Source organism: Arachis stenosperma, chromosome 6 (assembly GCF_014773155.1).
Source record: "Arachis stenosperma cultivar V10309 chromosome 6, arast.V10309.gnm1.PFL2, whole genome shotgun sequence".
Classification (NCBI taxonomy): domain Eukaryota; kingdom Viridiplantae; phylum Streptophyta; class Magnoliopsida; order Fabales; family Fabaceae; genus Arachis; species Arachis stenosperma.
Genome location: NC_080382.1, coordinates 146,295,128 through 146,439,306, shown reverse-complemented (window position 1 = coordinate 146,439,306; position 144,179 = coordinate 146,295,128). Strand labels below are relative to the sequence as shown.

General features: G+C 31.3%; 14 protein-coding genes and 3 pseudogenes across 16 annotated transcripts in view; 10 read left to right on the top strand and 7 right to left on the bottom strand.

Moving 5' to 3' along the window:
- The window catches only part of LOC130935857 (dihydroflavonol 4-reductase), a 5,051-nt gene extending 3,392 nt beyond the window's left edge, over positions 1-1,659 (top strand). Inside the window, exon 6 of the mRNA XM_057865763.1 lies at positions 1,238-1,659. Within this exon, the coding sequence (XP_057721746.1) occupies positions 1,238-1,439 (202 nt within the window). The 3' untranslated portion in view covers positions 1,440-1,659. The remainder of the gene's footprint in view (positions 1-1,237) is intronic.
- Positions 1,660-20,218: 18,559 nt separating this feature from the next.
- On the top strand, positions 20,219-22,698 carry LOC130934957 (bifunctional dihydroflavonol 4-reductase/flavanone 4-reductase-like; annotated as a pseudogene).
- Positions 22,699-23,837: 1,139 nt separating this feature from the next.
- Positions 23,838-28,758, top strand: LOC130936409 (ornithine carbamoyltransferase, chloroplastic). Its single transcript, XM_057866475.1, has 6 exons — positions 23,838-24,110; positions 25,904-26,241; positions 27,059-27,190; positions 27,288-27,563; positions 28,107-28,281; positions 28,374-28,758. Exons 1-6 carry the CDS (start codon positions 23,909-23,911, stop codon positions 28,439-28,441), a joined length of 1,191 nt encoding a protein of 396 aa, XP_057722458.1. The 5' UTR covers positions 23,838-23,908; the 3' UTR covers positions 28,442-28,758.
- A 1,330-nt stretch (positions 28,759-30,088) lies between these two features.
- LOC130936635 (auxilin-like protein 1) lies at positions 30,089-38,121 on the bottom strand. Its single transcript, XM_057866729.1, has 7 exons — positions 37,361-38,121; positions 33,028-36,251; positions 32,781-32,878; positions 32,605-32,670; positions 32,390-32,479; positions 31,868-32,044; positions 30,089-30,366 (listed from the first exon to the last, which is right to left on the bottom strand). The coding sequence occupies exons 1-7, from the start codon at positions 37,747-37,749 to the stop codon at positions 30,331-30,333; spliced, it is 4,080 nt and encodes a 1,359-aa protein (XP_057722712.1). The 5' UTR covers positions 37,750-38,121; the 3' UTR covers positions 30,089-30,330.
- Positions 38,122-52,841: 14,720 nt separating this feature from the next.
- On the top strand, positions 52,842-55,249 carry LOC130935478 (proteasome subunit alpha type-1-B-like). The gene is made up of 2 exons (XM_057865239.1): positions 52,842-53,343; positions 54,542-55,249. The coding sequence occupies exons 1-2, from the start codon at positions 52,993-52,995 to the stop codon at positions 55,028-55,030; spliced, it is 840 nt and encodes a 279-aa protein (XP_057721222.1). The 5' UTR covers positions 52,842-52,992; the 3' UTR covers positions 55,031-55,249.
- Positions 55,250-56,023: 774 nt separating this feature from the next.
- On the bottom strand, positions 56,024-59,886 carry LOC130932757 (uncharacterized). Of its 2 annotated transcripts, none has more exons than XM_057862166.1 (8): positions 59,603-59,886; positions 58,644-58,910; positions 58,059-58,130; positions 57,916-57,954; positions 57,633-57,740; positions 57,130-57,227; positions 56,917-57,028; positions 56,024-56,577 (listed from the first exon to the last, which is right to left on the bottom strand). In XM_057862166.1, exons 1-8 carry the CDS (start codon positions 59,762-59,764, stop codon positions 56,329-56,331), a joined length of 1,107 nt encoding a protein of 368 aa, XP_057718149.1. In that variant the 5' UTR covers positions 59,765-59,886; the 3' UTR covers positions 56,024-56,328. The 2 variants fall into 2 exon arrangements, with proteins under 2 accessions (XP_057718149.1, XP_057718150.1); XM_057862167.1 differs by lacking the exon at positions 59,603-59,886 and adding an exon at positions 59,044-59,394.
- A 5,753-nt stretch (positions 59,887-65,639) lies between these two features.
- Positions 65,640-69,247, bottom strand: LOC130936429 (gamma carbonic anhydrase 1, mitochondrial). Its single transcript, XM_057866496.1, has 5 exons — positions 68,960-69,247; positions 67,965-68,108; positions 67,525-67,650; positions 67,294-67,445; positions 65,640-66,297 (listed from the first exon to the last, which is right to left on the bottom strand). Exons 1-5 carry the CDS (start codon positions 69,072-69,074, stop codon positions 66,013-66,015), a joined length of 822 nt encoding a protein of 273 aa, XP_057722479.1. The 5' UTR covers positions 69,075-69,247; the 3' UTR covers positions 65,640-66,012.
- Positions 69,248-70,312: 1,065 nt separating this feature from the next.
- Positions 70,313-72,824, top strand: LOC130933086 (pentatricopeptide repeat-containing protein At3g21470-like; annotated as a pseudogene).
- On the top strand, positions 72,584-78,240 carry LOC130934956 (putative transcription elongation factor SPT5 homolog 1; annotated as a pseudogene).
- Positions 78,241-82,798: 4,558 nt separating this feature from the next.
- LOC130934954 (uncharacterized) lies at positions 82,799-83,668 on the top strand. The gene has a single exon (XM_057864468.1). It carries the CDS (start codon positions 82,799-82,801, stop codon positions 83,666-83,668), a length of 870 nt encoding a protein of 289 aa, XP_057720451.1.
- A 1,943-nt stretch (positions 83,669-85,611) lies between these two features.
- On the top strand, positions 85,612-90,076 carry LOC130935695 (uncharacterized protein At5g08430). Its single transcript, XM_057865561.1, has 8 exons — positions 85,612-85,799; positions 86,120-86,927; positions 87,590-87,687; positions 87,997-88,056; positions 88,175-88,225; positions 88,373-88,436; positions 88,895-89,269; positions 89,490-90,076. The coding sequence occupies exons 2-8, from the start codon at positions 86,249-86,251 to the stop codon at positions 89,993-89,995; spliced, it is 1,833 nt and encodes a 610-aa protein (XP_057721544.1). The 5' UTR covers positions 85,612-85,799; positions 86,120-86,248; the 3' UTR covers positions 89,996-90,076.
- Positions 90,077-91,424: 1,348 nt separating this feature from the next.
- Positions 91,425-93,058, bottom strand: LOC130932862 (uncharacterized). The gene is made up of 4 exons (XM_057862304.1): positions 92,845-93,058; positions 92,640-92,758; positions 92,225-92,355; positions 91,425-91,681 (listed from the first exon to the last, which is right to left on the bottom strand). The coding sequence occupies exons 1-4, from the start codon at positions 92,879-92,881 to the stop codon at positions 91,555-91,557; spliced, it is 414 nt and encodes a 137-aa protein (XP_057718287.1). The 5' UTR covers positions 92,882-93,058; the 3' UTR covers positions 91,425-91,554.
- Positions 93,059-114,449: 21,391 nt separating this feature from the next.
- LOC130932434 (tubby-like F-box protein 5) lies at positions 114,450-117,599 on the top strand. 2 transcript variants are annotated; one of them, XM_057861759.1, is made up of 5 exons: positions 114,450-114,520; positions 115,264-115,744; positions 116,207-116,294; positions 116,441-116,573; positions 116,652-117,599. In XM_057861759.1, the coding sequence occupies exons 2-5, from the start codon at positions 115,295-115,297 to the stop codon at positions 117,337-117,339; spliced, it is 1,359 nt and encodes a 452-aa protein (XP_057717742.1). In that variant the 5' UTR covers positions 114,450-114,520; positions 115,264-115,294; the 3' UTR covers positions 117,340-117,599. The 2 variants fall into 2 exon arrangements, with proteins under 2 accessions (XP_057717742.1, XP_057717741.1); XM_057861758.1 differs by having other exon boundaries at positions 114,497-114,736; positions 116,652-117,598.
- On the bottom strand, positions 117,488-119,596 carry LOC130932433 (uncharacterized). Its single transcript, XM_057861757.1, has one exon. It carries the CDS (start codon positions 119,540-119,542, stop codon positions 117,710-117,712), a length of 1,833 nt encoding a protein of 610 aa, XP_057717740.1. The 5' UTR covers positions 119,543-119,596; the 3' UTR covers positions 117,488-117,709.
- A 2,006-nt stretch (positions 119,597-121,602) lies between these two features.
- On the bottom strand, positions 121,603-124,677 carry LOC130936177 (pentatricopeptide repeat-containing protein At1g05670, mitochondrial). Its single transcript, XM_057866204.1, has 3 exons — positions 124,054-124,677; positions 123,075-123,594; positions 121,603-122,921 (listed from the first exon to the last, which is right to left on the bottom strand). Exons 1-3 carry the CDS (start codon positions 124,626-124,628, stop codon positions 121,878-121,880), a joined length of 2,139 nt encoding a protein of 712 aa, XP_057722187.1. The 5' UTR covers positions 124,629-124,677; the 3' UTR covers positions 121,603-121,877.
- Positions 124,678-125,627: 950 nt separating this feature from the next.
- On the bottom strand, positions 125,628-128,135 carry LOC130933210 (U-box domain-containing protein 6-like). The gene is made up of 4 exons (XM_057862758.1): positions 127,798-128,135; positions 126,759-126,944; positions 126,560-126,667; positions 125,628-126,144 (listed from the first exon to the last, which is right to left on the bottom strand). The coding sequence occupies exons 1-4, from the start codon at positions 127,873-127,875 to the stop codon at positions 125,713-125,715; spliced, it is 804 nt and encodes a 267-aa protein (XP_057718741.1). The 5' UTR covers positions 127,876-128,135; the 3' UTR covers positions 125,628-125,712.
- A 13,388-nt stretch (positions 128,136-141,523) lies between these two features.
- Positions 141,524-143,017, top strand: LOC130934953 (uncharacterized). The gene is made up of 2 exons (XM_057864467.1): positions 141,524-141,915; positions 142,798-143,017. Exons 1-2 carry the CDS (start codon positions 141,524-141,526, stop codon positions 143,015-143,017), a joined length of 612 nt encoding a protein of 203 aa, XP_057720450.1.
- Positions 143,018-144,179: the final 1,162 nt, after the last annotated feature.

Genomic DNA, 144,179 nt, shown 5'->3' with positions numbered 1-144,179 from the left:
AAATAAAAACTCACATGTAATTATTTTTATATAAAATTGATAGTTAAAAATTATTGAATAATAATTTAATTAAATTATTTTATAATTTTTAAATATCAACTTCATGTATAAAACAACTGCATATAAATTTTCACCTATATTCACATTATAAGTTAATATTCAATTTGTATATAAATTCGATTAATATAATTAATAATATATTACTACATCATTAAAAGACACAATATTATCAGTATATTAAAAAACTAAACACTTTAATTTATATCTTTATGAAATTATACTAATTAAAATTATAAAAATATTATGTGTATATAAAAAATTAATTATTAAATTAGTCGCTATATATTGTGTATATTTATACATACTAATTTTTACATATTTTTTAATTAAATAATTAATCATGAGAATTATACGAAATAACTTTATAACTATTTTTATTGACAATTAATAATTTTAGATGATGTTTAATAAAGAGGTAAAATGTTCAGGTTGTCACGTGAGTAATTATTTTACTTATCCACTTAATTAAGTGTCCAAAAACTAAATCTCGTCTTTCTAAACTACTTATAAAAATATTTTAATATAATAAATAAATAAAATTATTTTTATATAATTATACTGAACGTAATAGATAAATTAAAAATATTTTTACATAATAAATATCACAAAAATATTTATCAAACCTATCAGAATTGCAATAAACAAATAATTAAAGGTTTTTTTGTGATAATCAAATTTATTTATAGTAATACAATAAAATCTTTTATGAGATGTCAAATACATATTTGTATATATCGTGGTTGATTATGATTGATTTTTGATATACAAATAATAGGTGTTAAATTTAATTGATATATATATATATATATATATATATCTGGGTAGTGCTAGGGAGCCAATGGTTTAAGTGTACAATGTTAGGCTATTGAATTATAAAATAAACATCACCTATACTATTTAGAATAACCAGAGTTCACTAAGGATCGAACCCTTGACCTTTCGAATCTAGAACTCTAATACCATGTCATGAACCCACTCATCCCAAAAGAGTAACCTGACAGGACAATGTAACAGTAATGCTCATATATGTAATACTTCCTAAACCTCCGTTGTACACATTGTACGCTTAGGTCATTGGCTCCTTATACTTTCTCTCTCTATATATATATATATCACAACGTGCATTGGGGGAAAAAATAGTGAATGTTGGTATAATTTGAGCACAATGGAATTATAGGTTCAAGAATATTCCAGATGAATTGGAGCTTATCAGATTTTCTTCCAACAAGATCAAAGATTTGGGTTTCCAATTCAAATACACATTAGAGAACATGTACACTGGAGCAGTTGACACATGCAGAGAAAAAGGCCTCCTTCCTAATAATAATAAACTTGCAACTCCAGAAAATGATGATGAAGCATGCAAAGATATCAAGTGATCCTTCCTAATATTATTAAAACTACTGCAAAGAGGCAAAGACAACAAGAATAAATGGCATATCACACACAAATGAATAAATATAAGTCCATATCTTTGTGCTCTTGATCATGGTTTTTAAGAAGTCAGGGTTGTCTTTCAACAAGTCACCAAATGGCAAATGCTCTGTTTGATTTTGAGTATCACTTATATGTTATATTGAACTATTTCTATATTGTGGTTGAGCAATTTTATATCTCCCATCAACTCTCCCTTCTTTTTCTTTTTCCTGTATATGTTACCTCTCATCAAATTTTTTTTCTTAAAAATTTAAATTATAAAATAAAAAAATATGAATAATTATATGATATCTAATTGTGAATATGAATAATTATTAAGAAAAAACAACAAAATTAATTAGCTATCCGACCAAAGATAAAAATTGAATCGCACCAAAAATCAGACTAAGGTGTGTAATAAAGTTTTTAAATGATTTTAGTTCGTAAAATGTGAGGGGTTTAGGGGATGTTGGAAAATGAAGAATGATAAAAAATTTAAGCATAACAATAATATGAATATGTTAAGATTGATAGAGACAAAAAAAGAGGTGATTACTAAATTTGATGTAGTGCAATTTTGGGGTAATGATACGATGGATCAGAAATTTGTGGGAACGGAAAGTACTTCCAGAAGTTTCTTAATCATGTGGGATGCTATGATAGTTAGGTTGAATAATTATTACAAATAAGAGAAATTGTTGTGTATAGAAGAAAAATTGACAAACAATAATTTTTATTGTGCGATTTGTTTGGTGTATGGTGTGCATACAAGGGAGGAGAAATTTGCTGTGTGGGAAGAGTTGAATTTTTTTTATTGAAAATATGTCAAGTTTCTCTTTACTATATGGGTGACTTCAATAAGATTGTGCTGTTGAAAGAAAGGAAAGACGCTAGTGTGTTAACACAGCAATAACGAAAGACTTTAAAATATGGATATAGAATATGGAACTGGTGATTATAAAACTGAATCACCGTAAATTTACGTGGTTCAAAAGTCAATCATACAGTCGAATTGATAGAATGTTGGTGAGTTTGGTTTTATTGTTATCATTTGGAGCACTTAGTTAGAAAGAAATGACAGAATCTTCAAAAATAAAAAAACAGGTATTGCAGAAATAGTCAACAAGTCAATTAAAAATTATAAAAAATAGAGTGATATTTAATTTTTCAGATTGTTGATGACATTACAAAAATGATTAAAAACATTAATTTATTTTATCTATCTAATATTTTTTCATTGATGCTCCATTTTATTATTTTCAACTTTTTGTTTCAAAGAAAAAAAAATCACCAATATTCACCACTATCTCAATTCTCAACTATTAATATTTATGTCAATTTCGAAACAATTCAAGTATATTGTTTGTACATTAGTCCAAATAATTTAATATTATGGACTCATTAAAGATTTGGCCATTTAAGATAGCATAATAAATTCACATATCCAATTCGACAGAGTCATGTCACTCTATTACCTCATGCTATTTATCGATCAACAACTATTATAATGTTGTAATGGGAGTTTTTTGTTAATTTTTAGCAAATTGATGGTGATTTGATATCTAATGATTTAGGAGTGAAATCTATTTATTTTTGCAGGTATCAATTTTCTAAAAGTGCATCAAAATATCTTCGATTAAATGAAAATTGAGAATAAAGGTAAACTAAAATTTGTAAATTGAAGAAAGGAATAAAAAATAAAATTTTCGAAAAAGAAACGAATTGAAAATGAAAAAATTTGCGTTAAAATTAAAAGAAAACAGTAAAATGTCTTCGATTATGTCAAAGGACTTTGGCATGAAAAACTTAAGTCCGGAAATGTAAATCAGAGAATGAAGATAAAGAACACTTTGAAAGATAAATTTACTTGAAAGATAAAGTTTACATAAAAGATAAATTAAAGAGATAAAAACATGGAAGGAACCCTACAGAAAATGAACTCGATTGCAGACTCAGAAATTCTCTGGGATGTGAGTGTGCTTGAGTGTTTTTCTGAAGTAAAATTCTAACCCTTATTTCCTCAGACTTTCTAATATTTATAATTTGCATTAACTAACTGACAATTAATTACAAAAATCACGGCCTTAATTGCCTTTTCCTTGGTAATCGTTCTCGCCTCTTGGCTGCACACGTTTTCCATAAATTCTTCGCGTAATGAATGCCTTTAACTTCCTCACTACCATAACCGTTCGATCACTCATTCGAGTGTCTTGTTCGATTAAACTTATCCGATTAATAAGTCAATCGAAGTCTAATCCGCGTCGATCACTTCTAATTCTATGCTTACGCACACATTTTTTCGAAAAACTGTTTCTGTCTTTTTTCGAATCGATTTACCTTTATCAAAAATATTTTTCGATCAACAACGAGATAACTTCTTATATATTAAAAAAATAATCACCCATTTTTATAAGTGAAGAGATACAAAAATAATAACTAAATTATTATTTTATACCATAAATATCCCACCAAATATAAATATTTTTCAATCCTAATTCTCATAAATTTATCTAAAATTCTGGCTAAATAAGGTCGGAATTTTTTGTAAGTACCTTTATCATTTTTCGGAGATGCAAAATCACGTTGAAGTTACCTTGCACCTTCTGTAATCTCTTTTTCAAACCCAATTCACACAATTCATTTCAGATATGCTTCGAAACATATACCACGTGTACTAATAATAATCATTAAATTAATTATTCATATAGAGTATCTATTTAAATACAAAATATATGGTAATTAGTTTTTATTATCAAATCATATTATCTGACTATCATTATAATTTGCAAAACCCTTTCCAAGCTAACGTCTATTCATATTTTGGCATCTATTTTGTAAATTAAGTCCTACTAATCTGCAATTCAAATGTTACCCCCAATTTACGATTTTAAGCACGCACATTGAATATTTAGTCCCACGTTGACCAGTAAGTCAATCAGCCACTACTCCCCAGCCAAATTCCATGCCGGTAAGTGATCACGTGTTGAGTGAAAGATCTGACTCAATGAATTAGAATGTGATCACGTGCTAGAGATATACAACATTCTGTGTGCATTAAAATCAAGATACTCTAATTCAAACTTCAAATAAAGATAAGGTTTGGACAAGACTTATAGTTATCAAACTCTTGTCTATAATCCCATGTTAATTTTTATTTCAATTTTATTTTAAATTTCATAAAATACAATATTAGTATTCGTAAAGTGATCTACTATAAATAGTAATTTAAAAATAAATATGAGATTTGACACTTTAATTAATATATATTTAGTGCTAATTTAATTTAAATTTTATACTACTTTTAATTATTCTATTAAAATAATTATACAAGTAACAAAATTCTATTAATTCTTTATCAAGATAATTGTCTCTCCTGTAACACCCTACCACACTAAGCTTTACGCTTAAGTCGTAAAACGAAGGTGGTGAGGTATTACGACCTCTAAAATAAAAATGAGTACATATAATAGCAGAAGAATTATAGTATGCTAGGAGCCTTGAAGAAAAGGGGGAAATAAAAATCGCACAATAAAGGCGCTACGCTCAAGGAACGAGTTAGCTTACGTGCTAAGAAAACCATAACTATTTAACACAAGATAACAGAAGTGGGAATAGAGTGCCAAAGATACATAATATCAAGCTCCCAACTCAGCCTGCGAAGTCAAGACTGGCCGGAGAATATTTACACATATATACATATATATCCAAAACCCAAAAGTACATATATACAATCCTGCCTCTCCATAAACCTCTCTAAGAGGATCAAAAAGAATAAGTCATGCGGAGAGAAAGCTAAGTACATATATATACATCATATCATAACAAAATATCCCAGTAACCACTCCGCCTCAAGAGTCCAGACGCCTAACGAGATGCCTCTCGACCTGCATCTGAAAAACAACAACATAGTATGGAATGAGAACCGGAGGTTCTCAGTATGGTAAAGGTGCCCGCATAGTTAATATAAAAGGTCTCGGGAAAGCCAGAGACATTCCTAAAACTTCGACCCTCAGAATCATTCTTAAGGAAAATAAACTAAACCAAAAGTTAGGTAAGCTATCTAAGGTATTCTAATTCTGAATCTAACTTTAACCTAATAATTCACGTTCTGTCTCCTCTAATCCTCCAAATCATTGGTGGAACAATCCTCTCTCCTCACACCTTCGTCAGGAGGAATTTCCCAAAAACATACACATACAATTCAAGCAAAGAAAACACAGATAGAGAAGCATTTATAGCAAGTAGAACAAGTAGCAGATAAGTAGAATTTAACAGTTAAACAAACTAAAGCAATGCACACTCAGACAAAGCAAACAAATGCATATGATGTATGCCTGTCCTATGGCTGATGAGTCTCATCTGTCGGTTATACAGCCAACCCGACAAGTCCTGGTAGTTAACCATTGGACAGTCCCTCTGTGCGCGCATCCCCAAGCTCAATAATATTCCATGGAGTCAAACTCCCAGCTCAAATATAATATTCCATGGAGTCACACTCCAAGCTCAATAGTATAGTATTCCATGGAGTTACACTCCAAGCTCAATAATATAGTATTCCATGGAGTTAAACTCCAAGCTCAATAATATTCAATATTCATATTTATATGCATGCACATGGGGGAATCCGGGGAGTTAAAGTGCCCGGTCACATCTTGCGACAGAGGGTCAACAAATAGTCTCAAATACACAAGCCACATAATAATCTCTTTCTTTTTAAAATACCACCTCAAATCAAACTCCAATTCTTAAAGAAATTTTGGCATTATCTCCTCTAAGACTCAAATTTCTGCCACCCTTCAAGGGTCCCAACTATCAAACCAAAGACCTCTCAGTCACTCAAATCATGTCCAGTAACAAATTATTTCATAATCAAACAAATACTAATATTAAATCTTTTTCCAAACCGACCAACTTCAACAACAAATTATTGACAATAGCTAAACCTCACATTTTATACCATATACACAATCCATCAATTATTCCTTCATTTCACTCCTATCTTAAGGTCTTCTAGCCTATGTTTTCACGTGACATTAAACATTAACTACAAGAAACCAAAACCATACCTTCGTACGGAATCAAAATATTCAAAGCTTCGGAGAAGCTTTCTGACTGAGCTATCGAAGAAGAAAATGTCCAGAATCGTCTATACCTCCTAAAATTTCCGTTGGCCAAACCCAAAGAAAAGATGAGCTATGTCACTGTCAATTTCCACTAATCAAAAATGGTGCCAACGTGTAGAAGAAGAGGTTACGAATACTCTTACCGGATTAGATTTTTGATTGGAGTTACGGATTGTAAGAAATCGAAACCGAACGTTTAACGGGACTTACGTTCTTTCGCTCCTCTCCTCTTGGTTACTCTTCTCTCTCGCCTCTCATTCTTATATATGCATACATATATATATGGCGGCTCAGTATAATAATAATAATGAAGTAAATATTATTTAATTTCTTCAGTTGATACTATTATATATAGCTAATGATATAATAAAACTATAATAATACTCATACCTAGATATTATATATATGTGTATCCATATGAAATGGCTTTCCATTGAGTAAATGGTTGCCGCCTTACATATATATATGCGTCCATGCATAATAGTAATAATAATTAGAATAATATACATATATATACAATCGTAATGCATAATCAACACCGCCTTTTATTTTTTGTGCTTTATGATTAATAATAATAATAATAACAATAATAATAATAATAATACAGGAACGAACTTTAGTGAATAATAATAAGGTATATTATATATATATATAAACGAACGCATAGGTAATCAAATATTAATAATAATAATAATAATAATAATAATAATAATAATAATATGAATTTGATTAAATTAAAATTATTAGTTCGATTTCTGATAATTGGATAATTTTTTTTTAAAATAAGGAGATTTTAATTTTATAAAATAAATTATAACTTATTTATATTTATATTTTTAAAACTGAGGGTTGCTACATCCTATCCACCTTATAAAAATTTTCGTCCTCGAAAATTGATATAACATGGAAAAGATTCACGCTAACGTAACCTCCCTTCTTAAACATATCAAAGAAAAACAGAAAGATTTGACATGCTTTGTTTGTAAATCCAGGATATTCTTATGGCTTAAAAGTCTACGCAAAACGGAAGATGCAAGATAGACTCGATACAGAAAGGTTATAAGGCAGGTTGGTATTAGATCGACGGGTTTATCACTTCTAATACTCACTTCGTCTAGCTCTTAAGTTCTGCCGATTCTAATGGTTCCACCTTTCGTAATACAATCGAAACTGGTTCAGTCTCTAACACTAAATCTATCACAACTTACTTTTTCTCTCGCCACCTAACCGGTTATCAAACAGATATTTCTATCGGCCTAAATTCCTAGTCCATATCCAAGTTCAAAACTATGTCCAGCCTTTCCAGTCCTAAACTTCTCAGTTCGATTATGTAACCTAAACGAAAGCGGGGTCCTAGCTCTACACAGAACAAATCCATCCTACGCATTCGATATCATACTTACCTCGATCCTCTCGTGGCCAACCCGCATCTGCGGCTCTCCCACGTGAACAATCCCTAGACATATGTCCCGGTGCTCCACATCGAAAACACATTCCCAGTCCGTACCTGCGCGGCTCTTCTGGAGTGGTCTCACCAAAGCCTTCCTGTAGCTGTGTCCACTTCATGGAGCAATCCTCAATGAGCTGGCTCTTCTTAACCAACTCAGTGAAATTTGTTAGCTTTTGTGGATACACGTAATTAAAGATATCTCTCCTTAGTCCTTTCTCATACTGAGCACACTTCCATTCCTCATAATCAGCTGGATTTCCTTGACAAGTTTTTGAGAAACGGCACAGGTTGTCGAATTCACGGGTATAGTTGGCAACGGACATATCCTTTTGCTTCAGCTGCATTAACTCCAATTCCTTTGCAATGCGAAACGCATGCAAGAAATATCTCCCATAAAACTCTGTCTTGAATCCATGCCAAGAGACATCCGTTAACTCCACCTGCAAGGTTTGACACAATTCTTGCCACCAATTCTGAGCATCTCCTTCCAACATATGAGTCACTATCTCTACTGACTGTACCTCAGGAACATGCTGAGTGTACAAAAACCTCTCCACTTCTCGAAACCACTGATCAGCCTCCAGGGCATTGGCGTTTCCGTTAAACCGAGGTGGACCACTCTTGAGGAAGTCAGTAAGGGTCATAGACCTATAGTATCGACTTACGTTACTTGTACTAGCACTAGGGTTTCCACCTGGACGTCCTTGCATTGGTTCAACCACGGGATTTCCTCTCTGAACACCTCGTTCGGATCCACGAGACGACATTTGGTCCCTGTTCACACCAAACAAGTGATATTAAGTTGATCAGTCTCAATATCGCAAGTTTAATGTTTCAAGTTCCAGATGCATGCTCATGAACATTTATGCCACATATATCAATCAGATATCCTAATAGCACATACACACACCCAGAGTATGCCCAGAAGCATCATCCTTTTACGCTTAAGTCGTAAAACGAAGGTGGTGAGGTATTACGACCTCTAAAATAAAAATGAGTACATATAATAGCAGAAGAATTATAGTATGCTAGGAGCCTTGAAGAAAAGGGGGAAATAAAAATCGCACAATAAAGGCGCTACGCTCAAGGAACGAGTTAGCTTACGTGCTAAGAAAACCATAACTATTTAACACAAGATAACAGAAGTGGGAATAGAGTGCCAAAGATACATAATATCAAGCTCCCAACTCAGCCTGCGAAGTCAAGACTGGCCGGAGAATATTTACACATATATACATATATATCCAAAACCCAAAAGTACATATATACAATCCTGCCTCTCCATAAACCTCTCTAAGAGGATCAAAAAGAATAAGTCATGCGGAGAGAAAGCTAAGTACATATATATACATCATATCATAACAAAATATCCCAGTAACCACTCCGCCTCAAGAGTCCAGACGCCTAACGAGATGCCTCTCGACCTGCATCTGAAAAACAACAACATAGTATGGAATGAGAACCGGAGGTTCTCAGTATGGTAAAGGTGCCCGCATAGTTAATATAAAAGGTCTCGGGAAAGCCAGAGACATTCCTAAAACTTCGACCCTCAGAATCATTCTTAAGGAAAATAAACTAAACCAAAAGTTAGGTAAGCTATCTAAGGTATTCTAATTCTGAATCTAACTTTAACCTAATAATTAACGTTCTGTCTCCTCTAATCCTCCAAATCATTGGTGGAACAATCCTCTCTCCTCACACCTTCGTCAGGAGGAATTTCCCAAAAACATACACATACAATTCAAGCAAAGAAAACACAGATAGAGAAGCATTTATAGCAAGTAGAACAAGTAGCAGATAAGTAGAATTTAACAGTTAAACAAACTAAAGCAATGCACACTCAGACAAAGCAAACAAATGCATATGATGTATGCCTGTCCTATGGCTGATGAGTCTCATCTGTCGGTTATACAGCCAACCCGACAAGTCCTGGTAGTTAACCATTGGACAGTCCCTCTGTGCGCGCATCCCCAAGCTCAATAATATTCCATGGAGTCAAACTCCCAGCTCAAATATAATATTCCATGGAGTCACACTCCAAGCTCAATAGTATAGTATTCCATGGAGTTACACTCCAAGCTCAATAATATAGTATTCCATGGAGTTAAACTCCAAGCTCAATAATATTCAATATTCATATTTATATGCATGCACATGGGGGAATCCGGGGAGTTAAAGTGCCCGGTCACATCTTGCGACAGAGGGTCAACAAATAGTCTCAAATACACAAGCCACATAATAATCTCTTTCTTTTTAAAATACCACCTCAAATCAAACTCCAATTCTTAAAGAAATTTTGGCATTATCTCCTCTAAGACTCAAATTTCTGCCACCCTTCAAGGGTCCCAACTATCAAACCAAAGACCTCTCAGTCACTCAAATCATGTCCAGTAACAAATTATTTCATAATCAAACAAATACTAATATTAAATCTTTTTCCAAACCGACCAACTTCAACAACAAATTATTGACAACAGCTAAACCTCACATTTTATACCATATACACAATCCATCAATTATTCCTTCATTTCACTCCTATCTTAAGGTCTTCTAGCCTATGTTTTCACGTGACATTAAACATTAACTACAAGAAACCAAAACCATACCTTCGTACGGAATCAAAATATTCAAAGCTTCGGAGAAGCTTTCTGACTGAGCTATCGAAGAAGAAAATGTCCAGAATCGTCTATACCTCCTAAAATTTCCGTTGGCCAAACCCAAAGAAAAGATGAGCTATGTCACTGTCAATTTCCACTAATCAAAAATGGTGCCAACGTGTAGAAGAAGAGGTTACGAATACTCTTACCGGATTAGATTTTTGATTGGAGTTACGGATTGTAAGAAATCGAAACCGAACGTTTAACGGGACTTACGTTCTTTCGCTCCTCTCCTCTTGGTTACTCTTCTCTCTCGCCTCTCATTCTTATATATGCATACATATATATATGGCGGCTCAGTATAATAATAATAATGAAGTAAATATTATTTAATTTCTTCAGTTGATACTATTATATATAGCTAATGATATAATAAAACTATAATAATACTCATACCTAGATATTATATATATGTGTATCCATATGAAATGGCTTTCCATTGAGTAAATGGTTGCCGCCTTACATATATATATGCGTCCATGCATAATAGTAATAATAATTAGAATAATATACATATATATATATACAATCGTAATGCATAATCAACACCGCCTTTTATTTTTTGTGCTTTATGATTAATAATAATAATAATAACAATAATAATAATAATAATAATACAGGAACGAACTTTAGTGAATAATAATAAGGTATATTATATATATATATATATAAACGAACGCATAGGTAATCAAATATTAATAATAATAATAATAATAATAATAACAATAATAATAATAATATGAATTTGATTAAATTAAAATTATTAGTTCGATTTCTGATAATTGGATAATTTTTTTTTTAAAATAAGGAGATTTTAATTTTATAAAATAAATTATAACTTATTTATATTTATATTTTTAAAACTGAGGGTTGCTACATCTCCAAAATGAGATATGTTTCATATATAATTTTAATATAAATTTCAATTATAATTTAGTTTATTTTTTGTAAATATAAAAAATAGTAGTCCAGAAATATTCCATTAAAATTACGCTTGGAATTGAGTAAATTCTTCATTTAGAAAACTAATTCAACAAATTAAATTTAGACGGATTGTGTGGAAGCATTTAATTTTGTTATTCAAGATGGTTTTGAGTTTATTGATTCATTGGTACTCAAAATAAGAGATATCATGCATTGAAATTGGCGTGTTGACTTTCGTTTGATTATAAGATATGCAAACACGGTTGTAGATACTATGTTAAAAATGGCGATGAAGTTACAATTTTTATATTTGGAGCTTCTTTCACTTTGAAAAGAGTTTAAAAATAATCTTAAACAAAACTATCTCTCTATTTAAGTAATTCCTTATTTTATTTTTCTTTATTTAGTTTATTTCGGTCACCAAAAAATTTAAAAGGATTACTGAAAACTTATGGAAGTGATATATAAAGATTTGTCCCTAAGTAGTGTGAGATTGTAAGAATATGCTTGGATTGTTATTATCGATGCTTGAAAAAGAAGAGAATTAATTAAACTAAAAGATAAAGAAGAAGAATGTTGATTCATTTTGAATTGAATGGGATTATTCTTCCAAGTGGTCCTTCTATATATAATTATTCACATAAGTTTAGAAATGCTGGTAAACAAGATGATAATTTGGTTAAACAATTGCTTATTTGTTTACCTAGAATTCATTTACCATTTGTTCCAGAAAAAAGTACCACTCACTTACCATTGTCTTCCGTTACTACTATTATTTAAAAGGCACCACTTAAATAAAGATCCCAAAAATAACTTTATAATAAAAATACTTACGTGGCAAAGCCTAAACCATACATTTTAAAGCCACATTTTTTATTTAAAATCGTAACTCTTCACAAAGAAAAGCGTCACCTAATAAAAAAAAGTAAATTAGAAGATTTAAGAGAAGAAATAATTAAATTATCAAAATTAATAGATCAAAAATTAATGATTTTAACTAATGTTAATTGTAATGACACCGAATTCTTAAAATCAATACAAAATGATTTTTCTCAAAATCTTTATTTTACTATAAGTTTTATTGAAGGACTTCAAAAACCTGAAAAAACTTATTTTTCACACGGAATTTCAAAAAAATGTTACCATGAAAATGATTCCCCACATCTTTATCATACTTTTAACCCACAATTAAATTCTATAGTAGATATACTTGAAGAAATATTAGTATCCATAAAATTTCAAAGAAATAAGGAAAAAGAGAATCCCAAAGAAGAAAAATTTCAAAATATAATCAACATAACAGATTTAAAAGTAAAACCACCACTGAAATTATGACTATTGAAGAAAAATTAGAAGAAGTTACAATGCTCTTTAAACAATTAAAAATGGCTCAAGAAAATAATATTATGGAACAAGGATTTCAAATAGAAGAAGAATTGGTAAATTCTGAAAATATAGAAAATGAAGAACACATCCTAGATTATTCAAGTGACGAAGAACCAACAATTCCAATACAAGTAAAAAATGAAGCTGGAACATCTAAGGATAATCAATCTCAATTTAAATGGGAAACAGGTTTTGATAATTATGCTTTTAAAAAATGGTTTATAAATAAAGATTCAAAATATACAAAAATACCATCAAAATACGTTCCTAAAATCCAGGAAATGGAAGGAGAAAGAATGCTCGATTTAGACTGTAAAAAGAATGAAAAATTTTTTTTCGAAAATTGGTTGAATTCCTTCTTATTAGAAGTCTTTACTAATCCAAAACTTAGTAAATTGTCTGGAAGAGATATTTGAAATTACATAGGGTTTCATACTAAAGGAACTATAAGAGATTATATGACATCAATAGAAAACCAAATAATAGAAGAATTAGCAACAAAAATAACAGCTTATGATAAGATATTACATATAATGATGATTCTATATAAGGAATTTTTTGGAAAAAATATTATAGATCATAAACAAGAAGTCTATGATAAAGAATATCAAGAAGCAAAAAACCATTTAGCTAATATTCAGATATATGATTTATGTAATGTAGAGTCTTATATATGTGAATATAGAATACATTATTACAAATTAAAAAAAGAAGATAAAAATCATTATCTTAGTATGTATATAACAAAACTTCCATATCCTGCTAATGAATTTATAATGGAGAGATTTATAAGAGAAATAAATAGAGGGACAATTGAAAATAATTTTGGTGGAGCAACCTCTGCAATAAGAGAGGAAATAAAAGAACGTTGTATGCAAGAAGCGACTCAAAAAAGATTTGCAAATATAATTAGAATTTGCTGTCAGGATAATGAAGAGATACCCCAAAAATATGGTTTTAATAAAAATTTTCAAAGAAAAAGAAAATATCAATTTAGAAAAAGAAAATACTATCCAAATTGGAGAAAAATGGGGTATTTTAGAAAAAGAAATAACAATAAAAACAAAAGACAAAAAAATGACTATTGCCCAGATAAAAAAGAAAATTGTAAGTGTTGGTATTGCCAAGAAGAAGGACACTATACAAATGAATGTCCAAAAAAGAAGGATAAAAAGGATCTTACCAAACAAATAGAAATTGCTAAGTCTTGTTTCATGGAACTATTAGAAGAATCTGATGATAACTTAGACTATATTTTTGAATATGTCTCAGAAACAGATTCAGAAACTGAGTAATAATGCCACGTTTATTACTATAAAAATAACATAAAAGTTTATAAATGCTTTCATAGATACTGGAGCAACACAATGCTTTGCTAGTATAAATATAAAACTTGATTGGAAAAAATTAAAAAAACCATTAAGAGTTAGAATAGCTGACAAATCAATACATAAAATTGACCAAAAAGCAGAGATGGCTGAAATTTTTATTCAAAATTATAGGTTCATCATTCCATCTATATATATGTTAGATTCTGGAATGGATTTTATCATAGGAAATAACTTTTTAAAGCTATATCATCCATTCATTCAAGAATTAACATATATAGTTTTAAAAGCTCCACACGATTCTTCAGTAAATCAAAAATCAAAACGTATAAAAATACCAACTACTACTATAGATAAGATCTTAAAATTCAAAATATTTTCTATATTAGAGACATGTTATTTAAATTTATACTTTCAGATAAATATTTCAAAAAATAATCTTGAAATAAAGATAGAAGAACTTTTGGATGAAATTTGTGCTGAAAATCCTTTAGATATTAAAAATACAAATAACTAATTAGTAAGCATTAAATTAAAAGATCCTACAAAAGAGATAAATATTCCAAATAAAATTCCTTATTCCGCAAGAGATAGAGAAGAGTTCTCATTAGAATGTAGAGATCTTTTGGAAAAAGGAATTATAAGATTAAGTAGAAGTCCTCATGCGGCTCCAGCCTTTTATGTCGAAAACAATAATGAAATTAAAAGGGGAAAACGAAGAATGGTTATTAACTATAAGAAGATGAATGAAGCAACTATTGGTGATGCTCATAAACTTCCAAGAAAAGATTCTATTTTAGAAAAAATCAAAGGAGCAACTTGGTTTTCATCTCTTGATGCAAAATCAGGATATTTGCAACTTCGTTTAAACGAAGAAACAAAGAAATTAACTGCTTTTACTTGCCCAACAAAAGAATCAACAAGTGTGTTGCTCTATGAATGGAATGTATTACCATTCGAACTAAAACAAGCCCTAGGTATTTATCAAAGATTTATGGAAGAAAATCTAAAAGAGTTAAATGAATTTGTTTTAGTATACATTGATGATATACTAATTTTTACAAAACAGGATAAAGAATATCATCTTCAAAAATTATTAATAGTTTTAGAAAGATGTAAAGAAAAAGGATTAGTTCTTAGCAAAAAGAAAGCAAGAATAGCAAAACAAGAAATAGAGTTTCTTGGATTAATTCTATCCACTCAAGGAAAGCTAAAACTTCAACCAAATGTTTTAGAAAAGGTAAATTTATTTCCTAATAAAATAGAAGATAGAAAACAATTACAAAGATTTTTAGGGTGTATAAATTATATTTCTGATCAAGGATTTTTAAAGAATATAACAGAATACACTAAAAGCTTATTTTCAAAAATAAGTACTAAAAAAGAATGGAAATGGGATGAAAAAGATAGTATGCAAATTCAAAGAGTTAAAAAATTATGTGAAAAACTTCCAGAACTTTATATTCTAGAAGAAAATGACTACTTAATAGTAGAAACAGATGCTTCAGACATAACCTGGTCAGGATGTCTAAAAGCTAAGAAAGCTATAAAAAGTTTAGAATAAGAAAAAGAATCACTAGATTCTAAATATTCCCCAAAGGAACTACTTTGCAGGTATATTTCAAGGACTTTTACTCTAACAGAACAGAGATATACCACTCATGAAAAGGAAACTCTAGCAGCAATTAAATCTCTTAAGAAATGGAAAATTGATTTACTACCTAGAGAATTTACATTAAGGACAGATTCAAGTTACCTAACAGGTTTCATACGATATAATTTAAAAGTTGATTATAATCATGGACGACTAGTAAGATGGCAATCATTTTTGTTACAATATCCAATAAAAATTGAATATATTAAGGGTGACAAAAATATTATTGCAGATACATTAACAAGAGAATGGAGTTCGTCTACAACGCATTAGATCAAGAAATTCAAAAATATGAGCAAGAACTCGAAAAATGCAAGCATTGTCAGCAAATAAGGACACAGATCCAATCCCTCAAGAAGGCCATCGAAGCAATGAAATTGACACAACAACTAAAACCATCAGAGTTCAGCCAGCTAAGCATGGTGGACAAATCAGGTGAAGAAAAAATTTCAAAAAATAAAACAATTACTGAAATTATTAAAAAATCCACCCAAGATAAAAAATATTATGTAATTTATAATGGCCCCATGAAAGGAGTATATGATGCCTGGAAAAAAGCAGCACCATTCACACATCAATCAAGGATAGTTCATAAAGGAGGGTTTTTAACACTGGAAGAGGCAAAGGAATCCTTCAGGGAATATGAAGCTCTTCATCCAGAGCAAACCCTAAAAAGAGCAGATAAAACTCCAATTCAAACCCAGAGAACAAGGATAATAAGAAACATTCCTACAAGGGCTGAAATCAAGGAAAAGAAAAGGGTCTGCAGATCAAATCTCAGAGAAACCCTTAACATAGTCCTGAATTGGACTGAAGAAAAAAGTGCAATTTTGGGATATTATCCTATTGCCAAAGAACAGCTAACAAAGCTGGTTATATTTCCAGATGCTTTCTCATCTGACACCTATCAGTTTTTCCAGTATGGATTAATTGATACAATTTTAATTTTTAATGATCTAAAAATTATTAGTGAGTTTCCTGCAGGATTCGTTAATGTAGTAAAGAGATTTAAAAGTATGATTGACAATGTAAATCCAAGGGATATATCCCTAAAATTTACAAACAGTCAACCTATTTTTAATGAAGAAGAAGAATGCTTGGTTCCAGCACACCAAGTAATATTCATGTCCGTCTTCCCAGAAAATTTTCAACCAATTGATCAGATTCAAGATTTAACAGTTTACAGTCATGAAGGAAGGCTAGCCAGCACATTAGCAAGGGTCTTTGAAAGAACTCAAAAGATAACAAGGAAATCTCACACAAGAATTAATTATAAAAGCAGAAATAATTTGCTTGTGTCCAGTAAAAGAAATGAAATTGAAGAAAGAGAGATGAGACTCTTGGTGGAATTTGAATCTGCATTCTACAATCTATCCGGACTTTTAGAAAAGCTCCCTGAAGGGATAAAAAGGAATCTCTGCTATTTGATAAAAGACAGAGAAGATCACAAGTGCCAGCTGTGTGTCTCAGAAATATCTGAAGAAAGCAATAATGAAATGGGATCCACCCACATGATAAAAGAAGAAGACAGCGCATCCACCCAAATGATAAAAGAAGAAGACAGCGCATCTGAGGAATCCCTCAACATTATTGCATAATGACGTAAGCGCTTAGATCATAGAGCACCAATAATGTAGCTGGTGCAAGATAATGAACAATGACGTAAGCAATGATATCATAAGAAGGGTAAGGATGGGAATTGTCCATCAGATCCAACCATTATAAATAGATTGCTTAGGCAATTGTAGGAGCATCAGAAAACAGAAAGCAGAAGGCTAAGAGTACTCATATGCTAGGAGAGCAAGGAGGAAGCTGCCGAGGCGATTCTGTAGTCTGACAAAAGAATTCCCTTAGGAAAAAATAGTTTTAAACTCCCCTCTGGAGTTAATATCTATAATCTCCCCTCTGGAGATAAAAACATCTTATGTAAAATATACTAAATAAAGGAAGTTTTTCTCCAGAAAGGTACGCCTTTATCCTAATCTCTTAGTTATGAATTATTTAGAAAACTTAGAATTAACGGAAGAATCTGATTATTATAGATTATCTGCCTTATTAGATAATGAAAAACAGGCTGTTCTAAAAACAGAATTAAATCTCAAATCAAATGAAAATTTTAATAAACAAAATCTTTTAAAAGAAGTTTTTAATAGAAAAAATATAATATACTATGAAAAAATTCAACTTGAAGCCCTTATAAAGATAAAATTCGCCAATGGAGAACTTGAAATAGCTTTGATAAATGATGAAGAATTGAGTAAACAGATTGAGAAAATTAAGGATCAACAAAAAAGATCTAAAATTGGATGGATTCATATTAGTACTATACAAGTCTTAATCAAATCTACATATATGAAAGGAATTAATTCACCAATAAGCTTAGCAATCTGTGACAAAAGAATTACTGATGACCCAATAGATCAAATAATTGGAATTGTTCATGGAAACTTGGCAAACGTAAATGTTAAATTCAATGCCCATCTTGGATACGCTATACCTTTATCAACTGAAAATCTTGAAAAATCTATAAGTTTGGCTTATAAATTTCACAGAAAGAATCTAATGGAACAAGATGATGAACCATTTTCAATTACATATGCAATAAATTATGCTTTAACAAATAGCCATCATAGTATAATATTTAAAAACAGAGAAAGAATTTATGTTGATGAATTATTTCAGAAAATTGTAAAAACAGAAATACCAAAATATAAAGCTATTGAAAACCCAGTTCTATTATTAAAAGAACCATCAGAAAAATTAGTTTCATCGAATTTTCAAATAAGAAAATCCAAAATTAATAGCCCTTTAAGTTTATCTAAGTTAAAAATTAAAGAAGAAAATTCTGAAATAAAAGAACTAACAAAAAAGGTCGAAAAATTAAATGAAACCCTAAACACTAAATTATGATAATAAATAAAGAAGAAATATATGTAACTTATCAAGACAAGAAACAAGAGCTCTTTGAAAGAGAAAATCGTTTGAATTATTTACAGTTTTCTGAAATAAATCAAAGAGCATTTGAAGCCCTAAAAATAATCTATGACAAGTTGAAAAGAGAAGTTGAAGAGCTAGAAAAATTAATAGAATCTCTAGAAAATAGTGATGAATCGATGATAGAGTTTGCAGAAATTTTAAAATAAATAATGAAGCATAAAAAGATTGAAAAATCAGAAAATAAAATAAAAAGAAAAAAGGACGAGAAAATTAAAAAGTAAAATAAAGGAGTATAAAAGGGAATTAAATAATCTTCAGATTGAAATTGATGATCTTATAATAAAAATGATAGAAATAAGAATAAATATAAACAAGTTGGAATTAAACTTAAAAAATTTATAAATGTCTGGAAAACCATATTATGACTTAAAAGAATTAAAGCTGTTGAAAGAAAAAATGGAGAATGAAATTGAAAAATTAAACAGATATTTATAAACAAGAGAAAGTGTAGAAATAAAAGAAGTTATTGAGGATTTGAGAAATTATATTAAAGAAAAAGATAAACAGATAAAAGATTTTATATACAATAATCCATGCAAAAAAGAATATTGAAAAGTTATAAATCAAAATTATAAATATACATCAAGGACTAGTAATAAATGCAAGAGAAATAGTAGAAATGGTCAATACTTTAGATTATGAATTTGCAAATTATTTTTATCAAAATCCTTTAAATAAAGCACCACCAATTGAATCTATACAAATTATAAACTTATTCAAAGTAAAATATGAAGAGTTAATAGAAATTTCGAAAAAGTCGACGTTAAAAAATTGGTATCAGAGCTAAGTTAACGATTAAGGGTAACACTTTCTCTTTAAGCAACACTTTTAGTGATACGCTTTTAAATCAATAACAACCACAAAATAAAAACGTCTTTACAAAAAGATGAAAATGGCATCTTTACCGTAGCATCCCCTTATTTAAATTGTTACCAGAAACTAAAGAAGCCAAAGAAATAATAATAATAATAATAATAATAATAATAAATAGAAATAAAAATAACAAGAACTATAGAGAGGGAGTAGCATGGGTTCAACTTCAGGTTTCATGGATCATGTTTAGATTTTTTTTTTTAAATTTAAGAATGAGACTCGAACTTAAAATCTTTAAATGAAAATAGAGATTATGTTATTTGAATTATAACTCGTTAGAGATAATATATAATTAGATATCGGTATAAATTGACATTTTACATATAACTAATATTATGTATATAGCTAATATGGAGAAGGTGAAGTATTTAGTGGAATTGGAAGGTGCAAAGGCCAAGCTATCTCTTTGTTAGTTTTTCCATGTTGCCAACCCCATGGATTTTGAGTCCAAGGATCCTGAGGTATATTAATGTTATTATGTTAGTTTTTATAATTTTATAAATTTTTAATTTAATTTTTATAGTTTAAATTTTAACTTTTATATTAAATAAAATTTTTTAGTCATTATTGTTAATTATTTTTGTATTTGATGTAAGAGATAATTTGTGAAATATTTTTAAAATAACTGTTACTGAATTATTATGTTTATATTATAAAAGGGACTCATTAAAAATAACATAAGAATTTAATTACAAAATTTTAAATCATAAGGATCTAACTAAAAAATTTGATAAAATTATAACGATGAGCGAAATAATTAATCTAAATAATAATCAATTAAAAACTTCTGTTTTTATAACATTCCATCGAATTCACGAGTGATTTTTTTTTTTTTGTCTTCCTTAAATATAAGTTGTAACAGAAAGAGAATTTGATTTTAATTGAAATGCACGATAATGAAGCATTAAGCTCTTAATTGAATGACGTAAATTACTTTTTTGATATAAATTGTATACCGTACGAATACGATGACTTAATTACAAATAATGTAGTTAAAACAGATTTGATTACGAAACATTTTTTAGTTTTATTTAAAGATTTGTCATTGATCAATAAGTTGCTGCATATATAAAGCGAAATTCAAACTTTCGACACTTACTTAATAGACTAATGAGCTAACGAGACCAACCTAACTTGTTTCCTATAGTGTTATTTATATTAACTAAAAACCTTATGAAAATTAGTTGTAAAACTCTTGAAATTTGCAATATTGATGAACACTGAATATGGATTAATTGGAAAATTTGGATTGGAGAATTGCAGAATGAAGTAATAAAGCCCACAACAAACGGATTAATAGGCACAATGAAAGCATGCTTGAAGGCCAAAACTGTGAGAAGGTTGATATTCACATCCTCAGCAGGAACTGTGGATGTTACAGAACAACAAAAGCCTTTGATCGATGAGACATCTTGGAGTGACGTTGACTTCCGTAGAAGAGTCAAAATGACTGGCTGGGTTAGTATAAGTCTTCATCATAATCATATGCCCTCTTTTTTTTTAAAAAAAAAAAAAACTCTTTAATCATCTAATATAATGTTACAAACTCTTAATTTAAGTAAAACTTTTTGTACATAATTTGGTCCTCCTATCTTGTGCTATTACACATTGATAAAATTGCATATGATTTGGGACAAATTAAGCTAACATTTCTTGACATTTAATTGGTAAATTCAATTTAATTCAATTGTTATTTTTAGTTTATATTTTTTTTATAGAAAAATCAGTGTCATCTGAACAAATTTCATGGATAAAATTCAAAATCTTTTAGTTATAAGAGTTTTTATACATGTTATAAATAATTTTTTTTTAAATTTACACTATTAGAAAGATACATAAATGATTATAATCTAGAATCGATTTCTTGCAGATGTTTTTTGTTTCTAAGACACAGGCAGAGCAAGAAGCATGGGAATTTGCCAAAGAAAACAACATAGACTTCATCTCAATTATTCCACCTGTTGTAGTTGGTCCATTTCTCGTGCCAACAATGCCACCAAGCCTTATCGCTGCTCTTTCACTCATCACAGGTGCATTAGTATCAATGTATCATTCATGCATATATGAACAACAATCAATTTTTTTTTTTTTACTATTGTTATTGACTCTTGGGTGACCAATTGACTAAACCTTTGTGCTACTTCTTGATTTTATTTTTCAATTTTTTCTATCTTCCTAAGAAAACTTCAGAAGCTTATATATATATCATAATATTTTTTACAATAAGAACAATATTATAAGGGAAACAAGTTGGTGAAATTTAATGATGGAGTAGTACTTATGAATTGTCATCACTCATCAGGGAATGAGGCACATTTTTCAATAATAAAGCAAGATCAATTCGTGCACTTAGATGACCTTTGTCTTGATCATATGTTCCTCTATGAGCATCCAAAAGCTGAAGGGAGATACATTTTCTCTGCACATGAAGCCACCATTCATGACAGAGCAAAATTGCTTAACCAAAAATACCATGAATACAATGTCCCTACAAAGTAAGGTCACTTTATTAATCTTAGCTTATATATCTAACACTGTATGATATATAAAAGAGCTACTTGTACCAATCTATTTTTCAGTTAGATCAGATGATATCACAATGTTCCCATTCTAAATTGCTAACTGTACGTATTGGAATTTTAGGTTCAGGGATATTCCAGATCAATTGGACATTGTTATATTTTCATCCAAGAAGATCAAGGAATTGGGGTTTCAATTTAAGTACAGCTTAGATGACATCTTCACTGAGCTGTGGAAACATGCAGACATAGAGGGCTTCTTCCTAAAAACAGCAGAATCTCCAATTAATAATGGCACCCCTAAAAATTAATTGTGCTTTTTTTTTTTTTATTGTTTTTCACTATTAGTTAGACATCAATATTAAGTATGAAATAAAATATGTTTGTTGAATTATTAGACTAAAGAAACTAAACTAAAAGAATTGAGTTGATAGCTAAATAATAACAAAAATTAATAAATTTTGATGGATCTAAAATAATTCTAGTTATTTTTATATAAAAATATCTTTATATTTAAAAAAATATCTTCATATGAGTAGTCACCTAATTAACTAATTATAAATCTTGCAATTTAGGAGACCAACTTCTTGTTTCACAAATTAATGAGTTTCCTCTATTTGATCTTGGAGTGTATGAGTGAAGTTCTAGCTGTGTGCCTTTTGATAATTTAATTTTGAAAATAAGTTAAAATGTACTTCTAATTTAGGTATTAAGATATTCATGAATTAATAATTAGATTTTCTATGATGTATTAGCTTCTAATTATATAATTATAAAGTTCCCTTCCACTTATCTAAAGGATCCATTGCTTTATTAATGGCATCAATATCAATGTTTCAACATGTTGTATATTACAGGAGATGATGCCTCTGCTAATGCTAGAGGATAATAATATTCCTGAAATAAAAATATAGAGATATCAGAGAGATGGAGATTTGTTTGGTTTGAATATAAGGTTATAGTTATATAATTTTTTGTTTTAAATATTTTTTACTATATTTTTGTGTTTTGTGAAGGTAGAAATGGAAAATATTTGTTCATATGTTTCATTTTTTAGAGAGAAATTTTTGGATTAAATTTCATGTCTATATAATTAAATAAATATTTATATATTTCAACCTAAACTAATATCCAAACACATTACTCTTTGAAAAGTGATACGAGACAATGGTATGGACAGGTATGGTATTGCCTGTTTATAGAATATCTAACAATTTTTTTAACATTAAAATTTAAAATTAATTTACTTAATTAAATTTCATAAAACGAATTCGTTCTTAGTATATACGAAATTCTTTTGTAAAAAATTATTTGCAAATTTACATTTACGAATAATAAATTGTATAAAAGGAGCCAAAACGAATCAAATGAAAATGAGCCCTACGCGTGTCAGCGTGTGCATTTATATATAAAAACGAAGAACCACAATCACCAAGAGTAGTAAAAGAAAACAAACGCAGCAGTGTGTGTGAAGTGTGAACTCTCTGAAGTGTTACTTAGCTCAGCTCTACAGCGAAAAAAATGGCGTTAGTTTCTTTCAACTTCTCCGTTCCATCGGATACGATTTCTATCTCCTCCGCGTTCTCCCCCTCTTCCTCCGTCCTTCGCCGCCGTCAATGTGTTCGTTATCCTCGCACTTCCTTCCCTTCTCCGCTTCAGTTCCCGCTCAAAATCTCATGCGCTGCTGCTTCCGCCGTTTCTACTGATTCTTCTCCTCTCGCCGGTAACAGAATTATTCGTTCTTACTCTTCGGCTTCTTATCAATCCTATGTTAAATCAGTTAAACAAAATCTCGCTACGAAGCTTAGAAGTTAGTTGTAGAGTTTCGATTTAGCGCCTGAGGTTACGATTTTCAGCTTCGTCGAGTTAGGGTTTATGAAATCGGAAATGCTCTTGTTTCGTTGTAGGTGAACGGTTTCCGTTTGTGGATGAATGTGATTCATGATCTCAACTTAATTCAGTTTGAAAATCTGTTAATCTCACTCGCTCTAAATCTGAACACTGAACACTGAAGTTACTTACAGATTTCGATTTCGATTCAGTTTATAATTTCAGCCGATCGAGTTAGGGTTCTGGAAATGCTCTTGTTCTATTTTAGGAGTTCTGTTTTTATTTTGTTTGCATGTGTGGATTAGATCAGCTTTTGCTCTAAATTTTAAAATAGCTTATAATCAAAATCCTGCTGAGAAATCCTTTGTGCGAGAAAAATCTTCTGCAATTTTAATCGAAACTATACTTGATAATAAGTGAATTTTACTTTAATCCTAAAATAGTCTGCGTAGGTCACAGCAGTTCTTGACTTTAGAAGACTTACTTTTAAGTCCTTGATATTTTTCTCTAGCTTTGTACTCTGAGACAGCTTAATCCTTGAAACTGTATTTGTTAGGTTTGAATTCGTCTTTAATCTGTAACAGAGACATAGAATTAAAATTTCCTAAATTACAACATCAAGAATTAAAATGAGAGTTTACTGTACTACGACTATGTGCTCAAATAGTTGAGTTTGGATTATTCATTATTGTCCTTTGCCCATGCAACAATAAGGACCTACGACTATGAAGCATCTGTTTAGTATAATTTAGTTTTCTGTAAAACTTGTTTGTATGAATGGTTTCTCAGGTTTTTATGAACAAAATCGAATGAAAAGTAATTGAAGAAGCTGCTCGAAAAAGGAAAGAAATAGAAGTGATTGAGGTGTTACTTTGGCACTTGTTTATGCTCAAACTTTTACTCCTTAAAATTAGTGGAAATGATGTTTCAAAATGATTTTATGTTCTTCCATCCACAATAATGAAGAAAATGGAAAAAAACAGTAGAAATCACAATTACTTTCTGATATATTTCATTATGGTCCCAAACATTTACAAAACCATTCTATATGTTCATCTAAGGTAATAGACGTAGATAATATCATTAACGTCTTTTTCCATTATGTCACATCCTCATTTTATTGTCTGTTTGCATTAGTTTTTCTTGCTTCTCTTTTACATTCCACTCATGCAAATATCCTAATAATGTTGACCTCCATGCTTTCGACTAAGGCAGAACATGGTAGATTTTACATAATTTGGTTGTAGTTTACTGAAATACACTTCAAGTAACAAACATATCCATCCATTGCGGTATATACTTTTTACTATGTTCTTCATGTTATATGTGTATTTTTCTGATGTGTGGTATGAAATGGTATGTGTTTTTTTTTCTTTCAGACGAGACTATCTTCCCTGCTCCCCCCCCCCCCCCCCTCTTTCTCTTTTATATATATATTTAGAAAATTTTCTGTTTAAGTAAATCTTAATTGCATGTAGCAATCCGTTAACCTCCAACGAGACATGCCGCATATCTAGTGTACCACTTATCATGGAGTATTTCTAATTTTAAAATTTAGATGCATGACATGAACACTGTAATTATAATTCTGTACCTTTCAAGAGATTAATTAGTCCATTTCTATCGTGAATCCAGCAAATTCATGCCTTCTATTATCAAATCTTACGTTTTTCCTGAACTATGCAGCAAAAACCGAGGTGAAGAAAGATTTTCTTCACATAAATGACTTTGATAAGGACACTATTTTAAATATGTTGGATCGAGCCATTGAGGTCAAGGCATTAATTAAATCAGGGGACAGGACATTTCAACCATTTAAAGGGAAGACAATGGCAATGATCTTTGCAAAGCCATCAATGAGAACGCGTGTTTCATTTGAGACTGGCTTTTCATTGTTAGGTGGCCATGCTATATATTTAGGACCTGATGATATCCAAATGGGCAAGCGAGAGGAGACTCGAGATGTTGCTCGTGTTTTGTCTCGCTATAATGATATAATCATGGCTCGTGTTTTTGCTCATCAGGTATGATGGTGAGTTATGTATATTTGATAAGAAATACGGTTGTTTATTGATTACTTCTTCATTTTCTGGATTTAGATATTAAGCATGAGTTTGGTAAGCAGGTAAACATTGGTGACAAAGTTTCTTTGGTAGAATTTTATGTGTAATTTTACAGAGTGTCGGTTTTTTTTTTTTTTTTTTTTTTTGCAATATTCTATTATCTTGACTCCTCTCTTTCTCTCTCCCCAACTTCATCTCCTCTCTTTATCTGTTCTCTTCCTCTGTTGATTAACTTTTCTTGTTCCATTTTTCTTGATGCATTATTATGAGTTGTAGGACTCATCTAACTGTTCATTACATTCAGTCGGTATCATGTATGGTAGCTATTAGATGCACTGTTTTTGTGTCGTCGTCCGTTCCTTGATTTTTCATAAACAGCAATCTGGTAGTTTCAAGACTTTTTTATTCTTCGTTACTGTTCTTTTGGACTTCTATGCATGCATAACATGCATTAGAATCATGACTAAGCTAGGTACCTGCTGGGGGTATTGTGCTTGCTCAAAGAAAAGTATTTCTCAGTAGACATTGACACATTGCAATGCTTCTTTGATTGGACTGAACATGCCAGTGTGATACCTATAAATGGTTCTCCTGGAATAATGATTATTGGTACTGTATATGTGGCTTTAGTAACTTGGGTAATATATTGAAAGAAACCTGCTTTGTGATTATTGGCCCCAGTTATGATTGTTGTGAGATGAAAGTATTTCCGCTCTGTACGTGATTGATCTTTCTGTCAATAAAATAGTATGGTTGCCTTCTTCCTGTTTAATTACAGGACATACTTGATCTTGCCAAGTATTCAACTGTGCCAGTTGTCAATGGATTGACAGACTACAACCATCCCTGTCAAATAATGGCTGATGCCCTCACTATTATTGAGCATATTGGTCGGTTGGAAGGCACCAAGGTTAGGCTACATTGCTATGTTAATGAACTTTCTTGTTCACAATTCTTGGCATTGCTTAGAAGAATAATCATATGAACATATTTACAATATGCGACAGGTTGTCTACGTTGGAGATGGAAATAATATTGTCCATTCATGGTTGTTGCTGGCAGCTGTAGTTCCATTTCACTTTGTTTGTGCCTGCCCAAAGGGTTTTGAACCTGATGAGAAAACTGTGGAGAAGGCACGGCAGGCTGGAATCAGCAAAATTGAGATAACTAATGATCCCAAAGAAGCTGTCAGAGGAGCTGATGTTGTTTATTCAGATGTCTGGGCCAGCATGGGACAAAAGGAAGAGGCTGCATACCGCCGTCAAGTGTTTAAAGGATTTCAGGTACTTGATATGATATTTCAGCCAGAAAATATATGATAACAGGTTTAACGTGTCACAAATATAGCACATTCTGATAGAACTTTTTATTGTTACTGTATGTTGTGATTTTGCTCAAATGGTGGATGAAGTTGTGGGTACCAGTCATAACTCATAAGTCAATTAAAAAGAAATGTGTTACTTCTGAGATAAGGAAGTATAGTGTTTGAATTATGCATAGATCTCGTGATGAACAATTAAGACAACAATTGATAATCAAAGTATCTAATTACAATATCAAATACATCGGAATCAACATGCTTCCAGAAACTTGCTGAATATTTAGAAACCAGCCCAGTTGGCTTTTCATACTTATAGTTAGGAAATAAATTGCTGAATGAATAATAGCAACAATATAAATTGGAACTGGTTGGGTGTTTTGAGAAAAATAAAATAAAATTGGGATTCATCAGCTATTATTCTGTTATTGACTATCTGTTTTACAAATGCTGTGGCGTGATTGAATGGATGTAGCGTTTGGCAGGAAATAACAATGCCATTTTGCAGGTGGATCGAACTCTTATGGAAATAGCTGGCTCAAATGCGTATTTCATGCATTGCTTACCAGCAGAAAGAGGGGTGGAGGTGACGGATGAAGTTATTGAAGCTCCAAACTCAATTGTGTTCCCGCAAGCTGAGAACCGATTACACGCACAGAATGCCATAATGCTCTATGTGCTTGGCAAGTAAACTCACTCATCTGATCTTGGTATAGTATAATACTCGAGTGTTTAGGGAAATTAGCAATTTGAGCTGGGTGATTTTATGTTGTAGCCGCTTGTGCTTCCGTTTGTTGTTATCAGCCACCGGATTGCCATTTGATGTCACTTGATCAGTTTTGAGTTTTGAAAATTGGAATGGACCAGGTGGCGTACTGTTTTTAAGTCATTTTGTATCGTTGAGGGCAAAGATATACCCCGAAATTCAGCCGTCGACTAAATATTTGAGGTAATATTAATGTTTATCTGTTGTAGTTGGATCAAGATTTTCTAAAGTGAAAAAGTGATGGTCTAATTATCATTGAATCAAGACACTGGAGTTTAATTACAAAATCAATGATGATTAAATATTTACTTTTTCACTTCATTAACTTTTTCTAGTGCATACTTTGCTTCTATTATCTTAGTTGAGTTTTTATGGTACAAATAAAATTTAAGTAAGCTTTTAGTTATTTAAAACTAGCATTTTATTTATCATTCGGAAAACATTCTTAAGATTTTATCCAAAAAATTGTATCATGTAGGAGAAATATTTATATTTATGGTGTGATGTACAAGTGTGGAGTTGATTCTAGGTCAGTTAAGTATCGATAAAGGTTAATCTTACATCGGATCAATATCTCAAAATAAATATTAGTAAGATATTAAAATACTGAAAACTAGTTTAGTAGTTTCTTGAAAATAGTTGAAAGTCTTAAATAACCATTTTGGCCTGTAAAAATTATAGTAAACTTTAATTTCAACTTTAATTTTAGTTTTTACAAAAAGGAATTGTTTAAAGTTAAAAAATAGTTCTAAAAGAATTTAGCTTCTTATTATCATTCTATTTAGATGTTGTTGACCTTTACATTAAAATAAATTCAGTTTGAGTTATTTTCTCTATTTAAGTATATAAATTTAGAATCCTAAAATAAAATTGTTAGTTTTTTCATAGGAAAGAATCGAATCTTTTTTGCAATGTTAATACTAAAGTTTACAATATTTCCAAAGACTACAAAAATTATGAGCTAAATAAGTTAAAACGGTTTTCTTTTTTATTTTGAGGTAATGCTCATTTTGATTCTTAGAAATTGGTTGAATCATGAATGAATCAATCAGGTCTTCGAAGTTAATATATTGGTCCTTGTACTCGCCAAAATTTTGTCTCATTTGTTAGTCAATGGTTGATGTGTTTAAATGTCATTTTGGTATTGTAACATTGTTATTTTTTAGTTGCATTCTAGAGTTCAAAATTTCTTGATACGACTTAAATCAAAATAGGTAAATATCGACCATATCACTTAAATCATTTATTTTATTTTAATTACAATTAAAAGATGTTTACATCATGGTAGCATTTAACAGTAAGTCAGTAACTAAACTAGGGAGTGTGCCATGGAAGTTTGCATAGGATCACATCAACTAGTTGTCGGGCGTTAGACAGATCTAGGAGTTTGAGAACTAGCCTAGGGCCCAAACACAGTTGCATTTTATAATGCAATTGTGACATTATGAATTAATTAAAAACTGATGATAAAAAGTTCTAATGTATTTTTAAATCATTTTTTAGAAACATCAAATGATAAAAGAAACGCTCGATATTTTATTTACTTAGAAATTAGAGAATAAACTGAGATTAATAATTTTTCTTAATTAAAATTCATCAAGTTATCTAGTAAATTTTATTTTCATTGTTTACATGATTGTATAGTTTTTTTTTATTATTAATGGAATAGAAAAATATAGTTAAAAATAAGTTTTTATGGTGATGTAATTCAAAAACTGGTTAAATCAAATGGCCAGATTCAGCCAAATCGCCCAATCCTGAATGACTGAGCTATCTTTACTCTTTTATTACTTGATTAAAAGCCTATCTTGGGTGGGGTAACAAGAAATGGAGAACGCTACATGAATTAAATTATATATTGAAAGTTTAACTTATAGGCCTTCCTACAATAAGCTTACTTTTCATTTCATTGAACATAGCATACACTTCCGCAAGAATTATCCCCACCATGTGCAGTGAGCAACATCTATCGTTCTTCCATGTTGAATCTGTTCCAAGATTCCTGGAGACAATAAAAATCAATGGCCTTGGAACTTCATTCCTTCAATGATTAAGATAAGAAACATTCTTCATAGATAATAATGTAATATACAATTGCGATCTCAGTAAAACGTAAAATGTAGTAAAATGCTCACCATCAATCTTCCCTTACATTAGCCATCTCAAAGTAAAATGCAGTTTTGGTGCGATAAAACTAACCAAACCAAACCCAGACCTCAAACACGAACATATCACACCAAAGATATACTTAACAGGTTTCATCCAAGTCTAATGCATTTTTTTTTTAATGAGTTTAACGAACTTCCCTTTAAGATACAAATTTTTAAAGGCGTATCAGTCAGAAGACTTATTTTTTATTTTATTTTTGGGATAAAATAATGATTTGCTACTAAAACACACCGAACTTGAGAATGTAAAAAGATGAAGCGGAAAATGGCGCTAAGATATTTAAGAAAAACTAAAAATTTAACTTTCTTCAAAAATCATTTAAATTCATATAATTGTTTTTCAATATAATTAATTGTTCTTTGGATGATTTAGTTGAAAACTGATTTTTAAATAATTTTTTATTATATATATATATTAAAAAAAGGATAAAGTATAGTTTTTTTTTTCCCAAAATTTGCTAAAAATTTTAAAAATATATTTAAACTTTATTTTGTTTCGATTTTGTCCCATAAGTTTTCAACTTGCATCAAATATATTCCTGATGGCTAATTTTTCAAAACAATTAAGATCAATTCAACAACAATTTCACAAGAATAACTTTCAGCACAATCAAATCTGACATAGTTATCATGCATTATTGCTGGATTTGTCATAAATATTTTGAAAATTTAAATATTTGATGCAAATTGAACATTTTTGGGACAAAATAAAACTTAGGATATTTTTGACAAAATTCAAGGACAAAAATTATAGTTTACTAAAAGAAACTACTTTTATATGGTAAAATTACGCTAAAAGAGAAGAGTATAGAATATACGTTTATATCTAAGAGAAATGCTAAGGGACCATCAGACTTTATTATTTTTTGCCATCACTTAGCCATCAACTCAATTCTTTTAGTCTAATTCTGTTAGTCTTGTAATCACACAACATACATTATCCCATATTTTTAACCTTGATGGCTAATTGATGGCCAAAAACAATAAATTCTGATGGTTCTCTAATATTCCTCTATATTTAATACTTGAAGTCAATATAAATCATAACAATTTTCAAATCACCATGACAACAAAAAGAAATTTTCAAATCACCTCCTATTTATGATCATAAATTTCAAAAAGTTGCATGCATATAAAATATTTTTTCAACTTAAAATTATCACATCCTTCATTATAATATATTTTAATAATTTACCCAAACAAGATTAACCTCTGGGAAGCAGCGTTTTTTTCCACAACAAAAATCAAGTTACCAAACATTTATTTTGATTGTAGGTTGAACATGCATCCGTGTTATATATATATTATATATATAGATGGACAAAGAGGACGAACCTTTAGAAGATCAAAAACCTTCTCACAAATGTACTTCTGTTGAATACTTGCTCCCCGCTGCTGCAGCTTGTCAGGATGCACGAAAAGAGTTGCTTTGCGATAAGCTTTCTTTACAGCGCTGGTGGCTACTATATCTGTTAAAGGAATTGGTTGCCAGCCACTCTCGGGCCCAAGGATCTGCAAAATAACAAAGATTTGGCAGGGGGGGGGGGGGGGGGGGGGGGGCAAAATAGTAAATTTCCTCAGCATAATGGATCCATAGAGGGAAGCCAATGGTTTGGAATTAAGATAACTAAATATATTTATGAGGTTAAAGCAAGGCAATATTTGGTCGTATTTAATGAGTGACATTTTCTAATAGAAAACATCGAATCATTGATGCTTATTATCAAATACAAAATGAAAGCTTGTCCCAAAATAATAGGGATGAGATTCATGAACAGTAGGAAAAAGATATCTATGGCAAGTTCATATGCTATCCATCATCAAGGAATTATAACTATTTGGAATGTTAACACATACATATTGTAATGTTGAAAGCAATGCCCTCAAGTTTCCTGTCTTCCCACTGGACCACCTTTTAACATCAGCATCTAGAGCTTCTGCTATCCTCTGCACGACACAGGATAAGATTGTGCAAGACAATGTGAAACATGGGAAGCACACAGCTTGTAAGATGTTACTTGTTTATCTATAATTATTATTTTTTGGAAGAAAATGATTTGATAGCAAATTACATTTCTCTCCTCTTGCTCCTTCTGAACAAGACGATCACGCATATTTTTTTCCGCAAGAGCCTTTGCCTGCAGTATCCCAAAAGCAATAGAAGTGATAAATCCAGACATCCAGTCATTTGATATATGAACAAATAAGTATCCCAAAATGAAAAATCTGAGCAAACCAAAAACCATACCACACGATCCCCTATTCTCTGGTGCCTCTCAGACCTAGCTTTACATCTTTGAGCAGAATCGCCACTAGCTCCATCATATAAATCAATAGAATCTCGAACTTCTCCAAGCAAATACAATTTGTAGAGAATCAATAAAAATTGAAGCAGAAAATACTATTAAAAAAAGGAAAAAGGAAAAAGAATAAAGAATAAAGAATAAATGTAGCTAAGAAGAGTCAGCTGTAGCAAAATATTTAACATCACATACCACCATAGCTGAAAGATTTTGATTGGAAGTTTTGTTTCGCTCCATTATCTCTGGAAGCACCAGAATACTGGTCTGACTTGTCATGTTTATTTCTTGCTTCAGAGGCAGCCTTCTCAGATAGTGCCCTCTCTAGGGCACGTGCACGTGCCTCTGCAGTTGCTCTCTCCACAGCAGCACGTTCAGCTTTAAGTTTCACTTCCATAGCGGCCTTCTCGGCTAGTGTCTTCTCATTTGCTTGACCAGTAGTTTTTCCCGGCCTTTCTCGCACATCGATGTTTTTCCGCGCTTCAACAGCAGCTCTCTCCAGAGCAGCCCTCTCTCTGGCATCAGCAAATGCCCTTTCACGAGCTTCACGAATTGCTCTTTCTACAGCTAATTTCTCCTTTTCTCTTTCTCTTCGTCTTACCCTTTCTCTCTCCTTTCCTTCATCAATTTTCTTGAGGTCTTCCTTTTCCAGCTCTAGCTTCTGTGGATTAGCTTTGGTTTCTTCTGCTTCCATTGTCACAGGTGCTTGATGGATCTCCTGTGGACTACTCTGAATTGTTTCGACCTCCTCTTCTCCGCTTGATTTCAATTCAGACATAGTAGGTATTTCACACACTTCAGTATAGTCAAACAAATTTTCCTCATCAGAGAACTTAGATCGATTCTCATGTACCTCTTCATCTGATGTAACCTTAGCCTCCTTTGTGTCAATGCAGAATTCTACAGGCTCAGCAGTTGTTTCTTCATCATGTGATGCCAGATTGCAGTCATTTTCTGTTGATTCCAAACATTTATCATCATTTTGCCTACACTTCACGTCAGTTTCACCAATATTTGTATCAGCTCCTTCGCAGATGACTGTTGCACTTGCACCTTGCATTTTAGTTACTCCTTCATTGAGTTCAAGGACATCTTGATTGGAGACAGAAGTCTCGGCTGCATGTTCTTCCAAGGAACTGCTTCTTGCCTTAACTGATTCTGGTTCTTCATCTTTATCTTGTTGGAATGAAGCATCGTGCGCAACCATTATATCATCTTGCACATCATATGGATAAACCACAGGAGTTACTTTGAAAGCTTCATCGTTTTCAATAATTGTATCAGCTACCTGAATATCGTTTAACTTCTCAGTTTCATTGAGCTCATTGCTAGAACTAGTTTCTGTTGACTTGCCAGCTCGAGCTTCCTTTGCTTTTGTCTCCATGTAGTTAGGATCAATCTGAGCCACTCCAGTTATGTCCACCGACTCCTTGTTATCTTCCATTTCCCTCTCCGTTTCTTCCACCAGAATAAACCCTCCTTCAAGTTCATCCTCCCTTGTTATGGTGTCTTGAACCCTTTCTTCTTCATCTAAATCATTATTCTTTGAAACTCTTTCAAAAATTTCTTCCTCATCAAGAACATTATCCACAATCTCCTCCTGTATTTCCTGCACAATAATGTTGCTGCAATTATTCTCGGTGCCTTGTCTTTGACAAAAATCTTCCGTGTCTATACTTTTTTCCAAAAATCCAGCTTCGTCCATATTCTTTCTGTCCTCTAAACATGCTGAGTTCTGTATGTCTCCTACCATACTTTCCAAGTATGAAACATGAGGACTGAATGCTATTGTATTGTCTTTCTGCCAAAACAACTCCTCCTGCTCATCGGACAATTCAGTATTCTCCTCGATGGCTTTCTCAACCTCACCCAGCTGCTCAACAGCTCTCACATTTTGTTTACATTCTTCCACCTCAGGGAATGCTTCTTCCATTTTTCCATCATCATCAGGCTTGAAAGCAACTTGTTTTTCATTTCTCGTTATTAACCCCTGCTCATCCAAGTTGCATTCGAGGTCCTCTGGATCATGGACTGGTGTAACCATGTTATCAGCTTCACCATCTTCATTTACCTTTAATTTCTTGTCTCTCGCTCCACTATCAAATGCCACTTGAACCAGCTTTGTTTCATCTATAACTTCTTGACACCTATGTTTAGTTTCATTGACATGTTCTTTGTGTAGGCTTGCTCGATTAGCTGCAGCTATTTTTAGTTGATTACTATGCCTGGTTTCACAGGCAAGTTCCTCACCTGCACATGCTTCATCACCTACCCGGACCTTTTCTTGTTCCCTATATCCCTTAACCACTTCAATTGTATGGCCAGACTCTTCTGGCTTCTCATAGTCATGATCTGTGTTCTTGTTATGCGGCAATTTCTTACTAATTTCTGCCTCTTTAGGCTCAACAACCTTTGCATTATGATCAGCTTCTTTGTGCTCGACCTCTTCCAAACGTTTTGTTTTAGTTGAATGCAATTTCTTCTGAGCTTCATGCGCAGAAACAAACATTTCTTTAGCCCCAGCATCTGATCTTACTCGCTCTTTCCTCATTGGCCTTCCTACCTCAGAAGAAACTTGTGGCAAAGCATCTGTTTCTCCAAATGTTTGCCTCATCCTAATCTCTTCCATTTTCATTGTTTTATATTGGACTTCAGCCTCCTTTTTCACATTGGCTTTAAGGTCAATATTAGACTTCCGCTTCACACGATCAGGAAAACCTTTCTTTCTTCTCAATGACTCTTTTGCGACCTTCAATCTTAATTGAGCCTCTTCTATTGCCTTTCGTAAAGCAGCTACAGAAGCGGCAGCCTCAGAATTTGAGTCTACCAAATCATCCAGGTATGATGGTGAATCAGCACGGGAAGCACCTGTAGGCGAGTCACTTTTAGATGTCTGGCATTTGGTTGCTGCTGATCTCATAGCATCAAGGTTGCTACTATCGCCTGAGATATGGTCTGATGGAGGAACTTTGATGCGATGTGCTCCATTACTTCCACTGCTAGTCTCACATGCATAAAAAAAAAGATCAACAGAACTGGATCTATTTTTAACTTTTACTCCATTGTTGGAGGACTGTTTCTTGGCAATATCAGATGAAGCACCAGTTCGATATCCAACTTCCTTTGTCCCTTCATTATAATGATGATTACTGGAATAAGCATCCTGTGCAGCTGGTGTGGACTTATTAGCTCTGTTTATCTTCACTGGATTGACTTCTTCAACCAAACAAGTATAGGCAGGGATAGGATGTGCAATATGAGTTGTCCCCTTCGTTCCATCTTCACTTCCCTGGTTAACTTTATGATATGACATATTGATCATTTTGCCATCATTTGATGACCGTGATACCGCTGGAATTTCCTTCGAATAATTAGTAGTGTCTCCCCTGTAAGATTGATCATCTCTATTGGTTTTGCTCCTGCAGAATAATAAGTTAAGAATAACATTATTATAAATGTCTGCATTCTACGTTCTAACAAGATTATTAGCATTTATTTTATTAATTACTACAAAAGGCAGGGTCCCCAACCCCCCTCCCCCCCCCCCCCCGGGCCAGCGTCGCCCCCGAAAAAAAAAAAGAAAAAAGAAAAAATCTTCCCAAATGACCAGTTTATGAATCTGCTACTCTGCCTAACATTCAAAATGCTCCAAATATATTTGGTTACAGACAAACAGTCCCACAGGACCCAATGAGATCAGATCGCATTAAGGTCAACTGGGCCCATAACACAATTAATGATGTACAATATTTCCAGCCAGGCCAGGAATTCATTTTGTCCTACTTAATACCACAGCATTTATCAAGACATATTTAAAGAGATATAAAGTATAAACAGTCGCCTTTCTAGTCAGCTGCCTGAACTTAATGTAATTAAACTGTAAAATGAAGACCTGTATATTGTATAATATACTGTAAAACAGCATGTTTATCTTAGCCTCCTCACAGTGGCATCTGGCTACAAAGCACGTACAGATTCCAAATGCAGGAGCCTGAACTTCCACTAGCTAGGTTAGAACAGTGTAATCAAAGATGGTTCAACTAGGGACCTTGACAATGCATTTTTAGTAATTGTGCTTGAAAAGCTACTTAAATCAATGAATAAATTTCGAAATGATAATCCTAGTCTATCTCAAACCTTAGCGAACAAGATATTCTCGAATGGAAGTATAGTGAAAGGAACCGCGAAATGGATCAACAAGTTAAACAAAGTATTAGATTCGAAAATTGAAGTAACAATCAGAATCACTAACTTTGCTATCCACTCAATAAAATAAACTATCAATTTGATTTTCTTCTCTCAGAAGCAAATCGCATGACCGACAAAACGGTCAAAACTCAGAACAAAAATAAAAAGTATCAGAAACAAATTCCAAGCGCAAACATTCTCGATTCGAATGAGGAGTTCAAAGCAAAAACAACAAAACGCATGCTTATAGGACGATTTTCAAACTCCACAGTAAAATCAATAAAAACCCTAACGTATAAGCAAGAACAAGCAAAAAATAAATAAATAAAATAAAACTCACCGCGTTGATGCTCCACTGGCGAAGCTATCCTGCTTCTTCTTCTTCCTAGGCTCAGCTGCCAGCTCGTCAAAACGCACAGCACCGTCCAGGTTCCGGAACCCGCCGAAGACTGCAGAGTAATCGAGCTGCGAGCGCCGAACCTCGTTGATTTTGCTCCTCTCTTCGTTGAGCTCCGGAAGCTCGAGAATCGGAATAGAAGAACCTAGCGATCCTCCTCCTCCACCTCCGGCACCGAAAATCTCACGGTAATCATCGAATCGAGTAGAGAAACTAGGAGCTCTGAGCTTTACCGGAGCTGTGAAAACGCCGTCGTAGGCCGATCTTCCAGCTACACCGTAACCGCTCGATAGCTTCTTCGGTAAAGTTGCCGTCGCAGCTCCAAACTCCATCTCAACGGCTAGGATCGGTTCTAGAAGCTTCTTCTCTTCTCTTCTTCACTGTATTGTTATTGTTGTTGTACTTCTTCTTTTGTGAAGTGATTTTTCCAGAAGAGTGAGAGAAGAAGAAGAAGCACGAAAGAGCGTGTTGAGACTTGAGAGAGAGAGAGAGAGAGAGAGAGATATAGAGGAGTGAAAGGGACTTTTCTCAACGGAATGAGAGGGAAAATAAAAATCGGAGTGTAACCGTCGAAAAAGAGAGCGCAATGACTGTGTTTGTGCGTGTTTGAGGGGTACACGCCACTTGCAACCGGAGACTCTGGTCTCTACCTCGTAGCTGTTCGGCTGTTGCCGTCTGACTGTCAGAGACGTGTGGTGACCGGGTGCTCGGTGGGTGACTTGGAAAGCCCGTCGCTCTAGATTTCAAAAGGAAAAGATCTATAAATTTTGGAGATCAATTAAGCAAAAAACCAAAATATATCATTATAAAACATATAATAAAGAGAAAATTACTTAAAAAACCGTTAGAAATATTAAATCAATACAAAAAATTAATACTAAAATTATTAAAAGAATTAAATTTTGTTATAATATTTATAAAAAATGACCAAATCTTTTTATAAAAACATCAAATATTAATAATATATTTTTGGAGTATTGATGAGCTTATCAGCTAATTCGTTTAGCTGCAAATAATGCTAGGAAAGTTTTTTTTTAAAAGACATTCTAATATTTAAATTAGTTTGTATTGTATATATATGAGTTATGATAATTAGACTTAGAGGTCTGTTATACATATAAGTTGGTCTACAAATTAAACAAGTTGATCCAAGTCCAAGAAAAAAGTACGAGCACCATTCCTTTAAAATTGAGCGCCCAATGCACGCGTTCGTACTCTTTCTCTTCTTCCTCAATCAAAACGCAAACCATCAAGATTCAACCGACATTCGAAACAAAAGACGCGTTCTAACTCCTCGTTAATAGTAGAAGAAATCAATAAGAAAATATACAAATCTCCATCAAAAATCACCAGAAAAAACGAAGAAACATTATTCAAGGTACTGTTTTACTATTCTTCTAGGTTTTTTTCTAGATTGTCTCTGTCATGTGCCTCATCCTTAACCAGCAAAGCATTAAAAGATTTCAAGAAGAAATATACTATCTCCCCCATGTTTTGGGTGTATTTCTTAAATCCTTTGGGTGCATTTCTGTAATCGTTTCTATAATTATTTGGGTGTATTTCTGTAATTGTTTAGAAATATTTCTGTATTCGTTTGGGTGTATTTCTATAATTATTTGGGTGTATTTCTGAAATTCCATTATCTTTAAAACAATTTCAAAATTTGATTTTAGAAACAATGAAAATCAAAAAAAAAAAAAACTAAAGAATAAGAAGATCCAACAAATTTGACAAAAAAATTTGAAAAAAGAAACTAAATCTTCTGAAAAATAAAAGTTATATATTTGCGTATTAATTAATTTGAATTAATTTAAAAGTCTGTTAAAGAGGCACGTGAGCTTTTAGTGGATTTTGTTTTTTTCATACTTGTAAAATTTATAAACGCAAACCACTTGTACGTAGAGATTAATTCTTAGATTTATTATTTTCAGTTATATCTTAACGACTATTATAAATTTTTTGTTATGTTTATTGTGTATTCTCATTATCTGGAGTAACACTTAGTAACGAATAATCATCTTCAAGAGATCTGAAATTTGAAAGATTCAAACTTCAATGAACCTTTTAATTTCTTCTCTCTTTCTTTTCTAATCTTGTAATTGTGGTTTACATCCTACTATTTAATTTTGATATTAATACTTCATTCATCATATTAACTATTCTTTATGAGATACTATTATGAAATTTAACTCTTAATATTTGGTAGACTGTGTTGTGTAAGTACAAGATTTGGAATTGGTCTTTTCATTAAAGTATACTCTCAAGTCTCAACTTGTTTATCGTTAAGCCAACCATGTTGATAGTATTTTAGTTAATAATAGAAGGGAAAACTGCTGCTATAATAAAAACATTTAAGGAAGTCTTCGCCGGTGTGTCGTTTGGTCGGGAATAGTTTCAAGTCCAACACCCAGTAGCAATAGTATATACTATATAAAATTATAGATAATGGAAGTAACGTTATTGAGGGGTAATTTCGGTATATTAAAGTGTAAAATTGTTGGAGGGTTTGTGACATAATAACTGGTAACTTATACGAATGGTTTTTCTTGCGTTTGGTGCCTACAGCTGTCAGTTCATTACTCATCAATTGTTGCCAATGCATGCTTGCTAGCTACTTGCTAATTGCTACTAAAGATGGAATGAAAATTGTTGGTTCATTTAAATATTTATAATAAATAATACATATATAAAATTTACGGGTTAATAAGTTGACTTTATTCATATTTAAACTTCAATAAGAAAAAATTAAGTTGGGTTAATATAATAATTAGTTTATTAGTCTATTTAAGTAAAGGGAAAAGCTCAGTATACAAGCGATTAGGGCTTGTAACTATTACAAGTTTATTAATGCCTAATCCACCAAAACGTATTACAACTCTTACGTCACTTACACGCGCTTTATTCATGCCGTTTCACGTTTTTTTTGTGTCTCTTTTTCTTCTTCTTCTTTCTCCGTGCTTCCTTTTCCTCTTCCTCTTCTTCTTCTTCTTCTTCTTCTTTCTCTGTGTCTCTTTTTCTTCTCTTCCTCCCTCTTTTTTTTATTGAAATTTCTTCTCCTCTTTTCGTTTTCTCTTTCTCCTTCATCAAAATCACTAGAAAAAACGAATAAACATTATTCAAGGTACGTTTCTTGCCTTCTCTTTCTTCTTCTTCTTCTTCTTCTTGCTACACGTTCTTCTTCCTCTTTCTGTTCTTCTTCTTCATTTACGTGCTTTTCTCTCTATTTTTTTTTTCGTTATTCTCGATTTCTATTGTTTTTTGACATCAAGCTCTGAAATCTTTTTTGAAGAAGAAGAAGTAGCAGAAGATGAGGAGGAGAAAGAGAAAGAGTTCTGAATTATGCATTGATTTTGGGTGTATTTTCTTAAATCCTTTGGGTGTATTTTCTGTAACCGTTTGGGTGTATTTCTATAATCGTTTGGGTGAATTCCTGTAACCGTTTGAGTGTATTTCTGTAATCTCTTGGGTGTATTTTATGTAATCGTTTGGGTGTATTTCTATAATCTCTTGGGTGTATTTTATGTAATCGTTTGGGTGTATTTCTGTAATGCCTGCCATTTTTTCTGAAATGAAAAATACACCCATAGATATCAGTAAGATACACCCATAGATATGAGTCAGATACACCCATAGATATCAGTCAGATATCACTCAAATACACCCAAATAATTACAGAAATACACCCAAAAGATTACAGAAAATACACTCAAACGGTTACAAGAATTCACCCAAACGATTATAGAATACACCCAAAGGGTTACAGAAAATACACCCAAAGGATTTAAGAAAATACACCCAAAATTCGTTGAAGTACATCTTATGCATAATTCAGAACTCTTTCTCTTTCTCCTTCCTCATCTTCTGCTGCTTCTTCTTCTTCAAAAACGATTTTACCATGAAAAATTGAAAAAAAAACGAGAAAACAGAGAGAAAAGACGTAAATGAAGAAGAAGAAGAAGAAAACGAGGAAGAAGAACGTGCAGAAACGAAAGAAAAGGAGAAGAAGAAGAGTAAGAGGAAGAAGAACGTGCAGCAAGAAGAAGAAGAATTTCAGAAACCATGAAAATCGAAAAAAAACGAAGAAGAAGAAGAAGAAGAAGAAGAAGAGGAGGAGGAGGAGGAGGAGGAGGAGGAGGAGGAGGAGGAGGAGGAGGAGGAGGAGGAGGAAGAGGAAGAGGAAGAGGAAGAAGAAGAAAAAGAAGACGAAGAGGAACCGTTCGAGTGGGGCGCGTATAGTTACGCTCCATTCAAAATGAGTTAGTGCGCGTGTTAATAAAGTTTGGGTTGATAATTTGTAAAACTTGTACGGCCTTTTTACTTGTATGTGTAGCAGACCCCGTAAGTAAATGTTAAAATTCAAATTCTTTATATATACAGTAATCTATTAATTAATAATAAATTTTTAAATAGAGTTTTGATTTATGATAAATTAATCATTAATTTAATAAATTTAAAAATACGGTATGAGACAAAAAAAATCTTTAATAAGACGAAAGTTTAAGATGTTAGCAAAATTATTCATAAAAGAATAAAATTAAAATTTTACCCACAAATCAAATTTAAATTGATTCACCAGTTATCTTTACTCACTTTGAATTTTACTTTGCATTCCACTAAAAAAATTGTTGGATAAAAAATTTATTAGTACACATTAATAAATAAATATTTCTTATTTATAAATAAATAAAATAAGTGTTAAGAAGAAGAAAGTGCTTACTTTTGTATATCATTTTTTTTCTTAGGTGTAACGTCATATTTGAATGTTAAATAATATAAAATTTAATATAGCATTGCTTTAAATTTATTATGGTATATTTAAATTAATGAACTCTGAGAAAATTAATTAATTAATAAATCCTACTGCTAATACTACATAAACATAATATATTAACCAGCTGCACAATGCAACAAGATGTTTGTGATAATGGCGAATAATGTTGTTTCCAAGTATACACCTTAAAAAGCGTGCTAATATTTGGCCTTTTGTTTTTATCCATATAAAAAAAAAATCAATACTAAAATATATTTTTTACATTAATACTTAAAAAAGATTGTTAAGATGAGTGAAGTTAATTAGTTAAGGATTTTTGGAGTGACGCTATTTGATTTTAAATGGTTTAATATGAAACATTTAATTCAATCAAATGACCAAAATGCATTTTCATATAGTAAATTTGGACAACAGGAGCGTTGATGACTCGAGGGGAATTAGATTTAATTAGATTTGGATTTGATATTAAAATATTACCATGTCTATTTTAACTTAGATTCAAAAGTGTTCTGAAATAAATAAAATTAAATCGAGTATAAAATTAGTACATACAAATTTATAGATTTTATATATTAAAATAATAAAATTTTATATTTAAAAATTAAATTTAATAAATATTATATTATATTTATATCAAAATAAATTATTTTAAAATAAAAACAATACTATATAATATAAAAAAATTAATTAAAGTATAAAAATATAATATGACATTACTAACTTCATTATAACAAAAACTTTAAATCTGCCTAAAAGATCTAAACATAACCCAAATCCAACCCAAAAATAATACAAAGTAAAAAATGACAAATCCAAACTTAACAAAATATATGTTGATTTGGATCGGATTTCGGAATAAACAAAATCTTAAATCCTCCTAAAATTTACTAATATATATATATATATATATATATATATATATATATATATATATATATATATATATATATATATATATATGAGATTTTGTAATAATTATTAAAATATAAGAAAATGTTTTTTTAATTAAATTCTCTTATTTTGATATAAAAGAAAGACATGTTTTGACACCATTTTTATTCCGTACAAGAAAATAGTTATTTACCTACAAAAGTCATATTGAAAAAATATATTAAATGCATAAAAATTTAAAAAATATTTTAAATACATTTCTATCAAAAAATTATAATTTATATTATTTATAACAAGTTAAATTAAAATAAAAATTAAAAAAACACGTACGATAAATATATTATTATTCATGTTGATTGAGCTCCACTTCAGTACAAGTTTTAAGTAGAATATCTGAACATGCATATGCGCAATAATTGTTAATAATTAATAAATCTATGCAAACGATAACAGTAAAAACAGCAGAGTTTGGTTCACAAGACACAGAAAAGTAGCTTCACAAAGGTTAGACCCGTGTTGTGAATCAGAAACCCCAAAGAGGCATTTGGTGTAAAAAACTAAAAATGCTATAATTTAAATGGGACCACTAATTGTTATATATGAATTACGAAGTTATGAACATTGAAATATAAATTGGCTTTTTATATTCTTTCGCTACGTGAAAAAAAAAAATTGTACTTCTACTCCGACTCCAAAAATGTGGTTGGCCATTCATCATTATCGTCATTATGAGTGATCTTGAATTTCAGGGACTTAGATTATGATTGATTCACCAAAAACAAATTATTTCTGTTCTTTTCTGCAATCTAATGATGATCGCTTTCCTTAGGATACGAAATAAAGCATGAATATAACATGAACATGAACACAATCTAATTTACTTTGACTTAGATTATGCTAATATTTGTTTATGAAGTATTTTCCTCCTATATATGGATATAGCTAGCTAAGTCATTTTGACCACCATTGTTTTATTACATTAAAATTTAAAAGGTTATATGTTCAATTCACAATTTTTTTTATTAACAATTAGTATTATTGCATGAGAATATTAAAATTAAAATACCATATACACATTTGGCATAGATTTGTGGGAAGATATATATTTTGGAAAATGATTGAATGCCGTTTTTTTTTTCTTCAACATGCTTGGAAGTTTAATCCCATGAAATTAAATGTGACTATGTGATACACTAATGTATTTTTAATAATAAAGTAATTAATTAATTCAAGCGCTTTTTTTTATATGGAAGTAAAAGTAGTGATATACCTTAATATTGTAATTTTTGGTGTTTTTCAAAAGTGTGAAATATATACAAATCGAATGGTCTAATTTTTTATGTTTTAAATTTTTTATTTTTTTAACAGAAACTCCTCGATCCGATTTCTGTACTCTCACAAATTCTTCGGTCTGATTTCACAAATCCTTCAGTCCGATTTTTGTATCTTCACAAATCAGACGGTTCGATTTTTGTACTTCTCACAAATCGAACGGTCTAATTTTTGTTTATCTAATTAAACAGTTTTACATTTGAGAATAATATCTCATCAACTCACATTTTAAAAAAACACCTACTCCAATATCAAAAACAAAATCTGCGGAATTGAACCAATTTTATCATACAAAAAGCCCAAACTCATCTAAGAGCCGAAGACATTCAAACTTTGTTTACGATAGTATAATACAATTTTTTTTATAAAATCTCAAATACGTAGTTTTATATATATTAATTGATTTTTAATGTACACGTAATATAATTATGTATACAAATAAAATAAAATATAATAAATTTTTAAAACCAGATACATAGTTGGATATTTGAAATTCATAATCACATGTCACAAATTAAAGTTCAAACGGGCAATTATAAAGGCAGCTAATTGATAAGATTGCTATTAGGTCCATAAAAAAAATGTCAAAGCTCTATGATGATGGCTTTTTCTTCCTTTAGCATTGTCCTTCTTTTATTCTTTCACTCCTTTTAAAACAAAAAGAATGAACTAAAGTATCTTGTGTAGATCCTAATTCTTATTCTAGATCTACATGTTAATTAGTTTAAGGGAAAGGGGAAAAAGAAAAAGTTATATATATGTTCAATGCATTATCGGCATGCAATCTTATTGTACCTAATTATGATATGTTAGGTACTTCTTATGTGTAAAGCAGTTGTCGCTGTAGAGATGAGAAAGTAGATGATTCAAATTAAACAAAAATTGTTGAGGCTTGACGTTAGTTACTTAAAATTGCATTTTTTAAGATAGAAACACATTAATAATAAATATATAAATTTATTTATTTGTGAGAATATAGATAGAAATAAAATTTTTTAAATAAGTTTTATGTGCTTGCATAGGACATGGTCGTCGCATAGCAAACTAAACATAAATAAAATAATTCGAACCATGTGGGAGCAAATCAACATGTTTGCTGCTAGTTGTAATTTGTGTCACCCAATATATATTTTTTTTCCTTATTCTCAAAAAGAAAGATAAATTATCAATTATTCGCAAAAAGCTTATGCATCGACAAAGTAAGAGAAATTACTTTAGGAGAATCTTGAATTAATGATGACATACATTAGTTGATTTCAATGCCTAAAGCAGCAAAAGTGAAAGATAATATTTCTTTCGTTTTAAAAATGAAATAGAATGAAATGAACAATAATGTCCCCATATATTAAAATATATACCTGCAAATAAGCTCATGGCTATGACATTCTTTCTTTTGAAATAATTTTGGAAATCAATTCAAAATGTATTAGCATATGCATGCTATTGAAAATATCTTGAATCAATTTTATACATTGTGTGTGCATGGTGCATGCGTGTAAATACTAAATACTAAATAATTATTTCTAATTTTTTTTATGGTATTTCTTAGTCCGACAATCAATCATTACTCCGTCATAAATCTGAACTCTATTTAAAGATTTACCGTTAACCAATGAATTAATGTATGCACAAAGCGAGAGTCAAAATTTTGACTAAACATTTGTTTAAATGGACTAGTGAACTGACCACTATATCAATCCAACTTGGTTATTTCTAACTTAGAGTAAATTACCATTTGTACCCATGGAAGTTGAAAACGCTGACAAATCTACCCACAAGAGACGGAAACTACCAAATGTATCCATCAATCATGAGTTTTGTGGGACGAAACTAACCAATCCATATTCCGGCGTTGACTCCGTCAGTAACACTCCCTACGTGGCACTTCACGGCGTGACATGGCTTGGGGGCTGCTCACGTGGATATTATAATTACAATTAGTTAAAAAAAATTTTCATTTTGAATTTTTTTTTTTGAAATAGAAAGGGATATTAGAAATGAACAGTAAGAAAAGGTTTTCCATCTTCGCGCGTTTCAGAAAACAAAGGGTAGAGACCTAGGAAGAAACTGTTCATCTTCACCACTCATAGAAAACCTCCCAGGCCGACGATAATCTCCGTATTGAAGAGAGGGTGCTTGTTGGTGTGGATCGTTTCAGCGGGTGGAGTTGCGTGGTGTCATCCATAGGTAAGTAGTAACCGTTGATCTCTATGTCATGGTTTTCTTGTTTTCGATGCATGGTTGTGGAAACTGGGTTTTCATTAGGGTGTGCTTGTAGTTGCTATGATTTGGTTGTTAATTAGGGTTTGTCTGTTTTCAGATGGCAACTATCCACATTACGTTAGTCATTAGTCACAGAGGAAAATTTGAAAAGGGTGATGATGGCAGACTGGCTTACGTTGGGGGTGAGAAAACAGAGATTGAACGAGTGAATGTCGATACCCTAAATAGCTTCTTCGTGAATGACTTAGTAAAGGATATAGGGTACACTGATGTGCGCGAGCTTTACTGGCTTCAACCTGGGATGGAGTTGGATGGTGGGTTGAGGTTGCTTAGACGTGACATAGATGTGGTGACTATGTACGAAGCAGCGATTGCTAATGGGAGGAGAATTGAGGTGTTCACTGAGCATCCAGTTAACCTCCCTGAGTTTGCAGAAGAAACCAATGAACCTGAACCGGAGCTTGAGAATTTAAATGTTACGAAAACCCAAGTCAAGCGCAGAACCAAAGTGTGTGTTAGGAGACCCCCAACCCCAAAGAAGAAGCACAAGAGAGTGGTGAAGATTAAGGATCAAACCGGAGGAATGCCTGGACCGGATACCCAAACAAAGGATGATGCGGTGGACAAAGATGTTCATCCTACCACAACAAAGACACAACAACCAAAAGTAGGCAGTGAGGAACCAACTCTCCCCACACACTCACCAAAGGTAACCTTTGAAGAGCCACCAAGGATCATTCAGACCCCAGATGCACCCACCGAACCCAATTTGCCTCCACATGAGCCATTGGACAAGACTTCTCCAGAGACTCAACAACCACGTGTGTCAGTTGGAAGTGAAGAAACAGGGCACCCAAATCCAGTTTCTGCGGAGTCAGTGGCACCCACAGTTGATAAAGGGCCTGCGGATTCTAATGAGGTTTTCACACAATATATTCCACAACCTTGCAACGAACCAGAGTCTCAGGAGCAGAGCTTTCAACCTGAGAATGAAACACCTTGCGAAGATTCTCAACCTAGCAGTTCACAGCCTGAGCCGTCTACAAACCCAGATGTGGGTGGTGGTAGTTCAAAGAAGCGGAATAGACGATCAACAGTCAGGCCTCCTCCATCAGGGCAAACCTTCATCCCTAACCAGGATCCAAACAAGCATCCTTCAATCTTTATACCTGTGGAGGGTGATGATATGGCTGAGCCAAGTGCAGGGATGCATTGTTACGAGTCTGAAGAGCTGGATTCTGTTGCAAGTGATGATGAAGACAGTCAGCAAGCAGCATTTCCTCAAGCTAATCCCGATGCTCCAGTGAGGGACGTAAGGCTGGAGGTTGGGATGGAATTTGAGAATCTAGAGCATTTCAAGAAGGCAGTTAGGAAGTTCAACATCAACCTAGGGCGCAGCATATTCTTTCCTAGAGTTGATTCAACTAGGTGCAAAGCCATATGTTATGAGGAGGATTGCCCATGGCAGATATATTGTGCAAAACGGTCATTTCCATTAAGCTTCCAGGTGAAGACCTTTGTCAACGAACATACCTGCAGCAGAGTTAGTAAGAACAAATCTGCGGATGGTAAATGGGTTGTAGAAGAGCTTGAGGACAAGATCCGTGACCATCCAGACATGAGTCAAAGGCAGGCACAGGATTTTTTCAAGAAGGAGTTTGATGTGATTGTGAATGAGAGGAAGATATACCGTGCAATGGTGAAGGCGAAAGAACTAATAAAAGGATCGGAGATAGCTCAGTATGCACTTCTTCGGGATTATGCTAATGAAATAATAAGGACCAACCCTGGCTCAACCGTGAGGATTAGCACTGATTATGTCGAAGGGACCGGGTATAAATTCAAACGGATTTACATATGCTTGCAAGGTTGTAAGAAGGGCTTTACCAATGGCTGCAGGCCTTTTATCGGGTTAGATGGTACCTTTCTAAAGGGATACTACCCTGGGCAGTTGTTGACTGCGATCGGTCACGATGCCAATAACCATATATACCCTATAGCCTATGCTGTGGTGGAGTGCGAATGCAAGGATAGTTGGAAGTGGTTTCTCGAACTTCTCCAAGAAGACTTAGGGGACGCAGCAATCAATGGAATCAACTTTATGTCAGACATGCAGAAGGTAATGGTATCAATTTTTATTATTCCTGTATGTGTTGATAATTACTGGTTTACATTATTTGTCAAACTGCTACTGCTGTCATACCATGAATGGAATTTCATTGGGGATAACATTTTTGTTGCTTTACTTTTTCCCACTAGGGCCTCATCCCTGCTATGCGTGAAGTAAACCCAGGAGCTCATCATAGATATTGTGCTATGCACATATGGCAGAACTTCAGAAAACAGTGGGGTGATACAGAGTTGAAGATGGCAATGTGGAGGTGTGCCAAGGCCACAACCACCCAAGAATTCAAAGCTGTATTGGATCGGATCAGACGGGTTAATCCACATGCTTGGGAGTATCTGAACAGGATCCCTCCAAGTCAATGGAGTAGGTCTGGATTTAGCGAATACCCAAAGTCGGACAATTATACAAACAACAACTGTGAATCCTTCAATTTTAGGATCAAGAAGATGAGAGGGAAGCCTATTATAACTATGCTGGAAGAGATAAGGGTTTACATGATGAGCATAATTGCTAGAAATAAGAAGGCATTGGTGGGATATAACGGAGTCCTCGCTCCGGTGCAGCAGAGTAGGCTGGAAAAAGAAAAAAGGAAGAGCAATAAGTGGCGGCCGTTTCCCACTGGTGATGATCCTGGAAATGTGTATGAAGTTCAATGCTTGCCACATAAGGTTATGGTGGACATAGGAAAGAGGACTTGCAGTTGCAGATTCTGGCAACTGACTGGCTTGCCATGCAGGCATGCATGTGCTGCCCTTGCATACCAGAATAGGCGACCAGAGGAGCATGCACACAACTGGCTTTCCATTGGGGCATATAACAGCACATACCAGTTCGTCATCCAACCTGTTCCAAGTCAAGAATACTGGGAGCATGTTGATCTACCCCCTGTACTGCCACCAGTATACAAGAAGCAGATTGGGAGGCCAAAATCAAAGAGAGACAAAAAGAATGACGCTCCAAAGGCACCCACCCCAGATCCACATAGGGCCCCCAGAAAGTATGGCCCCATCACCTGCAAGTATTGCCTAAAGGTAAATATGTCCTCATATGTTACATGACTTATGAATTCATGCCCATGTTTTGATTCATGCCATATGTTACTGCAGACTGGACATAACAGCCGCAGCTGTTCCAAGAAAAAAGAGGCAATGGCTGGGAGTGCTGGGGGACAAACTTCAAGTGAACAGCCAGCTGCTGAGGATGACGAAGAGGAGGCGGCAAGACTGGAGGAGATGTTCTGGGAGGAAACTCTTGAAGCTATTGAAGTAGCTGAAGCAGCAGCAACTCAGCCCCCGCCTGTAAGTCTATTGATTTATTTTGCTATCCCATTATACAAGTTACAATTTATATGTTATTATGTCACTCATACGTTTGTATCTGAACAGGAGACCACCTCAGTTAGGCCACCCATTGCAAAAAGGCCACCAAAGAAGAGGAAGAATGTGAGGAGACCGCCACCAACTACTCAGCAACCATGACCTCCTCCACTTATTGTCAGCCCAACAAGACCAACTACTACTAGTCCACCACCTCCAGCCTCTGATGTGCCACCCACCGTGACACCTCAAACTATGCAAGCTGCCTCCCAGGGAACTACATCAAGGTTCATGGAGTTCATGCCAACTCCCACAGTTCGAGTATCAACCTCAAGGAGGTGGCCGTAGCCAGCCTTCCATCCACCAGCCAAAAAGGGGTCAACAACTGCACACTTGAAGGAGGGGTCAAGCGGAAGCAGCAACTCCACTCCAATTCCGTGAAGCAATATTTTTATAAGTTATGTTTTTTGTGTAATCCTATTAGCAGTTTATCGCACAATTGTTGGACATGTCATAGACTATGCCTTATTTTGTTTACGCTTTGATAACTCTTAGCAGTATCTTGCACATTTGTGTAAGCCAGTTACTACATACTTATCAGGATATTATGCATGTCTTTGATGTTATTTTGGACCAGAAAGTAAACAACAATTGCAATTAGTACCAGCTAATTTTTGCATCTTACATAACTTATAAGGCTACCTCTGACATTACTTGGAAAACAATTGTGTACAAATGACATATTTAGAATCGATCATGGGTAGATTTGTCATGATCTTACACTAACAACTAACAAGGATCAAACCCTCCTAAGAATCAGATACACAGTGCACACATCATTACAAACAACAGCCATTGATATCATCATAAGCCAAAACCTAATTTTGCTAAACTCAGCTTCGAAGCTCCCTAATCTGGTGAGCATCTTCACTTGAGCCTCAGCCTCATCAACATCTTCCTGCATCCTTCTTTCCGACAGTGCTCTCCTCAAACCCTCACCCTCCCATTGCCCTTCGATTTTGTCTACCCATGCAAAGAAGTTGCAGTCCAAGTTCTATCCATGGCAAAAAACTAAAATCAGATGCACATTCAACTCCCACAGAATAGGGTGTACAACGGGTTACCTTCCAATTGGGACAACGGACGAACCACCTCCCAGGATTCATCGCCGTCCCGGACTGTAACAGCGTCACCCCCAACCCACAGAAACATCTGCCATTGAACTTCCTGTCCTGTGCCCGTTTTGAAATTGAGCTTCCAGACACATGACCGCTGCCATTCGAAGGTGGAGTAAAGAGTCTTCGCCTCGACGTTGGTATAATTTCGAAGATTATTGTGAGTTTAGGGTTCGTGCTTTGGATGAAATAATGTTTGAATTTGGGAAATTTGGGAATTGAGGGTACATTATAACGGTCAGACATGTCAGCAATCCACGTGAGCAGCCCCCAAGCCATGTCACGCCGTGAAGTGCCACGTAGGGAGTGTTACTGACGGAGTCAACGCCGGAATATGGATTGGTTAGTTTCGTCCCATAAAACTCATGATTGATGGATACATTTGGTAGTTTCCATCTCTTGTGGGTAGATTTGTCAGCGTTTTCAACTTCCATGGGTACAAATGGTAGTTTACTCTCTAACTTAATTTAACTTGAACTAAGTTGACCAACCATAGAGGTTCTCGTCTATGAAGCAAAAAGTGAAAGCTTTGCACTTGCAAAGTTTTTGATTTTGGTGTATAGCTAAAATATTGGGCCAGTATTCTTTTTTGTTTATATTTTGGGCTAAACGGCCATCACAATCTAATTTATGTTTGTTTATCTTTAAAAACAAAATAAACAACCTAGTCCAAAAAAAAAAAGAAAGAAACAAAACATAGAAGCAATACTCCATCGGTTTTTGGAAGAGCACCCCGATCCATATCCATAAAAAGAATAACATTATGGATCGGACAAAATTTAACATTTAGGGCCCGTTAATTATATTAAATAATATCCTTGTACATCCAGCAATCCATTGGTCAGCGGCAAACTCTTAGAGCTCAGTACCGCAATTGATTAATCTTTGACCTATCGGGTTGGGGGATACCGTAAAAAACCCAAAAAAGTGTATTTTTATCTCTGAAATTTGGCAAAAGTTTTAAAAATACTCTTAAGTTTTATTTTGTTTTAATTTTGTCCCAAAAGTTTTCAATTTGCATTAAACATACTTTCGACGACTAAAATTTCAAAAAATTTAAGATCAATATAATAATAATACATAAAAATTATACTTGATTTGCTTGTGTTGAGGGTTATTCTTATGAAATTATTGTTGAATTGGTCTTAAATTTTTTGAACAACTAGCCGTTAGGGATATATTTGATACAAATCCAAAACTTTTGGGACAAAATTGAAACAAAATAAAACTTAGAGATATTTTTAAAATTTTTGTCAAATTTCAGGGACAAAAAAACCCGTAAGTGAGTATGAGGACAAAAAGTATATTTTACCTATAATAATAATAATAATAAATAAATAAATAAATAAATAAATAAATAAATAGCAACTATATAATAATAAACAATTATTATAAATATTATTATTATTATTATTGTGATATCTAGAATCATTTTTGGAGAATATATTCATATATTTTAAGCATTTGTTAAACTGAAACAATTTCAAAGTTTAAAATGTTTGTTTTTTAATAATATACAAAGAGTCCTACTACTTTCTTGAGCAATACGAAGAAAAAATTATAAAAATAAAATAAAATAAACAAAGAAGGGAGAAAGGAGAAAAAGAAAAGGATTGAGAATAGTAGCAAGTTTTATTGCTTTTCGGGGGTTTTCAGTTTTCATTCTTCAGCTGAGAAAAAGAAAGAGAAGCGGAAACCAAACCCCAACTCCAAACCTACCCCCAAACCTCTAAACGACAATGTTCAGAAACCAATACGACACCGATGTTACTACGTGGAGTCCCGCTGGGAGGCTCTTCCAGGTTGAATACGCAATGGAGGCAGTGAAGCAGGGTTCCGCCGCAATTGGCCTCCGATCCAAAACGCACGTCGTTTTAGCATGCGTCAACAAGGCCAACTCCGAGCTCTCTTCTCACCAGAAGAAGATCTTCAAAGTCGATGACCACATCGGCGTTGCCATCGCCGGACTCACCGCCGACGGCCGCGTTCTCTCGCGCTACATGCGCAACGAGTGCATCAACTATTCGTATACCTATGAGTCTCCTCTTCCCGTTGGACGACTCGTCGTTCAGCTCGCTGACAAGGCTCAGGTATCAAGGTCTAGGGTTTTCGGTTTTTTGTTACTGTTATGGTGATTGGATCGTGCAATTACTGTGCTAGGATTTATTTTGTGTTTTGAAATGTTTGGATCTGCATATGCAGTTTTGGTGTTTTTTTTATTAATTTGAATTGTCAAATTTGACAGTGCTATAATTGTTGATTATGTTAATTGTGGTGGAATTGATTGGTTTTTAGGTTTGTGGTGTTATTTGTAACTGTGAGTAGTGATGAAGTGTGGAAGTTCTCTTTTATGATGAATTGAGGGTTTTTTAGTGTGGTTTAGTCATCTCGATTACGGTGCTAAAATTGGCTATGATGAAAGGATGATTGTATTTGGCATCAGCTATTACCAGATATGTTCAAATTCCGTTCTTTTAAGTATTTATTACCTTGATTTTTGACTTTGCAGTGGTATTGAGTGTTAAAAACAAAAAGTTTCTTTAAACTGGTACTGTTTGCTATAGTGTTAAATATGAGATGTTGTGGTTATGCTGCTTGTAGTTTGTACATTCTAACTAAGTGGCTGGAAATGATTACAAATCTGTTTTACTTTGTGATTTTTGTCTTCTGTTTTTGGATGTATTTGTGATTGACCTCAAAGTTAGTTATGGGATGTGCATTTTGAAATGTTGTCAATCTTTTCTTGTTCTGTTTAGAGGCTATTGAGCTGAGCTCTTAAATGTGAAATGACTAGTTAGTTGCATGCAAAAACTAACAATCTTCTTCGGTGTCTTTGCTGCTAATGTAATGGGAAAGCTATTTAGCTATGATGGGGGAATCAGTTCATCTAGTGTGCCTTGTGGTGAGTTATAGTCATTAACTAGATGTGCTTCCTCTAATTTGGTTTGTGAGAGGCCATTGGTCCAGTCTGAAGTTTGAATAGCTCATTGAATCTATGCAACATATTAATGGAGTGAGAGAAAATCTTGAATGGGACAACATCTGTATTTAACACTTTATTTGTGTTATGCATATCAAGGCATAATATCTATGTCATGCAACTCTGTTTACCTGGCTTTACTTTGAAGATATGTGGTGGGGTGTTGAAGATATATGCAACTCTATGCATATTAAGGCATGCATAATGTCTATTTTGTAAATATCTACAAAATTGATGTATGAAAGAAAGAAGTATTTGCTGAATTTATTATAAGAACTCTTTCTCTTGTGATGCAATTTTAATGGCAGGTTTGCACCCAGCGGTCATGGAAGCGTCCTTATGGGGTTGGCCTCTTGGTCGGTGGACTGGATGAATCAGGAGCTCACCTCTATTATAACTGTCCAAGTGGAAACTATTTTGAATATCAGGCTTTTGCAATTGGTTCTCGCTCACAAGCCGCCAAGACATACTTGGAACGCAAGTTTGAGAACTTCATGAGCTCCTCACGCGAAGAACTGATTAAAGATGCACTTATTGCAACTAGAGAGTCTTTGCAAGGTGAAAAGCTCAGGAGCTCCGTATGCACTATTGCTGTGGTTGGAGTTGGTGAGCCGTTTCACATTTTGGATCAAGAGACTGTACAAAAGTTGATTGATGAATTTGAGATTGTTAGGGATGATGAACCTCCGGCTGAACCTCAGCCTGCAGCTGAGCAGGATGCTCCTGCAGATCAGGGTACCGGTGCTGATCAAGGTGCAGCCGCTGCAAGTCCAGATGTTGCTCCTATGGACATTTGATAATTTAAGCTCCAGCGATAGAGGGGTTAAGAACAGTTATTTACAGATGAGTAGAATTCATGGTGAGTGTGTCATGGGAAAAGATATCTCTTTGATGGATTTTATTTTCTTAATCATGTTGGTTTATGCAATTCTTCCATGGCTGATAACTGAACAATTTAGTGATACCGTTTGATAGACTTTGAAAGTGTTTGATGGAACGCTCAATTTACGGCTTCATTCCAGGTAAATCTAGTGAAATTAATGGTGAAAAATGATGCTCAAAACTATTACCCAAATTTGGCCAATCTGAGGCATATGCACCATACAATGCATGAATGTTTGCGATTGTTCTGTTCGCATATGATTTTCGTTTGTGGAGTGGGATGAAACTCGGTAGAAAGAAATGTTTTAGTTACAAATAGGGTAAAGAGAAAGAAAGCTCTGCTAAAAGTCACACTTGATGAATATATTGTGCGTATATCTTTGGAATTAAAATGTTTTGAGACAACGGTGCTTAGCCTTATAAATATTTGAGTTTATGGCCTGGAATCAACCATATTTAGAGCCGTGTTTGAGTTCTAGTAGGGGTAGCAAAAATAAAAAACAGTAACAAAACATATATGATACATTTTATATTTGTTTTTTATTTTTACCTACTATATTATACATAATAAAATATTTTAATATTCATTTTTTTGTGAAAAAATTATATTTTTTGAATTATTTATCTAAATGCTACAATTTTGAAACAAATACTATTATAACTAAAAATTCAAATACAAAATAATTTATTTATAAACGGCTATTAATAAAAAAAATTTCATATTTTAAGTTTTTTTTTTTGAGAGTTTATTTAAGTTATTTATTTTACTCAAATTAGCCTTAAAGTGTTTCATTACTATGCATATGTTTACAGTGTAAAACAGTTCTAGAATGTTTTTTAATCAAATACGTGCATTTAGGACTATTATAATATCGAATAGTTTTATCAAATATCTATGCTAATATGACAATATAGGACTAAGTGTGTATGTAATTTTTTTTTTTTTTTACATTGACTGTATCCAATTCAATTCATATCTTGTTTGATAATTTTTAAAATAAATAACTAAGTACTCATATACACAAGTATGAATTACTAAATGGAAACAATATTTGGAAGCTGCCTTATCTTTATGTTGGATAATTTAATAAGCTTATCTTCCATGCATAGAACAAAGCAGTCCAAAAAATGGAACACTATAGCTGCCATTTGATGGTAATAAATCAAAAGAAGAATAAAAGTGGAAACATGTATCTCAATGGAGGCTATTCATTCATTTGGATGTATCAGGCAAAAGAAGATCCTTTAACTGCATCTGCTTGAACATCCATTGCCAATTGTCTAATGTCACTTCACCACCAAGAGAACGAATAACAGCTCCACCACTGCATGCTCCTACTTTGCAACAATCTTCAAGTGAGAAACCCTTTATAACGCCATACAAAAATCCACTAGCAAAAAGGTCCCCTGCTCCAGTGGCATCGACTGCCTTTGCTTCCCCTATCGCCGGTACTCGCACAATCTGCGACAATATTAAACGTAAAACATAATTCAAGAAATGACTAAACATAACATAACTCTTATGATAATGACTTATTAACAATCAAATATCTCAATAGTAATTTGTTTTGGTACAAAATAATTTACAGTTTGAGCTTAGCATGCCAAAATTATGGAAAAAATGACATTTAATTTTACACAACTTTCATTAGTTTGATTATCAAACTCACTCAATAGATGAAAATGAACCTAATAGTGATGATAGGTCTATTTGAATATGCTCTCCATCTTGAACACTAAGTTATATGTTTAAATAAAATTGATCATGTGCTGCAAAATCAAAATAATTAAGATAATATACCTCCTTTCCTTGTTTTGCAATGCATCCATTGGCACCAAGTGTTACTACAGCCCATTTGCAATATTCGGCCAAAAATTCTACGGCAGCCACCGGATCAGCATTTTCTTCACCCCTAATCCATTGCAAAGAATTTTGCCATGAACAATCAATAGAACAACATAACAAGTGAAACTAGATCAAGGTGAAGCTGAGTTGAATACAAATGGCAGCCACCTTAAAAGTTCCATTGCCTCATCTTCATTTGCAAAGCAAAGGTCTATGTTCCCAGACTCTATTAGCTCCAGGAGTGGTTGTTTGAAATTCCTGACCATCTTGCCAAAGTAAAGGGACCATATAAGATGAGTGATATAGTTTATATAGCTCATGTGTTTGGATAAGGTATCTGAGACAAATCTAGACACACAAAAAAAGTCTCTCTAACATGTTTGGTTCTAACAAGAACAAGACAAGAAAGAAGAAAACTTTTTCGGCACCAGTCCAACCAACTATGTTGGTGGTCCACGGTGGTCTAGGAGGGCAGTGTGATAAAATTTGTATCTTTCTCCCTGTCTCGACAACCAAACAAGTTTTTTCATAACTATTTCTCTATTTTTGTCTAAGAGACAGTATCCAAACACAAACTTTAAACTCGGATTAAGATTGGAAGATAATACATTTCGGGCTTTCGGCTAAATGATATCAGAACAAGTTGGGAGCGAGTGAGATTTGATTTATACCTCAAAACTAGCCAAATCCAAGGAAACAAGAAGACCTTCTTGTTTGGCTAAAAGAATAGCAGCTTTAATAACCTCCAAATTAAGTATTGCATATCTCATCACCAACCACTGAAATGTAAATATAACAGTAACTAAGAGTCACAGCAGACAAGTTGCCATATTCAAAAATATAATTCAGTTCAAAGGCTCAATATATATAATCCCCAACATAATGAAAATATCTAAATATGATAAGAGCGAAAGAGTCTTATGTGATGAAATGCTATTTAGTTGATTAAGTCACCTTGGAGCACTTAAAGTCTTCATTGGTCAATTCTTCTGCCTGCAGAATAATGAAGTAAAATTCAAACATTACAAAATTTAACTGAATCCATATATATTCTGCTCCAAACTCTACATATTCATTGAGAGAACAGAGTCATGTACCTGAACTTTCACAGCATTTGAGAGACATGGTCTCATTGTACGGTTTCCCAAGGCATCAACCAAGCAAACACACTGTTTCACAAAACCAAGTTGTCAAAATTCTTGCACAATCACTTCACTTGATATGTTATTTGCAAACACACACTTATTAATATTAGTATATAATTTTGTCTTTGACTGGTATCCGAACCCTATTATCAGGACTCAACTAATCTAGCTCGAGGAATTGTTGCTACCTCTCCTGACTAAGGACGAATCCAAGTGAATTGGGGGCATGTACCTCCACTAAAATTTGGGCATTTATTTATAAGTATATAAATTTATACATATCTTACTCTTGAGAATGTCTTATATTTGCCCCTGTTACTAAAATTTCTAAATCCGTCAATGCGTCCAAGCACAAGTTCCTTTCACCCTCAGGGCTCAAACTTGAGAACTATAGGAAGAGGGCAACATTGCCTACCACTCGAACATTCCAATGGTATTCGATTAATAATATGATGTCTATAGAATATAACTAGAGATAAAATTTCTCTCTAATTTATTGATAAAGCAATTCTTTCTAAAACTGAAGACTGAGCAAACCTGTGCTGTGTGTCCCTTCTTCTTCCTCAGCCTTGAGAGGTCCACACCATTGGATTTCATGTTATCAACAAAGAGCTTGCATTGCTCATCGTCCCCACAAGCACCAATAATGCCACTAGAGATCCCAAAGCCACTACTTAGCCCTCTGATTGTGTTTGCAACACTGCCACCAGCCATGGTCTTAACCGGGCTCGAACCATCATCAGGGGATGATAGAACATGACTCTTCACTTCCTTCAGTATAAAATCAAGCTCCTCAATTCCAACCTGATAAAATCATTAAGAAAAGGAATCCACCAAGTTAAATTCTACACTCTCATGTCATGTCAAATAGTATTTGCTACAATATGATGTGCATGAATAATGTGTCAAGATTATAGGATAGTTGATCAAAACATACATAACCACAAACATCTGTAATCCTCCTAGTAGGTACAATTTTGCTGAGTATTGAAAATTTCACAAGAGACATGATTCTCCCAACACCAATTAACTCAAAACCTACTCGAGGCTGACCATAGGTAAAAACTGTTAAATCGTTTGACATGTTTAACTAATGAATCTCACCTATCGTTTTCTATGGTGATTATTCACGTGAAACTATTCACGTGAAGTTGTCTTAGCATGAAAATGATAGGTGAAAAAGGCGGTTTGACATATTTAACTAAATTGTCATCTAATAATTCTCGACTATCATTCTCGCATATCCACACTTTCTTCTAATTAACTTCTACTACATGATATAAGTTACCTTAAATATGATGTGATGCCTAGGAAAATATCTAAGACTAACATAACAACACAATATACCAAAAATGTAAAAGAAAATTGAGATACAAAACACAAGGACCTACCTACCTAGTACCTAGTAGTAACAAAGAACTCATAGAAAGTTATAGGAAACGAATTTGTTGAAGAAAAAAGAAAAAGTGAAATAAGTGAAGGGGGTTAATATATACAGGTATGGAGCCACCACGTTCACCGGGAATTTGATCTAGCAAGGACCAATCGACGCGAGCCACGTGGTCCACGAGGGCAAAGGGTTGGAGACCAAGTACGAGAGGACGAGAATGTTGTTGGTCGTGTATTGTAGTGTGGTTAGACAAAGGTTCAGCTCCCATTATGGTTTTTGTATGATATATTGATATGTTTAGTGGTGGTGTTTTTGGAATGCTATATATAGAAATAGAGAGAAAATAGAATAGAATAGAGAGATAGAGAGATAGAGAGAATTCTGAAATGAAATGAAAGAAAAAACTGAAGAGAAGAGAAGAGGGATCAGAATCAGATGCCGCAGGCGCACGGTGCTGCTGCACCAAACTTCCGTGTATTGCGCTCCCTATTATTTTTTGGATTTACCATATGAAAAACATGTTAAAAAATAAAAATTAAATTAGGTTGATTTAGTGGTTACATCTTTAGTTTATTTAAATAAATGTAGGGTTTTTTTTGTGACTAAATAAATATAGGGTTTGAATAATTTATTAGCCAACTTTAAATTTTTTAAATAGAGTTTTGATCCTCAACAAATTAATTTTTAACTTGTTGAGAATTTTTTTTACCAAAGATAGAGAAATTCGAATTCGCGACCTTTTAGTTGAGTATAGAAAAACTATACCATTATTTAAGTTATAACTCATCGTCTAAATAAGAGTTGCCGTGAAAAAAATAAAAAATATGTTAAAGATTACTAATTAAAAAGAAATTATAATAAATATGTAACATTTTAATTTTTAATATATTTTTTGTGTGTTTATTAAAATAAAAATTATTAATAATAATTTTTAAATATATTCTTGCTAAGATTTTTTTTAAGAGTTATACCTAAATTATTTCTGAAAAAGATTTTATTCATACAAATAAATCTTTATATTCCATTTTGTATGTTAGACAACTTTCTATTGTTAAATAAATCTCTATATTCCATTTTGTAGAATCTATAATTTCATCTAGAATGATTTGATAACCAAAATTTTCTGAAAATTAAAATAACCGTCAAAATTTTATTTTCTGAAGGCCAATATAGAATATTACTCATTTTTCTCTATTAAAAAAAAAAGATTTACTAAGGCATGGAGTAAAACTTAAAATTTAAAATTCATTTTTTACGGGTAATACTTATTTAAAATTCAGTCTACCTTCGCTACATTAATTCTCTTTGTATTATATTGTACTTGCTTTTGCTACTTTTTTTTTTTTGGCTCTATTATGTGTTGTTTAATATTGGGAAATAAATTTCTTATGCCATTTATTTTTCATAAAGTTAGTACATAAAAATTTTTCACCATTTTTTACTAAATTTATTTAAGTATCTTTTCCATGAAAGTAAGAGATATGCAAGAAAAGATATAATAATCAGTTAATATTTAAATGATTGAATATTTGTATTGATATAATTTATATCTAATTGCAAACATTAAACTTGTCTACAAAAGCTTGGCCATGTTTATATCTGGTAGAACATACTCTTAAAATATAAGAATAAATTGAAGGTTTTTACAAAGAACTATATATATATATATATATGGTGAACGTGTAATTTAGCTTTTCGTCACTTCCTTTTATCTAATATTTATTTTTTTGTTGAAATAAAAGAAAAAAAAACTAAGATATTCATGATAGTGTTTATAGATTGGTCAATGATCAAATAAAGATGAAAATCTAACTGAATAGAGCTACTATATTTGAGAATTCAACATGCAAAGTATATATATATTAGTGATAGGAACTATAATATATATCTATAATATCACTCGTTGTTCATGGGAAATGGATGATTTGTTTTCTTGTCAATAAATGATTTTAATGGATTAATTATTCCATTATCACATCATTATTAACTGATCTCTAATTTTTGCATAGACAAAATTCTGCTTTTTTTTAGTTACAAAATCGAGATTGTATTTGGTTATTGTGTCAATATAAATGAGATATATAAATATAAATAAGACAGATATAAATATACAAGAGTATATAAATACATAAGATATTAATTTTATATTGTATTTAATAAGTTAGACAGAACAAAAAATTATCAAAAAAATTAACATTTTAAGTTAAAAATTTGTGTCTTCATCATTTTTGTTATACATGTACTTAAGCCAAAATTCATAAGGGATTGAGGGTACCATTTTCTGAAACACTATACCATTTGACTATAACTCATTAGCATTTGTTTATTTTTTTGGTATTGTAATGAATGGAAAATTTATTATTTATTTTATATATTTTTTCATATAAAATTATTCCTAAATTGAATTGCCTGAAAAAGAATCTAGCATGATGAGCAAATGGCGGAAGGTATGCATTATAAAGATGACATAGAATTCCAAAGTCATTGTGGATTTGTATACTTATAATATAGGCAATGATTTAAAGATAAGTGTATTAAATACAACAAAGTAATTTAACAATCACTATTCACTTTATCCGAAAAATGATATTGAGATAAGGTTGATAATGCATTTTCATATTTGCTGACGATATTCTGAGAATACAATGTATATATGTAAAGTAAAACGTAGCATTCTCATTCAACCAAAAATAAAATCAATTTCCTTTATGGCAATTTAATGAAATTTTAGCAAAGAAAATAAGGTAGAAAATAACATATTTTACTATACCAAATTTAAGTTTATACAACAAAGATACTTCATATATACTAAAAATATGCTATTAAATAAGCTGCTTTGTTGTTGCATATATATTTATATATATTGATTCACATATGTTTTAATTAAATAATCAGTTACTAGAATAATTAAAATTATTATAGTAGAACAAAATTTTAATAAATAAATTAAATTTGTTTACAATAGTATAATAATTTTTTTATATAAAATATTAAGCATGTATAATATATTTATATACATAATAACTAATTAACAACTGATTTTATATATGCATATAATATAATTTTATATACAAATATGAGCAATGTTATGTTCATTTTAAATATGAGATGATCTAAATATCTCAAATGATAGGTTTTGCTCCCAAAGAGCTCTCTCAATTATTGTTCAAAATTTTAGAAAAGGGGCCGAAAAGGAATCAAGAGAAAAGAAGAGAGAACGTGATCTCCTTTCACATAACCATAATTGAGGTGAGATATGGCCGGTTGAAGAACCTTTCTTTTGTTTGTGATGAATAGAACTATTAATGTAGCTGAAATCAAGGACCAATCATTTGTGTCTTTGTGCAACTTTTTTAGATTCCCATTCATCAGCATCTCACAAATGACATAAAAATCATAATCTATGCACATGCTGCATGCCTATGACTAGCATTAATGACACCCTATCACTAGATCGGTTAAGTAAATCTCGGATGTTCGAATTACACCTTGTGCATAGAGTTATTTATTGGTAAGTGGTGCGGTATTTTACAACCCACAAACTAATCGACAAGTGCATCGGGTCGTACCAAGTAATATCTTACGTGAGTAAGGGTCGATACTATTTGAAAATTCAAAAGCATTAACAGTAAATTCAGAATATTAAAGACAGGCAAATAAATAAGTTGGGAAGGTTTCAGAGTTATCTATTTTTTCGAATTAATTTTTCTTACTAACTATTTTAATCATGCAAGATTTAATTCATGGCAAATTATGTGTGACTAGACCCTAATTTCTTAGACCTTCCTAGTCTCTTCTAAAATTCATTAACTGCGAATTCCTTGGTCAATTAATTCCAATTAAAAGGTGATGATCAATTTTTAGTTTATATGCCAAAAGAATTCTAATTATCCAAAAATAAGGGGATTATATGTCACGTATCTGTTAAATACAAACAATTAGAAATTCAGTATAATATGTTTTCAAGCTGTTGTTCAAGTAAAGAGCTTTTTCAATTTTTACAAGAACTCAATTAGAACATGGGTCATACTTTCGTTCCACCCATATTTATAAAATAAAGAGCGAAAACAATTATTGAAATATAAATCAAAACTTGGATTAAATTAGAAAGATCAAACGAATCAATCCATACAAATAGACAGAGCTCCTAACATTAACAATGAAGGATTAGTTGCTCATGGTTCAGAGAAGAAAAATAAGGATTCTGGTAAAATGTCCGTGTTCCCATCTGATGGCATCTAAATTCCTATTTATAACTAATCCTAATAAATTTAAAATCTAATTATCTAAAATTAAAAATAATATCTTTTCCTAAAAATCAGATTTGAATTTAAATTCAAATTAATTAACAAGTCTTTAGCTGATGGGTGGAGACCACTTGATTATCCATTCTGCAGCTTCTAATCTGTGTTTTCTGGGTTGGAAACTGGGTCAAAACAGCCCGGAAATCGCTCCCAGCGTTTTTCTGCGTTTTTCTGCACGTCGCTGAACAAATCTTCAATTCACGTGTGCGCGTCAGTCACGCGCACGCGTCGCTCCTCGCAGCCATCTCCTTTGATTCTTGTGCTGCAAAAACTCCATCAAATCCAGCCGAATGCTACCTAAAATAAATAGTATTGCAGAAAACTCAAAATAGCATCCATAGTGGCTAAAATATAATTAATTCTTGATTAAACTCGACAAAATCCATGCAAATTCACTAGGAAAAGATAGAAAAAATGCTCACGCATAAACAAGCGGCACATTCTTAAACGGACTTCAGATTTAGCCTATCGGGTTATGAAATACTGTGAAAAGTAAAAATAATAATAATAATTTTGTAGCAGTATATATTATTCTAAAGAAGGTCACAAGGCCAATTTGAACTAGAAATATCATAATCCACTTGCATGGAAGTTAGGCTATCCGTTTTGTCTTATAAAGACAAAACATCTCGAATTCGAAATTCGAAAAAGAAAAATGGTGTTGATAACATAAATTTATTGTACCTTTGATCATAAGGTTTAGAAGCATTGTCTCTGGTCTCGGTAAAATATGCCAAAAATCTGAAACAATTTAATATTTACCTTTAAGTAAATATTTAAAAACCAATAACCAATATATTTTTATATGTAAAATTCACCATAATTCTTAGATATTTTTTTTGGTTTTTTTATGGCATTTTCTCTTTCCATTAGTTAAGGACTAATTTGCCACAAACTCAGCTTCATAAAGACTAATCTAATACAAATTTAAACTCTATTTAAAGAATTGCTACTGGCTTATACATTAGCACATACACAAAACGAAACGGACGAGGGGACTAATTATTAGATCAAGCCAAGAACTTGGCTTGTTGAATCTTAGATTATATTGTCACACTAATGTTTTTGATACATAAGACAAAGACAAGGAACATTAAAAAAAATAAAAAAAATAAGGTTCTAACAGCAGAATTACCCAGGAGTTAGACAAAGAATCTGGAACATGGGTGTCAGAAAAAAGAATCTTATGAAAAAGCACAGTATAACAGCCTACCTATGCTTCCTTGGTGTTGGCCTAAGAATCTAGCAAATAGGTTAAGTTTAATATGATTATTAAGAGTATATCAGTGTATGCCATAACTATCACACACACAAACTGAAAAAGCCAACAATGTAGAACTTGCATTATTTCATTCATGGCTAACACAAATAATAATCTCTTAGTCTTACACACTCAATTCAACCTTCTAGGCTTCTACTACTTTAGAGAAGCTGCAGGAATCACACTTAGATTTACTAAATCAAGCCAACTGATACTTTGGTAGTAGTTATTGAGATTAGGTTCTCATAACTAAATATCTTATAATGAAACCAAAAAAAGGAGTAAGAACTTAAATTGTAAATCTTCTCTAAATAGATTTAGGCTACTTGCGAGACTTGAGCTGAATGAACTTTTGACGAATTGAGTTTAAACTCGGAAATTAGACTCGCTTTGAGCTTGAATTCGACCTAATATTCGTGATCCAAGCGCAAAATTTACCAGGCTCAGCTCAACTCGCTTCCACCCTTATGTATAACCCTTCAATGGCAATGGCAGGCTAGTATATGATGTTCAATGGCAGATTGAAATATCGGAGTTTAAGAAGGAATAGCCATATGTTCACCATTGAAGAAAGAAAGAAAAAAAAAACATCATCATCCTCTTATACTAATAATGTGAACAAGAATAAATTATGATCTGTTTATGTCTTGAACATAAAGATCATCAACAAACATGTGACATTGACTTGCAATGAATACATCAAAAGGCCAAAGATGCAAATACACCATCTTTCAGAAGTCTTACCTTTCTCAGACTAGATAACGGAATTTGAAACATTATGGAAATGTTTTGACTCCTGGGTCCTCTGGAAAGGAGTCATACTCTAGCCTAGAACATGTTTGGTATTATTGGAAGTGAAAATAATCCCTCTTCCATGAATTTGAACAAAACAACAATATTCCTTGGTGTCCTTTCAGGATTGGAATTCGAAAAAGAGTTCTATTGAAGACCTCAAATTTTAAGAGACTTTTCTTGTTGTTTCGGTAGGATATTATCTGGAAGAATAAGCTCTGGAGGAATCTCACGGACAACACCGAGCATTGAGTCATACTCCTCGTCCTTACGTGCATACTTCTTTCGTAACCCCTTCTCAAACTCGATTTCATCAAATGATTTCACATTTTCTGCTGCGTGCACCTGAGCGAGGTTAGTATAGTTGGTGGCTGACTGGGAGATAAAAGCTATCTCTTCGTCAGTGAGCTTCCTCAGGAACTTTGCTGGATTGCCTGCCCATATCTACAAACATATGCAAGTTTATTGTTTCATATCTTCAACGACAAATATAATATCATAACATTATTTGAAACAAATCAACCAAACAAATTGGATGAACCTGTTTGAGCTTATTTTATAAGAAAAATACTTTTTTAATATAAATATATTTCTTAGACTTGTGTATAATGTTTGGATAACATTCCTAAAACACTAGAACAGAAAACAATTAAGTTTTACTTATTTTTATTTATATAAATATGCAAAGGTTGCATCCGATAAAAAAAGAAAAAAAAAGAGTACTTGTTTTAAAAGTATTTAAAGGTGCTTTTTTTCCCTTCATTTTCTTTAAGAAAAGGTATATCCAAATGCAACCATAAGAACAACTACTTCAGCTTTCTGATACTAAAATAGCTTCACAATCTAACAAACAGTGTCTTGAATTCCACATTTGAGGTCGTTAAAGGTTTCCATTACCATAAATCCATGATATAGCGATTTAGATACATCTTACAGGTTAGAAGACATTAATTTTCATGGTGTTCAAGGGAAACAGCTCTTCCAATTGATCAAATAGGACTTGTATTTGTTGTAGAGTGCAAAAATCATGCCATTAGTTCATACTTAATAGATATAAGTGATGGTCAATAAAAATGGAGTAGGATGCTATATTAAGGTGTCATTTAGAAGAGTGAGTTAAGAACCAAGCTTGTATTTAAGGTTTATTGTTTTCGGTGACAATAAACTTTATATATGTAAAAGAATAAGGCATAATAAGTGGCTGACAACAAATAACCCTTCAGATATTTCTAACCCATGTTACATTTTGTGATTTATTTCTAGCATAATTATCCTTACCATATCTAAATATCCATGTAAAATCCCCTAAAAATAAATAAAATGGAACACACAATTATAATTCACCCAGTTGATCCAGGTCAACGCATTGTATGTTACAAATGGTTTTTAATCCGAAACCCCAAGCATAGTCACGCTTAGCCTGAACACACATATACATACCTCTCCACTTGGAACCTTTGAATTCTGTCTCACAAGGGATCCAGCAGCAACCATTGCATGTTTCTCAACAACAACACCGTCAAGTAGTGTTGCACCCATACCAACAAAAGCCTCATCCTCAACGACGCAACCATGTAGAACAGCACTATGACCTGCCCAAAGCAAAGTTTAACACCCTTGTAAGGGTAGAATGCAGTAGCATATTCATGGTCATCCAAAAATATTACTCACCTACAGTAACTTTGTCTCCAATAATAGTAGGCAACACCTTTCCACTTAAATTTGACTTCGCAACATGCACTAAGGAGTTGTCCTGTATGTTGGTTCCGCTACCAACACTGATGCTGTTCACGTCACCTAAGTATAAAGTGAAATTCAAACATGATTGCTATGTAGATCTACAACATAGAGACTTGACAAAACCTTCACTTTTGATTTACGTTAGATTATCAAAGTATTGCAATTTTATCATATTGCCAATAGAAGAAAGCTGGTTTATGGGAAAACTTTGTTTGAATCTATTTTTTATGAGGAGGGTAACCTCTTAGGCTCTGACTGCTAACCCAAATAGAAAACATCTTCCAAAACTTGATCTTGTTAGTTACTGAAGCATCAAGCAGTAAACAATCTAAGTACTTTTTATGTCTAATTGATCAAGTGAAAACCCTTACCTCTCAAGACACATCCATACCAAATTGATGATCCACCTCCAATTTTAACATCACCGATGACGGAAGCACTTGGGGCAACAAATGCATCCTTATCAACCAGAGGAGTCTTGTCAAATATGTTCATCAGAGTTCGATGCCTAGACACTAAACAAAAGAAGGAAGCAGATTAGTATATATATCTTATGGAATTATGCAAACCAGTAAAGACAGCACATGAATCCAGTTTTTCTATAAGTTTAATGAATAAGCATCCACTGCTACTTGTTATAAACTACATGCCATAAATTACAAAGAAAACTCTAAAAAGCAATTACTATCTTATGTTTCCTTTCCACCAGTACACGATTTTCATGTTTTGCAGTCTTAGTTATATTACAAGTACTTCTTTTGGGAGAAAAATGGTAGGCAACACAATCGGAATTCTATGCACCACAGGGTTGTCAGCAACTAAGTTACAATCTTAGCTAAGGTTATCAAATGCACTAACAGCTGCATAACATAGAGTGAAGAAGGGGAGAAAACTAAAGTGCTTAGCTGCCAGCCAGGATCACAAGTTATAGTAATCAAGCCAAAGAACCTTTCACTTTCAATCCATTTCCCAAAACTCATACAACATTAACAATCCTATGCAACCACATTCACAAAATGTAATACTATTATGATCCCCTAATTCATTCTAAGAGTCAACCATCATTTCAAATCCATAATAACAGCTAAATTCTGGCAAAAGTAACATTCCCACCCCCCCCCCCCCCCCTTTCTCTTTTTCAAAGCATGTTATTCATTTCATTATAAAACCAGCACCATAATCATTGTTCTAACAAACTTCACATACCAAAACAGACAAAAAATCAAACTTTATTACATTGTAGTCATTGATCCACTATGACAGGAAATGATCATAATAAAACAATGGGATCCAAAACGGGATTGAACTGAGAATGAAAAAAAAAATAAGGCGATCTAAAAGATTGAAAATTTGAAGAAATACTAACGCTGCTCTTGGAAGTAATATTTCCCTTGAAAACGGGAACCGAGGCGATCAATTGCTTGACCGGTTTCTCGAATCCAGAATCCAACAGTGTATATGGCTCTCCCAAGGGTTCCCATTTTGTCTGATTCTTCAATTTCAGTGGAAAATTAGGTTCTTTTTTTCAGATTTAGGGTTTTTGTGGAAGCTGAGGTTGAGTTATGGAAGCACTACGAGCGAGACTGAGCTAGAAAATGGGGGAGAGTGCTTCGGTGGCATAGGGCAAAATGGATTTTGTCAAAGAAAAAATGTTTCATCATTTTTTTTTCAATTTTTCTTCCACTTACACTATTTTATATATTTTTTCTTGAATTTTCTTGTGATTTACTACATCATAGTAAGGGATATTTTTTTTTTCTCTCAGATAGATATTATTTTATTATTATAAAATAATAATGTTTTCATAAAATTAATGTACATAAATATTGCTTTGCGTTTAAATGGATAATTAAAGAGAGAAAATAATTTTAAAACGTATTAAAAGTTAATGGCAAATAATATGTTTTATGTTTAGAACTTTAGATAGCTTTAAAAATGTGAAATTCTAATTCTCAATAAGATAAAGAAGTTCAATTTCCTCCTTTTTCTCTGACTTACTTCAAAATGCATTTAGATTAATTAACATTTAAAATTAATATATATATTTTTACATGGAATTACATAAAAAATACAATATAGGTTTATATGTTAATGCAATGTATATTAATTTTGACATTTTTTGCAGGACAAGTTTTGTTCTAAACTATTTTATTTTGACGAATTTAAAAGTTAGCAAGTTAAATCACGATATTAGTGTAAATAATAGTTGTTAGCAATAAAGATCATCAATCACTTTTAAAAGATAATCTTGTATATATTTTTATTGTAAAACAATTTTATATATACATTTAATTATATAATGTTGTATTAATAAAAATAATTTATTTTATATTAATTACATAAATAATCATATGTCCTTTTCCCTAAATTTTTTTTATTTGTCAACAATGCCTATTTGCAAACGAGTTCATACTTATAACTATGCACATCAGTTATCCTTAAATCGTAATTGAAATGATTTGTCAATTGTCAAGATTTTAGGTTCCATCACAACAATTTTCGGTTGTTTTTTATGCTAGAGTTAACTACTTTTTTTTCACTATATACATCATCATGATAATAACGAAATTTGGTAAATAAGAGTTGACAAATGTTGACAGAAATGGTGTTGGTAATGTAGCGGGATTGTTATTATTATTATTATTATTATTGAAAATTTGAAAGGATAAGGAAGGAAAAGTTTCAAGTTCTGGAAGAGTAAGCAAGGGATTATAGAAGAGATAAAATTAGTGTTCATACTTCTATGCTGGTAGAATCTTTCATGAAGATTTGGAGCAGCTTTTAAAAGTTGCTTAATTAACCATGCAAAGGTTTAGCCTTTGCACAAGTACTAACAATACATTAACGTACCCATCGCTCTTGTTTTCTTCCATAAGGAACCACATTAGTCAAGGTTCTCATAAATGTGCTCTTCTTCTGTATAAACAAACTAGCCGCGAAGGTCTATATGATCCCAGCGTTGTCCCTTTGTTGTTCAAGGCTTGTGTTTCTCTTTCAATTCTTCACCACGTTAAGGCCTTGCATGCCGAGTCCATTAAAGCTGGTTCACATTGTGATGTGTTCATTGGAACAGCATTGGTTGGAACTTATTCAAAATGTGGTCTCCTTGGGGACTCCCGCAAGGTGTTTGATACAATGCCTGACAGAAATGTTGTCACTTGGAATGCAATGATTGGTGGGTACTTGAGAGCTGGGGACAAAGAATCTGCCTCCTCAATGTTTGAGGCGATGCCGGGGAAGACTCCGGTGTCCTGGAGCCAGATGATTGACGGGTTTGCAAGGAACGGGGATACTGCTGCTGCTAGGAGGTTGTTTAATAAGGTTCCGGACGAGGCGAAGAACGTAGTGACGTGGACTGTGATGGTTGATGGGTATGCTAGGAATGGGGATATGGAAGCTGCCAGGGAGATCTTTGAACAGATGCCAATGAGGAACTGCTTTGTGTGGTCATCTATGATTTGTGGTTATTGCAAGAAGGGCAGTGTCGTGGAGGCTGGGGTGATTTTCGAGCGCGTTCCAGAACGCAACGTGGAGATTTGGAATTCAATGATTGCTGGGCATGTCCAGAATGGATTTGGTGAAAAAGCACTGCAGCTTTTTGAGGAAATGAATGGTGAAGGGTTTGAACCAGATGAATTCACTGTTGTTAGTGTTTTATCTGCATGTTCTCAGCTGGGACTCTTGGATGCCGGTAAGGAAATCCATAACATGATAAAGCAGAGAGGGATGAGGTTGAGTCCCTTTGTTGTGAGTGGATTGGTTGACATGTATGCAAAAGGACCTGGCCAATGCAAGGTTGGTATTTGAAGCATCAGAGTCCATTGAGAAGAACATCATCTGCTGGAACGCAATGATTTCAGGCTTTGCCATCAATGGAAAATTCCATGAAGTCCTTGAGTGTTTTGGCAGATTGGAGGAATCAAATATAAAGCCTGATTCAATCACCTGTCTCATTGTGCTCTCTGCTTGTGCTCATGGTGGTTTGGTAAATGAGGCTTTGGAAGTAGCAGCTAAAATGGAAAGATATGGAATTGAAATAGGAATCAGACATTATGGATGCATAGTTGACCTATTGGGAAGAGCAGGGAGGTTGAAAAAGGCTTATGACTTGATAATGAGAATGCCAATGAAACCGAATGAAGCTGTTTTTGGGGCACTGCTTGGTGCGTGCCGGATTCATTCAGACGTGCAAATGGCAGAACAAGTAATGAAGTTAATCGGTGCCAGCACTGTTTCAAGTTCTGATTCTCTCAATGTGGTTCTGTTCAAGAGTAGGCAATAGACTCTATATATTTGTCTCTTCTAGTTGTCTGAATCCCAGTGTTCTATTTTACATTTCCCCCCCAATATGACTGATGTTACATAGTGAATGGGATTGTAGAGTTTTCACAAATACATTCATTTAGGGTCTGTTTGCTTCAGGGAAATCGGTGCTAAGAAATAACTTCTCATGTGTTTGGATAAATTGTTTAAATAATTAAGCTGCAAAAAAAAAAATCCAGTTTCATATTTTTAATAAATTTGAAAAGAGTGACTTGTGAGAAAATCTGTTTAGCTTTTCAATCATATAAAAAAGATATAAGTTCATAATCACTCATTTCCTACCCTAAAGCTGTAACAAATGCACTTTCATAGTGTATGAAATGCTATAAATCTTATCTATGCCTTTTCTGAATTGATGAATTCTGGTAAGATTTGAATTTTCTGTGTGTATAAGCTACCTTGCATAATTACGTCAAATATCTTAATTAGCAAACAATAATCTGACGGTGCAGATTTCTTTGTTGATAATGGAAATGATATTCCTGAGGACAATGTCAGTAGGATCAGACTTCATAGGCCTTTGCATGAGCAAGATAATGAAGATTTTGAAGCTTTAGAAAGACACATCTAGGAAAGATATGCAAGGCGTGTGGAATCTTTTGATGAAGAGGCTACAGATGTAGAACAGCAAGCTCTTTTGGCATCTGTTAGAGATCCAAAGCTGTGGATGGTGAAATGTATGGTATGACCCAACCGATTTTGTGATAATCTTTTGCAAAGATATAGAAGCATGTTATATATTCTTCTGTTGATGTTCATTAGATTGGTCGTGAGCGAGAGACAGCTGTTTGCCTTATGCAAAAGTATATAGATAAGGGGGCTGAATTGCAAATCAGGTCAGCTATTGCCCTTGATCATCTTAAAAACTATATTTATGTGGAAGCAGATAAAGAGGCCCACGTGAGAGAGGCAATGTCATGTGAAACATGTTTTAATTACTGATCATGATTCATGTGTATCGTTATCAACAATATTCTGTACCTTTTTCATAGTTTTCATATTTTTTAGGCTATTAAGGGTTTAAGGAACATATATGGGGCGTCAAAAATAACACTAGTTCCAATAAGAGAAATGACGGATGTGCTGTCAGTTGAAAGCAAAGCAATTGATCTTGCCAGAGATACTTGGGTCAGAATGAAGATTGGCACATATAAAGGGGACCTTGCCAAGGTATGCATCATATTCTAGGCAAATTATTCATACTACCGTTTTGGCTGCTATATTCACTATCAAACTATATCTTCTGTAGGTAGTTGATGTTGATAATGTGAGGCAGAGGGTTACGGTGAAACTGATTCCAAGGATAGACTTGCAGGCGCTTGCAAATAAACTGGTATGAAATGCTTAAATGTCTTATTAAATTCTTAGTTTCCATATTGGAGTTGTACCAACTTGAGTCTCTTGTTGTGAAAATGATGTATCATGCAGGAAGGTAGAGAAGTTGTGAAAAAGAAGGCGTTTGTCCCTCCTCCTCGTTTTTTAAATGTTGATGAAGCTAGGTAACTCGTGATTATCTCCTCTATAAGTGAATGTCTTCTGTTTCCTGGGAATTTTCTCCTTCCTAGTCTTATAGATGTTCAATCTGGAGAGTAAATAAGTCAGGGTAGTCCAATAACTAGTTAGAAATGATAAAGTGAATAGCAAAATCTATTCACAAAACCATTGGGGAAAAAAATAGCTTTAATAGATCATCCATAGGCATGCTTTGTTGATAGGACATGATATCATTGACTGATCCATGTGTCCAATCCCTTCTCATTGTACTAGGTTTGATAGTGGTGGTTGTTCCTGTTCTTCTTCCTGGTCTGATAGACTGTGTGTTTTATACAGGGAACTGCATATTCGTGTCGAGCATAGACGTGATGCCTATGGGGAAAGATTTGATGCAATTGGAGGAATGATGTTTAAGGATGGATTCTTATACAAAACTGTATCAATAAAATCCATTAATGCTCTAAACATCAAACCTACTTTGAATGAACTTGAAAATTTTCGAAAACCTGGTGAGAGTGGTGACAGCGATGTAGCAAGTCTGTCAACTTTGTTCGCTAACAGAAAGAAAGGCCATTTTATGAAAGGTGATGCTGTAATTGTTGTGGAGGGTGATTTGAATAAGTTGAAGGGGTGGGTGGAGAAAGTAGATGAAGATAATGTTCATATAAGACCAGAATTGAAGGGTCTTCCTGTAAGTATAAATTTTTAATTGGCTAGTTTCTTTCCGAAATGTGCTTTTTTTCCCCCAAGGTTTTGTAATGAATTATTTCCATGATGATTTAGTTACCTTTTATTCCACCAGAAAACCCTTGCTGTAAATGAAAGGGAACTTTGTAAATATTTTGAACCTGGAAACCACGTTATGGTTGTTACTGGTGCTCAAGAGGGTGCTACCAGCATGGTTGTGAAGGTGGAACAGCATGTATTGATTCTATTATCCAACCAACAAAAGAACATGTGAGCTCAATGGTCCCTACATAAAGTTGATCTAGGGTTTGTGAATTTTTGCTTTTATATGTAGCGCAAAAGTGACATGGAAATGTCCTCTCTTCAGATCCGTGTGTTTGCAGATGATTTTGTGGAGAGTTCTGAAGTGACCACTGTAATTACAAAAATTGGGGACTATGAACTTCGTGATCTTGTATTGTTAGAGTAAGTCGTTTGTTGATCTTGAGATTATCTTAAATTCTTGCCTGTATATCATGGTTCACACTTCTCTCACTTTTAACTATGCATGTGCAGTAATATGGACTTTGGTGTAATAATTCGTGTAGAAAGCGAGGCATTTCAGGTTACTTTCTTACTTTGAGCCAATACTTCAGTACCTTTTTTATTCATTTAAAATGAATTTTTTATTATTATATTAACATCATCATGTGATACATTTTTATAGGTTCTTAAGGGGACTGCAGACAGGCCTGAAGTTGCACTTGTTAAATTAAGAGAGATTAAATGTAAGATAGAGAAGAAAATAAATGCGCAGGATAACGCTATGAATACAGTCTCAGTAAAGGATGTTGTGCGAGTTGTTGAAGGTCCTTGCCATGTAAGATTCTATAACTTATGCCTTATTTCTTTCTTTAGAGTTCTTGTTCAGATGATCAGCTTTCTTGATTCTTTTGAAGGGAAAATCTGGTCCTGTGGAGCACATATATAGGGGGTTCTTGTTCATCTATGATCGCCATCATCTTGAACATGCAGGCTTTATATGTGCTAGGGCTTGCTCGTGTTTGGTCGTTGGAGGTTCACGTTCGAGTGGTGACAGAAACGTAGCCAGTTCTTCATCCTTTATTTATTTTAATTTTTAATTTTTAAATTATGCATTTTGGTTTTTTAGTTTGATTCATGCAAATATGTCTTGGTTAAGTTGTTCCATGTCTTCTCAGGGTGATGCCTACTCGAGATTCCGTGGCCTTAGAACTCCACCTCGTATTCCCCAGTCCCCGAGAAGGTTTTCACGAGGAGGGCCTCCAATTGATTGTATGTTAAATCTTTTTTAATTTTCAGATGTACTGGAATATTGAGTTAAAGTACCATTTTGATGCTTCTTTTGACGAGAGAGATTTGATGTTGATTTCTTTTAATGTGATTTAGCTGGAGGAAGGCACAGGGGTGGAACAGGACACGATGGTTTGGCTGGTGCAACAGTCAAAGTACGCCAGGGTGCTTATAAAGGTTATTGTGGACGTGTAATAGAAGTTAAAGGCACAACATTTTGGGTTGAATTGGAGTCCCAAATGAAGGTTGTGACGGGTAGGTTGCCTAGTCTTTTTTGAAAACACCTGCAATGCTTGTATTTTTATGCGGTGTGTTTCTCTAACTTATCTGACTTGTGTTTGCTGCAGTTGATCGCAACCATATATCGGATAATGTAGCTGTAACCCCACAGCGGTAAGTTGCATGCATGTATTCTTAAACAATTTCTTAACTGCATTCAACAGAGGATACTTACCCATTTGACCATGTCTTTAACCAGTGAAACTCGATATTCGATTGGATGTGAAACCCCAATGCATCCTTCTCGAACTCCCCTACATCCATATATGACCCCTATGAGAGATCCTGGAGGTTTGTTTAATCTATTTTATGACACTAGAGGCATTCGTATTTGATTAACTGATTAACATAACTGCTAATAATGTTCCCTGGACTGCTATTTGTAGCAACTCCTATACATGATGGAATGAGGACACCAAGGCGTGACCGGGCATGGAATCCTTATACCCCAATGAGTCCAACAAGGTTTGCATTATTGTCATCCTTCCGATGTGACATAGTGTATATTGCTTTTTTTGTAATTTGTCCATTCCTATTTTATTCTGAATATATATTATCGTTAACCTTTGTGCAAGTCTCATGATATCTCTTATGCTAAAGAGTGGTTGGAAAGCTTTGCTCTTCTGACATGTTTGGGCATCCAGTTATAGGTTTAAAGAAATGGGGGAATTATTTGCAAAATCAAAGGGGGAAAATGATGGCCCATTTCTCTCTCCTATTGTTATGTCTTCCATTGCCAGCTGATACCTGCCTCCTGTTATGTTTTTTCTCCCTATCAACAACCCTGTTAAATGACCTACATTTCCCCAACTTCTCGTCAATCTTTACTTGAGGCTTGTTACATGCCATCTTCCAACAAGCTCAGCACTCCTCCCTTTTATTTACAGACTATGGGCTTATTGGTTTGGCATGTGTTATTTGATGGATTGCTTCTTTTATCTAGGTTCTTCAATTTTGTAATATATTTCAATGTCCAAAACATAAAACTATAGTTTAAGAGGGTTATAAGAAGCACTTCTAGTTTATAGTGACTGTTAAGTACTTTCGAGTTACATGTGGGTTTCATTATTATATTTGTTGTAAGGTGTATGTGATATATGTATTATGCATTCTGATGGTGAAAACTAATCAGGGACTGGGAAGATGGAAATCCAGGCTCATGGGGAACCAGCCCACAGTCCCAGGTCAAAACAGTTCCTTAACTTTTAATATGCCTTGGAATTTGTATGGCATGAACAAAAAATCTTATTTTCTCTTTTTGCTTTGATGTTTTCAGGCAGGAAGCTCACCTTCACGGCTATATGAATCCCCCACTCCTGGTGCTGGTTGGGGTAGCACTCTTGGCGGAAACTATAATGAGGCTGGAACACCGCATGACTCATATGATTGTGCTTTTTTACTTTTTTCCATGATATCAAATATTTAGTATTTTAATACTAATATCCCATCTTGGGTGGCAGCCTATGACGCCAAATTCCGCTGTGTATCTTCCTAGCACCCCTGGAGGACCACCCATGACTCCAGGAACTGGTGGTCTGGACATGATGTCCCCAGTTTTAGGTAGCTATCTGTTCTGTAATTAACATATTGCATATAGATTTACTCTGTGTTGGTGTTATTACACGCATCTATGGTATACCAAATTCTCATTAAGTCATCATACTTTAGGCGGCAAGTAATGATTATTAACAAACATGCTCTCTGTAGTGGACTAGTGACTGGCTGGAATGTAGATTCATTCATGTGATTGATATTTTTTGTCACTTATTTGGTTAACTTATCAGTAAGATTTCAATTGGTAGTGTGTATCTTTGTCAGGTTGTCAATTTGATGGTTTGATTTTGTTGTAGGTGGGGACAATGAGGGGCCATGGGCCCATGGTTTATGCCAGACATATTAGTTAATGTACACAGGCCAGGTGAAGAATCTATTGGAGTTATAAGAGATGTTCTTCCGGTATGTGATCCTAGAAGCTTTGGTTTTATACACGTTTTTGTTTGTTGCTTTCGAATTTGTATACATGGTTTTTCAAGCCGACCTTTGTATTTGACCGATTATTGTTTTGAATTTTAGTTATGTGTGCGGTATTTAACCTTCCTAGTTAATGGAACTGTATTCATTTGGCCTGATTATACTGTTAATGGACATTGTAATTATGCGTTTGTTCAGGATGGGTCTTACAAGGTAGAGCTTGGCTCAAGTGGAAATGGTGAAACGATAACTGCCCTTCCCAATGAAATGGAGGCCGTGGTGCCAAGGAAATCAGACAAAATAAAGATAATGGGTGGAGCATTGATGGTGTCTACAGGCAAGTTGATTGGTGTTGATGGTACTGATGGTATTGTAAAGGTAGATGACACGTTGGAAGTCAAGATTTTAGACCTAGTTATTTTGGCTAAATTAGCTCAACCATGATTAGGCTTGTCTTAGAAAAAAAATTTACTTAAATGCACAAGCTTTTCGTCCTTCATACGTCTCTTATGCTCTCCTTCGTTTTTGTCCTTCCGAAGTTGGTTAATTTAAGTTTTGCTGCATATTATTAGTAATACACTCTCTTTTGTCCCAATGGAATTTTCTGAAGTTTTCAAAGAACACGGATAGTGAACACATGAAACATTCATCCACTACAGGCGAAGTCTTTGGTATAAAAGGTGCTGCGCTTTCTACATGTCTAGACATGGCGTGATTTGGGTAGATATGATATATTGCACTATTGGTCTCCTCTCATGTTTGAGTCCGCTACTAATATGATGTCATATAAAAATGTTGTTAGCTTCACGGACTAAAATGAGAAAAAAATGGTGAAGAGATTAGTTTGGTGTATCTACATTTAATTTTGGGGATTAAAATGAGTATCTTAATGCAAATTGAAGGACTAATTTAGTGTATCTACAATGATGACATAGCGGATTACATGTGGACGAATAACGTTGCGACACGTGGCACAAATTAACACATGGTCAAATAGCATTGTGATATGTGGCACAATTATCCACATCAGTATGCCACTGTCACTAGTCAATCTATCATATCATTACACGTGGTCAAACCATAGAGTGATACGTGTTACTAACAGTTCATGTCATCACACCGTTAATGAAAAATGGGTCAAGGACTAACGTGCCAATGTGGTACACTTTTGTCGATCTCAAGGACATAATTGTGCAATTGGAATTTCAGAAACCATCTTAATGCACAACACCAATCTCATGGATTATTTTAGGGTTTAACTCGTTAGTATACAGAAAACAAAATGCATGAATATATAATTATATAAATTTTAGAAAGTATCAATAATTTGTTATAGGGTGTAGATATTTCAAAATTTATACATAAATCTATATAGTGTAAAAATGTATGTGAAAATTGATTACTATCATAAATTTCTATAATGTGTAGATATTTATGTAAAAAAATGAATACTATATAAACTGCTAGAGGATATATTTTATGTATTTTATTTTATTTTTTCGTTCCACTATCTTATAATATCCTGTTGATTTAATATCTATGTATCATTTTATGACTTTTTTTTATTAAAATAAATAGACTAAAAAATTTTTAATCATTTAAATTGAATTATTTAAATTTTCGGTACGATAAGAATTTAATTTGGGTTTAGAAACTATCATTATTATTATATTATTATACTAAATGAGAAAAGAGTGCATAATAATATTTTGTAATTATTTTTATATTTTAAGTATTTTATATTTTAAAATTAAAACAAATATGTATATAAATTTTTTAATACAATAAAATTTTATTGCACAATAATTAATGTTACAAAATATTTTTTTGTATGTATTTATATGTTTTTTTATTTAAAAACAAAAGCATAAACTTGTCTTTTTCTTTTAAATTTTAGATTGATTTTTTTAAATTATATTTTTAAGTTCACTAATGTTTAGTCCGTTAATAAACTTCTCGTGTTTCTTTATTTCAATGTTCACTATCATAGCAAATTGAGTCCCACTAATTTTTTCTAATCATTTCAAAAATTAAAAAATTTCAACAAAATTAGGCACAACTTTATCTCACACTAATTAACTACCGTTAATATCTTGTCCAAAAAAAGCTACCATTAATAAAGATTTTTTTATCTATATTTTTTCTCAGTTCTTATATTCATTATCATATAAAATGATACTTTAACTTTTATAACCATTTCTAACCGAATACAATAAAAAATATATACATAAAATTAAATTATTTTAAGATTTATTTATTGTTATGATATTAAAATTAGAACATATTAAATAAATTATTTATTAATATGAATAAATTTTGCATATCATATTTGTTAATTTATTTTAAATACATATTTCAAAAGCATTAGAGAAACTAATAAGATAAAATATATTTTTTATCCTAAAATTTACTAAAAATTTTAAAAATATTCCTAAATTTTGATTTATTTTAATTTTATTCATCAAATTTTCAATTTGTATCAATTTTACCTTAATTACTAATTTTTTGATAATTAATATTTTTCTTTTCAAATATACCCCTCCCTTAATTAATGTATCTTGCTAATAATACATTACTCGATATATTATTTGCCGTGAATTTACTAGCAAGGTATAGTTCCTCTCCAAATAGAAGACATTGGAATAGAATCAAACAAATCTTTCGATATCTTCATGGAATGCTTGATATGAGATTGTTTTATCCATATAAATCCAAGTCACAATTAGTTGGCTATGCAGATGCTGGATACTTGTCTGATCCACACAAAGGGAGATCTTAGATAGGATACATGTTCGCATATGGTGGTATAGCTATATCATGGAGGTCCACAAAGCAGACAATTGCAGCAACATCCTCTATAATCATGCTGAAATATTAGTGATACATTAAACTAGTCGCGAGTGTTTTTGGCTTAGGAGTTTGATCCAATATATTCTGTCATCATGTGGACTGATTGATCATAAGATAGCTCCAACTGTCCTGTTTGAAAATAATACAGCATGCATTGTTCAACTTAAAGGTGGATACATTAAATGTGATAGAACAAAGCATATCTCTCTCAAATTCTTCTTCCATCATGATCTTCAAAATCAAGGGACAATTGATATCCAAGAGATCCGCTCAAGTCACAATCTGACAGATTTATTCACAAAGTCACTCCCAAAATCATCCTTTGAAAGATTGGTACATGAGATTGGGATGCGCCTTTTTCCTTAGTTTGATTTTTTTTCCATTGGATTTTTCTTGACAAGGTTTTTAATAAGGCAGTCTCTATCACAAAGGATATTGTATTTTTTTTTTTCCTTCACTAAAATTTTTTCTATTGAATTTTTCTTTAGTAAAATTTTAATGAGGCATATTCCTAAATGGTCATTCAAAGGAGAATGTTGAGATAAGTATGATGATGTGGATTCACTCTTTCCACATATGAGAATTCACTTTCTCAAAATAAAATGAAATTAATGAAACCAAATAACAATGTTCTTATACGTCTGTAAATAAGTATGATCTGATGCAAAAGGAATACACATTACAATCAATAATAATCTTCTCACTCTTTATCTCTGTTCGTAGATCTTTTGAACTATAATATATTACTAATATATAAATTACTTATATTATAGTAAGATAATTATATTAATAAATATCAAAATTTTACTATTTTATTTATATTTATTTATTTATTTATTTATTTATTTATTTATTTCACAACAGAAATTTTATTAAATGAAAAAGATTAGTCCACAATAGACTACAAACAAAGGGTATTTTGGACTATGCCAATACAAATAGAAATATCATAAAACAACAAAAGGAAAGTGAAAAAAGTAAAGGTAAATTAAACATGGTTGAGAAATTCCCGCTTCAGGTAAGGGATGACATTCCTCGGTCATTCGACAAGCTTGTTCAATAATTTCCAGTGGTGTCCGACGGCGATTCGCAAAGAACACTTTATTTTTTGTTCTTCAGATGTATTAGATAAGAGTATTTATAGATCGGATTTAATTTGTATATTTGTCATATCAATTTAAAAATTATCGATATGGATCTAATCTGCAATAATAGAATCAAATTATGAATTTTATTTAAGTATTTGTATATCTGATTTGCATATTTGTGGACCCATAAAAATAAATAAATAAATATCTTTTATATTTTATTTTAATTAATAATAATTATTTATATTGTATTATTTTATTTTATTATTTAAAAAAATATATTTAATATTATTAAAAAAAACATGTTTAAAAAAATAAAAAAAATTTATTAATATTTTTTAATAAAAAAAAATTTTTAAAAATATTTTTATAATTTATGAATATATTTTATATTCAACTCAATCTCCAAATATACGGATTAGATTGAATCTAAAACTAAAAATGATAAATATTGGATCCAATCTAATTCGACAATTTTAATACAGATCAGATCAATATTTTAAATTAAATATATTCAATCGAATCTACGTTCAGATGATGTTTGTAACAGCCTTGCACACTACTGTTTAATGATTCCATCAAATTTAGCCAGCCTCACTATAGGATTCCATAGAATTTTTTTTTTAATCAAAGATGAGAAAATTCGAATTCGCAATTTTTAAATAAGTATATGAAGATTATGCTATTTGAACTATAATTTATTGGCCATTTTAATTCCATTTTAGGTCTTACAAAATATCTCATGAATATTTGTTGAACCATATTTTATAAATAATAATTTAAAACTAAATGTAAGATTTTATTATAATATTTGATCTTAATTCAATTTAAATTTTATATTATTTTTAATTATTCTATCATAATAATTAGGGTAAAAAACCCTAATAAGCCAAGTCAAGAATCATGTAACGTAAATACGCCAAAACGAAAATCGTTTCAGCAATAAGTCAAACCATATTTTTATATAATTCGAACCAAGGCGGTTCGAACTCCATTCGTTAATAATTCGAACCAAATCAGTTCGAATTACAGAGAGAGAAGATGTTTCAAGTAAATCGAACCAAGCTGGTTCGAATTACAGAGAGAGAAGCTGCTTCATATAATTCGAACCAGGCTGGTTCGAATTATAGGGAGAGATACTGCATCAAGTAATTCGAACCAAGCTGGTTCGAATTACATAACTCCTAATTCGAGGGTGTAAGATGGCTAGTGAGGAGAGTTTTGTTGTTTTGGTTCACCACAGAGGATCCATTAAGAGGAAAACTCGTTCCGGTTTGAAGTTCACAGATAAGGATCCTCTCTGTATTGTCGTGAATCCAACGACAAGCTATGATGACCTTGTTAGATCTGTGCTGATGAAACTTGGTCTGGAAGGTGCGAAGCGGGTTAAGAAGTTTTTCTATCGCATTCCAGTCACGGTCCTGCAGGATACCGTGAAGTATGATTGTTTCACGATTGGTAGTGATGAGGACCTGCAAGTCATGTTTCTTTGTCGGAGGCAGTTTCCAGAGGTGAGGACACCAGAATTGTTGGTAAAGCTGGTTGATGTGGTATCCAGCTCAAGGGGTTCGAACCGGAATACCACCACTATAGCCACGGCAGCCGGTTCCAGTTCCAGGCCTGCCGTTGCTTCTTCGTCCGTCCCTGTGTACGAGCCAGCGGTCCAACCTGTCGCCTCCCCGTCTTTTGCTGTTGATCTCAATGACAGAGTAGGCGACGTGGTAGGATCATTTGATATTCTGCCGAACGCTTTACGGGGCGTTCCACCGGTTGGCGTCGGAGACGGATTGTTGGGTGATGCAGAGGAGGATGACGTCGAGCCGGATATGATTGAGGATGACAGCGGCGACGAGGTCGGAGCGATTGAGCCTGCATTGGCGGTCGGTGGTTCTAGTTCTAGCACACAGCAGTATCCACCACATTTTTCCTCTTTGGACCTGGATGCCATGAGGCAGGAGGGTGTTTCAGGGCACTCCGTTGGATGGTATAGACCGGCCATCTGCAAGTACGGAACGTATCTATCATCCAGTCGCATGCCCTGCTGCGGACGCATGCTCCTGATGCATCGCTGAGGCTGCGCATGAAATGCACCGCATTGTTAGAACCATCTTAATAAACTACGACAAACACCACCAACACGATAAATCATCAACAAAACATTATACTAAGTAAAACCGCATAAAAATACATCAACAAGAACCACATGCAAAACAAACCAATACACCGCACAACTAAACTGCTAACATAGAACAGCTTAAGTAGAACCACTAACATAAAACCACTAACATAAACCACTAACATAAACCACCAACAAAAAACCACTAACATAAACCACTAACATAAAACCACTAACATAAACCACTAATATAAACCACTAACTTAAACCACTAACTTAAACTACTAACTTAAACCACTAACATAAACCACTAACCTAAACCACTAACATAAACCACTAACATAAAACCCTAAGGAGCCACTTCAAGTGTAATTCGAACCAGGTTGGTTCGAATTACATGGTTTGATTTCGAGTGCATAATTCGAACTTCCCCAGTTCGAATTACGTTGATTTTGAGTTCGAACCATCTTGGTTCGAATTACGTTCAACATTTCTCTCATCCTAGTTCAAACCAACCTGGTTCGATTTATTAAGGATTGTAGTTCGAACCACCCTGGTTCGAATTACATTAAGATAGTATTTAGCTTATTGCTGAAACGAGTTTCGTTTTGGCGTATTTACGTTAGATGATTCTTGCCTTGGCTTATTAGGGTTTTTTATCCTAATAATTATACAAATAATAAAAATTTATTAATTCTTTTATTAAGATGATACAGTCTCTTTTAAATGAGACTAATTTTATTTAATCTAATAATTTTAATATAAATTTTAATTCTAAATTAATCTATTTTTCGTAAGTATAAAAGATGATACTTCAAAAGCTTTCTATTAGAGTTTCTCTTAAAAATAAAGCAAACAAATCGAATTATAATTTATAATATACAATAAAAATTGAATTATAACCTAACAAATAATATATACTTTTTAAGTAGAAGAATGATATTGTCATTTTGATAATCCTATTTTTTTACATATGATTTTTACCATTATTTTATTTTTTACGGTGAAAAAAAGAAAATTTTCATTAGGAGAATAACAATCAACTAAAAAGTGACAATATCCACTATATATATGACAAATAATTAAAAGTTCTATCTTGTCTTCTAATTTTCTTTTTAATTTCTAGATAAAAATATTTAATTTTTTTTATCATTTTCATACCTTTAAAAAATAACACATATGTTCAAATTTTTAGTTATTTACATATTAAAAAAATGAATCAAGAATTATAATTATTACTCTTATCAATTATGCTAAATTTACATTAAAAAAAGAGGTATTAAATCAGTTATTTATATAAAATTTTAAAATAAATTAAATAATATATATATTTATATACAAATATATAATAATTAATATGATAATTTATTTTTAATGTACCCTTATATATGTATATGTGTGTGTTTAGTTTTGATGCATTTATTGTAAAATTTTGATATAATTATCTAATTCAATATATATTTATTATTTAAATAACTTTTTAAATAAGAGACTTAAATATTAATTACTTTTATTAATATAATAATACACAATAAATTATTATTATTTTAAAATCTTTCTACATTGCATGAAACATATCAAGGCAAAATTAGTACAATGGCTTTCGTCACAAGGAGGGAAGCATATTCCAAATCTAACGGTGCCATGGTGGTTGAGCAAAAGAAAAAACAAAAAAGTAAATAAATAAACAAAAATATGATTTATATATCAAAATCAGTTATTAAAATTAATTATTAATATATTTATATATAAATTATTTAATTTATTTTTAATGTATATTTATATTTTAATATATATTTTATATTAATAACTAAATTTAATAGCTGATGCTGGTATACACGTAGTATGTTGGATAAATAAATAAATAAAATAAAACAACAAAAACTATGAGCAGCGGCAGCGCTTGTCCTTGTGAGTTGTGAGCTTCTCCCATTCCACATTTCATTTCCACTCGGCACTTCAAATGAAATCAACTGACACTGTGACACGCACCCGCACGCACGCACGCACACTCTCTTTCTCTCACTCTCTCTTTCACTCTGCTTCTAGAATCTTCCTCAGCCGTAACAGCACCACACCACAACCAGGTATTCTCGTTCTCACGTTCTCTCTTATGAACCTACCTTAATTCCATTTCCTTCTCTTCCATTATTTCCATTTCTTTCTTTCTCTCCTTCTTAAATGTTTCATTTCACGATTCCCTCTTTTGTTTTGCCGAATTTAATTTTTTTGGGATTCCGGAGATGAAACAGTGACGTCAGTTTTACTTTTAAGCCATTTTTGAATAATCATTTGTCAACGTTGTTTCTGTTTTTGGTTAACTATGCCAATTTGAATTTATTATTAATTTTTGTTGTTGTTGTTGTTATTGTCTTTACAATTATTATTGTTAACTTTGTTGTTAGAGGTTGGGGAGAACTGAAGAAGAGAAAGCATGGAAGCATAGGAAATTTGAGAGGTGAGAGGGAGGACTTGTTATAACTGTTAGAGATTGATTGAATTTAGGGTTTCTGATTTGGAAATAAGGGGAAAAAAAATGGATGACGATGTTTATGATGGGTCCTTCTGGGTTGAGGAAATTAATGGCGAGGTTCAGCTTGAGACTCCTATGAGAAAGAAAAGGAAATATGTTAAGAGAAAGAAGGAATACGATGGTTGGGGATCAACCAATCTTATTCAGTTTCTCCAATCCCTCGGTTTTGACACAAGCAGGCAGATAACTCAGAATGAGGCTGCTGCGCTCATAAATGAGTATGTTAGGGAGAATAGCCTTCAGCATCCTACCAAAAAGAAGAGAATTGTCTGTGACAAGAGGCTGCATTTGTTGTTCGGAAGGAAGACAATTGGCCGGTTGAAGATCAATGCTTTGCTCGAGTCCCACTTTGCCGCAAACTGTGTTGAATCGGACGATGATATCTACTTCAATTCGGATGATGATGATAATTCCCCGGCATGTGAAACTCCACGAACGACAATGGCTTCTTCGGAGAGGAAAAGTCAACCGAGGGGACGGGTTGTGGAAAAACCCAAGAGCTGTTTCGCAGCCATTGTTCCTTTCAATATCAAACTTGTTTACTTGAAGAGAAGTCTTGTTCAGGAGCTTGTGAAGGACCCCGAAACATTTGAGACTAAAGTAGTTGGAAGCTTCATAAGAGTCAGATGTGACCCGAACGACTATCTTCAGAAAAACTCTCACCAGCTGCTGCAAGTGACAGGTGACATGGCTGCTGTTAGTTGATTATGACATTGCATTCTTGTAAATGAAGTAAACCCAAATGTGTTTATTATGCACTCAGTTTTGGTAACATTTGCATAAGTCGCATGCCTGGCGCTATTAATTTGATTAAGCACTGAATCTAATCCAGTAGGCTCATGCGATATGGCATTCCCATAAATGAAGCAGGCGCACATGTGCTTATTATGCATTTTTCTCTTGGCATCAGTTGTATTTACTTAGCAGGTGTGATTAGTCCTAACTGAATGATTTGGGCATATGCAAGATGCAACAGATGCCACTGAAGAAAACAATCTTAGCTGTTAGCAGTTCTACTCATGCTGGGTTTGAGTCGCATATATACAGCATGTGACAAATAGAATGAGGAAGGCATATTAGTTCGATGTATATATAAAATAGAAATAAAATAAAATAAAATCGTAACTCTGAAAATGGAGGATAAGCAATAGTGTTCAGCATGCAATTAATTTCATGTTGGCTGCACCCTGCTGCTATTTCTCTTAGGGTTGCATATTCATGTAATATTTATTTCTGCATTTAGTATAACAATGGATGTCTGAGTATGACAGATATAGAAATTTGGCCCCAAGATTATTTTCTACTGATTAGCTAGTGTACAATTCTTTCTTGGATGTCTTCTAGGTTTAGAGAAGGGCTCAGATGAGGATATCCTCCTGCGAGCCTCTGGCTTTGTTGAAGACATCAGCATTCAAATGCTTTCAGATGATAACTTCACTGAGGTAAATCAGTTTAACTTACTGTTTTCAGACTTAATTTTATTAAAATGGCTTCAACTCACAGGACTTCAGTTTGACTCATGCTGATAATCTTACATTAAGTCATAAGTCACATTGGAAACCTTTAACAAAACGTATGGCATGCCCTGAGCTTGGAATTTGTCGACCTTCCCCGCCCCTAAATTTTAATCATATACCAGAAAATAAAAATGTCAAGTGGTCTTAATGCTTTAATCATTTTCAAGAACTGTATGCTTCAAATTGTATCTATAATTTAAATTTGGGGTTTTGGATCTGTGACTTTGGTCGCAGGAGGAGTGTGAGGATTTGCATCAAAGGGTAAAAGATGGCTTGCTCAAGAAACCCATGATTGTAAGTTTTCTCCAATTCTTTGAGCTATTCTAAAGTAAGGAAATTCTTGCAACACTAGAGCAATCCACTTCATTAAATTATACATTGTTACGATATTTTTATATAATATACATTGTAGGCGGATATAGAGAAGACGGCAAGAATATTGCATGAGGATGTGACTAAGCATGTATGTACTAAACCATTATTAATCCGTGTGTTACAATTTCCTTATTAATCTCCTCACACTTAGTTGACTAGCTCCAGAGTCATGTTGGCTTGATTCTTCAACTAACTTCTTTCCTTCTTTCTTGTTATGTTCTGAATCTTCTTTTAGTGGCTTGCAAGAGAACTTGTGCAGTTAAAACATCTAATTGATCGAGCTAATGAAAAGGGTTGGCGTAAAGAATATCCTTCTTGATATCATTTATCTTATTAGATGACGTTTTTGTCGTATTGTGGCTTCCTTTCCTTACCTTTTTGCATCAAATGATGGCAATATGTGGTGTGAAGTATACTGCTGAACCTACTCAATGCATACATAACCATATTATTAATTGCATTTGTTCCCCCATAGATTTTAAACGCATTAATTGTAATTTGTTTATCTTTTGCTGTTTATTGCAATCAATATGTCAACCATGTCAACTTTATGATCCTTGGTTATATTTGTTTTAGATTTATCTATTTATCTTAGTGGCCTTACTTTCTTTTAGTAACCATGCTTGTGAATAGAAAAACAGTCACGTATAGCAACGAACATTTTTCAATAGGAAATCCTTTGCTTAGAGGTTTTTTCTTCTGGCTTTGGATTCTGTAAAATATAGTTTATGCAAGATGTGGATTCCTTAATCGATAGGAAGCACACTGGATGAATACCTACGGAAAAGGGAGAAGCTTCAGAATCCTGATGAACAGGAACGGTTATTGCGCGAAGTTCCTCAAGTTATTGCTGAGGATCTAGAATCAGAATCTATTTCACCAGAGGATCCAGATGAAAATGTAGAAAACCATGTAGAAGAGTTTTGGCAGCCTACCAGCAAGCAACCATCTAAAGATACAGATTTTTTCTCATACAAGGATACAAAACTACTGGATGTGCCGAATCCTGCAAAACCAGAAAGCGATTCTCCAACATCAATTCTTGGTCGCAGTGGATCATCAGAAGTTCCTTTTTTCAATGTGGCAACAAATGGAAGTATGTTTAACTCCATTTCTCGTGGAACTGCTGCAGGTTTGTTCTGTTCCATGATGTTCTCTATTTAATTTTCTGGCTAGATGAGGTTGCTTTCGTGTGGTTAGACAGCAAAAGAAGAAAATGAAATAAATGAGTCTGTAGCTCTATGCCAATTTGCTTATGAATATAACTTTTTCATATCAAACTAATTCTGCATATTAGAATTGATTAAGCTTTATACATTGTATAATTCAGTGGTATGTCTATGTCTTGGCAGAAGATCATCAACAGCAGCCAGAGCAACTAATAGGCTTTTCATATAAAAATGGTGTTGTGTCTAAGCCAGAAGAATTAATAGACTTTGCACATAAGAATGATGGTGTGTCTAAGGCAGAACAACTATTAAACTTTGCATTGAAGACTAATGGGGTGTCTAAGCCAGCTGAATCGAATGGATTTAGGATCTCTGTAGCACAGCAGGCCGAGCCAGCACCACCATCTCAACCGCAGGTTATAGAGCTGAGCGACGACGATGACGACGACGATGAAAGTGATCAACCAATCATTACAAAAGAGGTTCAACCTTTTAATCAGTTGAAGATGTGGTATTATAAAGATCCACAGGGAAATGAACAAGGACCATTTGACCTAATTTCCCTAAAACGTTGGAGTGATGCTAATTACTTTCCTTCTGATTTCAAGGTTTGGAAGGAAGGTGAAAGTCCCAGTGATGGTGGACTACTGGTGAAAATTCTTCAATCTTTACCATCTTTTCACATTTAATCGAGGTAAAAAAATTGTACATTATGATGAATCTTTTAATATCGGTCAATAAATTATGTTTTATTTTTCACCAAGTTCCAACCATCAGTTTTACCAATGTAACATTGAACTTTTGACCTCTAAATGAATCTTTTCTAACTCTCTGTCCATTGCTTTGTCTACTAATTATCTTGACAAGATTACATAGAGTATGGCTTTTTCAATGCTAATCTCCCCATTATTTATATTCGAGTGTGAACTATTCGTTAAGTAAAAGAAACATGTCACTTTCACCAACTATGTCCTGATTAGACCACATTGTAGTTGTAGGTGACTACTAGGTGTGTCCTTGTGGTTGGATTTAGAGGGTTTTCACGGTTTTCACTACTTTCTCAGAATTCTCTACTTTCAAGTTCCTTCAAATTGGAAGATTTTATGAAATTTAAATTTAAATTTTCAATAAATTATTGTATTACTATTTGCTTTTTCTTCTAATTCGTAATGTTTAATAGATAATAAAAGTGTAAAAATATATGAATTTGTATCTTCTAAAGTTTGAATTTCACTTTAGAGAGTAAAGTGTGATCTTTCATTATTGATTTCATAGGTGGAACCAAGAATAAATATAAAAGAAAAACTATTCAAGGGTAAAAGATCACACTTTATTCTCTAAAGTGAAATTTACAACTTTAGAGGATCTAAATCCAAGATATATAATAGTTTCTTCAAACTTTTCATTTCTATTTATTTAATTATTTTAAACTTGTCACAAAAAAATTGTTTAGAATTTTCAAGTATTTCCTTTCAATTTTCTAAAAGTCTCTCTCTTTGATGCAAATTATGCAGTACTCACTGCTCCATGACAATTAGAGAGTTTGTTCAATGAACTAAGATCATTCATATGTCATGTCTATTTCAAAATAGTTGTCATATTGAAATTTTGTATCCATTTCAACTGGGTTTACGCTCTAGATACATCACACATTAATTTACAAGTGTTATAAAATAAAATTATCAATTACATCAACCAACCATTTTTAATTAGATTCTCTCAATAATAATGTTGTTTGTGGGATGCAACCTCAGTTACAAGAATATCATATGCTTAATACATTAAAAGAATATCATATTTGTCTGGATTTAAACTTTCACCATTATCATTTCCTTCCATTTTTATTACTTCAATTCGTTACTACAGTATATATTGTACTGAAGAACAAAGCACACTAATCAACATTCGGTATGTTACACCAAAAAAAGGAGAGAGAGAAACTTTTGTTAAATAAATATTAAATACTAATTCATCAAAATGACTCGTACATATATATATTTTTTTTCTTCTGATTTTTTTTCTCTTCAAAAAAACAATAAAAACGGATTGAAGATTTGCAGAAACTATTATCTATAACTATCTTAATAATATTAAGCTTACTCATACATACTCTGATCATAACTCAAAGAACAAACCCCACTATATATTAATTGGTTCAAAAACACAAACACCATTCCATCACACATAATATTAACCAATATATTCACATATCTTAGTATTAAGTTAGATTCATGCATCATCATCGGTGTCAAGCACTGATTCCATCTCCATGAGTAGTTCCCATGTTTGCAACATGAAATTGAGACACGTACTTGTTGGATGAAGATTCAGTAACTGGAGGCTCATTCAGAAATGCCCAGCTACTCTTGGTCCACCTACCATATATATATTGCAATTTAAATTAATTAATTATATATTAAGATTCCATTAAGATTATTATGAAATAAATATCAAAAGTGCAGATTGATTGTCCAGCTCGAGTATCAAAATATATTTAACAAAATGATGATACTATTATTTCTTCTTGGAAGTTATTCTAGTGTTGAGAGTTAATAAAAAGAATAATATCATTTTCTTTTGTTAAATAAAAAACTATTATGTATTTGTTTTTTGTGATTTTTAAATATTTTTCAATTGTCTTATCAAAATAAAAAAATTAATTATTATATTTATTATTTCAATTTTTAATATCAAACAATTTTTATAACTTTTATTTATTGAAAACGATTTTTATTTTCAACTTTTTTATTTATCATATATAGCTACCATAATTTTTAAAAATTATAATTCAAAAATTAATTTTAAGAAGTTGTTTGTAAAATTTAAAAATGATAAAACAGTATTAAAAATGTCCAAACTATCAATGAGAAAATTATAAAATAAAATAAAATAAAGATTGTTAAGAGCTAATTAATTACCATCCATTTTTCTTGATAAGCTCCTCCAAATTTGAGTCAATATTCAAATGTAATGACTCATTTCCACGACCTAAGGGCATGGTAATTGCCCTTTGAAGCTTCTTCTCAACTTCAATTGATGTTGTACTTGTCTGTTTCAAAGAAAAAATATATATTAAAAAAGAAAATCTAAATTTAATCACCAGAATACAGTTCAAATTGAAATAAAAATAAATAAATATGAAGTTGATGGCTCATATTTAGTTGAAATCATAATCATAACCATAACAAAATTAAATCATGCCAACTTTGATCAAGACACACTTGATAATAGCTTCTTATAAGTCCTATTAACGAGAACTTTGATTCAAAAGAAAAACACTAACAATGATGATAAAGCAGTGATATTATATGGATTTCACCATCAAATTCAAACCTGAACAACTTGTGCTAAATTTGAAATAGCTCTAAGATGTTCTTCCTCTATCTTCTTCTTTGATCTCCAATAAGCGTCAATTTCATCTTTGGTAAGGGAGCGGTTCCTCTTAAGTGTTGCTAATAAAAAAAAAATCCAGATTTTTTCACATATCAATTTTTTAATTAAAAATAAATAAAATCATAATAACATAAAAATTAAGTACCTGATTTAGAGTCCCATCCTGCCATAAGAGAACCCATTATTATTCCAAAAAAATCCTTTTCTGTGTGCTATCAAACTTTTTTCTCACTAACCACAATGTCTATCTAAAATGTTATTAGATAACTCACTTTATAATGATATTAGATAGTACTATTTTTTATAGTGCTTGTCGATGAGTGTGCTAGCTAAGCTTTCTTTTTCTTTTTCTTCTAGTCTTATCCACTTGTTCAATGTATTAATAAATAAATGGGTGAAATTGGGTCCCACCCAAAAATAGTAAAGTTGATTCCTTAATTTGTGATTTAGTCAATAATTAATAATTACTAATTAGTGTGTGAATGAATATTCTAGGCTTCACTTATGGTAGCCCACAGAATATGAAAACAATGTGGCGTTAGGTTCGGGAGTTTTTGGTATTTTCCACTAATTATCCCTTTGAGCAGTTATACAGGTGGCAATCAGGCCTAAACCTGTCAGATTGGTCTCCGTAATCCATCAAAAAGAGTGGATTGGGCTGAAAAATTAAGACCGTCAAATAGTAAAAGTCTGCTTAATCCGCACCGCTTAAACTGCGGACTTTGGCGGGGTAGCGCGAATTTTTTTACCGGGCTTAGTATTTTTTTAGCAAAAGATATTTTTACAATTTTTTTTTTGCCAAAATCTAATTTCTTCCCATCCAACTTACAAGAGAATGAAGATAAAAATTAAGTGTTTTGGATTATATTTATTTTGTTTTAGAGACAATATTTATAATTATGTTTTAGATTATGTTTATTTTATTTTGGAAACAATATTTATAATTATGTTTTGGATGAAAATTTGGTTTATAATTATATTTATTAGATATTTATAATTACAAAGATTTTAATGTTTGTGAATATAAAAATTATAATTTGTTTATATTTTTAGAAATTATAATAGTTAAAAGTAAAAAATAGAAGAATTTTTTTATACCTTTATATATATTATTTAATAGTTAAAAAAAAAGAGAATATTAAGCCTACTGACTTGTCAACCTGCCGTTAGACGAAACAGACTAGAATTCTGGGACCGTCTTACTAAACGAGACGGGACGGACTTCTGGCGGGGCGGAGCAGGGCGGAGCGGGGCGGGCTTCCCGCTTGCCTGCAGATAAAGTAGCAGAGAAATTGCATTGTTATTTTGTGACTAGGGTTGGAAGTGAGTCAAGCCAGCTCATGAGCTAGTTCGAGCTTGACTCGTTAATAGCTCGATAAGCTAAGCTCGTGAGCTAGTGAGCCAAGTTTGAGCTTGGAATTGAGCTCATAAATTAAATGAGCCGAACTTGAGCTTGGATAAGCTCAGTTCATTAGCTCGTGAACTGACTCGATATATATATATATATATGCGCATTTAATCTATATTTTTAATATTATATATATACATATGAAATAGTACTATATAATTATATATATTAATGATCTTAATTATTTAAAATTTCATATTTATTTTTTACATATAATTTTGATGTAGGACTTAAATAAAAAATTTATAATTTATTGATAGATAACAATATATAAAATTGATCTTTTTAAATATTTTTTAAAATATATAAGTTTTAATTTATTGATATAGAATTATAGATTATATATTTATGTTTCTATTATTTGAGCTAGCTCGTGAACTCAAACCAGTTCGTGAGCTTTCGGTGAGCCGAGTTTGAGCTTAAGAAATAGGCTCAATTATTAATGAGCCGAGCTGTGAGCCAAGCTCAATTATTGTGAGCCGAGTTTGGGTTTGGTCTAGTTCGACTCAACTCGACTCACTTCCATCCCTATTTGTAACCCCTTTAAAGTAGGTGAATAATAATTATTACGAAACTTATGAAAATTATTATAGGTTATGTACCTGGACTAATTAAAATTTTATTTGAATAATTTTTAATTTGTTCATATAATTTTATTATCATTGGTTCTCATAAATTATCAAAATTATTTCATATAATTATAACTTAATTATTATTAAAAATATAATTATTTATATATTTTTTATTAAATTTATATTTTTGTAATTTATAATTTCATAATGTGATCTTTAAATATGTATTAGAATTTGTTTTATTATTCAACATCACAAACTATATATATATATATATATATATATATATATATATATGAGCAATTACGTTTAAACTCAAAAAAGTCTTGTATAAAGAAAAGAAAAATTGAAAATGATGAGTAAATAACATCGTCAGCTTAAGCTTATCACATTTATAAATAAAGATGAATGATATTAATTATTAGTGAGATCTCACTATTTATTAAGAACATAATGCATGTTCCATTTAAGAACAAATAGAATTGTTTGACTTTTTTTTTTCACTGGTAATTTATCAATACTTAATTACTTATCACTTATGAAATTCGAATGTATATATGGTGATCTTAAACTTAACCAACGTGCAAAAATCTTATTCACTAATATTATAAAGAATAAATAGTCAAAATAATTTTTAAAAAATTTATTTTTTAAATTAATTTTCGAAAGATTTTTTTAATTAAATTTGTCTTTTTAAAAATTTAAATTAGTCATATTAATTTTTTTGTCACTTTATTTATTGATGATATCAAAATTTATTAATATAACACATTAAATGATATTTTAACATACATTTAAAAATTTTAATTGACTATTAATATAATTAATTTATAAAATTAGATCAAATTTAAATTTAATTATAGAGAAAATTTGAGATATTAAAATTTTTTTATTTAAAATTAATTTTATCTAATTTCATAAACTAATCATGTTAATAATTAATTAAAATTTTTAAATATATATTAAATTAGAATATTACTTAACGTATAATATTAATAAATTTTAATATTATTAATAAATAAAATAATAAAAAATTAATATGACTAATTTAAAATTAAAAAAAATAATTAAAAAATAAATAAACTTTTAAAAACTAATTTAACTATTTTCTTATATCATCAAAGTGTTAAATAATTAGATTGTTGTTATGAATAAAAAAAAATTAGTCTCTATCTCAACTCTTTGATATAAATTATAAAAATATGTATGTAGGGTTGTAAGATAGGGACCTACTTCATGTCACGCCGATTCCAACAATAGGGTGATGAATTATGATGCCATGCATTTTGGTAAATGATAATATTATTTTTTGATAATGAAAATGATGATGATGATTTATTAATGAATGTAATGGTGCTTGTCTCTATTGATGTGGGATCCACATTACTCAAACAATCTTATCTTGAAGGGAAAATATCTTCACCCAACTCTTCTTTTGTGTTCAATGCTTTCGCCGTTCATATTTTGTCACTATTGTCATCAATATTATCATAATTTCTACTTTAATGCGAGACAAAAGTCCAAAAACATGCATAGTGGAAGTTAGCATAATTTTAATACTATAATATTTCAACTGAGAATTTTGTGACGGCAGTGCTAACTGTACAACAATTTTTGCAACTAAATCCAGTTAAATTAGTTTAGATTAGTAAAACTTAGAGTAAATATTTTCTTTATCTTTATTTTTTTTTTAAAATTGACAAAGCATTTGTGAACGTTTAAAAAATGACAAATCAATTATTATCTATTTTTTTTGTTAGACATATCATTTTTTTATTAGATAAATTAACTTCTATTTATTTTTTTTATTAGATACATCAATCACTGTTTATTGACCACAAAAAAATCGATGTGTCTAATAAAAAAAATAGACAAGAACTAATTTATCATTTTTTAAATATTAAAAGACGACTCAATTTTTAAAAAAGCCAGAAACCAAAAAAACATTTACTCTAAAAATTATTTACATGATATATGTGTAAATTGTGCGTTTTTTTTCTTTGTATTAATATAATTAAAAATACAAAATTATCGATATATCACAGAAAATTTTGTACATAATACAAAAAAAAAAATTAATATTTGCATAAAACACACAAGTTTTTGCCACAGCTCATGAATTTTTGACCTCATATTATCGTGTCATTAGCTCTTATTGCAACTCAAACGCACATTAATTAAGGCAAAATTAACTATACAGCTAATTAACTAGTTAAAGCGCACTTCTTTTTCTTGAACCTATCGGCAAATGCATTGTTTAATCTAACTAGCAAGAGAATAATCATTGTATTTCGTGGTGCATATTCCAATTATTGTGGATAACAAACATTGTTTAATTATTGTTGAATAATCATTGTTTAAACATTGTTTTATTATTTTTGTTAATTATTTTTTTAAATGTAAAATATTTTAAAAATATTTGCATTTATGTTTGATATATGATAAACTATGAAACAATCTAAGAAAATATTCAAAATAAAAAAATAATTAAATCTTTGCTATTTTTTAAAGAAAATACGAAATATCTTTTAATATTCATATTTGCGTTTGATAAATGATAAATTATAAAATACTAAAACGAATTTAATTAAAAAGGTATCTAACATTTTTTTTTTTTTGGTATACTAAACGGGGCTGGAAGCCCAAAATTACATTATAGAAATAGTTCGGGGTAGTACAACCCCTCTCGCATCATCTAAGACAATGTTCCTAAGTTCTGGAGACGGTAAGTCAACAAAATGAAATCCCGGTGCTGCCATCAAACTTTTACGGGATAAGAAGTCCGCTCCTCTGTTTCCTTCCCTGTATGTATGTTTGAATTCAATTTTCCATTCCCTTATCGTCATTTGGTGAATTTGTCTAACCAGTGGCTCGTGATGATTCATGCATCGCTTGGGTTTGATCATTAGGTTGTACACCGCTCTAGCATCAATTTCAAACACGATTCTTCTTAGTCCAAGCTCCCAAGCTGTTCTCAATCCATGTAGCAGTCCCCATAATTCTGACATAAAAGATCAATTACAAGACAATGATTTTTGAGCCCAACAAGGTCAAGCCCATTATGTAAATATTCTCTAAAAATAGTGAAGGGAGGATGACACCTTAACAAAATGTCCAAATCTGTTAGGTTAAGCATGGGCTCTGGTTTCACACAACAATAGTGTTTAATTTTCTGAGAAAACTATGTAAAGGTCTGACACACACACACAAAAAGAGAGGTTCAAACTTAATTTTTTGTAAATTAAAAAAAATGATAAATAGATCTTTGACCTTTTGGTTTTCGGACATTTAAATTTTCAACGATTTAAAAACATATTTAAATTTCTGATCTTTTTAAAATTTGTTCACTTGGGCGTGACAGACCTAACGAAAAAATTAAATATGGCTTTTGCTATACTGGCCAAGTCGATATACATATCCACATATGGAAGAATTTTTAAAATGTAACAAATTAGACCAAAGATCGATATGTTCAGATTTTGATAAAGTCAGAGATTTAAATATATTTTTAAATTCTAAAAAATATAAATATCTGCGAACTAAAAGATGAATAACCTATTTGTCATTTTATCAAAAATTAAAATTTTGCTCTAGGAACTATCATAGCAGTCATTTTTTATTGATTGTTTCACTCTTGAGGATATTGGCAATGTGCATGCATATATACTAGTTGTGCCCATCATCAATTTAATTTTATTCATATCTTGCAATATTATGCATAAGTTCTTTATGTAGTTATAATGGATTTCTATAGATTAAATTAAGCAGAAATAAACTAATATATATAAACTATATATATAATTAACTATATATTAAATTAATTATATATATAATATATTAAAATATAAAATATATATTATAAATAAATTAAAAAAATATATAATGATACATAAATATGTGGTATAATGTATTTGTGTATACATGTGTTTGTAGCACAACAAACCAAGTGACAAAAGTTGAATCCGGAAAAATGGTTAAAAGGATCTTTTTCTTATATTTCTTTTTAATCTTTTACTTTTCTTTTTTAATTTTCTTTTTATTGTTGGTATAGTGGGATCTTTTTGTTAGTTGATAATGACAATTGCTTTTTCTGATATTTTTTCTGTTTACTTTCTGCTTATTGCCGGAAAGGGGATTCTTCAACAAGCACCCCCATTGCACTCTTTGGCCTATATTTCTTGTTTTTTTTTAATATGTATTTTTTTATTGTTATTTTAATTTATATGCAATAATAAATTAAAGAAAGCTCTCGCATGTAAAAGAAAGGGAATTAAGATGAGTGTTGGTAATCATTCCCTTGACATGGGAGTGGGCTACAGTTTGTGCATGCAATCATACACTTGAAGATGTAATTGTCTAAAGTGTGTGAAAAATATATTATTTAATTTATAATTTGATAACTAAAGTGAAATCTATTTTATTTTAGAGTAATGTGACAAGTAAATTTTTTAAAATTTATATTTCAAATACATTAGTTTCTAAAAAAAAGTATTAATAAAATGTTTTAAAATAATAAATATGAATACATTATTTTTAAATTAACTTCTATGATTAGAATAAAAATTTTTAATTTAAACTAATTTATTCATGTTTATTATCCTGAATAATTTTATTAATATATTTTTTTAGAGATTAATTTGTCTAAAATATAAATTTTTAAAAATTTATTTATCTCTTTATTATTTATTTTACGATTTCTTTGTCCCTTTCTCTTTATGACCCTCACAAATGTTCTCCTTAGCACCAATTTTTACATTTTTTTTTCGAAATTTGACTAATTTAATTTGCGATAGATGAGTTTAGTGTTAAATTTATATATTATAATTTCTATATAATAACAATACAGAATGAATTTATGTCAGCAAATATATATGTAGGAAGATAAACAATAAAAGATAACTAAGACTACGATGATTAATTTTGCTTCATAATTTGGTATTTTAATTTCTTATCATAGATTTAAAATGTCGAATTGTTTTATTATATTATAAAAGTTAATCTCATTTATTTACAAGACTTAGCTTTAATATATATATAGCTTACCTAAAAATAAACACAAGAAAAAAAAATCTATAGAAATAATTAGACTAATAATCAATGATGAAACCATACAACCTCGCTCTAATAATATATGTAAAAACAATTAGCCTTGTCCACAATTTTTTTTATCTCCACCTTCCTTTTTTTTTTCCCCTTTAAACCAAACAAAATATATCTTCTTAAAATTATTAGGTAGGCTAATATCATATCCAATAGTAGTCATCAAAATTCATATTAAATTCAAAAAAGTAAGGCCAATGCTCATGTCTTCCCCTTGTTGGCCTTTTATAGAGTATAGCTACTTTCAACATAATAATGTCATCCACTAGCTATAATGGCACAAGCCACTTGAGTGCTTCTAATAAAAATGAGAAACTCTTTAAATTAGCAATTTTTAATATTTTTGTTATTATTTAACTGACACAAATATTAAATTATCTTTAATAAATAAATTTTAATTTTAAAAAATATAGATGCAAATTGTATTAATTTATATATAAAAATTATGATAATATAGATATAAATTTTATATTTTTTGTGTATAAAATTTTTATAAATATGAGTACAAATTATTACTAATTAAATATTGGTTAAAAAGAATAATATTTACTGATTATATAACATTGTTAAATAAAAACTACTTATATGTTCCTTTTAATTCTTTTAGTAAATTTTATTATTAAATTATTAGTTATATCTTTAACTTATATTGGCATTAAAAAATGATTAACTATTATGTTGGTAGAAATTAAATTTGGATTTTTATTTTTCATATAGATGTTATATTTAAATAAAAATAGTTTGACAATTTTATTTTAGATTTTTTTTTTAAAGTAATATGTATTTAACCAAAGTAATGACATACAATTCAAGAAAAACCGAATACAACTAATTCGTTGCTTTGGTTACACAAATAAAAAAATTAGTGCACTAAGAATTTTGATCCATACAAATCAGTTCGTGGCTTTTAAGGTAAGTTGATTATACCATTAATTAAATTAAAGGAATAAACAATATTATGGTGATTAGTGAATAAGTAATAAACACTAACAATAATGGCATGAAATTAACCTCAACCATAATCATGATGAACAAAGCAAAGGAGGCTAATACATAATCATTTCACTTAGCTTCAAGTTTAACATATGAATAGATGATCGATTTTGTTCATTTTGTTACACGTATCAATCTACAATTTGCAAAGCTGATAAGATTTTCTTTCTTTTTTACAAATATTCTTATAATGTGTAGGAGTATTCAATAAAATAAAATAAAAAGAAGAAGAAAATTACATTCTTACCAAAAAGATATTGCAAAGCTATTATTTGGTTATTTATTTGTCGATATTCATAATATAATCTCTTTACCAATCACCTAGTCATCGTCATAAAATTAAAAATCAAAACACTAACAAAGCTATCCCTTTCAAAAGTCAGTGTTTTTTTTTTTTTTAAAGTTGTGTTAATTTTATAAAATTTTTATTTTGGTTAAATTTTTTTTCCTGCTATTTAAAAACAAAAGCAACATTTTTTAGAAATTTGATTTGAAAACATTTATTTGCTTAACATTTCTCAATTGCTCTGTGCGCACTCATGACACATGTATGTGTATATGTATATTCTCTTAAAATTATTGCCCACTAATTTTAATTTCAATGATGAATAAATTACTATTTATAATACTCATATGAGAGTTCAAAAAATTGAAAAATTTATCCATGCATAATAAATGAATTTAGCTTTGCATCCACAGAGATGAATAAACTATATATTACTTTTACTCATAAAAAATTTAGAATATCAACAAAATTATTTATGAATAAAAGTATAAAAACAAAATATTTAAATAATTTTATCATATAAAAATATTTTTTTTGTAAATATAAAATTAATTTATTTCATTCACAAAAAAATTTATTAGTATTCTGAATTTTTATAGATAAAAATAACATTTAACTCTTATTATATTATTGGGCATTGAGATAGAATTTATAATATATATATATAATGGTGTTGTTATATACATGACAAGTGAATTAGTTGGTTGGTGGAGTGTAATGTCTGTATTTTGGTTTGATGACATTAGCATCCATGATGAGTTGTGATTTGTGAAAACCCAATCAAATTTCATTCATCTATGATGAATGCATTTGAGTTTGTATTATTGTAGAGTGGACCACGACACCATGCATGCTGTATAACTACGCTAACTCATATCTATCTGTCACCTACCTTTGCTAACTTTTCGATAACGATAGCTTTGCCAATTCCACATAATAATCAACAAAATAAGCAAGAGTACATACCTATTTTAGTTCTCAAAAATATTTAAATTAGATATTTTAGTCTTTAACTAAAATTAATTACTTGATTGATTCCTAATAATTAATTTCGTCAGTTATTTAGAATTTTTGTTTTGTCAACTCTAACAGAAAATAAAATGATCCTTGATAACTCTAATAGAGAACAAAATGATCTCTAGCAATCTCAATGCAAAAATAACATTGTTCTCTTCCAATTTTCATCATATCTCGCATAATCCTAACAGTTTAACAACTTCAACTTCAAATTACATGTGCATATTCTGCAACTTCAATGTTCAAAAGAAGAAAAATTCTCAACTTGTTTTCAACCAATTCACACTCAAGAAATTAATGACTATATCTCTCAAGTAGTTATCGTCTTTGATGGATCTCATGAATCTAGACGGCAAGTTCGATTTGTTAAGACCCGTCGTTATTATTTCCATCTCCCTCCTCCTTTGCCCTATTATTTCCATGGTCACATTGTTCACCACTCCGATCGCTTCCTTCATCTTCTTCTCCGAATTAATGTTCAGTAATCACTTTAGTTTTCATATGAGCGGTGACGGTGACATTGCTTGCTATACTGATAGCTTGGATGCAAGGTTAAAGCTGTCTACCAGCTTAGACCCGAGAAGAGAAGGAATGCAGCACTTGGGATCCATTCTAAATGAGAATTTACATATGATGTTGAAGGAGAATCTTCTCGTGATGTCCTAGTGTCCAACATATTGCTTGGCAGATAGTGAAAAAAGACGTGCCCTTAGGGTAATTGTAGAACTTGATCTTGAGGATGTGGTGGACGTTGTTAGAGTTGGAAGTGATGTTGTAATATATCGAGGATGTGGAGGTGTATGTTTTTGATGGGCGAAGTGGGGAGGAGGTGTGTATACTAGTCATAGATATTTGAAAAGTGTGTGGTCCATGACATGTTAAGGTAGGTGTGACATGCGTGGCAGTTACACCATGACTTGATCTTGGAATTAAAGAGGAGAAATGAGAAGATGGAAAAGAAGACTATGAAGGTGAAGAAGGAAAGTATGAATGTTAAGGTTATATGAGATATGATGGAAATCGGGAGAGAACGGCGTCGTTTCCGAAAAGAGGGAGCCAGGAATCATTTTGTCCTCTGTTAGAGTTGTCATGGACCATTTTGTCATCTGTTAGAGTTGTCAAGGACTATTTTGTTATCCGTTAGAGTTGACGGAGTAAATCTAAGTGTCTGACGGAATTAATTATTAGGGACTAATCGAGTAATTAATTTTTGTTAGAGATTAAAGTGTCTGATCCAAAATTCTTTAAAAATCAAAATAGGTATATACCATAGTTGTCAGAACCGAACCGGTGATCGAACCGGTGAGGTTACTAGGTCACTGGGTCACTGGTTCAACCGTTGGGTCACTGGTCGAACCGGTTAACTCGGTATAATTAAATAATTATATAAAATTTAATTATTTTTTTATTATTAGTATTTTTATTTTTTCTTTATAAAAATAATTATCATTTTTAAATTTTAATACTTTATTAATTAGTTTATATTTATTCTATTGTTATATTATTATTGGTGAAAAGTCACATGCAATTATTTTTTTGTGAAGTTGATATTTAAGAACCGTTAGATGATTTGACTAGTTTAACTAAATATCATCTAGCGATTTTCAACTATCAACCTCATGAAGATAAAAAATAAAATAATATATTAAAAAATAAATTGTGGTTAATTAAATTTTTTGTTTATATTTTTAATTTGTATATATTTAATAAAATTTATAGTTAAATAAAATGTAATTGATTTAAAAATGAGTGACTTTGAAATTAAAATAAATTGAATAGAAGTAAAAAGAAAGAATGCTATATGTATTATAATTTGTCTATTATTTAACGAGAATCACTCTAGCCTGGTGGAAGAAGCTTGTTGGCCTTATGCTGGAGGAATGGGTTCGAGCCCCATTGGAAGCATTTTGGATGGCAGCGCTGGAGGGTGTAGAGCATCGTGGAGTTGCATATCGCTAGTCCATTGTAGATTCACCTTCAACGTTGACCAAATGACTCGAACCGGTCCGGTTTTTACCGAATTTGACCAGTTTTCACCAGTTCACACCGGGTTTGACCGGTCCGTACTGGTTCTCAACCTTACACGGTCTAAATATCGGACCGGACCGGTATATGGTCCGGTTTATCGGTATTCCGGTCGAACTGGCCGGTCCGGTTCTGACAACTATGGTATATACTCAATAAGCAAAAGCAGGTATGGATAACTCGATTACTCCATTAAATTCAATTAGACTTGATTATATTAGGCTATATTTGTTTATATATACGAAATACTGAAATATAAATATAGAGATATAAAATATCGTTTAATAAATAAGATATAAATAAAAATATTGTGATAAAAAATACATAAGAGACATAATTTATTTTTTATTTTTTTATTATTTTTGTTAATTTTTATAATTATATTTTTTATTCTTGTATTTTTTTCAAATTTTTTTGAATAAAATAAAATGAGAATAAATTAAATTTTTATAATTTGTTATAATTTACCACCAAACTAAATAAAAAATATTAATTTTTGTGTTTTTATTTTTTGTGTCTTATTTTTAATACCTTATCTTATTCTATTCTCAAAATCAGCTTTAAGTACTGTATTTAATGAATATAAAATCCGATTATATTCCACTTTAATTAGTTTAGACATTGAATTTAGAATCACAAAATCCGAACCAATTGACTTATTTGATTATTTAAATATATTTTATTAAAAAAATAATATTTATATAACTTTTATTAATTTTAATTTATTCTTAGTCATTATTTCTCTTTCGTCTCTCTTTAGCATAATTTTCATTCTAATGTCACATATTTTTTTCTTTTTTTTTCATTTATTTTTTTTATATTTTACAAATTTAATTTTAATTTAATATATAGTTATCCAAACCAATCTAATCGAACCTGAATTTGATCAATCAATTTAAATTTAATCACAAAAGATATAATTATTGTTGTGATAAGACATGAGGTGAATGCCCATTAATGTTTGGGCGGCTAACTTTTTCAAGTGAAAAATTCAAGCTATTAAAGAAAGACTGAATTTAATTCCATCTAAAGATTTACCTTTTATATGCCTATAAATAAGAGGTTAAGCCTTAGGCAAACATACAACAAGCAATAGAAATAGAAACACTCTTCTCTCTTGTACAAACTCTCTTTCTTCTCTCTTTTGAGTATATGTTACTACATATATAATACTAGTAAATATATTAATTACTTTTATTATTATAGTGAGATAATTATATTGGTAAATATTAATATTAGAGTCTTTTATTTATATTTTATATTATCTTCTTTATTTATTCTACAACACGTTATCAGCACGAAACTCTAACGAAATTTTAGGAAGACTTCAGGTAACAAATTTTTATTATGTCGAATATCTTTCATCTTGAATATAATGCTTTTGATATATCTGAAAATAATTATTTATCATGAATACTAGATGCTAAAATCCATCTTGATTCAATGGATTTTGGAGATACCATTGAGGTTGTAAATAATACATCCCAGAAAGATAAAGCCAAAGCTATGATTTTTCTTTGTCGTCATCTTGACGTATGATTGAAAAATGAATATCCCACATTAAAAGATCCTGCAGATCTGTGGAAAGACCTTGAAGAAAGGTACAATCATCAAAAGACGGTGATACCTCCTCAAGCCCGATATGTTAGGGAAAACTTTTTCGACCTTCCATGCCTCGAATGTGCTCATGCAGTAGCAATCGAGAAAAAGGATTTAAAAAAATTGAGCTAATTTCTTGTCTTCTTGTTGCTGAGTGCAACAATAAGTCACTCTTAAAAAAAATCATGAAGCGCGCCCAGCTGGTGCCGTCCCATTTCCTAAAGTAAATGCGCCAAATCATAACCCCAGAAGAGGTAAATGGCAAGGCTTTGGTAGCAAAAAAAAATTATGGAAGGAAAAAAAATTATGTTCATAAGAAAGAATCTCACCAGAAGTGGGGTAAAGAAAGAAATAATGGGCAAAGTATATCAATTGAGGATAAATGCTTCTGTTGTGGTGGAAAGGGCCATTGGTCACGTACCTGTCGTACCCCAAGGCACCTAGTTGATCCTTATCAAGCATCCTTGAAAAGGGATGACAAAGGAAAGGAAACAAATTTTGTTTCAAATGATGAAAATTCCACCACTTATTATGATGTATCTAATTTCTTTAAGGATTTTGAAGAAAATATTGGCTATTTGATCAATGATGGAATAGTTTGATATATGTATGTGTTTGTTAAGTATTCATGTGAATAATTTTACTATGCATGTACTTCTACTCATTTTATTATTATTATCATTTGTCTTTGAAGAAAAATGACAATGACATATTCTGAAGATATTTGCCTTGTGGATAGTGCAAGTTTGCATACTATTCTTAAAAGTGATATATATTTTACCCATCTTGTGCCAAAAGAAGAATATGTTAATACTATTATTGGCTCAGAAAATGTGATAGAAGGCTCCAAAAGAGCTATAATTTTGTTTCTTGGAAGAACAACATTTATAATAAAAAATGCACTATTATCTACCAAGTCTCTAAGAAACTTGTTGAGTTTTAAAGATATTCGCCGAAATGGATATCATATTGAGACTATGAATGAGGAAAATCATGAGTACTTATGTATCACAACTCATGATTCAAATAAAAAGGTTATATTAGAAAAGTTTCTCTCACTTTCATCTGGGTTATATTATACCAAGATTAGTGTAATTGAATCACATGCCATTGTAAACCAGAAGTTTACTAGCTCAAATAAATTCATAACTTGGCACGACCGATTGGGTCATCCGAGAACAACCATGATGAGGAGAATTATTGAAAACTCCCATGGACATTCACTAAAGAACCAGAAGATTCTTAAAACTAGTGAATTTTGTTGTGCTGCATGTTCTCATGGAAAGTTAATTTTAAGGCCGTCTCCAATAAATGTTGGATTTGAGTCCCCTGAATTCCTAAAAAGGATTCAAGGTGATATATGTGGACCTATTCATCCACCATGTGGATCTTTTAGATATTTTATGGTCCTGATAGACGCATCTTCAAGATGGTCACATGTGTGCTTATTATCTTCTCGCAACCTGGCGTTTGTGAGATTAATGACTCAAATTATTCGATTAAAAGAACAATTTCCAGAAAATCCAATCAAAACAATTCGTCTTGATAATGCTGGTGAATTTACTTCCCAAGCATTTGACGCTTATTGTATGGCTAATGGAATAAGTGTTGAACATCCAGTAGCTTATGTTCACACACAAAATGGGTTAGCAGAATCACTTATTAAACACCTCCATTTGATTGCTAGACCCTTACTTATGAGAACAAATATCCCAACCTCGATTTAGGGGCATGCTATTTTACATGCCGCAGCACTTATTCATTTGAGGCCAACGAGTTACCATAAGTTCTTTCCTATGCAATTAGCTTTTGGCCAGCAGCCAAATATTTTTCATTTAAGAATATTTGGGTGTGCGATATATGTTCCCATTGCACCACCTAATCGCACCAAAATGGGACTCCAAAGAAAATTGGGGATATATGTTGGATATGATTCTCCCTCTATAGTGAGGTATCTTGAGATACAAACTGGAGATGTATTTAAAACCCGGTTTGCAGATTGTCATTTTGATGAATCAAAATTTTCAATATTAGGGAGAGAGAATAAGCTTCCTGAAAAGGAACTTAATTGGAATGCATCATCGTTGATGCATTTAGATCCTCGATGGCAATGTGAACTAGAAGTTCAAAAAATTATACATTTGCAAAGAATAGCAAATGAATTGCCTAATGCATTTTCCGATACAAAGAGGATAACCAAATCTTATATACCAGCGAAAAATGCCCCAATTTGAATTGATGTCCCAGTAGGACAAGTAGCCACTGAAGCAAATTCACGCTAGAAGCATGGCAGGGCGGAAAATGTCCCAATTCGAATTGATGTCCCAATATGATAAATAGCCACTGAAGCAAATACACGCCAGAAGCGTGGCAGGTCTGTCGGTTCCAAAGATAAAAATCCTTGAAAAAGAAAAGAGGTAAATACGATTCCTGTTGAAAAAGACATAGTAAAGACACCAGCAGTTGTCCAAAACTCTGATATAGTTTTAACGCCAGAAGACGTTCAGGTACCTGAAAATTGTGAAAATGACGAGATATCGATAAATTATATCTTTACAGGAGAGAAATGGAACCGAAATAAGACAATTGTCAATGAAATATTTGCATATAATGTGGCATTGAATATCATGCATGAAAAAAGTAAGGATCTTGAGCCAAGATCAGTCGAAAAATGTCGACAAAGGAATGATTGGCCAAAATGGGAAGAAGGTATGAAGGCTGAATTAGACTCACTTGCAAAACGTGAAGTCTTTGGACCTGTAGTCCGTACACCTGTAGATGTAAAACCTGTTGGATACCGATGGGTATTTGTGAGAAAACGAAATAAGAAAAATGAAGTTATGCGCTACAAAGCCCGACTTATGGCACAAGGTTTTTCACAAAGGCCCGGTATAGATTATGAATAAACGTATTTCCCTGTAGTGGATGCGATAACATTGCGTTATTTGGTCAGTTTATCTGCATATCATAAACTGCATATGCATTTAATGGATGTGGTAACAACCTATTTATATGGCTCATTAGATCGGGATATCTATATGAAAGTCCCTGAAGGACTAAAGACATCTAAACCATCCAATGAATATTCACAGGGATTATACTCAGTTAAATTGCAAAGATCTTTATATGGACTGAAGCAATCTGGACGAATGTGGTATAATCGTCTTACTGAGTATCTGACCAAAAATGGATTTAAGAATGATGATATTTGTCCATGCGTTTTCATAAAGAAATCTGCATCTGGGTTCATTATAATTGCTGTGTACGTTGATGATTTAAATATTATTGGAACTCCTGAAGAGATTCCAACAATTATAAAAACGCTAAAAGAAGAGTTTGAGATGAAAGATCTTGGAAAGACTAAATTTTGTCTCGGCCTGCAGATCGAGCATACAAAAAATGGGATTTTTATTCATCAAACAACATACACAAATAAAATCTTGAAAAGATTTTATATGGATAAGTCATATCCCTTGAGTACCCCAATGATCGTAAGATCTTTGGATGTGGAGAATGATCAATTCCGTCCTAAAGAAGAGAATGAAGATATTCTTGGTCCTGAAGTACCATATCTTAGTGTCATTGGAGCGCTAATGTATCTTGCTAATAATACACGACCTGACATATCATTCGCGGTAAATTTACTAGCAAGATATAGTTCATCTCCAACCAGAAGACATTGGAGTGGAATCAAACAGATCTTTCGATATCTTCATGGAACGGTTGATATGGGATTGTTTTATCCCTATGGATCCAAGTAACAATTAGTTGGCTATGCAGATGCTGGATATTTGTCTGATCCACATTCTTCTTCACTCATGATCTTCAAAATAAAGGAATAATTGATGTCCAACAGATCCGCTCAAGTGATAATCTATCAGATTTATTCACAAATTCACTCCCAAAATCTTCTTTTGAAAGATTAGTACATCAGATTGGGATGCACCGATTTCGAGATATAAAATAATGTCGGAAAGAGGGGGAGACTGTACTCTTTTTTCCTTGGTCAAGTTTTTTTTCCATTGAATTTTTCTTGACAAGGTTTTTAACGAGGCAGTCCCCATCACAAAGGATATTGTACTCTTTTTCCTTCACTAAAGTCTTTTTTCCATTGAGTTTTTCTTTAGTAAAATTTTAATGAGACATTATCCTAAATTATCATCCAAGGGGAGTGTTGTGATAAGGCATGAGGTGGATGTCCATTAATATTTGGACGGCTAACTTTTCCAAGTGAAAAATTTAGGCTATCAAAAAAAGACTGAATTTAATTCCATCTGAAGATTTACCTTTTGTATACCTATAAATAAGAGGCTAAGCCTTAAGCAAACATACAACAAGCAATAGATATAGAAACACTCTTCTCTCTAATACAAACTCTCTTTCTTCTATCTTTTGAGTATACGTTACTACATATATAATACTAATAAATATATTAATTATTTTTATTATTATAGTGAGATAATTATATTAATAAATATCAATATTAGAATTTTCTATTTATATTTTATATTATCTTCTTTATTTATTCTACAACAATTATCCAATTTAAATGAATCAAATTTAATCGATTGAGAGTTTTCAAATTCACTAAAATCCAAGCAAGCCATTTGGGCTGTCACCTGTGCATTGAGTTTGAGCGTTGAGGAGACCAAATCCGAAATTGAAAAACAAAAATTGTAATAATGAAATAAGGATAGAGCATGGGCACGTGTGCTAGGGCCAATGTTCTTGATAGTGACACACCTTAGCTTTCATCAACTTACCACTAATGTAATCTACAAAACTATGTACAAGTTTCATAGTCCTTAATTTGTTTAGAAAATCCCTTTATTAGGAAAATCTCTTGAAGTGGAAAGTTCTACTTTAGGTTTCATTATATGCTTAAATTATTGTTTTAAATAAAAATTTTCAATAATTATATATAATTAATTAATTAATCATTTCATACAATTAAAACTAATAGCTGTTTTAGAGATGATGAAAATATGTTATATGATTGATTAATATTGTATAACTTATTTACTCTGAATTATTAAAAAGTTCATCACTTAATAAAAGAATTTAATGATAATAAAAAATATTTTTTCTTTAAAAATTCCTTTTATTACTTAAAACAAGGGAAGAAAAAAAAAAGCATGAGTATAAAACAAAAAATAAAAAATGATAAAATTAAACATATTAAAGTATTAACATGAATGATGAGTACATAATTATTTAACAAAAAAATTTAAGAGCTATTAGAATTTATTATTTTTTATTAATATTTTTTAGTTATTAATCTAATTTTTTAATTTAATAATTTAATTAAATATTTTAACTCAAATTTTTAAATATTATTAACTAACTGTAAATAAAAAATAATAAATTCTATTGTGCTGTAACATTTCTCATTGTTTAATTTAGGCTTAATTACTCTGTTAGTCCGTATAATTTCTTGAAATTTTTAATTAGGTCTTTATACTTTTTTTTTAATTGGGTCCTGCACTAATTTTTTTTTTCAATTAAATCTCTTTTAGTAGTAATTGACTTAATTTTATAGGGACTCAACTAAAAAAAAAGAATTGATATAAGGACCTAAATAAAAGGAAAAAAAAGTGTAGGGACCTAATTAAAAGAAAAAAATTTTGACGCAAAGACTCAATTAAAAGAAAAAAAGTATAGGGACCTAATTGAAAATTTCGCGAAACTATAGAGACTAACAGAGTAATTATAATGACTATAAAAGATGATTATAATGGCTAATTTGAAAAGCTTTTCCACCTAAGAAAATTTGCCCTTATGAAATAGAAAATGAGTCCCCTCTGGACAGAAATTAATGTAGACATAAATAAGAGAAAGGTAGGTATATATATAAAATTATATATAGCAATAATATCTTATGACCTTTACCTAAATCCAGGAAGAAGGAGAAATTGTGAGAATGAATCAAGAGAAGAGGTTTGAGAAGAAAATGACATCAATTCATGGTTCATATTTCCTCATCTTCCATCATTTTCATGAATCAGCCTTTTCACATACAACCATATTAATAGTCAAGTCTTTACTTTTTGACCATAACTAGAGATGATGGGAGAGTTTGTGACCCTAAAACACTTTCAATTTGGAAACTTGATGAGATAAATTAAAGAGAAATATTTCAACTCACTCTTTAAAAAGATTTTAATGGGATGCTTTAATTTAATTTCTAAACAAAATTTTGTATCAGTTTTCAAAACCCTATTTTGTTAGATAAATCAGTTTAGAGAATTAATTAATATGAAAATTTTAAATTTTTTAAAGATTATTATTATATCTTTATTAAATAACAATAAAAATTAATTTATCAAATAAAATAAAATGTTAGAAACTAATTTCGCGATTAAAATTTGTTGATGATTAAAATATTCGACTAAAAAGTAAAAACTTTTTGGGCAGTGATTTGGAATATAACTTTAAATTAAAATTACATTAATAAATGAAAGGACCAAGGGTTGCATCATTTTTTTTTCATTTAAATGGAAAACTACATTATTGAATTGGCAGTGGTTGCTCAAGTTATTTGTCTCTTAGTTTTTTTTTTTTTTTTAATGACATTTGTCTCTTAGTTTATATATGATTTACTATAAAAGAACTGTTATTTTTATTTTTTACACAACATTTTTTAGATACCTTTTTGACATATTTTGTATCCATTATCCATCATTAGATTAGATATGATGAATGCTTATATATTGTAAAGCACATTATTAGGAGATATAATATTTCTAAGATATTATTATCTATCTACCGTTAAATAAACATCCATAATGTGTACTTTAAAATCAAACATCCATAATCATTATTTTTTTTTATATAACTTTTAAATATAATAAATCAATGTAAGTAATTATAATTATGTACAAGTATTTCTCAATAAATAAAGTTTAAAACTTCGCTTGATCTTATTTTTTCACATTTTTCCGATAATAAATAAGAATATATTAACACAATATATGTTGATAACAATATCATAATATTAAAATAATATTACTCTTTGTGAATATTATTATTGGCTACTCCATTGAAGGAATACTAGTTGGGTGTTCATTCGATATTGTACTTTCTCTTTGGAGAGCACAAAACTATACATAAACACAAAATCAAAGTGACATACAGCTGTTTACACTGTAATCAAAGTATATAGAATCAAATATAGCTCAACAAACAAGAAAATAAAAAATGAAACCGAGGACTATGTTAAGTAGGGGTGGCAATGGTAAAGTATAGTAAGGTTTGGATTCAATCCTAATTTTAATTGTGGATTGAGAATATTTTAATTTTAATTTTAATTGTTTTTTATTGATAAATATTTGATCCAATCTTTAGGTTATAAAAAAGATAATATTATTATATAATTTAGTAATAATTTAAAATAAAATTAATTTTTATGTAAGAAAATTAAATTATTAATTAATTATCCTTTTTTAATGATTAAAATTTTTTTGTATTTAGTAAAAAGTTTTTAATTTAATATCTATTTAAAATATATTTAGAGTACATGTTACCATCCTAATGATAATAAAAATAAAATAAAATAAAATAAAATTGAATAATATTATTTGAATATCTAAAATATGACATTTATAAGATTTAATGTTTGTTGAAGGTTGTTTATAAAACATGAATAAACTACTAAAATGGTATTCAAATATTTATATTATTGACAAAACGAACTTAAAAAAATGCTAACGACAAAGAAATTTTCGAAAGACTTAAAAATAGGACAAAAAAATATATATTTTAAAAAAATATTTTAAAGATTATATTTTGATGTAATTTTTTGTAATTATTATTAAATAAATAAGATCTCTTTGTATTTAAAATTTAATAATTTTATGTCAAGTAATTTTTTAAAAAAAATTTAACTGTGAATGATAACATTTCCTTAAAAATTAAAAAAAAAAATTAGAGATCAAATTTTGAATTTTTTTAATTGTGGATGATAACATTTTTTTAAAAATTAAAAAAATTTATAAATATCAAGATTTGTTACGATTTTGTTTGCACCTTCTAGATATTTATTTAAATATTGCCACAAAAAATTAGATCAAATGAATAAATTATTTATTAAATATAATTTTTTTTGTTACTTATAAAAAATATAATATTTATTGGTTATTTTTATCCCATTTTAAAATCATTTAGAGATTACTTTGTTAATAACAATTTTCAAAAATTTCTTTTTAGCGTCTAAATCTTTTGGGTATCAAATTGATAGTTAACTCATAAAATATCTAATGAAAAAGAGTCGCATTAAAATTTAACAATTGTAAAGTAAATATATAAACAAAGTATATAAGAATTGGATATTATAAAGCATTTAATCCTTTTTAAGTGAATTTTATAATTTTAAATTTTCAAAACTAAAAATAAATGCATACATGACTTGTTTGCAAGTAAATTTTTCATTACAAAAAAATATTTCCCAAAAGAGAATTGAAGGAGACAAGATCTTATGGATTGCTTTGACCAAGCACTATTGAACCGTTGGATTAGTCTTAGAATTGAGTAACAAAATTCATGGTATCAATCTTAGAAAGATTCATTATCTTCAAGGTGGTCCCACTTCCCACATGTTACAACCATTGTTTTTTTTTGCATACACTGAATCATGATTCAGACTCAAAACTGGTTCCAATTTTTATTGAAACTGTGCATGCAGTAGCACTTGCATATTTTGGGTCTAGCATTGCAGAGAGCAAAAGCATTTTCCTTTAAGCCATTTCTATTTCTTAAAAAAAAAAAAAAGAAAGAAAAAATTTGATTCTTTGAAAGAAACCCAAAAACCAAAAGGCACAAAAGGGTGTGTATGATGTGATTCCAATTTTTCTAGTTTTAGTTTTTATCCACAAGCTTTGTTTTGTTAAGTTATAAAAGTAATTAAATTATATTAATTATATATGTGTAACTTATAAGCTATAAACTCATCACAACAACAACCACAAACAAACCTTGTTCATCTTCCTCTTCTTTCTCACCTTTTGGTTTGTTCAAGGCATTGGCTTTTGAAGTTTTTGAGGTACAAGTTTTTGTTCAATTCTCACACATTCCCCCTCTTTTTGTGTCTTCTCTGCTCATTTTCTAGGACCTTGTCTCATGGTACACTCATCTATATCTCTAAACCTTTGTGCCTTTTCCTTCTTTTCATTTTTAAAGTTTCAAGGGTGGGAACTTTTGTTTGATTATGGTTTTTTAATAATCTTGTTTATCTAAACCCCTACCCCATGATGCATTTCACTCTAAATAAATTATTATTAGTGATATTGCATTAATATAAGCAACTATGTCTCGATCTAAATTAGTCCAATTTCTAATAATAGACTAAATATTTAGCTCAGATCCTAATATTTGGACTCCAATACAAATTCAATTGGACCAAATTAGTCAAATTACTAGTAATAACATTTCATACACACACACACACATATATATATATAGATAAGTCTAAGTTCATTAAGTTAACCATAAATGTTCTATAGCTCTATAATATACTTTGGTTTCTTCTTCTTCTTCTTTCTGATTCTTGTTTTCAAACATTACTGGCAGTCATATTAGTTCTATTGCTTCTAATAAGCCAATGATGAAGCCATTGAAGAATATTGTGAAGGAGCTCAAGGAGATTGGAGAAAGCATTAGCAACATGTATAGAAACAACAACAACAACAAGCATAACGTTCATCATCATCATCATCATCATAGGCATGGAAAATCACACATTGCACCCGAATGTTCATCACCAATATCATCATTATCATCATCACCATCACAATCATCATTATTATCAGTAACAGTACCAGCATGCTCTTCAGCCATGGCAGCAAGAGATCAGAGCAGATGGGCTAACTTGCCACCTGAGTTGCTGTTAGACATAATCAAAAGGGTGGAAGGAAGTGAAACTTCATGGCCTTCTAGAAGAGTGGTTGTGGCATGTGCCTCAGTTTGCAGAACTTGGAGACAGATAACAAAGGATGTGGTTAAGACACCAGAACAGTGTGGTTGGATCACTTTCCCTATATCACTCAAGCAGGTATTTTTCTTTTCATTTTATTTTATTTCATTCTATGCCTTTTCAATAAGTTAAATCAATTTTAATAATTTCTATTAACTCATAAGATTTACTATTTAAATCATGTTATAAATCAGCCACTAAAATCAATCATCAATGTATTTATGTATAAACACATGTGTGGTTTAATTTATTTTTAATATGTATTTATATTTCAGTATATATTTTATATTAGTGGCGAACTTTGGTAGTTGATTTTAATTTTGATATACACGTAGCATAGCTACGTTTAGTTTACTCCTCTAGATCAGATAAAGAATTTGTATTGCTATATTGTTTGATCCATGTAGTCGAGCTCGGATAAGGCGGCTTCAAATGTTGTTGTTTTATTTAACTTTTCAGTTTCCTATCTGGTTATTTTGTTTCAAGATTGAAAGAATATTGTTACATTATAGTAATTTATGATTAATAATGTTGTATCAGCCTGGTCCAAGAGACACTCCAATACAGTGTTTTATTAAGAGAGAAAGGGCCTCTTCAACATATTGTTTATACCTTGGTCTCAGCCCTGGTAATATTCATTGTTCTCAATCATTTATTTTCTTCTTGTAAATAATTCTGTTAACAATGAATGATGATTCAAGAATGTTTATTCTATCATGAAACTCTAGTCTTGAACTTATTTTGTGGTTCAAAATTCCTTCCAATGTTTTGCAGCTCCTTCTGGTGATATGAGCAAACTACTACTGGCTGCAAAGAAGATTAGAAGGGCAACATGTACCGAATTCTTCATATCATTGGTCGCGGACGATTTCTCGCGAGCTAGCACTACTTACATCGGAAAACTAAGGTTAGATTAGTCCAATAAATCTTCAGTTATGACCAATGAATTGTTCTGCTGTTTACTTGATCTGCAAGCAATCAACAGGTCTAATTTTCTTGGCACCAAGTTCATGATCTTGGATGGTCAGCCTTCACTCGATCCTTCTTTGCTTCAATCGAATTGCAAATCACAGCAAAGAGTACACCTGAAACAGGTTCTTCCAAGAGTTGCTGCTTCTTCTTCTTCTGCTAACTATAATGTAGCAACAGTCTCTTACGAACTCAATGTTCTGAGAACAAGAGGGCCGAGGCGAATGCGATGTGCAATGCACTCAATCCCTGTATCATCAATCCAAGAAGGAGGAACTGCTCCAACTCCTTTAAATTTCACCAATTTCTTGAATGATCATGAATGTACTACTCTGTCTCTCTCCAAAGCGAAGAAGCCAGTAACTGAAACCGGGTCAGCTAGTACTCTCAGTACTCCAGAATCAAGCCATTGTGCAAGAGAACTTGTTTTGAAAAACAAGGCTCCTAGATGGCATGAGCAACTTCAATGTTGGTGCTTGAATTTCAAGGGCAGAGTCACAGTTGCGTCTGTTAAGAACTTTCAGCTTGTAGCAGCTGTAGAGCCTTCTCAAAATGTTTCGACTGCGGAACAAGAGAAAGTGATACTACAATTTGGAAAGATTGGGAAGGACATATTCACCATGGATTACCGGTATCCCCTTTCGGCCTTTCAAGCCTTCGCAATCTGTTTAAGCAGCTTCGACACCAAACCGGCTTGCGAATGATCACAATGTATCTTGCAAGAAAAGAAAAGAGAGAATCTGGCCAAACAAATCTTGTTCTAATGAGTGCTTTCATTCTCAAGTTTCTTAGTTTTGTAACATCATAAGAGACATTTGCAAAGTAATCTCAATGTACTGAATATCTTTCCATTTTAATTTTCTTGTATATGAGCAATTTCCAAATAAAAGTGACATTGCACAAGTGTATGTTGTTAAACTCATATGATCTTTTGTCTAAGTTCAATGTATCAATATCTAATGAAATAACACTTAATCCTTATTTTTTATATGTTACAATAACTTATACAAACTATGTTTATTCTTTCATATATTCCTCTACAAATGATGAAGAATTCCAGGTCTTTGATCATCTTTAGGTGATTGAACCATGAACCATCACTGAATTGTTGATACTTTGAATGTTGCTGTTGACATAAGCCATCCCAAATGCATCATCCTTGGTTAAATCTTTCTCAGTGTTTCCATCCATGTCTGTGATTACCTGGGAGCTCTGCTTCGGCTCGCCCTCATCGGCCTCATTCTTCGCCAAATTATCAACTTCCATTGTGGCTCCTCTGTTCTCCCCAGCCAGTGTCACAACCTGTGTTTGTTCCTCAGTGGATAGTTTGTGAACAAACTTCGAAACGTCGCCTACGATGCCTTTATGAAATGCAGCCTTTTCTGGTGAGATGCTTGACATAAACTTGGAAGTTGCAAACATCAAGTTTCTCTCTACTACTCGTTGTGTTCTGCATCGCGGACGAAACACCTCAGAGAATGGATCCTTATTGCTCTTTGTTCCTGAACTAGATGCTATGGTATGTAGAATTGGTTGGCTAGTGGATATGCCTTTGGATTTTCTTGCTTTAACATGTTCATGCACCTCTTTCTCCTTTTCTTGAGGCTCAAGTAACTTGCTTTGTGGTTTCAAAGAGGGCTTGGAACTCTCAGCAGCACCATGCAAATCAAACTTCTTTTCTGTCGATGTTGTTTGTTCCATTTCATGTCTAGAAGATTCCTCAGGCAACCTTGGGATGGTATTCAATGGTGACTTCATCTTAAGCTCAGCTTCTTTCCGCAACGCCAAAGGGGATTGATCAGAGGTTGGTTCATGATGAAAGGAGACAGCTTTTGATTCGGTTTCTTGAGAGGCAAGTAATGGAGGCAAAGTGCTTTCTTGAATACTTGGCTGATCAAAGGTTGGTTCAGTTTTAGAAATTGGAGATGAAGACTTAAAAGAGGTTTCTGGTTCAAATTCTTGAGGCACAGGCTCAAGCTCAGACACAGCCTCAACAATTTTCTCTTTTTCCCCTTGAGAACTAGGCAATGCAGGCAGAGTTCTTTCGTCAGCATCGCGCATTAACGCCTCGCTGGTTCGCGCTGCTAAAGGAGGTAATTGAGGAGGTGGAGGTTCATCAAAGGTTGGTTCGGTTTTAGAAACTGGAGATGAAGGCCTAAAAGAAGTTTGTGATTTGAAATCTGGAGGCTGTGTTGGCATCTGAGGTGAATTGGGGATGGTTTTCAAAGGTGATTTTGCTTTTGTTTCGGTTTCTTGAGGCACAGGCTCAAACTCAGACACTGCCTCTACAATCTTCTCTTCTTCCTCTCCAGAATCAGGCAATGCAGTCAGAGTTCTTTCTTCAGTGTCGCGCTTTAACACCTCGCTGGTTCGCTCTGCTAATGGGGGCAGTTGAGAAGTAGGAGGTTGATTAGAAGCTGGTTCGGTTTTAGAGACTTGTTGCTGAGAGTCTTGAGGCTCAATTGACATTATCTTTGGCTCAGAGACATCCTTGTTTTCCTCTTCTTGTTCAGGCCTTGTGGTTTCTTGGGTAGCAAGCTTTGGTGGAGTCTTGGGAGAAGAGGACACTATAGAATGTTGGAGTAATGGTGATGGTGATGGAGTGTGAAATGGTGTTGAAGTTTTGGATGGAGAAGGTTGTGGAGTGTGATATGGTGTTGAAGCTTTTGATGGAGAAGGAACTGAAGATTCAATCATCACAGAAGTAGTTGTTGGCTTTTCAGGAATCTCTATTATTGGAGGCTTAGGTGGTGGTGAAGGTGCTCTTTGAATTGGTACATCTGTGTCTGAATCTTTGGTAGATTTTGTTTTGCCTTTCGGACGGCGTGGCCGTTCAGTACTCGGCCGGCCGATAGGCGCAAACGGCCACGGAATCCTTAGCCGGAAGGATTGCCTTTTAAGAGTCATGGATGATAGTTAATTTAAAATCAGATGACACAAAAGAATGATGAATTTTTTTTGCTCGTGTTTGTGTTTGAATGCAATGCTGCAAATTGCAGTCATGCATTTATTTGAGTGTATATATATAAACTAAGGATACAAGTTATACCTTACATGAATTATGGGACTCTTTATTACTTGTGCTCACAGTTTCTTTTTGTTTCTTTTTGGAGCATTTTCTTATTGATTCCATTTAAAGAGTTGACATTGTTCTTGCCTTGGTTAGACTAATGTTTTAAGGACATTGACGTTGACATAGTACATGATATGGAATACGTGAATACACTAATTTTAATTTTTTGTGAATCGTAGAGATATAATATACATATAAAACAGTCATATTAGGTGTATATCAAAATTAGTTATCAGTATAAAATATACATGAAAATACTAGCTTATTTTAGTGACTAATTTTAGTATGCAAATAATATTTTTGATTAAATATAAAACATTTTTTTTGATAAATTATAATAATATCTTAATATTTTATTGATATTAATGTAGAGTATAATTTTTAAGTATTTTTTTTCCACAGGCAAAGAATTTTATTCATTAGAATAGAATTACAAAAAAAAACCAAACTATTAGACTAACAGAATTGGGTTCTCCCAAACGTACTCAGAAGAGTACAATAATAATACTTAATTTAAAATAGGAAATAACACTTCAATATGGGATCACATTTATTTGAGTGTATATATATAAACTAAGGATACAAGTTATACCTTACATGAATTATGGGACTCCTTATTACTTGTGCTCACAGTTTCTTTTTGCTTTTTTTTTTTTGGAGCATTTTCTTATTGATTCCATTTAAAAAGTTGACATTGTTCTTGCCTTGGTTAGACTAATTCACATTTAGAAATCATAAGAATATGGAACTCTTTTCTTTTTTTTTTTCTTTGCATTTATTTATTATTCTAAGGTTGGTTCACACTCATGAGGTACAGCAATTCCATACAAAAAGTAAAGAAAAAGTGCCATTCTTCACATATGCCCTTATCAATTAAAGAAATGTTTGAATACACATGAACAAGACTAAAATATTATATAAAATAATTAAAATAGTCCTGTGATTCTAAATTTTTTACATCAAATACAAATTAATTTAATAAAAAATGAGAGTACATAGGAGTATAGACAGAACTTGAAAAAAATATTTAAAGAGACAAAAATTTTTAATAAAAAAATATATTAATATTTATATTAAAATAAAATTTATAAATATAATTATTTTATTATTAAATTTATTATTAATATGTAGGAATACATATGGTTAAGATTAACAAAAAAAATCTGAATTTGATTAATAAAAAATTTTGTTTAGGTTAATAAGCCAAATTAATTTTAAATAAAAAATATTTTAAAAAAATTCATTTTTACATGAAAAAAATAGTTTTTGCACATAAAAATTTATTTTTATTTAAAAAATTAATTTTTTTTATCAAAAACTGAATTTTCTTTAAATTATATAAAATCAATTACAATTTATAAATTATTTTTTAGTATTTTAAAAAATCAATTTTACTTTTGATAATATTTATTTTTCAAAAATTTTAAGATTAATTATTTTTGTTATTATTTTTATTACAAATCAAATAATATAATACAAAGTTAAAATGGTATTAAAGTAAAAACGATAAAAAAAGAAATTATCTACCCCAATAAAAGTTTCTACGGAAAGGAGAGAATATCTGGAAAAGAAAAAGATAGAGAAAGAGCAAGAAGAAAAAAGTACCTCTATGAGAACAACGCAATAGAAAAAATAAGAAGGGTAACAGTGGAATAAAAAATATCCATGGACAAAATGGAAAACAAAATTTATACGCTACCTTAGATACAAGATACACACACCATTCGAATTTCGCAAACCTCGTAGGACAGGTAAACAAATATGAAGATACTAAGCTTTTTTGTATTGAAACATAATAACTTCATTTTCAAGCATTTTTTATTTTTTAAATGACTTCTTATGTCGTTTTATTACAAGTTAATTTTAATTCCGTATGTATACATAATCAATAGGCTATAGAAAATTGAATTATATTGTACAAAAGTGAAAGGCCAAGTTCAAAAGAATAAGAAAAATGAGTGAAGTAAATCACTAATCTGAACATCTTGCAGACATGTTACAAGGGGAGAATTCAAAAACATAATACAAAAATGAGAAGCTGACGAAGCAAAAACTCAATGCTTTATTGCTATGGTCAATCCAAAAGACCATGGCTTCCTTTATAAGACAGGCTGCATTTGTTGGTCAGATAAAAATGGCTCTTCTCATAACTCCAAAACCAGTCCTAAACTATCTAAACTTTGGGAATTTGCGGCTAGGTTTCAAAAGGGCCATCCGCAGGGATTCCGATAGAGCGAAACCCTGCACCTCCATGATGCCACACATTCTTCGCGCATCCTGCTCAAACCCGCCAGCAAGAAGGCTCTGGATTATTCTCTCGAAATCAGCATGTTCCAATTCATCCTTCCTAGCTTCGACAGCACCAAGAGCTTGAAGGGCCTTTTTCTCATTTCCTGCCCTCGCATACATATCACAGAGACTCACTTGAACCTTAAACGGAGGAGCCTCACCTTGCTGAGCAATTTTGCCTAAAAGATGTTCGGCCTCATCAACGAGCAGCAACCTACTCATCCAATCTACCAGAACAGAGTAAGTTGCAACCCCAGGCACAAACCCATCCTTCTCGAGCTTCAAAAGAAGTTCTAATGCCTTGTCCAATAAGTTTTTCTTCTCATAAGCCACAATCATGCTAGCAGTGCACCTATCATCAGGCTTATGCCCCAAGTTTTTCATGTAATCAAAGTTCCTTCTAGCCGCATCTGGGTTACCTGCATTTGCATGTGCCTCAACAAGTAATGTGCATGTCTCCTTAGTCTGCTGGAATCCTGCAAACTGCATCATTGTAGAAATCCGTTCAGCTCCAGTAACTTCACCGCGTTTAGAAAATGCTCGCAGCAGTGCCATGTATATTTCCTTAGTTGGTTTAACATCTTTTGTATCCATCTCTCTAAGAAGATATTCACCCTTTGCCGGATCGTTGGAATTTACATAGGCCATGATCAGTGCGGTGTAGACTTTTACGTTTGGCTGGAAGCCTTGGGCCTTCAAGATTTCAAATGCTTGTTTTGCGCGCTCAAGATTTCCCGCCTTGCAGTACATGTGGAGCAATTCGGTTGCTGCTGAGGCATCTGGTACCATACCTTTTTCGTTCATCTTCTTTACCATCCTCTCAACATCTTCAAACCGATTCTCTTTAGCATAGGCATCAATAAGCCTACAGTAGTCAGATATAGTTGTTTGGAAAGAATCTTCAGTCAATACAATTTCCGCCACCTGGAAACACACGATTTGAAAAAAAATTAATTCAACATCAAAATAAGTACCACCTCATCCCATCATAACTTAAATAATTCACTTCAGAAAATAAATGTACTATAATGATGGTTTCGTAAAATAAGATAACTATATTAAACCACTGACACACACCTTGTAGTACAAGGGTGGATTCTGCTGTTTCAATCCGTCAAGCAGGCTCTTCCAATCAACCCTACTGGGTTGCAAGAGCTCCACCCACTCGGCTAACAGCCTCAACAACTCATCACTGCCCTCCTCCTCCTTTAACTTCAGAATATTCTCGGTAACAATCTTGGATTTCCCAGTTATTGGCTTTGCCTCCTTTGGCCACATGACCTCTCCTGCCTCATGGATCCTATCAGCCACACGTGCCCACTTTGGATCAGATAAATCGAGCCCATAAATCTTGTACCTTATCTTCCCCTTCCTCTTGGGAAGTCCAACAACCTTACCCCCTTCCTCAGCAACACCAACACCAGCATCCCCATGTTCTGTACCCCTTTGTTCCTCCTCTTCATGTTCTTCAGCTTCGGCTTCTTTCCTCATGCACTCCAAACCCTCGTAGAATTCATGCTCCTCCATCTTCTCACGTGCCCACTTGAACCTCAGCTCCCTAAGCAAGTCCCCTCGTATTCCAACCTCGCCAGCAAACCTTATTGTATAGAACACATAGTTTGAGGGCAAAATGATGAGTTTAATAATCATTGAAATTTATCGCAAAAGCATACAGAAAGAGTTATGATCAATCATTTCATATCTGCAGTTTATATATAAATGTAGATAGATACAAAGTCTTAAATAACATTCTCAAAGTAACTAATACTTAAAGATCCCCTGAAACTAATCACACCTACTCAATTTCATAAAATTAATCTTGCTTCTGACAGATTAATTCTTTTATTTTTTTTTTAAATAACGTATCTGGATACGAATTGCATCCAAAAACAATGAATTTTAGACGCAACAATTTCTCCAATATTTTGAGAGAGGCCATAGTTATTATGATCCTTATAACTAACCATAACTGCCTCAGTAACAGGAAAAATAACTAACTAACTAATAACTGAATTCAAATCTGAATCCGAATAAATAACCAACTTAACCAACTAACCTGCACATCTGCTTCACCTCATCACACTGCAAGAAACCTTTCATCTTCTCCTTCTTCCTCTCCTTATTCATTCCTTCGATCACATTGTTGCTCACTTCCCACACGGTCCTCCACAAATCCTCGCTGAAATCGCCGTTGTCACCGGGACGAAACGTCGCCGTCGCCGCCCCAAGGACGCCATCGAACCCTCCCTTCTCGAGCTCCGAAACGACGCGCTCGACGATCACGAGGAGCATGGTGTCGACAGTTCCCTTGTCGGAATCAGGATACGATTCCCGAACCTTCTTCCGCATCATCCACACGAATCGGGACAAGAACTCGTTCATGGTTCCATCGGCGTCTTCTTCGTCGGCAATGGAGCCTGAATGGACGAGAGAGTTTCTGAGCTGGGAACCGAGTTGGGCGCCGAGTTGGGCGGTGACTCGGGAGGAGTGAAAGTTCCTGGAGGTGGCGGTGGCGGTGGAGGGAGGAAAGGGTAGTGGATGGAATATTGAAGAGCGAAAAGGGGCATTTTGGGATAATTGTAAGAATGGAGTGAGTTTTTTGTGTCTGGAGAATAGAGTTCTCCAACTCATTTCTGTGCGAATGAATTGCAGACTTTGCTTTCTGATGTGAGTTTTGGAATGTAGGGTTTTAGATTCGGGGAAGAAGAAGGACAAGAATGGAAATGCACCAAAATATAAAATAAAATAATTTTTTGTTTAGGCCCAATGCTTTTTCTGTTCTCTCTATGGTGGGCCTACGCCCAATAGAATACTAACGCCAAAAAGGCCTTCGAAAAGAAAAAGTATCAGTTAATTCTTCAAGAATGAAACTTTTTCATAAATGGTAACTACTTCATGCAGTTGATCCATTTTTTGCAAAAACATTTATATAATTATTTAGAAGATATATTAAAAAATTAAGGTAAATTTGGATATCTAAACATTTTTCTAATTTTTATTAGTTTTCATTTCCATAAAAAAAAACCCGAAAAAACCCTTTAAAAAATTACGTCAAAAATTTGATTTCTATTTTTTTAGAATACGCTTTTTTATATTTGGTGCATTTTATTTCGATAAAGATAAACTTCAAAGGTTAAGATCCTATTTTTTTTATTGTAAATTAAATTTTTGAAAAGCCAAAATAGTCTTTTATTCTATTTTCTCTCACTCTAATTTCTTTGTGGTGATTTCTTTTTAACTAAAGATAGTTAAGGGAGAGGACACAAATGAAATACACTACTTCAAACTCAAATTTAACCACTAAATTACTGGTTTTTGTTGAATATTTTGCAAGATGAAAGAGCGAAGATAACATTAAAACTTTTTAGTAGTTCTAAATTCTAATCTCCAATAGACTATAGATAACAATACAAGAAGCATGATGTTAACAAAAATCCTAGATGTGAAAATGGGTCAAACCTTAAGTTGTTATACATTTAGTTTGTTACATCATATGGCTATTAAATGATTAACACACATTTTCAATAACTTAGTAGCCTAGAGAAATATAATTAGAAAAAAAATTAAAATAATCTTAATCTAATCAAATAAAAATTAATAGTATTTTGTTAACAAGTGTCCTAAAGACACTTTCATAAAATTTTTAACCTTGAGGGTTCTTTTTATTCCTAACTAATGTTGGATAAGTTTTGAACAAAAGTTGACCTATATAACCTCAAGTACTAAGTACTTCAAAGTCTCTAACTACATTGTCAATTGATTCCATAACTTGATGACTATGTTCTTTATCCACAACTAAGTCATGATCCAAAGAGTTGCTTCCAATTTGATGAATGAATTTGCCATATCTCATCAATAAATACAAAAGGTATTGTAGAAGTTGCTTCTCCTTTTGGTTTGTGTCATTATTAATAACTTGATCAAGTTGCTTCCTAAGTGATGCTTTCTCTACTATGAGAGAGAATGTAGAGTTTATTTTCAACCTTGAAGTTGCAATTTGAATGGCTTCAAGTTCTGCATTCTCCATAGAAGAAGCTGAATCATTAAAGTCCTTCTCATACAATGCTAGAATTGCTTTCCTAGCTTCAACTTCTTCAATTTCTGGGGAAAATTCTGTATCCTTAAGGTCATGGAGTATTCCAGATATCTGTAAGCGAAATCGTTATGTTAATTAATAGGTTAAGCAAATACCTGACTTGTAATAACAACACGATGTTAATTATAAAGTAGTTTTGCATATGCACTTAATTATGTCTCATTATGTTGACAAAAATAACAACTTAAAGAAAAGGAACTTCCTTAAGCTACAAGTAACTTAAAGTACACTAATTAATTAAAACATTTATAATTAGAACATCCTATTTAAATAACATGTTGTCCTTGCTCAGTCACTTTAGAATATTCTTGTAATTAATCTTTTCATATCCCTGACACTCTAAAAATTTAGAACATAAAAATACAAACAATATGTGGAATACATACTCAGATGTTATGAAAACTTATGCCAAGGATGGATATGTATAAAAGAGATCACAGAACAATTCTGTGTGTTACATACTAACCTCAGCAGCCAAGGACAATGGAACAGCACTTTGAATTTGAGTCAAGTATAACTCAAATGCATTTCGAATTTTTTCACATCTTGAAAGTATCCTATGTGATGTCATAGCCTAAATTAAGCAGTGAAATATGTAGTTAGTTATTGCAAAAATATATTTATTACTAGAGTATATGATGAGGATACAATTATTATAATTTTACCAGGTAGAGTTTACTGCATTCAGAAGAGTGTTTGATAATGGAGTTGGCTTTGTTCAAATGGAGGTGTAATGAACAGAGTGCTTTTATGGCTAAAGTACAATTTGGTCTGGCTGATTCAGTAGCTAATATTATGTGCAAGATTCTATCTACGAGTTTCTGAAGTTCCAAGCATATTGAAAGATGTACCTGCACAACAATCACATGCAGGTTCTTCTTATTCATATATATGGATATTCTTGCATTATTTCATCTCATATACACTATATAGCACATTTTCCAGCTAATTAAATTCTTAGTAAATAAAAAAATTCCTTTTGTTTACAAATTTATAATACCTAAGCTTATGAAATTATTACTTAATTCTAAGATACTATGCTGATATGCTCTCTTTTAATTCCTTTTTTCTTTTTATATTCTAAAATTCAAGAGAAAATGAGTTTGCTAACTATTATAACTATATATTATATTAGACTAACTCAATATAGTGATCATACTTATTAAAAAGAAAACATTATTATGCTTTTTTTTTTCACAAAGAAATCATCATCAATTATTGAATTCTTTTTTCATTCAATACAAATAATAATAGAGAAAAAAATGCATAAGTCAAAATAAAAAATACTATATGTATACAAAAAAATTAAGTACTAAATCAAGTAATATATATTATTTAATTTATTTTTAATGTATATTTTATGTTTTAATATATGTTTTATACAAATAACTAATTTACTAATTATTTTTTTGTGTGTATAAATAACATGAATAAGTCAAAATATCTTAGGTTTGAAAATGAGAAAGAAATTAAACTATGGCTCTTTTAGCTATTCATTCTTAAATTTGGAATTATATTTTCCTACAAAAAAATTCTATGAATTTTCAGATATCCATAGAAAATGGTTGGTCCTAAATTTGACAAGTATGACAAATCCTATATACCCATCTCTGAAAACCCAAAGTTTCTTGGTAGTTAGTGAGATTCATGAAAGTTCAATAATTCATAACCAAAGACAGAGATTTGAATAATGAAGGTATGTACCTTAAGATCTTTACAAGGATTTGGATTCTCCAAAGCTTTAGCACCTTTATTATGAACTAACTCATCAACAGCAATCATCACCACGGTTTAGTTTAATTTACTTGATAGAACTAACAAATTAAGTTAAAGAGTTAGAGCAAGAAGAAGGAGAAAGTGGTTGAATGAAGTACTTTTTCTTAGCAACCAAAGAATTTAAGAAGAGAAGATGATGTGTGCTATTTTTAGTGCTAAGACAATGTCCCTGCTCTCTTCAATGGGGTTGGTTCTTTAATAAAATGTCTGTTATGAACCGTATGCTATTTAATTTGTTATTTAGTTGTGTCACCCTACCAAAATAATAATTGAGGCATTTGGCTTTAGCTAGGTCGAGGGCCTATATATATAAGCCTATAAATAAAAATAAAATAAATTGGAGTTTTTTAATTATTAAACTGAATTTGATTATTCTTCGGTGGAATCCAGATTTGCATTAATATTTTATAAAGACTCGAATAATTATTTCGACTTAATGTCTAAAACTTTTGAATAACTATCAGAGAAATATTAGAGTCATCAAAATTTATTATTTTTTATTATTATTTAATTATTATTTTAATTTTTTAATCTAATAATTTAATAATATATTTTATTATAAATTTTTAAAATTAATAATAACTAACTGATAATTAAAATTAATAAATTCTGATAATTTTTTAGTATTTTTCTAACTATTATTCAAAATAAATTATATTGTACTTATTTTTTTGAATGGTGATCTGGAATTTAACTTAATTATCACTTGTTGTAAACAACTTAACTTTTTGCAGGTGAGGTTTGCACAAATGGAGAATGTATAGTTCTTTTATCAAACTTTATTAAGATTATAATTTCAACTAAGATTGGAATGAGGTCTAAGAATCTCATAGTATGAGTGAGTTCGGTGTGTGTGAATAGTATAATGACAAAAAAAAAAACAACGTAACTTTTTAAAGTTTAATTTTTTATTTTTAAATTGTTTTATCTATGTGATATATATTAACTCTTTATTACTATTAATTCTAAAATTTAATTTTGATATATCAACAAGTAAAAAAATTTATACAGTCATTCAATAAAATTTATGTATTTAAATAATTTTTTAAGTAATAAATTTAAAAATTAGTTATTTTTACTAATATAACAATATATAATTTATTGTTTGTATAAAATTAAATTAGTAATTTTAATTAATTTCTTTCTTGACGAGATAATCATAATGACTTACATATATTGTTGAAAATTATGAATGGTTATTTTATGTAAAAATAAAAAAGAATTATAATCTGCATGCATCATTAAATTTTAAAACAAGTTCCAACATAAATTAGAGCCAAATTAACACACCAAAGTTAATTATTTGATTTTTAAACTCCGAATTGCAAAAAGAAGATTAGAAATCATCTAAATAATATGTTTAATTTTGATAAAATCAGTATAATTTTTTAACAACATTATTCAACCATTATTTGTGTCTTAATAGTTTTATGAATTAAATAAATGATGGATTATGCATGTATAATTAAGAAGGTTTTAATAATAATAAATAATAAAAACATTGAGAAAGTTCTTGTTTGTTCACTTTTTTTGACAAACAACCACCAACAGACCAAGTATTATAAAGTCAACTTCTCCCTTTCTCGAGAATTAATTGGAAAAAAAATAAAAAATTAAAGAAGACTTTGGGACCCTTATGGCGAATAGAATAAATGAAGGAAAATTACGTTGTATGTTTGGTGTGTTAGAACTTTCTATTCTGCAATTCATAACGACAAATTTTATCTCCTGGCCGGTCTTTGTTGACTCAATGAGAAAACATGACCCAATATATGATAATAGATTATATAAATATGATTGGTGAAGTCCCAATAAAGAACAAATTAAATGTGATTATCCACATTTTTTATATTGAACCACTAACCAACAAGAGAAAACGTACAAAATGAAATTAAAATTTTGATGCTAAGGTCTTGTGCATATATAATATATAGTGACTACCTTAGCTTGTTAACATAATATCTCACATTAATTATTTGTCATATAGTTTTGATTATAATGTCTCAACATTTTGATGTCATTTTAACTCAATTCATTGGGTGATATTCTAAGCCAGAAGTTGGTTTTTGTTTCTTCCTCCAGTGTAGTTTTCTGATGGTACAATTTCACGCGATGTTTTCGTCAATTTCCATATCAATTCAAAGATTAAAGAGATATATTTATTTTTTGTCTGAAAAATATACGAATTTAATTTGAGAAAATCAAGGATTCATCACAGTCAAGGTTTAAGACTAGTTTAAAAATAAAATAAAATGTTCATACACTTCGAATTCAGGTTTAGTTGTTTTTATATACACGGAAAATTAAATAAATAGTAGTTTATTTTTTTTAATGTCATCTTAAATTTATTTCAACAATAATTAAAATGCAATATTGTTATATTGATTTACAAGTCTATTATCTTGTCTCTCTTCTAATTATAAGGTTTGGATTATTTGTGCTAGAAACGCGTTTTAAGAATTGTCGATGTCAATCAATTACTACTATAAATATGTAATAGGAATAATAATATTTGAAATGTTGACCAGGTAATTCTGTACGTAATTGACATTATGGAATATTATTGTTGCATATTCGAAAGGGAACTCTACTCTTGCTAGCCTTAGATATATAGCTTGTGGAAAATACAGAAAATAGTAATAATAATAATAATTAAAAAAAATAATAATATTGCCGGAAAGTGGCTCGTGGATTCCTCATCCAATAAAAATAAGGCTAGAAGATAGTCAACTAACTACTGTGGATAGATTTGAAAAAATATTTTATATATATTAAAAATAATTATAAGAAATAATTGTTATACATAGTTTCTCACTTTCTCCCAATGGATTAACTGAGTAAGTGCCCCATCATTGATATGCACCTAATAAGAAATGTCAACGTTAGGGCTGGAAGTGAGTTGAGTTGAGCTTCAGCTTGACCTCATTGAAATTGAGTTTGGCTTATGACTCGACTCATTAATAATTGGACTTATCTCTTAAACTTAAACTCGACTCACCAAAAGGCCACGAGCTGACTCAAATAATAGAAATATAAATACATAATCTATAATTTTATATCAATAAATTATAACTTATATATTTTAAAAAATATTTGAAAAAACAATTATTGTTTATCTATCAATAAATATAAATTTTTTATTTATGTTTTACATCAAAATTATATATAATAAATAAATATAAAATTTTAAATAATTAAGATCATTAATATATATAATTATATATTACTATTTTATATGTATATATATAATATTAAAAGTATAGACTAGATGCATATAGGATATGTGTATTAATAATTATATATATAATCGAGCCAGCTCACGAACTAATGAGCTGAGCTTATCCAAGCTCAAGTTTGGCTCATTTAATTTATGAGCTCAATTTCAGGCTCAAGCTTGGCTCACCAGCTTACGAGCTTAGCTTATAGAGCTATTAACGAGTCGAGCTCGAACTAGCTTATAAGCTGGCTTGACTCACTTCCAGCCCTAGTCAACATACATAATCAAAATGTAACCAATTTAGGTTGGTAGAGTAATTAATTTATTTGTCTATTTTAGTATGTGGTGAGAATTCGAATTTTAATTTTTATTATGTACATGTAATAATTTATTAGTCAATCATAAACATTTAAATAAAATTTAAATTTGTAATAAATTAATGTTTGACCTATCAAATTAAAAAACATCGTAAAAAAGAAATACATAACCAAAATGTACATAATAGTTTTAAAATAGCACATTAAAAAAAGCATTTACATTTTCTTTTACCTTAATAACATACAATCTCAAAGGTTTTAAAAGACTGTCATAATGGACTTTAGGAGTTGAATCAAAATATTCCCAAAGAAAAAAACACCCACAAATACTATTGCAGCAATAATTGAACGGCGAAATGATAGAAGAAAAAGGACAAACAATTACGATAAGGGAATAATAGATTTAAATTAACTAGGGTCAATAATCAAGACGAAAAATGAAAAGGAATAAAAGACTAAGGTTAATTGATACTTGATAGGCTCTCTCTCTTTAGATTTCTATGTATGAATCAATGAGTACATCCAAAAAAAATCTCTCTTTAGTTTTTTATTTTTTTTTTTTTACAGATATGAAAATTTTAATAGCCGGAGGAGGAAGAGTTGGAACTAGTTATTTAATTTGATGAAATTTTACAATCAATCAGATTAATAACTAAAAAAAGGATCAAACTGTTTGATAAAATAAATGTTTATCCTTCTAATTTTTTGTGTGTAATGTAAGCTGAAATACTTTCAAAGAATATAACAAATTATAATTTTACTAGTATTATTTGAAGAGATTTTGTTTTAAGAGTTGAATTATTTATTTGGTTTATCTAAATTAACAAAGTTAATATTAAGAAAATATTGTGTAAATTAAATGTTGTTGATTAAGATGATAATATTTGTATATTATGTAAAAATAATTTGAGAATATTTTTTATTATTTTTTTTTGTGACTTCTAAATTTACTTGATAGATACAATGTATTAATGTATCTAGTTAACTGCTTCTAGTAGTAGACTATAATCTCTTTTAGATACAATTTAGCAATATTTTAAAAATTGGAGAAAAATATCTTAAAAGAAAGTTAGATTTTTTGGTGTCATCTAAAATATTCGACTAAAAACCAATGTTAGGATCTTCAAAAACAAAAATTCGAATGTAGAGAAAAACAAGAGTAGAATAGTATTGAATATTAACCTTTATGATTATTAATAGCAATGTAAAAAATAACTGCGAATTGAGATTCTTTATTTGATTATATTTTTAGTTGTTAATTTGGTGTTTTCGGTTTTTTTTTTAGTTTACTGTGTTCAACTTTTTTGTTTAAAAAAAATAAAAAAATTGGTCCTTGATTTATTAAAAATTGGTCCTTGTAGACAAATAAGAACAAGATTGCTACTATTTTTGGGATTGCAGCTCTGTTGACTCGGTCAAATTCAAAGTAGCCAAAGACAAACCTCCACGAGAAACAAGAATAAACAATAAAAAAAATACGATGCCAAAAAAAAAAGTTAGAATAATACTGCTACCAGCTTAAAGAAGTAGATAGTGTGATATTGAACTTGGAGAGAAAGATTGTTGAAGAAGAGATTTTATTCTGTCTTCAATAATTTTATATGTTTGTTTCCAATGAATTTTTGTTACATATATATTATATGGGGCCATCTAGTGTACAGATGTGTCTGTACAGATTTTTGTCCTTTTGTGGCTGAAAAAGCGTGTCATTAAAAGTGTTGTTTAAAAAGAAAGTGTTACCCTTAATCGTTAACTTGGCTCTGATACCAATTTTTTTATGTAATTTCTTTTTCAAAATTTCTATTTTCAAAATTTCTATTAACTCTTCATATTTTGCTTCGAATAAGTTTATAATTTGTATAGATTTGATTGGTAGTTCTTTATAGTTTACAATTTCATAAAAAGTATTGACAATTTCTACTAATTCTGATTTCATTTTTATAGTTTTTCAATCTTGTTTTAGTTTATAATATTCTTTTTTGCATGGATTATTGTATATAAAATCTTTTATCTGGTTGTCTTTTTCTTTAATATAATTTTTCAAATCTTCAATAACCTCTTTTATTTCTACACTTTCTGTTGTTTCTAAATATCTTTTTAATTTTTCAACTTCATTCTCCATTTTTTCTTTCAACAGCTTTAATTCTTTTAAGTCATAATATGGTTTTCCAGGCATTTATAAATTTTTTAAGTTTAGCTCCAACTTGTTTATATTTATTCTTATTTCTATCCTTTTTATTATAAGGTCATTAATTTCAAACTGAAGATTATTTAATTCCCTTTTATACTCCTTTATTTTACTTTTTAATTTTTTCGCCCTTTTTCTATTTATTTTATTTTCTGGTCTTTCAATCTTTGTATGCTTCATTATTTATCTTCAAATTTCTGCAAATTCTATCATTGATTCATCACTATTTTCTAGAGATTCTATTAATTTTTCTAGTTCTTCGACTTCTCTTTTTAACTTGTCATAAATTATTTTTAGAGCTTCAAATGCTCTTTGATTTATTTCAGAAAACTGTAAATAATTCAACCGATTTTCTCTTTCAAAGAGCTCTTGTTTCTTGTCTTGATAAGTTACATATATTTTTCTTTATTTATTGTTATAATTTAATGTTTAGGGTTTCATTTAATTTTTCGATCTTTTTTGTTAATTCTTTTATTTCAGAATTTTTCTTCTTTAATCTTTAACTTTGATAAACTTAAAGGGCTATTAATTTTAGATTCTCTTATTTGAAAATTTGATGAAACTAATTTTTCTGATGGTTCTTTTAATAATAGAACTGGGTTTTCAATAGCTTTATATTTTGGTATTTCTGTTTTTACAATTTTCTGAAATAATTCATCAACATAAATTCTTTCTCTGTTTTTAAATATTATACTATGATGGCTATTTGTTAAAGCATGATTTATTGCATATGTAATTGAAAAAGGTTCATCGTCTTGTTCCATTAGATTCTTTCTATGAAATTTATAAGCCAAACTTATAGATCTTCCAAGGTTTTCAGTTGATAAAGGTATAGCATATCCAAGATGGGCATTGAATTTAACATTTACGTTTGCCAAGTTTCCATGAACAATTCCAATTATTTGATCTATTGGGTCATTAGTAATTCTTTTATCACAAATTGCTAAGCTTATTGGTGAATTAATTCCTTTCATATATGTAGATTTGATTAAGACTTGTATAGTACTAATATGAATCCATCCAATTTTAGATCTTTTTTGTTGATCCTTAATTTTCTCAATCTGTTTACTCAATTCTTCATCATTTATCAAAGCTATTTCAAGTTCTCCATTGGCGGATTTTATCTTTATAGGGGCTTCAAGTTGAATTTTTTCATAGTATATTATATTTTTTCTATTAAAAACTTCTTTTAAAAGATTTTGTTTATTGAAATTTTCATTTGATTTGAGATTTAATTCTGTTTTTAGAACAGCCTGTCTTTCATTATCTAATAAAGCAGTTAATCTATAATAATCAGATTCTTCTGTTAATTCTAAACTTTCTAAATAATTCATAACTAAGAAATTAGGATAAAGGCATACCTTTCTGGAGAAAAACTTCCTTTATTTAGTATATTTTACATAAGATGTTTTTATCTCCAAAGGGAAGATTGTAGATACTAACCCCAGAGGGGAGTTTAGAATTGGTTTTTCCTAAGGGAATTCTTCTTCAAACTATAGAATCGCCTCGGCAGCTTCCTCCTTACTCTCCTAGCATATGAGTACTCTTAGCCTCCTGCTTTCTATGGTTTGATGATTTCTACAATTGCCTAAGCAACCTATTTATAATGGTTGGGTCTGATGGACAATTCCCATCCTTACCCTTCTTATGACGTCATTGCTTATGTCATTGTTTATTATCTTGCACCAGCTACATTGTTGGTGCTCTATGACCTAAGCGCTTACGTCATTATGCAATAATGTTGAGAGATGCTTCAGATGTGCTGTCCTCCTCTTTCATTATGTGGCCTTCAGATGCGTTGTCTCCTTCCTTTATCATGTGGGTTGATTCCGTTTCATTATTGCTTTCTTCAGATAACTCTGAGACACATAGCTGGTACTTGTGGTCTTCTCTGTCTTTTATCAAATAGCAGAGATTCCTCTTTATCCCTTCGAGGAGCTTTTCTAAGAGTCCAGATAAGTTGTAGAATGCTGATTCAAATTCCACTAAGAGTCTCATCTCTCTTTCTTCAATTTCATTCCTTTTACTGGACACAAGCAAAGTATTTCTGCTTTTATAATTGATTCTTGTGTGAGATTCTCTTGTTATCTTTTGAGTTCTTTCGAAGACCCTTGCTAGTGTGCTGGCTAGTCTTCCTTCATGACTGTAGATTGTTAAATCTTGAACTTGATCAATTGGTTGAAAATTTCCTGGGAAGACGGACATGAAGATTACTTGATGTGCTGGAACTAAGCATTCTTCATCTTCATTAAAAATAGGTTGACTATTCGTAAATTTTAGGGATATATCCCTTGGATTTACGTTGTCAATCATATTTTTAAATCTCTTTACTGCATCAATGAATCCTGCAGGAAACTCATCACTAATAATTTTCAAGTCATTAAAAATTAAAATTGTATCAATTAATCCATACTGGAAAAACTGATAGGTGTCAGATGGGGAAGCATCTGGAAATATAACCAGCTTTGTTCTTTGGCAATAGGATAATATCCCAAGATTGCTCTTTTTTCTTCAGTCCAATTTAGGACTATGTTAAGGGTTTCTCTGAGATTTGATCTACAAACCCTTTTCTTTTCCTTGATTTCAGCCCTTGTAGGAATGTTTCTTATTATTCCTGTTCTCTGGGTTTGAATTGGAGCTTTATCTGCTCTTTTTAGGGTTTGCTCTGGATGAAGAGCTTCATATTCCCTGAAAGATTCCTTTACTTCTTCCAGTGTTAAAAACCCTCATTTATGAATTATCCTTAATTGATGTGTAAATGGTGCTGCTTTTTCCCAGGCATCATATACTCCTTTCATGGGGCCATTATAAATTACATAATATTTTTTATCTTGGGTGGATTTTTTGATAATTTCAGCAATTGTTTTATTTTCTGGAATTTTTTCTTCACCTGATTTGTCCACCACGCTTAGCTGGCTGAACTCTGATGGTTTTTGTTGTTGTGTTGATTTCATTGCTTCGATGGCCTTCTTTAGGGATTGGATCTGTGTCCTTATTTGCTGACAATGCTTGCATTTTTCAAGTTCTTGTTTGTATTTCTGAATTTCTTGATCTAATGCGTTGTAGACGAACTCCATTCTCTTGTTAATGTATCTGCAATAACATTTTTGTCACCCTTAATATATTCAATTTTTATTGGATATTGTAACAAAAATAATTGCCATCTTACCAATCGTCCATGATTATAATCAACTTTTAAATTATATCGTATGAAACCTGTTAGATAACTTGAATCTGTTCTTAATGTAAATTCTCTGGGTAGTAAATCAATTTTCCATTTCTTAAGAGATTTAATTGCTGCTAGAGTTTCCTTTTCATGAGTGGTATATCTCCGTTCTGTTGGAGTAAAAGTCCCTGAAATATACCTGCAAAGTAATTCCTTTGGGGAATATTTAGAATCTAGTGATTCTTTTTCTTGTTCCAAACTTTTTATAGCTTTCTTAGCTTTTAGACATCCTGACCAGGTTATGTCTGAAGCATCTGTTTCTACTATTAAGTAGTTATTTTCTTCTGGAATATAAAGTTCTGGAAGTTTTTCACATAATTCTTTAATCCTTTGAATTTGCATACTGTCTTTTTCATCCCATTTCCATTCTTTTTTAGTACTTATTTTTGGAAATAAGTTTTTACTGTATTCTGTTATATTCTTTAAAAATCCTTGATCAGAAATATAATTTATACATCCTAAAAATCTTTGTAATTGTTTTCTATCTTCTATTTTATTAGGAAATAAATTTACCTTTTATAGGACATTTGGCTGAAGTTTTAGCTTTCCTTGAGTTGATAGAATTAATCCAAGAAACTCTATTTCTTATTTTGCTATTCTTGCTTTCTTTTTGCTAAGAACTAGTCCTTTTTCTTTACATCTTTCTAAAACTATTAATAATTTTTGAAGATGATCTTCTTTATCTTGTTTTGTAAAAATTAGTATATCATCAATTTACACTAAAACAAATTCATTTAACTCTTTTAGATTTTCTTCCATAAATCTTTGATAAATACCTGGAGCTTGTTTTAATCCGAATGGTAATACATTCCATTCATAGAGTAACACACTTGTTGATTCTTTTGTTGGGCAAGTAAAAGCAGTTAATTTCTTTGTTTCTTCGTCTAAACGAAGTTGCCAATATCCTGATTTTGCATCAAGAGATGAAAACCAAGTTGCTCCTTTTATCTTTTCTAAAATAGAATCTTTTCTTGGAAGTTTATGAGCATCACCAATAGTTGCTTCATTCATCTTCTTATAGTTAATAACCATTCTTCGTTTTCCCCTTTTAATTTCATTATTGTTTTCGACATAAAAGGCTGGAGCCGCATGAGGACTTTTACTTAATCTTATAATTCCTTTTTCCAAAAGATCTCTACATTCTAAAGAGAACTCTTCTCTATCTCTTGCGGAATAAGGAATTTTATTTGGAACATTTATCTCTTTTGTAGGATCTTTTAATTTAATGCTTACTAATTTGTTATTTGTATTTTTAATATCTAAAGGATTTTCAGCACAAATTTCATCCAAAAGTTCCTTTATCTTTATTTTAAGATTATTTTTTGGAATGTTTATCTGAAAGTATAAATTTAAATAACATGTTTCTAATATAGAAAATATTTTAAATTTTAAGATCTTATCTATAGTAGTAGTTGGTATTTTTATACGTTTTGATTTTTGATTTATTGAAGAATCGTGTGGAGCTTTTAAAACTATATATGTTAATTCTTGAATGAATGGATGATATAGTTTTAAAAAGTTATTTCCTATGATAAAATCCATTCCAGAATCTAACATATATATAGATGGAACAATGAACCTATAATTTTGAATAAAAATTTCAGTCATCTCTGTTTTATGTATTGATTTGTCAGCTATTCTAACTCTTAATGATTTCTTTAATTTTTTCCAATCAAGTTTTATATTTAAACTAGCAAAGCATTGTGTTGCTCCAGAATCTATAAAAAGCATTTATAAATTTTTCTGTTATTTTTATAGTAATAAATGTGGCATTATTACTCAGTATCTGAGTCTGTTTCTGAGACATATTCAAAAATATAGTCTAGGTTATCATCAGATTCCTCTAAAGGTTCCATAAAACAAGACTTAGCAATTTCTATTTGTTTAGTAAGATCTTTTTTATCCTTCTTTTTCGGACATTCATTTGCATAGTGTCCTTCTTCTTGGCAATACCAACACTTACAGTTTTCTTTTTTATTTGGGCAATAGTCACTTTTTTTCCTTTTGTTTTTATTGTTATTTCTTGTTCTAAAATACATCTTTTTTTTCCAGTTTGGATAGTATTTTCTTTTTCTAAATTTATATTTTCTTTTTCTCTGAAAATTTTTATTAAGCCCATATTTTTGGGGTATCTCTTCGTTATCCTGACAGCAAATTCTAATTATATTTGCAAATCTTTTTTGAGTGGCTTCTTGCATACAACGTTCTTTTATTTCCTCTCTTATTGCAGCGGTTGCTCCACCAAAATTATTTTCAATTGTTCCTCTATTTATTTCTCTTATAAATCTTCCCATTATAAATTCATTAGCAGGATATGGAAGTTTTGTTATATACATACTAAGATAATGATTTTTATCTTCTTCTTTTAATTTGTAATAATGTATTCTATATTCACATATATAAGATTCCACATTACATAGATCATATATCTGGATATTAGCTAAATGGTTTTTTGCTTCTTGATATTCCTTATCATAGACTTCTTGTCTATGATCTATAATATTTTTTCCAAAAAATTCTTTATATAGAATCATCATTATATATAATATCTTATCATAAGCTGTTGTTTTTGTTGCTAAATCTTTTATTATTTGGTTTTCTATTGATGTCATATAATCTCTTATAGTTCCTTTAGTATGAAATCCTATGTAATTCCAAATATCTCTTCCAGACAATTCACTAAGCTTTGGATTAGTAAAAGCTTCTAATAAAAAGGAATTCAACCAATTTTCGAAAATTTCTTTTTCATTCTTTTTACAGTCTAAATCAAGCATTCTTTCTCCTTCCATTTCCTGTATTTTAGGAACGTATTTTGATGGTATTTTTGTATATTTTGAATCTTTATTTATAAACCCTTTTTTAAAAGCATAATTATCAAAACCTGTTTCCCATTTATATTGAGATTGGTTATCTTTAGATGTTCCAGCTTCATTTTTTACTTGTATTGGAATTGCTGGTTCTTCGTCACTTGAATAATCTAGGATGTGTTCTTCATTTTCTATATTTTCAGAATTTACTAATTTTTCTTCTATTTGAAATCCTTGTTCCATAATATTATTTTCTTGAGCCATTTTTAATTGTTTAAAAAGCATTGTAACTTCTTCTAATTTTTCTTCAATATTCATAATTTTAGTGGTGGTTTTACTTTTAGATCTGTTATGTTGATTATATTTTGAAATTTTTCTTCTTTTGGATTCTCTTTTTCTTTATTTCTTTGAAATTTTATGGATACTAATATTTCTTCAAGCATATCTACTATAGAATTTAATTGTGGGTTAAAAGTATGATAAAGATGTGGGGAATCATTTCCATGGTAATATTTCTTAGAAATTCCGTGTGAAAAATAAGTTTTTTCAGGTTTTTGAAGTCCTTCAATAAAACTTAGAGTAAAATAAAGATTTTGAGAAAAATCATTTTGTATTGATTTTAAGAATTCGGTATCGTTACAGTTAACATTAGTTAAAATAATTAATTTTTGATCTATTAATTTTGATAACTTGATTATTTCTTCTCTTAAATCTTCTAATTTACTTTTTTCCATTAGGTGACGCTTTTCTTTGTGAAGAGTTACGGTTTAAAGTGTAGCTTTAGAAAATGTGGTATAAACAAATCTTTAAATCTGTACTAATTTTGATCTGTATACTAAAATTCACCATATTATATTTTATGCAAATAACATTTAAAATAGATAATTAAGTACATACATATTCACAAATAACATTCTGAACATTATTTTATTGTTATTGTTATGATTTTGGCTTAATTATTTAAAAAATTATTTTTTTTATTCCGTACAAAATAATGTTCAATATATTGTTTTACTAAGTATATACCTATTATCTATTAAATATTTTTTATTGTTTGTTGTTAAAAATATTATAGATAATAATTTATTACTATCTGAATAATAATAAGAGTAAAAAATATTATTTTTTTCTTCAATATTTAGGATAATTCATATTGATGTTTTTAACGTTTAAATCATCTTATTTATTTGTATTTTTAACGTTTATAAAAGTTGTTCAATGTTATCATATGGTTAATTACACATCATGAGTTTTAGTTGGAGTTCTAAAAATCTCTTCTTGATATTAGAAATAATAGCTTATCTAAAGTTGAAATTAATCTCTAAAATATTTGCATAATTCACTTTTTTAAGAATATATAATTGAACATGAATACAAATAGTTGATACAATATTAAAATCGAACATATATTCAAGTAAGACTTAATTGAGAATGAATATATCAAAATAAAAATAATTGAAAAATACAATATGATATGTTAATATAATTAACGGCGGAATAATATTAAATTACTTTTATAAACGTTAGGGATACAAATAAAAATATTTTAAACATTTTAAATGTTAAGGATACAAATATGATATATTAATATACAAATGCTTTATTCTAATAATAATAATAATAATAATAATAATAATAATAATAATAATAATGGGAGAATAAACCCCTGCCCACCACTTGGTATTACCTGGTACAAAGAAATAATCAGCATCTGTTATGGCGGAGCACCAAACAAGTGTATGTTTATTATTGAAGGACGTTATAATTTGTTACATGAAAATGAAATACTTCCCAAAAACTATAAATACATCCTCCATAAGTGATCACAAACAGGGTTGCATGTGCTAATTGGAGAAAAAAAAGAAGCAACAAAGAACCCTAATTATCAAAAACAAGGAAATGGCAAAGCTATCATTGGCTTTGGTATTTGCCTTGACATTCACAATAGTGGGTTTCCCAGTCCGTACAGTTGTGGGTGATGACGTCAGCAGCAATAATGTGTGGCTGAGCATGTTCAACCAAGCAAGCCTAAGCCAAGCTGGTGGTCTCTACTCTTCTTCTTCAGTTTCAGAGAGCACCATTGATGAAGCAAAGAAGGCTCTTGCAGATCACGAATCATCAGCTTCATCGTTCTCTGCAGATTCCTCATCGTCGTATTTGGAAGGTGTTAGAAACTCGATTGCTCAAGCTGCTGCCAAGAAGGCTGCTGCTGATGCTTTGAGTGGTTTCGGTTTTTCCACTCCCTCTCCTCCTTCTCTCCCTAATTTCAGTGATTGGGTCGAACAAGCACGGTAACATACTTTATTGTGTATCTGATCTGTGAGAACCGTTAGATAATTTTAACGATTTGACTAAATTTTTATTTAACAGTTTTTAACTATTAATTTTACTTAAATCTATTATATTTTAAAAAATAAAATCATAGTTATAGTTTATTATTTTTAATTAATTAAAAATATATTTGTTTTTAAATTAAAAAATTAAAATTTATTTATCTTTTTCTCTTATAATAATTATGGTTGGTGTATAAATTCATAAAATCATTAATTTTGTAATAGAATAAAGTCCAAATGTGTTTAGGGTGTTAAATGGACAAATTAGTCTGTATTACTATAAAATTAAATATTTATAATTATACAGAAAAATAAATTAAATAAAATTATAAATCAAGTATATATATGTCTTTAAAATAGCTGTCTGATATATTTAAAAAAAATTGTCAAGCTTAAAAGGTCAGTTTATTTGTTTAATTTTTTTTAAATAAACAATTTTTAATAGAAAATAAAAAAATCATTGGATTATAATATCAACTTTGGATTAACTTTTTTACTAAACAAACTTGATCCATTCTGACAACACTATATATTTTTGATAATTAAAAAAGTGAGTTATATATATAAATATTTTAATAAATCAACAGAAAAATTTATGTAGCTGATTTTGTCGATAGTCAATTTTGTCCGTATTTTACCCTTAATAATAAGAACTTAAAATCAACCAATTTAATTTGATGTTTGAGTCTTAGTTTAAGGTATATATTTATAAGGTTAAAACTAAGTTAATTTTAGTTTGAGATGTATATTCATATATATCCCTCAACATCCTCTCTCTTTTTCTTTTTCATTCTTCCCTTTTTATTTGTTTATTTATTTATTTATTTTCCAACAAAACAGCAATATGGAGAAAGGTATATTTAAGACTAAAGCTCCAGTGGAAGCACCAGCAGCTTCACCTTCAACTGCACCAGCAGCATCACCTTCAGTGTCACCAGCTGCATCACCAAGCTCTGCACCAAACACTGCACCAGTTGCATCACCACAAACTGCACCAGTGGCATCACCAAAATTGACCCCAAGAAACATACTCTTTTGGTGGTCCTCACTCAAAGCCTAAAAAAAATTCTTTAAGAAAAACTTAGGAATTTTTGGCAACATGTGTAAACAAAGTTGATAATTCACATTTTTATGTATGAAAAATTATTTTATTTATTGGCTAGGTTTATGCATTAGAAACTTTTTATTCAAATCGATACTGGCACATTTTTGTTGAAAACATGAGTGACTTCTATTAATACGAACCTTCCATGCATAATCAGTTATCACGCCCAGGCCAAAAATAAAAAAAACCTCTTATATAGACTTTAAATTATATAAATTATATAATAATAACAATAAAATCTTATCTCACTAAATATGATTGATTATATATAGATTAAATAATATTATTACATATATATCACGTCTAAAAAAAATTGGTTATATCTCTAACTACTGATCTATTTTTCATATGATTCCTTCTCTTAATAATTGAATGTTATATAGTTCTTCTTATATATTCAAACTAGGTAAAATGAAATTATGCATCTTCTATCTTTCAACAATCTACGTTACTCCAACTAAGCTTTCTCTCTCATACTATCCTTCTTTATTCTATGTTATGTATGACTAGTCATCCATCTATCTTATTGAATTTGGAATGCCAAGAAAGGTGGTGGCTGGATCAAAGATATGGTGATTTTCATTTTGTAAACAACTTGTAAGTACTAGTCTGTTATCTATTTTTGAAAACTACTATTGACTGTCTTTTCTGCAGAATCCAACTCTAGTCATCTTAGCAAAGGATAATTTCATATGTGCTGTCAAGCTGTTAATTGACATTGATATCTCTTTGTTCAGATGATTCTTCTTGCGACCCATGGAGCCTATATCAGATATAGGTTTGGGCCAAATCAATGATATCATGTTCAATGACAGGACATCGGTGCTGCCAATTTGATTCAAGTCTTGAAACTGATTGAGCTGATGATCTTACAAAACAATAACAGGAATCAACTTTCATATAGAATTCATTTTTTTTACCCTAAAGTTTTGATGTAAGCCTTGCCTAATTTCTACACTCTGAATTGGTTGTAAGATGACAAAGTTGTTGATGGCATTGAACTATTAATACACACATCAAATTGAATTTCCATGAATTACGGAATCTATTTCTTTCTTTTTTTTGGGCGGGTAACGGAATCTATTTCATCCTCATAAAAACCATGGTCTCCTATCAC

Coding starts and splice junctions, on each gene's coding strand:
- LOC130934954 (XM_057864468.1), top strand. CDS start 82,799: ATGGCTAGTGAGGAGAGTTTTGTTGTTTTGGTTCACCACAGAGGATCC.
- LOC130936429 (XM_057866496.1), bottom strand. CDS start 69,074: ATGGGAACCCTTGGGAGAGCCATATACACTGTTGGATTCTGGATTCGA. Junction 68,109..68,959: donor ATATTACTTCCAAGAGCAGC/GTTAGTATTTCT, acceptor TCTTTTGTTTAG/TGTCTAGGCATCGAACTCTG. Junction 66,298..67,293: donor CAAAGGTTCCAAGTGGAGAG/GTATGTATATGT, acceptor ATATGTTTGTAG/ATATGGGCAGGCAATCCAGC.
- LOC130935695 (XM_057865561.1), top strand. CDS start 86,249: ATGGATGACGATGTTTATGATGGGTCCTTCTGGGTTGAGGAAATTAAT. Junction 86,928..87,589: donor CCAGCTGCTGCAAGTGACAG/GTGACATGGCTG, acceptor GATGTCTTCTAG/GTTTAGAGAAGGGCTCAGAT. Junction 88,057..88,174: donor TGCTCAAGAAACCCATGATT/GTAAGTTTTCTC, acceptor TATACATTGTAG/GCGGATATAGAGAAGACGGC.
- LOC130936409 (XM_057866475.1), top strand. CDS start 23,909: ATGGCGTTAGTTTCTTTCAACTTCTCCGTTCCATCGGATACGATTTCT. Junction 26,242..27,058: donor CTCGTGTTTTTGCTCATCAG/GTATGATGGTGA, acceptor GTTTAATTACAG/GACATACTTGATCTTGCCAA. Junction 27,191..27,287: donor GTCGGTTGGAAGGCACCAAG/GTTAGGCTACAT, acceptor AATATGCGACAG/GTTGTCTACGTTGGAGATGG.
- LOC130936177 (XM_057866204.1), bottom strand. CDS start 124,628: ATGAGTTGGAGAACTCTATTCTCCAGACACAAAAAACTCACTCCATTC. Junction 123,595..124,053: donor GAGGTGAAGCAGATGTGCAG/GTTAGTTGGTTA, acceptor CTATACAATAAG/GTTTGCTGGCGAGGTTGGAA. Junction 122,922..123,074: donor ATCCACCCTTGTACTACAAG/GTGTGTGTCAGT, acceptor GTGTGTTTCCAG/GTGGCGGAAATTGTATTGAC.
- LOC130936635 (XM_057866729.1), bottom strand. CDS start 37,749: ATGGAGTTTGGAGCTGCGACGGCAACTTTACCGAAGAAGCTATCGAGC. Junction 32,879..33,027: donor AAAATCTTTCAGCTATGGTG/GTATGTGATGTT, acceptor TGCTTGGAGAAG/TTCGAGATTCTATTGATTTA. Junction 30,367..31,867: donor AGGTTTTTGATCTTCTAAAG/GTTCGTCCTCTT, acceptor TATTGTCTCCAG/GAATCTTGGAACAGATTCAA.
- LOC130932434 (XM_057861759.1), top strand. CDS start 115,295: ATGATGAAGCCATTGAAGAATATTGTGAAGGAGCTCAAGGAGATTGGA. Junction 116,295..116,440: donor ATACCTTGGTCTCAGCCCTG/GTAATATTCATT, acceptor AATGTTTTGCAG/CTCCTTCTGGTGATATGAGC. Junction 116,574..116,651: donor ACTTACATCGGAAAACTAAG/GTTAGATTAGTC, acceptor AGCAATCAACAG/GTCTAATTTTCTTGGCACCA.
- LOC130932433 (XM_057861757.1), bottom strand. CDS start 119,542: ATGACTCTTAAAAGGCAATCCTTCCGGCTAAGGATTCCGTGGCCGTTT.
- LOC130933210 (XM_057862758.1), bottom strand. CDS start 127,875: ATGATTGCTGTTGATGAGTTAGTTCATAATAAAGGTGCTAAAGCTTTG. Junction 126,945..127,797: donor ATCCTTGTAAAGATCTTAAG/GTACATACCTTC, acceptor ATTGTTGTGCAG/GTACATCTTTCAATATGCTT. Junction 126,668..126,758: donor AATGCAGTAAACTCTACCTG/GTAAAATTATAA, acceptor TGCTTAATTTAG/GCTATGACATCACATAGGAT.
- LOC130932862 (XM_057862304.1), bottom strand. CDS start 92,881: ATGGGTTCTCTTATGGCAGGATGGGACTCTAAATCAG. Junction 92,759..92,844: donor AGGATGGGACTCTAAATCAG/GTACTTAATTTT, acceptor TTTTTTTATTAG/CAACACTTAAGAGGAACCGC. Junction 92,356..92,639: donor ATTTAGCACAAGTTGTTCAG/GTTTGAATTTGA, acceptor TCTTTGAAACAG/ACAAGTACAACATCAATTGA.
- LOC130935478 (XM_057865239.1), top strand. CDS start 52,993: ATGTTCAGAAACCAATACGACACCGATGTTACTACGTGGAGTCCCGCT. Junction 53,344..54,541: donor AGCTCGCTGACAAGGCTCAG/GTATCAAGGTCT, acceptor TTTTAATGGCAG/GTTTGCACCCAGCGGTCATG.
- LOC130932757 (XM_057862166.1), bottom strand. CDS start 59,764: ATGGGAGCTGAACCTTTGTCTAACCACACTACAATACACGACCAACAA. Junction 58,131..58,643: donor AGAAGGGACACACAGCACAG/GTTTGCTCAGTC, acceptor TTTGTGAAACAG/TGTGTTTGCTTGGTTGATGC. Junction 57,741..57,915: donor AAGACTTTAAGTGCTCCAAG/GTGACTTAATCA, acceptor TTTACATTTCAG/TGGTTGGTGATGAGATATGC.
- LOC130934953 (XM_057864467.1), top strand. CDS start 141,524: ATGGCAAAGCTATCATTGGCTTTGGTATTTGCCTTGACATTCACAATA. Junction 141,916..142,797: donor GATTGGGTCGAACAAGCACG/GTAACATACTTT, acceptor CCAACAAAACAG/CAATATGGAGAAAGGTATAT.